Genomic DNA, 144,179 nt, shown 5'->3' with positions numbered 1-144,179 from the left:
CCTGCTTCTTAACACAGCCCAGCCGCACCAATGTGTCGGAGGAAACACCATGCACCTGGCAACCTTAGTTGGGAGGCGACAGGAGTCGCTGGTGCACGATGAGACAAGGATATCCCTACCGGCCAAGCCCTCCCAGACGACTCTAGGCCAATTGTGCGTCGCCACACGGACCTCCCGGTCGCAGCCGGTTATGACAGAGCCTGGGCGCGAACCCAGAGTCACAGCTGGCGCTGCAGTACAGCGCCCTTAACCACCTGGGAGGCCGGGGCGGGTTTTAATAGTCACGATGGGTACAACATCTCCAATGCACTTCTTTATAAACGCACTGACCTAGTCAGCGTATAGGTCGATGTTGTTCTCTGAGGCTGACCGGTACACCAGTAATGTGGAGTGAATGCAACATTGTTGATCCCACTGTACATGTTACGGGTATGCCTGTCACTCCACTGGGGAGTTTGTTAGTATCAAAATAAATATGACAGGAGGAAAGGCCACGTAAAAAAGTTAGAGGAAAACCCGCCTCAGTCTTCTGAAAACTGGGATAGAGTTTTATTTTGCAGCGAGACAATTGCACAAGTTTTAATTCCAAAGCCAAATCAGAAAGGCTTTCAAAGAGGTGTTGAGTGTTCCTGAATGGTCCAGTCTGTAAGGGTTTTCCTGTGGTGAAGGAGAGGCGGACCAAAATGCAGCGTGGTGGTTATTCATGCTTTTAATAAAGACGACTATACATGAACAGACTAAACAAAACAAGAAAAGTGCAAACCTAAACAGTCCTACCTGGTGCAAACACAGAGACAGGAACAATCACCCACAAACACACAGTGAAACCCAGGCTACCTAAATATGGTTCCCAATCAGAGACAATGACTAACACCTGCCTCTGATTGAGAACCATATCATGCCAGACATAGAAATAGACAAACAAGACATCTAACATAGAATGCCCACTCAGATCACACCCTGACCAACAAAAACATAGAAACATACAAAGCAAACTATGGTCAGGGTGTGACACAGTCTCAGTCCTGACTTAAATAATAAACTCAGAGACAAGGTTTGAATATTTCTCTCTCTCATGATTCCCAACCAGTATGTTAAGTAAGAGTTGTGCAAGGTTGGTAGAACCTTATTCTAAATGATTCACAGCTGTAATGGCTGCCAAAGGTGCTTCCACTTAAGTGAAGCTGGTGTTTGGAAGATATATTGGCACAGGTGTTGTTCGGCATACCGTGCCAATATATCCTCTAAACACCTGCTTCGAGGGCTTTATCACTATACAACAGGTTGATAACATTAAAATAATGATTGTCATATTTTCATTAAAAACTTTATTTTGATTACTTTATTCATTCTATTTCATCCTTCCACGTGATATAGTCCCGACACAAATCTAGTGTTGCTACCCAAGCCAGCTGGTTGCTCGTTCTATCGGTTCGGTTGCCAGAGATGCGACCCAGTCGCTAAGTCTTTTTGTTCTAAATCAATGGACTCAACCCAGTCGTTCATTCTAAATGTTCCGTTGCCAGTTCTTATCCCTTGCTTACTAACTAGCCAAACAGTGCAGCCAGAATAACAGCAAAGTAGCTGCAATGTAGCTGCATTTAATTTGTTTAAGCTGTTTTCTAGTGATTTTTGAGCTAATGATGCATGATTTCACCTGGCATAGAAAATGTGCTCTCTCGCCAGGACACTGTTCATTGGAGCTAGCCAACTACACAGCTAACACAATCACTTCAAACTGAAGTTAGAAAGACAGCAAACTAGCTGCATTTTGTGTTTTTCTGTTGGCATTTCTTTGTATATAGCCATAAAAATTATGCTGATTCATGGTTTCGACTGACTGAGAAAGGTTGCCTATCTGTCTCCTCCCAACTCCCGACTCCAACACCTTCAATACTATGGGACAGCTGGAGATCAAATTTCAATATTGAAATAATGCTGCAAATGTCGGTGTGACAGACAACAAGGTTTATACAAATCTCCGTTGTTGAAAATCAATTGCTAGCCTAAAAGAAATGGGACATAATGTCTAGATGCTTTAAACAATGGAGATCAAGTTTATATATTGTCTGGCTGGGCTGATGATACAATGATTTGAGCAGTGAGATGGAACAGAGTAAATAGGCATTTCAACATCATTGATATAGCCAGTGGTAACTTGTGAAATAGACAATGGCTAGAATGCGGTTTTAACCAATCAGCATCCAGGATCCAACCATTGTATAACAAGTAATAACTCTGTGGTGTGAAGACATTATGCATTCAGTACACCCTCTATTTTCTTTCTTTTTTGAAAGCCTTTCTATATTTTTTCTTTCACTTTGAAAATATGGAGTAGGTTGTGTAGATCTATAGGAAAAAATAAATGTACTCCCTTGTAGATTTAATTTTAAGGCGATGTGAAGACTGTGCAAGGGTTGTGTAGACTTTCACTAACGACTGTAGGGCGTTATTGAGACTCAGCCGGAGGCTTTCTCCAGGGCCGAGCCTCATGCCAAGACATCCCTGATAATGACCTCCACATACTATTTACTGTATGCCTAATCCCTGCCTCCAGCCCAGGGGAGAGAAGGGGAAGGGGAGGACCACCCTCCTCAGTGAATTTCATATATTTTTTCTTCAGTGAAAAAGTTATCCTTTTTAGATAAAACTTTACTAAAATATTCAAATGTCACCAAATAATTGATTACAACACATTGTTTTGCAATGAAGGTCTACAGCAACCTCAATACCGCTCTGTAGGGTAGCACCATGGTGTAGCCTGAGGACAGCTAGCTTCCGTCCTCCTCTGGGTACATTGACTTCAATACAAAACCTAGGAGGCTCATGGTTCTTACCCCTTCTATAGACTTACACAGTCATTATGACAACTTCCGGAGGACATCCTCCAACCTTTCAGAGCTCTTGCGGTATGAGCTAGCACTGCAATGCATAAAATGTGGTGAGTAGTTGATTCAAAGAGAGAGAAAGACAATAGTTGAACAGTTTAAAAAAAAGTTATTTCTTTAAAAAAGAAGGAGGAGCAAGAGAGAGAGAGAGAGAGTTGTCATTTTTTTCACTTTCACTTCCTTAGCTAGCAAATGCAGCAAGCTAGTTTAGCCTACTCAAACACCCGGCTCAAACAGAGGGATGCTATGTTAGCTAGCTGGCTATGACTATCCAAAAGGGGAACTCTTCCAAGTCAAGGTAAGCTTTTGGTTTTACTCATTTATTGCCACCGGGCCCACCGGTGTAACTGCTAAACTGCTTACTGACTGTACTGCATGATTGTAGCGGATTTACTAACACATTAGTTCTATTAGTCATGTTGACTATGACGCTACTTTAGCTAATATGGTGACAACAACAATGATGTAGGCTGTGTGTAGCGGTTATGATATGAAGGTTTTCCTTGGAAAGTTGTTTTCGCCTGGTCACAGACAGCCGATGTGTTGTGCCTTGCACAAACAAATGGAAAAGGTGAGAGGAGGAGAGCGCGTAGATGTGAGAAGGAATACAATGAGCTGTTTATATGTGGCTATGAAAGTGAACTGTTTGCATATGATCATTCCGCCAATTCTGTTGAAAAACGTTTCTTAAATAGAAGCAAAAGGAACAAAACGGGGCTAAACATACCTGAATTTGTCCGATACAAACTCTTGTTTGCAACTGTTGGACTAACGATTACACCCAAGATCAGCTAGATGCAGGCAAGATTGTGCAAGGCGATATTGAACGTGTCAGTCTGTCCATGTGTCACTGTCTGTCACCTTATATCTTTCTCTCAACCTGTGTGCACCTACATTGTAAACTTTCATTAATAGGCTAGGTTGAAGCCAACTCATGATGAGTATAGGGAAAATTAGAGTATGATGTAGTAGCCTAAACCTATCACTGTCATTGAACTGGGTGAATGTAATATGAATGACAGTCATCCCATATGCTGTAATAGAAGCCCATGCTCATCAAAAAAATTATTGTCCTCCCTCATCTTAAACGGCACCGACCGACACTACTCCAGCTTTGATGAATCCTTTATAATGGGAGATTGTTTTTTAGATTAGGAAACAAAGCCTTCAATGATTTACTGTATATGTGGGAGGTGGAATACCAGAGCTGTTAATGTCCTGTTTTTCCTTTACCTTCTCAAGATTGTTTTGCTATTGCTTGAACCAAAAAAAATCCAAAAGATGTCAAGCTAGCAGAAATGCAGCACTGCAAAAACACACGTTCCTGTGAAGGAATGTAGCTTCAAATATCATCTTCTAGGCCCAGGGGAATAGTCTGTAGGGACAGACCAGCCAACTTCTCCAAGAGGTAATGAAGACATATTATTGTCTTGGCCATATGGCTCGTGCTCGTGTATTCTATAAAATGTGTTGCTTCTGCTTGGGAGGAGAATCGGAGTCTTAATCACACACCTCGAAAGGCAGTTGTCAGCGTTAACAACCTCATCATATCTGTCAGAGAGACACAGTGCCCTTGAAACTGTATTGATCTGCTTTGAAGAACTTCGCCAGACCATTGTTAGCCAGCCTAGAAACACTTTTTGTTTACACGGAGTGTTCAAAAAACAAGGCTCTAAACCACAATGTCCAAGTAGAATGTACCTGAGGCGTCAGCAACAAGCAAAATTGCTACCGATAATGGAGACCCATCTACAATGTTTGTATCCGTCGTACATTTCCATATAGTGTTGTATCCACTGGCACATTGGCTCATCACAACGGATGATACACGCATTATAAGTCCACTATTTCAGAAGCATTTATATGTCAGAATGTATCAGCTGCAGTCCAGATATTACATGGTTCTGATATGTAATGACACAGACGTTGGGACTGAGATGGGTGTATGAAGGAGCTCGCAGCAAATTTGTCTCATCATGCCTCATCCTGCATTTCACTTTGGGGCAAGGACAAACCGTAATGCCTCAGTTGGTCTGGTAATTATTTCTGCTCCTCTTCCTTTTCCATGCCCAATCCCAACCATGCACTGGCTGCATCCCAAATAACACCCAACTCCCTAAATAGTGCACTACTTTTTTACTTTTGAGTCCAATGGGCCCTGGTCAAAAGTAGTGCACTATAACAGGAATAGGGCGCCATTTGGGACATGACCAATTGTAGCCCGGGCCTGCTTCTCATCTCCCAAAGGACATGACACTGGAATAGCTATATAGCAATCTTAAGACTGTGCAAATGGGGATTGGGAACAATCTTAGATTTGATTAGATTTCTCCAAATTAAGAATAAGGAATTCCGTGAAATCGTACAATGTTATCTCTCACGTCGAATTGCCCCTCACGGTTGTGTTCCCCTGATAAACCTTGATGGCGCGTCTCATAGTTTGGATTGACCATGCCTTGTTGTAGATTACATCTCTCTCTACCCTCCCTCCCTCAATCTGTGTGTATGTCTGTCTCTCTCCCTCTATATTTGTGTGTGAGAGAGTGAAAGAGAGAGGGAGACAGAGAGAGAGAGGGGGGAGGGAAAGGGAGAGAGGGAGGATAGGGAAAAAAAGAGAGGGGGGAAAGGAGAGAGAATGAGAGAGGGGGGGGAATGAGAGAGTATTTAGTTATGATAGAAGGTATATAATACCAATGCAAATAGTTTACAGGGGTGCTCTGCAATATGAAGGAATGCATGTTCCTTTTGATAGCAGTTTGCAACATATTCTGCAATTCCTCAGGGAAGGGATAGATCTTACCCCATGGCACTCCCTCTGCAGCCCGTTTCCCATCCCATTCACATAATGGCTCCAACATCTCTAAGCACAAAAGCTTTCATGGTAGCCTGTGTTCAACAGATAAAGACAGAACAATGGCACTAATAGGCCACAGAGAGACTCCATAATCACTGTCTCAGAGACACGCATTTGTTCTCACAAAGGCTAAATGTATTTTGAGTGGCAGATTAGCAATGTCGGTCAGGGGCCCAGCATTGTGAGCTATGAAAGGCATGGTAAATGTGGGTTTGGATGATAATTTACACTGTCTCAGACTAAATGGCTGACAAAAAAACATAAAACAAGCCACATTGCATAGGCTTAGTTTGGAGATTTGTGTGTTTCACAGTTTGTTGATTATAGGAAACATCGTAATCTCATTATGTCTTTTTTTGCATGGCCTCTCAATTCCTTTGATCATTGAAGTAGTGTAGTGTATGAATGTTTGGTGTTGCTAGTCCCTCTTTTGTCTGGGTTCAAACAAAAGACTTTGCTCTCTACATAGTCATGCAATGGGTTTCGCTTGTATTCCCTCAGATAGCAGGACACACCAGCTTCTGCATAACAATTCACCCAGATACTCTACAATACCACACTCAGGGTACTGATGCAGGAAACAGGGATGGTCCTTTCAGGAGAGAAGAGTCACTCAAACACTACTGTGTAGGATCTTGCCAAATTCTGAGTTCAAACATGTTACACTTCCACAAAGGCGAGGCACTCAGTAGTTTATTTGTAGGCTTAATACTCCACGTTTCTTCAACCTGGATATTGTGAGTTAATCATGTTGCGTAACGTCAAATTTGAATTCATTAAACTATTTCCATCTGGGCATGCATTTGGGTAGTATATTTTTGTTTTTGTAAAAGACTTTCCCCAGATGGAGCGCAAATGCCAGAAAATCTATTGACAGAAAAATGTGTATTGAGTATTTTGGTTTACAGGTTCATTGATTTAGTCTGCCCTCTAGGGACTACCTCAGGTAACACACAATTGTCACTTACCCTGTTCACACTGAACACAGTAAATCATTAGAGCCTACAGTACAAGTATTTTGATATGTAAGTCTGATAAATATGTATTTATGTATAGAATGCAGCAGTTGCGGGTAACCATTCTACGTATCAGACAATGCTCTAGTAAAGGCACAGTCAGTGATCAATCAAAATACTGTACAGGCAATCTAACAGAGTCACAGTGTGCTGATTGAACCCTTGAAAGTTGCTTGAATAGACAGACAGTGAGACGCCAGACAGTGACCACTTCTCCTGTTCGCATAACATAAGAACTCACTAAATCCAGCCATGGAAAATGTTCGATCTTCAGTCTGTCTCACAGTTGTACAGGGTTCTAGAACTCCGAATATAAAGCCTCGGGGTGGCAATCCCATAATATCCCCAGCTTTCTCCTCTTGGGGTGTAAACACTGGGAAGACAGATTAGTTCTGCTGCAGCAGTTAAAGCAGATTATCAGAGATTATTAACAAGCATGTTGGATTAGGCAGACAGTATCATTTCATCATTTTCACATATCCAGCTCAAGCAATTAAAGCAGTGGTTGGGGAACAGTGCTGGCGTTAACTTGATCTGTTCATTTCTCAAGATTTTAGATGTGTACTGAAGCGTGGAACCACATTAGAGTAACTACCAGTTGGTCTTTGCTTTTTTAGATTTGACTGCTGTTACCTTTAAGAACTATACTCATTGAGTATGGCTTTGGTGTGTCATGCTGGTGCATATTTTGTATCTTATTTCTTTCTACATCCATGCAATAATGAAGTCCTCATGCAATGACTCATACTGTAGTTTTCTTGGTATTATATGCACAGCAATAAGCATCACAGGAATTGTTACATAAAGTCTATTCAAATTACAGCGATGTCGTTTTGTGTGTGCATTTCTTCTAATCTCCGCTCCATCTATCCCCTCCACCCAAGGTTAAGATAAACTGTGGCTGGACTCTGCAGTCTCCATCACAAGGAAAGAAGGATTGACCCATCCTGAGAAGCTGCCAGGATCCAATCTTCTGGGTCTCAATTAAAGGCAGATTTACTGACATCAGTACCAGTTCAGTGTGTGTAATTACATACAAGCTGTTCCGTAAGGAGATAATGCAGGGTTTTATAGGAAAGGCTACTAATTGGAGGCCTTCACTTTCTCGGTATGTGCCCATGACTTGAACTGTGGATGTCTGTCAGTGTCCTTAGGGTGTTGTGGTTAACTCTGTACACTGGCAATCAATCATTTACCCATGTGAACTATGATCTACCCTATTTTCTGCATACTTAATACTGTAATAACGAACTCTGTACACTGGCAATCAATCATTTACCCATGTGAACTATGATCTACCCTATTTTCTGCATACTTAATACTGTAATAACGACCTACTAAGGCATGGTGGCATGGTGTCCACCAGGCATCTAAAGAACTGAAGCTCAAGCTGAACCCTGCAACACTGTGTTCGACGATTAGACAAGACCAAGACCAAGTGCCTAGATAGATCTTTCTCTGGCAGTTACATGTGTTGCTTATCAGATTTCTAGGTTATGATATTACAGGTTATTATAAACCCATTGATTTTCTCTGATAAGTTATTTTCCTTAGACAGAGGTAATTTCTGCCTTAAAAGGAATTTAATGATGAGGATATCTATCTGTTATGATGAGTATTGATCTTAGATAAGGACCACACTAGAAGGAAGACACTTGACAAAAATTGGTTGAATAAACGTTGTTTCCACGTCCTTTCAACCCAAAAATGAATTGCGATGACGTTGAGTCAACATGGAAAACTGATTAGATTTTTTTAAAGTCATCAAAATAAGGAAATCAGAATGTTTTTTGATTCCACATTTAATTCACATTAGTTGACAACTCAACCAAATGTAAATCAAATGTAAATCAAAACTAGACATTGAACATTGAATACAATAGTTGAGAATATTTAGGGATATTATGCACACCTAATTCATGTAAAACATGCTTTAAAGTAATACAAGATTCCTCCAAGAAATAGAATCCTAGGAATTGTCAATTCCTTAGCCAATAAGTGATATTCATTCATTGGTCAATGAAGTGCCAGGGAGATATGAAAACCAGCAGCATGAGGACAGGAGTACTGAACTCCTGGTTTGCTCTGAGAACCTTGTTTTCTGTAGGAGGCCTTCATTGCCATCTAGTGGTCATAAAGATATGGGTTACAGCTCCCTCCAAATAGTACTGTGACATCTGGTAAACTATTTTATTTGCAAGAATCATAATATGATGTTGTATTTACAATGCTTTGCCTTTGGGTAAAAACATCATTGCTAATTTGGCAAACAAGACAGCATGGGCCAAAGATTTCAAGAAGCACAACACTTTTTATTTTATTTTTATAAATCTAACAAAAAATACAAAATGTCAAGATATACACATCAACATTAGCCTATAAATAAGCCCATCTCTGCCATTAAAAGGTTTCATCCCCTGTATCATTTCCTCATCCTTGCTGATTTTAACCTCATTTTCCTTTGCTCCTCCCTCCTCCGCTACTCACAACTTACCAGAGAGTACCCCTCTCCTTTTCCTCCTAGTCCAGCTGTTTGTAATTGAAGTAGTTCATGAGTACATGTATTTCTCATGTCAAAGATATCCACCAAAACCCTTGTAGAGCGAGTAAGCAGCACTCACTGTATGACCTCCATGGACAGCTCTTTGGCTATCAATTACGCTTACACCGATTAGACAACTACAATGCTTAGAATTTTCAAGAACACAAAATGTATATCAAGTACAAAACACAGTGTACAAAACATTAGGAACACCTCTTTCCATGACATGGACTGACCAGGTGAATCCTTATTGAGGTCACCAGTTAAATCCACTTCAATCAGTGTAGATGAAGGGGAAGAGACAGGTTAAAGAATAATTGTTAAGCCTTGAGACAATTGAGACATGGAATGTGTAGATTTAAGTGCCTTTGAACAGGGTATGGTAGTAGGTGACAGGCGCACAGGTCTGAGTGTGTCAAGAACTGCAACGCTGCTGGGTTTTTCACGCTCAACAGTTTCACGTGTGTATCAATAATGGTCCACCACCCAAAGGATATCCAACCAACTTGACACACCTGTGGGAAGCACTAGAGTCAACATGGGTCAGCATCCCTGCGAAATGCTTTGAACACCTTGTAGAGTCTATTCTCTGACGAATTGAGTCTGTTCTGAGGGCAAAAGGGGTTGCAACTGAAGGTGTTCCTAATGTTTTGTACACTGTGTATATTTACAAAGGTTTCTACCAATGTATGAATATATTTCCTAAAATGGTAAATTCACTCACCTGAGATTGGGGGACCCAGAAGCACGGGTCAACAATTGATGATGGTGACCAGTCCTACTGCGCTTGAGGACCGCTGTGCTCCAACCAGATCCATCAGGACCTCAAAGAGCAGGGCACACACCATGCCAAAAACCACACCAAAGACAGCATACACAACCAGGCCTGCATACCCCAGGTAGTCTGCAAAGAACAGGCAGAGTAAGTGACACACACCATCGTATGCTACGGAGAAACTAAAGAAGTACTGGATCCTGGGCCGGATCCACTTGGTGTTAGCGATGAGGCCTGTCCCTGGCCTGGCAAACATGTTCACTTAAGGAAAAGATGGAGAGAAGGAAAGCGGCCTTGTAGTTATCAATCCCAATTCCTTTGGCATTTGAAAAAGACATGACCACATCGCTTATGAGGTAGATGATGAAACCTCTGTTTGAGATATCTAGGAATCTGTCTGCACAGCCACCCTTTCTCGGCTTCTGCTCTGATTCACTTAGAAGGCCCCCTGCCTCAAGGTTGGCATTGTCCTCATTGGACCCTGTTTTCTCGTGGTTGTTCCATTAGAGGCTGTGACAGGATCTATTTTTAACTGTTTATTTTAACGGGTCTAATCAGGGCTCCAGCAACACAGCAGTTCATCACTATGGCTCCCAGGATCATGAAAGCTCCCCTCCATCCAAAGTTATCTGTCACGCCCTGACCTTAGATATCTCTGTTTTCTTTATATTTTGGTTAGGTCAGGGCGTGACTAGGGTGGGTACGCTAGTTTTTTATTGTTCCCAATCAGAGGCAGCTGTTAATCGTTGTCTCTGATTGGGAATCATATTTAGGTAGCCATTTCCCTTTGGTGTTTGTGGGATCTTGTCTATGTGTAGTTGCCTGTCAGCACTCGTTTGTATAGCGTCACGGTTCGTTTAATTATTTTGTTAGTTTGTTCAGTGTTCATTCTTTAAATAAATAAGAATGTACACATACCACGGTGCGCCTTGGTCCGATCCTTATAACGAACGTGACAGAAGATCCCACCAAAAATGGACCAAGCAGTGTGTTCAGGAGGAATGGACCTGGGAGGAGATCCTGGATGGAGCAGGACCCTGGACACAGGCTGAGTATCGCCGTCCGAAGGAGGAAATAGAGGCAGCGGAAGTAGAACGGCGACCTTACGAGGAGTTATACCAACGAGGCAGGCCACAGAAACCCCAATTAAAACAATTGGGGGTGGCACATGGAGCAGTCGGCAGAGCCGAGGAGCGAACCAGAGCCAGTCAGGGAGTCGGATGAGGAGTTCGAAGTAAGATTCCGGAGAGAGGCGCTAGCATTGAGAGCGCTGCAGAGCAGGCGTGCTGAGGTGTGTGTCATCAGCCCGGTATCACCAGTGCCGGTCCCACGCATCAGACCTCCAGTGCGCCTCCACAGTCCAGTACGTCCTGTGCCTCCTCCCCGCACTCGCCCTGAGGTGCATGTCATCAGCCCGGTAACACCAGTACTGGTCCCACGCATCAGGCAACCAGTGCGCTCCCACAATCCAGAGCTTCCAGCGACAGTTCCCAGTCCAGAGCTTCCGGCGACGGGCCACAGTCCGGAACCTCCAATGACGGGCCACAGTCCGGGAACCTCCAACGACGGGCCACAGTCCGGAACCTCCAACGACGGGCCACAGTCCAGAGCTTCCGGCGATGATCCACGGTCCGGTTCTACAAAGGCGGAGGGATCAGCGTAAAGAGGGGGGGCTGCGTCCAGAACCGGCGCTGCCACTGAGGGTAGATGCCCACCCGGACCCTCCCCTATAGGTTCAGGTTTGCGGCCGGTAGTCCGCACCTTTGGGGGGGGTACTGTCACGCCCTGACCTTAGATATCTCTGTTTTCTTTATATTTTGGTTAGGTCAGGGCGTGACTAGGGTGGGTACGCTAGTTTTGTATTGTCTAGGGTTTTTGTATGTCTAGGGTTTTGTAGGTCTAGGTGGTTTTATGTCTATGGTGGCCTGATATGGTTCCCAATCAGAGGCACCTGTTTATCGTTGTCTCTGATTGGGGATCATATTTAGGTAGCAATTTCCCTTTGGTGTTTGTGGGATCTTGTCTATGTGTAGTTGCCTGTCAGCACTCGTTTGTATAGCGTCACGTTTCGTTTTGTTAGTTTGTTCAGTGTTCATTCTTTAAATAAATAAGAATGTACGCATACCACGCTGCGCCTTGGTCCGATCCTTATAATGAACGTGACATTATCAAACAGGAACTTATTGAGTGGATCCAGAGTGGAGAAGAATACCGGACTTCCTGTGGTGGCTAGGCCATTTGCCGTTGGTCATTTGAGCTAGAAGTACTTTCCTATGACTGTGAGAGAAGGCTGTAAGTTGAAAGAGAGGCTGAAACCTGTAAAAGTTACTTCATCAATCAATAAATCAATCTATCATCAATGAAGTTCCGCCAAATTTAAATCACACTGGTTGGATGACATTGGTGGTGTCACTGAAACTATATTGCCTGCCAATCTGTCTGATAACATGTCACTCAAACATCACAAAAACTGTCAGTCTGAGTACAAAGAGTTCTCAAGCCAAGCTTGGATTCAGCGTGCTGTTGTGTGCTTACTGAGCTCTCTTCCTTCCTGTTTGTCTGGCATATGAGTTTATTGAAATTTCACCAATCTCTGCCCTATCTGAAAATACTTTTAGGTTTTTAGTGGGGGATGCCTAAAGCATGAGCTGTTTGTTTTCTGGTATGCTAGTTTTCCAAATACTGTGCATGTAAAATTCTTGTCTAATCAGAGAGGGGGAAGAATATCCCAAAGCAACCTTTGTGATCTAATGATCTAACAGACACAGGCAGGCCCACATAGTGAAGGCCTGTCGTTGAACTATCCTTAACCACACATTGAAAGAGGGTGAGAGCTTAGAGGCTGCCTAGAGCATTGGCCCTAAGTGATCAAAGACTATTCTTCTCTCTGAGTGACACAGCCTTCTGGCGTACACAACAGAACTACTCTAAAACCACCCTCTTCCATAGACTTACACGGTAATTATGACAACTTCCGGAGGACGTCCTCCAACCTATCAGAGCTGACCCAATCAAAAGATCACATAATTAATCTAGTACTGAAAGCATAAATACAGCTAGCTAGCACTGCAGTGCATAAAATGTGGTGAGTAGCTGACTCATAGAGAGAGAGAAAGACAATAGTTTTACAGTTTGAACAAATTAAGTTCTTCAAAAATAAAGTGAGTTTTTTCTTCTCACTTTCACTTACCTACTCAAACACCCTGCACAAACAGAGAGGGGAGCTATGTTAGCTAGCTGGCTATGTCTATGGCTAACCAACACTGGAACTACAAGTCAAGGTAAGCTTTTGGTTTTATTAATTTATTTCCACCAGGGCCAGACGTTGTAACTGCTAAACTGCTTGCTGTACACTGTACTGTATGATTGTAGCGGGTTTATTATCAGGTTAGTTCTAGTAGCTAGCTATGTTGATTAAGATGCATTAGCTAATATGGTGAAGATGTAGGCTGTGTGTAGCGGTTAGTGGTGATGGTATGAAGGTTTGACTTGGAAAGGTTTTTTCGCCTGGTCACAGACAGCTGTTGTATTGTGCACTGAAGTCCACAAGCGAAGGGAAAAGGTGAGAGGAGGAGAGCATGTAAATGCAACAAGGAATTATATAACGAGCAAATGATCATGCTGTTTGTATGTGGCTGCAATGAAAGGGAACTGTGTTCATTCCGCTGTTTCTGTTGAAAAACCTTTCTTAAACGGAAGCACGGAGAGAAACATACCTGATTTCTCATTTGCAACTGTTGGACTAATGACTACACCCTAGATCAGCTAGATGCAGACAAAAGTGTGCAAGGCGGTATTGAATGTGTCACTGTCTGTCACCTTGATTACTCCGTTTTCTCTCTCTTAGGCTAGGTTGTAACAAACTTATTTGTATTTGTATTTATTATGGATCCCCATTATCCAATGCCAAGGCAGCAGCTACTCTTGCAAAATCAAGGCAGTTCATACAATTTCATACAATTTCATACAGTTCATACAATAAAAACATAACAATACATTCACAGATTTCACAACACACTGTGTGCCCTCAGACCCCTACTCCACCACTACCACATATCTACAGTACTAAATCCATGTGTATGTGTGTATAGTGTGCATGTTATCGTGTATGTGTATGCATGTGTCTGTGCCTATGTTTGTGTTGCTTCACAGTCCCCACTGTCCAAAAAGGAGTATTTTTTTAAATCTAATTTTACTGCTTGCATCAGTTAATTAATGTGGAATAGAGTTCCATGTCGTCATGGCTCTATGTAGTACTGTGTGCCTCCCATAGTCTGATCTGGACTCCCATAGTCTGATCTGGATGTCTTGTGTATGCATGGGTGTTCGAACTGTGTGCTATGGTTTAAACACATAGCTCTGTGAATTCAGCTTGCCAACACTTTATATAAAAACAAGTAGTGAGCCATGAGAGATTGACATGGATATCATTAATGTTAGCTCCCCGTGTACAGCTCCCTTTTGTGGCACCTAACCACGCGACTGAAAAGTAGTCCAGCTGCCACATTTAAGAAGGCAAAGTAGCGCTTTATTTTGGACAGACTTCACCCCATCTTAGCTACTGTTGTATCAATATGTTTTGACCATGACAGGGTTACTCCAAGCAGTTTAGTCACATCAACTCGCTCAATTTCTACATAATTCATTACAATATTTAGTGGAGGTTTAGGGTTTAGTGAATGATTTGTCCCAAATACAATGCCTTTAGTTTTTGAAATGTTTAGGACTAACTTATTCCTTGCCACCCATTCTGAAACTAACTGCAGCTCTTTGTTGAGTGTTGCAGTCATTTCAGTCGCTGCAGTAGCTGATGTGTATAGTGTTGAGTCATCCGCATACATTTTACAGAGTTTTACTAAGGGTTGGTAACAGGCTGATTGGTCGGCTATTTGAGTCAGTAAAGGGGGCTTTACTATTCTTGGGTAGCGGAATTACTTTTACTCCCCTCCAGGCACACACTTTCTAGTAGGCTTAAACTGAAGATATGGCAAATATGAGTGGCAATATTATCCACTATTATCCTCAGTAATTTTCCATCCAAGTTGTCAGACTCTGGTGGCTTGTCATGTTGATAGACAACAATACTTTTTTTCACCTCTTCTACACTCACTTTACGGAATTCAAAAGTACAATGCTTGCCTTTTCATAATTTGGTCAGATATACTTGGATGTGTAGTGTCAGTGTTTGTTACTGGCATTTCATGCCTAAATTGGCTTATCTTGCCAATGGAAAAAATCATTAAAGTGATTGGCAATATCAGTGGGTTTTGTGATGAATGAGCCATCGGATTGGATGGAGCTGAGTTTACCTTTTTTTCCCCAACATTTCATTTAAGGTGCTTCAAAGCTTTTTACTATCATTCTTTATATAATGTATCTCTGTTTCATAGTACAGTTTCTTCTTTATTTAGTTTAGGCACATGATTTCTCAATTTGCATTTTAACCAATCTGTTGTGCTGCCAAACTTATACCTTTTACCTCACCCCTTTCAACCATAAAATGTTTCAATTCCTCATCAATCCACGGGGATTTAACAGTTTTTGTAGTCATTTTCTTTATTGGTGAGTGCTTATTAGTAACTGGAATAAGCAATTTCATAAATGTGTCAAGTACAGCATCTGGTTGCTCCTCATTACATACCACAGAGCAGCAAATATTATTTACATCAACATAAGAATCATTGCAAAACTTGTATGACCTAGGCCCCTTTTTTCTCAATTTCCGCCTGAATGACGTGCCCAGAATAAACTGCCTGTTGCTCAGGCCCTGAAGCCATGATATGAATATAATTGGTACCATTGGAAAGAAAACACGTTGAAGTTTGTAGAAATGTTAAAATAATGTATAACACAATATAAAATAATAAAATATAAAATAATGTATAACACAATAGATATGGTAGGAGGGAAAATCATTTTTTTGAGAGAGAGACCATCCTCTTACAATGGCAAGTATAAGGTCATAAGGAAAATTTGCTCCCTGGATATAATTCCTATGGCTTCCACAGGGTCAGCAGTCTATGTTCAAGGTTCCAGGCTTGTAACATAAAAAAATAATAAGAAATAACAGTTTTAGTAGAAGGACACAATCTTGGAAATTTGTGTTTGCGCTCGCAATGAAGGCAGGATGTACCTGCTAAAATCCAATTGAACATACTTCTTTCCGTAAGAAATATTATAGTTTGATTACATTTTAGGGTATCTGAGGAGTAAATAGAAACGTATTTTGACTTGTTGAAGTTTAGGGGTAGATTTTCGGATTCCTTTCTCTGCATGTTGAACGAGCGGATTACTCAAATCGATGGCGCCAACTAAACAGACTTTTTGGGATAAGCGACAAAACAACACTGCATGTTATAGCTGGGACCCTTTGGATGACAAATTAGAGGAAGATTTTCAAAAAGTAAGTGAATATTTAATCGCTATTTGTGAATTTATGAAACCTGTGCCAGTGGAAAAATATTTTGATGTACGGCTCCGTCCTCAAACAATCGCATGGCATGTTTTCGCTGTAAAACGGACAGTGCAGTTAGATTAACAAGAATTTCAACTTTCAACCGATATAAGACACTTAAATGTACCTAAATGTTTAATATCCATAATTTGTATGATTATTTATTTGAATTGCACGCCCTCCAGTTTCACCGCTAGCGGGACACCTAGCCCTAAGACGTTTTTAAACACTATATTAAGCCCATTCTTTGGAACTTTGGTTTTCCTAGATATGGCTTCTATTTTGTAATCACTACATCCTATGAATTTTAACTCTTTCACATTTCTGCAGCGTTAGTAAAGATGTGATCAATAGATGTTGATTCCTGTGCTGTTTGTAACTACCCTGGTAGGTTGACTGATTACCTGAAACAGGTTGCAGGCACTGGTTACAGTTTGAAGCATTTTCTTGAGTGGGCACTTGATGAAAGCCAGTCAATATTGAACATTACCCAGAAAATATACCTCTCTGTTGATATCACATACATTATCAAGCATTTCACACATTATCCAGATACTGACTGTTAGCACTTGGTGGTCTATAGCAGCTTCCCACAAGAATGGGGTCACGGTATTTCAAGAATCTTCTAAATAAATATCATAATAGGAAGTGTCAATAACCTGTGCTTATTCATGATATATGAAAATAATTGTCTAAACATTAACAATGATTCATATTTAAGTGCTTCCCCACTTTCACCAATAGAACTACTTCCTGTTCATAAGCAGTACAGGCCATTACAATTAACAAGTGTGCCCTCTGCTGTCAAGGCGGGCAATATCAACACCATTACAGCTAAAATTTGAATATGGCTGTTTGCTAAACAACATGTTTTGTTAAACTTTCTTTATCTTCCTTTACAGGGACAATGGTTCATCTGTGCTGTTTGTGGTGGCTCAATGTATGGCATGTCATATAACACTGGCGTGTCATTCATGGTTGTGCCCTCCCGGGCCTGATCTACACAGGCTGAATGCTGTTCAGAGCTACTTGGTTGCATATGAGTGGAGTCGAACTAGGGTGAACTCCAGAAAGTCTGTCAAACGCCTCACCGACAATCCATCACAGTAATCGTGGATTGGTATCTTATAGAAATCAGAGACCACGTTTTATATGTCTGTAAGCTAGTCATTCATATCTGACATTAGTTTGCTTACATAATCGTAGCCTTTCACAAGTGGTGCTTTGCAACATTAGTAATTTCATCAATTGATTCGTCAGTGACTGAAATGGAATATTTATCCATGCTTTGCGCTCAGTCGACCTACTACTGCCTTTAACTCTCATAACTCTTGGCATTTTTGTTTCATCTCGTCATTAACAAAATGTCTTCCATTTAATTGACATGTCGTGTCAGTCCCTGCAATCAGTTTTATCTCGAATAATGGAAATATTCTCCATCCTCCCAGCTGCAAACTGCGGCAGTGTGGCCATCGACAGTAATATATCAATCAAGAACTGTGGCTTTCAGCTTCAGTTATGTTGCCCGTAGCTTATTAATGCTAATTTCCAGGTTTTGTCATTCTAAAAAAACATATATTGTTACAGGTGAAGCTTTAGTCTTTTAAAAACCAGGTGACATCTTGCTGAACTGATTCAGGGAAATGCTTCTTTATGTAAAATTTGAACATCCTACTCTACTTACAACGGTTTGGACCCAGCAATGGGTCTACCACGCTGTTTCCTTTACTGCTAGAGTGCAAGGTTAATCTGGCACCTGCACAGGGTTTGGGTTGCACTCAGTTTTTCATAACACTTTTACTCAAGCACCTTTTTACAGCTGGTCTTACAGTTTCTATGGTCATGTTGAAATACCGCCTGATTTCAGATCTCATTATGGGTTAGACTGTTGCCTCTGAGAATGGGTTTACTACAGGATCTTCACCAGTGGTGGAAAAATACTTAAGTAGTTTTTTTGGGGTATATTTACTTTACTTTAATATGTATATTTTTAACTACTTTTACTTCACTATATTGCTTAAGAAAATAATGTACTTTTTGCTCCGTTCACTTTCCTTGACACCCAAAAGTACTTGTTACATTTTGAAAGCTTAAAAGGACAGGACAATTGTCCAATTCACACACTTATCAACAGATCCCTTGTCATCCCTACTGCCTCTGATCTGGCGGACTCACTAAACACACATGTTTCGTTTGTAAATTATGTTGGAGTGTGCCCGTGGCTATCCGTAAATAAAAACAAGAAAATGGTGCCACCTGGTTTGCTTAATATAAGGAATTTTAAATGATTTATACTTCTACTTTTGATACTTAAGTACAGTCGTGGCCAAAGGTTTTGAGAATGACACAAATATTAATTTCCACAAAGTTAGCTGCTTCAGTGTCTTTAGATATTTTTGTCCGATGTTACTATGGAATACTGAAGTATAATTACAAGCATTTCATAAGTGTCAAAGGCTTTTATTGACAATTACATGAAGTTGATGCAAAGAGTCAATATTTGCAGTGTTGACCGTTCTTTTTCAAGACCTCTGCAATCCGCCCTGGCATGCTGTCAATTAACTTCTGGTCCACATCCTGACAGATGGCAGCCCATTCTTGCATAATTAATGCTTGGAATTTGTGGGTTTTTGTTTGTCCACCTGCCTCTTGAGGATTGACCACAAGTTCTCAATGGGATTAAGGTCTGGGGAGTTTCCTGGCCATGGACCCAAAATATCGATGTTTTGTTCCCCGAGCCACTTAGTTATCACTTTTGCCTTATAGCAAGGCGCTCCATCATGCTGGAAAAGGCATTGTTCGTCACCAAACTGTTCCTGGATGGTTGGGAGGATGTGTTGGTACCATTCTTTATTCATGGCTGTGTTCTTAGGCAAAATTGTGAGAGAGCCCACTCCCTTGGCTGAGAAACAACCCCACACATGAATGGTCTCAGGATGCTTTACTGTTGGCATGACACAGGACTGATAGTAGCGCTCACCTTGTCTTCTCCGGACAAGCTTTTTTCCAGATGCTCCAAACAATCAGAAAGGGGATTCATCAGAGAAAATGGCTCTACCCCAGTCCTCAGCAGTCCAATCCCTGTACCTTTTGCAGAATATCAGTCTGTCCCTGATGTTTTTTTGGAGAGAAGTGGCTTCTTTGCTGCCCTTCTTGATACCAGGCCATCCTCCAAAAGTCTTCACCTCACTGTGCGTGCAGATGCACTCACACCTGCCAGATGGTCCTGGCGCTTTCTGGACTTTCTTGGGCGCCCTGAAGCCTTCTTCACAACAATTGAACCGCTCTCCATGAAGTTCTAGTTTAGTTTTGGGATTCAGTTCATTTGCATGGCAAAGAGGGACTTTGCAATTAATTGCAATTCATCTGATCACTCTTCATAACATTCTGGAGTATATGCAAATTGCCATCATACAAACTGAGGTGAAAATTAATATTTGGGTCATTCTCAAAACTTTTGGCCACGACTGTATATTTAAAACCAAATACTCTTAGACTTTTACTCAAGTAAAATTTTACTGGATGACTTTTACTTGAGTCAGTTTCTATGAAGGTGTCTTTACTTTTACTCAAGTATGCCAATTGGGTACTTTTTCCACCACTGCTCTTCACATCTGTGTAATTTTGGGGGGACTTTCAGGCTAGTAGTCCCCAGCATCAGTTTTACGTTGAGGATAACTGGTTCATCTTTAGTGGGCCTCAACTCACAGGCCTAGCATCAGTTTTACGTTAAGGATAACTGGTTAATCTTTAGTCGGCCTCAACTCATAGGCCTAGCATCAGTTTTACGTTAAGGATAATTGGTTCATCTTTAGTGGGCCTCAACTCATAGGCCTAGCATCAGCATGTCACACACTAGGCAAATCAAATTAGTCAGGCATCTACATCTAGTTGCTTCGTCTCATGCCATCTTTTCCCATTTATATCCAATCAGCGCGACTGTTCATCACAGTTTTAATCTCTGCCCTAAGCAACTTGCTACTTCCTATTTTCCAACATATACTCTCAGCCTCAAAGCCGGTTCCCTCTGCATTGACGCCTTCGCGACATCGTCTTCTTTCTCCATGATTCCGTCAATGGCGAGTTCACAACTCCTATCACTATTTCCTTCACGTGATTTAGGGTTTCTGATCTGGTCTTTTCATCTTAATCATTAGTCTCACACCTAAGCATTCTAAATCGGGTTCCTGCGGTATTATCATGATAGCTCGCACTTACACTTAATCCTTTCTCTTGCTTTGTGTTTATTTATTCACTGTCGAACCTGCTCTGCACATCATTCTCTTTTAATCCCTCCTATTCAACCCTCCTCTGTTTCACTTCTCTCCTTTCTCAAGTAATATTAAAAAGTGCTATCTTCCCCTCTATGCTACACTGGTATTTTGTTCAAAACTGGAGCCGTAACCACCACAGCTACATTAGGTATAATTCCACCATCCCTCTCCAGCAGCTAGGTGGATAGTTATGCTCTGCTACGTCTCGCATGTTAGGTCCAATCTATTTGACATTTTCTGAGCAATGGCTCCTTACCATGGCTCTCAATAGCTACTTTAGTTGGGGAGTTTCCAATGGCTTTTGGGTCAGACACCCCCTATCGCTCGTTTACCGCATGCACAACTGGGTTTGATGCAGCAAACGCCTCATATTTTATAAATCGCATTACAGCATTTGTGGTAAGGTTCTACGTACCGTCATACATAGCATTTCTTCTAAATAAATCAGCATGACAATGCGAGGCACTCAGCAGGACAGCATTGGGTTTAGACTTGGGAAGGTGCCCATTTCTTTCTGCGTTTCTGTGTGCACTGTTGGGCCTGATGCTCGGTTAGTGTTTCATGTTAATCATGCATATCTCTTACGGCATGCATGGCTGAGTAGACGTACATGCAAACGTCTCGTTCCTACCAAACACATTACACAATTTTCATCTTGCACTAAGCGAGCTTGCATTAATAAACATTCCATATGATACTTTCCATTACAGCACAATTGAACTTTTGTTCTGTTCTTCACATGCATCTCTTTACATGCATTTATCTTTAGATGCAACCATTGCTCCACCATGTCCCTTCTCCCTGGTGAGTAACTGATTGTTTTTTTGGGGGGGGGGGGGGGGGTTCAATGCCAGCTGCCCAGCATAGGGCAACCTGTCATAAGCATATGGCTCTGAAAAGCATTCCTCAGAGACGAGGCCTACCCCCAAGCTATTCAATAAAATTCCATATCGTATTCCGTCTGTCATTCAGTTAAGCATGTATTTGATTGAATAGCCATAACTATGAAATACACAGTATACACTTACCTCCTGTGTACATGGCAGCCAGCATGATTGAGGACAACCATGCAATCTCACTGTAGAAGATGTTGAAGTATTTTCTGAATTTCCTTGAATTAGATGGTGAGCGATTTGGGGAAGGCATATGAGAACCTGGTGGTGTATAAGGAACCACAGCCCAGCCTCAATCTGGTGGGCTGAACCCCAGGTTAGTGCTGGCCGCATGGTTAATTAGTGACTGGGCTATGGAAACAGGATATTGTTGTCTAAAATGACCTGTTGTGACTTGGCTCAAAAGAACATTACAAGTGACTGGAATAATAGATTGCTGTCACAGGGATTTATACATTCAACAAAAACATAGAAAAGATACACTCCTTCCTTCTTTTATATTATTATGCAGTCATCACTATCATCATGCAACAATCTAATTCATACTGTATATACACTATAAATACAAAAGTATATGGACAATCTTTGGGCAATTCCTTCGACCTCATGGCTTGGTTTTTGCTCTGACATGCACTGTCAACTGTGGGACCTTACATATACAGGTGTGTACCTTTCCAAATCATGTCCAATCAAATGAATTTACCACAGGTGGACTCCAATTAAATTATAGAAACATCTCAAGGATGATCAATGGAAACAGGATGCACCTGAGCTCAATTTCGAGTCTCATAGCATAGGGTCTGAATAATTATGCAAATAAGTATTTGTTTTTTTATTTTTAATACATTTGCAAACATTTCTTTATCGGGTATTGTGTGTAGATCGATGAAGATTTTCTTTTATTTCATACATTTTTGAGTAAGGCTGTAACGTAACAAAATGTGTAAAAAGAGAAAGGGTATGAATAATTTCCGTATGCGCTATAGGGAGGACCAAATCTGCCATAATTATAAATAAATGCAAACATAAATAGATAAATGGATAAATAAATCCACACTTAAACAAATAAATGAGCAAGGACATACTAAAATGCTGACCAGAATTCATGAATTTCTCTTCATATACAGTGGGGAGAACAAGTATTTGATACACTGCTGATTTTGCAGGTTTTCCTACTTACAAAGCATGTAGAGGTCTGTAATTTTTATCATAGGCACACTTCAACTGTGAGAGACGGAATCTAAAACAAAAATCCAGAAAATCACATTTGTATGATTTTTAAGTAATTAATTTGCATTTTATTGCATGACATAAAGTCCATCATTTATGTCCAAATACCTCCTTTTTGTTCGAGCGTTTAGTTCACAAATACAAATTCATGAGGCGCAGGCACACTTAGTCGAGACAAAAGTTCAAAAAAGTTATATTACAGTTCGTTGGAACATGTCAAACGATGTATAGAATCAATTCCTTTGTCTTTAGAAATGAAAACTCTAACTCTCACGGCCGTGTGCATGATTTAGCTCATGGCATTCTGCCAGACACCTGGTTCAAACAGCTCTTATTCGCTCCCCCTTCCCAGTAGAAGCCTGAAACAAGGTTCTAAAGACTGTTGACATCTAGTGGAAGCCTTAGGAAGTGCAATCGGACCAAATTTACACCGTGTCTTGGATAGGCCTACAAAACCTACAAACCTCAGATTTCCCACTTCCTGGTTGGATTTTTGCTCAGGTTTTTGCTTGCCATATGAGTTATGTTATACTCACAGACAGTTTTAGAAACTTCACAGTATTTTCTATCCAAATCTACTAATAATATTCATATCTTAGCTTCTGGGCCTGAGTAGCAGACAGTTTACTCTGGGCACCTTATTCATGTAAGCTACTCAATACTGCCCCCCAGCCATAAGAAGATAACAATCCAGAGCATCCCAAACATACTCAAAGGGTGACGTGTCTGGTGAGTAGGCAGACTGTGGAAGAACTGGGACATGTTCAGCTTCCAGGAATTGTGTACAGATCCTTGTGACATGGGGCTGTGCATTATCATCTTGAAACATGAAGTGATGCCAGTGGATGAATGGCACGGTAATGGGCCTTAGGATCTTTCACGGTATCTCTGGGCAATCAAATTGCTATCCATAAAATTGTTTGTGGCTTATGCCTGCCTTTACCACAACCCCACCCCCACCCCCACCATGGGGCACACTGTTCACAATGTTGACATCAGCAAACCGCTCTCCCACACGGCGCCATACACATTGTCTGCTATCTCCACGCTACAGTTGAAACCTAAATTAATCCGTGAAGAGTACACTTCTCCAACGTGCCAGTGGCCATCAAAGGTGAGCATTTGCCCACTAAGTCAGTTACCACACCAAACTGCAGTCAGGTGAAGACCCTGTTGAAAATGACGAGCACGCAAATGAGCTTCGCTGAGATTGTTTATGACAGTTTGTGCAGAAATTCTTCAGTTGTGTAAACCCACAGTATCACCAGCTGTCCAGGTGGCTGTGTCTCAGATGATCCCACAGGCGAAGAAGCCAGATATGGAGGTACTGGGCTGGTGTGGTCTGCAATTGTGTGGCCAGATGGACATACTGCCAAATTCTCTAAAACAACGTTTGAGTATGCTTATGGTAGAGAAATGAACATGCAATTCTCTAGCAACAGCTCTGGTGGACATTCCTGCAGTCAGCATGCCAATTGCATGCTCCCTCAACTTGAGAAATCTGTGGTATTGTAGTGTGTGTCCTTTTATTGTCCCCGGTACAAGGTGCACCTATGTAATGATCATGTGGTTTAATCAGCTTCTTGATATGTCTCACCTGTCAGGTGGATGAATTATGTTGGCAAAGGAGAAATGCTCAATAACAGGGATGTAAACAAATTTGTGCACAAAATTTGAGAAATAAGCTTTTTGTGCGTATGGAACATTTCGAGTATCTTTTATATCAACTCATGAAACATGGGACCAACACTTTACATGTTGCGTTTATATTTTTGGTCAATGTATTTATTTATCTAATTACATGTGAATTTATTTATTCTTGTACTGTATGTATATTTATGTGTGCATTTATTTATTCATTTATTTCTAATTATGGCAGGTTTGGTCCTCCATAGTCACTAGTTACCACAGCCACAATGTCAAAATTGGCGATTTGGTAAAAATTCATATTTAAGGTTAGCAGTGTGGTTAGGCTTAAAATGTTAAGAATAATTATTCTGGCTGTGGTAACTAGTAATGACCCTACTTTTGAGTGTTTGTTGTTGTCTGAATGAGGGAAAGCTGTAAATCGGGAGGAGTCTAGACATTGTTCTGATGAGACGTTAATGAGATGTTGAGGATTATAATAAATACCTCTTTGATGTCATACAAGCAAACCACACACCTGAGTCCAAATGTGCACTTCACATTTCCATATTTGAAAACTCAGGTAATTTACAGTATCAACGTTCATGATCACTATGTTTGATACACAGTTAGAAGGATGACATGCGTTATACCTTGGGTTGTCCTGAACCGAATGAGCCTGTTTGTCCTATAGTGAGGAACATTAGTAGCTGACAAACACGCAATCGAATGCACTCATGATTAAATTATATGGACAACAAAATTACAATCTGTTTTTCTGAAGTGTAAGATCATATTTTATCATTTAGATAGCCATGTTGGCAATAGTATACGCTTTCAAATGATACCCACCTGTCCCAGATTGTGATTTATAATGGAATGTTTTTGGATTACTTAATTAAGTGATAATGCCAGAGAAGCCGGTGTTTCGAGGATATACAATATATCCTGCACACACCGGCTACGGGTGAATTATCACTTTTATACAACAAGTTACCAACATATTCAAATAATGATTGAAATATTTTCATTAATGTTATGTTGATGAATTTATTCATACTATTTCATCCTTCCACAAGTCTAGGGTTGCTACCCAAGCTGTCTGGTTGTTTGTTCTATCAGTTCGGTTGCCAGAGAGGCGACCCAGTTGCTAAGTCTTTTTGTTCTGTATCTATGGACGCGACCCAGTCCTTTGTTCTAAATGTTCCATTGCCATACTGGCCTGGCAACGTTCTTATCCCTTGCTTGCTAGAATAACCACACCAGAATAACAGCAAAGTAGCTGCATTTGCATTTGTTTAAGCTGTTTTCTAGTTACATTTATTTAGATGCATCCATAACAATGAGCTAATGAGCTAATGCGCGACTTCGCCTGGCATAGAAAATGTGCTCACTCGTCAAGACACTGTTGTTCAGAGGAACTAGCCAACAACACAGCTAACACAATCACTTCAAATTGAAGCTGGAAAGACTGCAAACTAGTTGCACTTTGTTTCGTTATTTCTTTGTATATATCCCTTTCGACTGGCTGAGAAACGCTGCCTGCCTGTCTGTCTCGTCCCGACACGTTCATTACTATGGGACAGCTGGAGATCAAATTTGAATATTGAAACAATGTTACAAATGTCGGCGAGACAGACATCAAGGTTTATACAAATCTCCGCTGTTGAAAACGAAATGTTGGTCTAAAAGAAATGTGAGATAATGTCTAGATGCTTTTTATAGTGGAGATCAAGTTTATAAATTGCCTGGCTGGGCTAATGAGACAGTGGATTGCGAAGTCAGATGGAACAGTGTAAATAGGCATTTTAATGTCATAGATTTAGCCAGTGGTACTTGTGGAATAGACACTGACTTGAATGCGGTTTTAACCAGTCCGCATTCAGGATTAGACCCACCAGTTAGGCTGTGTTCCAAACAAAAAACTACAAGTGTGCTTGCTTCAGTTCCTCAACCTTAAAGCTAGGTGAACTATAAAAAAACACCTGATTGTTGAAGCCTTTTTCCTTGTCAGAAAAGTGCATGGAAATTACTTAGGAACTGTGCACAGTTTTGAGATGTGTGTGGCCACTTGGAGACAACAGACCTCTCACTCAAACCCTTGTTATCGTTTTTCTTATGTTGCACCTATCCCAAAATGTCAATGAATATTCTTATTATGTTACTGATTGTACAACCTAGACTTGGTTATTGACAAATGCTGTGAAAGTTGCCATAAATGTAAAATGCACATTTAATCAATAGTGTAATGTTTGATTTCAGTCTTGTGTCAAGTGAACTGTCACACATTTGGTTAGATAATTTCCCCATAATGTAAAAAATGTTCCCTTTCAATAACCCATTTCGACTGTAGCTACCAGCAGATTGGCTCGATGGCGAAAAAAGCAGGTTTGTTGAATAACACAACTAGCCGGCAGACGTTTCAGGGGGTGTATCACCAGAGAGTATAGTTACTCTTTGGTATCATCTGTGTACATTGCTCGGGTATCAGACATTCCGTTAGCTGAGGTGAGGCCAATGACTATAGCAGACAATAATTGTTGGCGTTCACTCAAGTCACGTCATTGGCCAACATCGGGACTACAGGTCCCAAAACGGACTTCAAATCCCAGAATGACCTGCGACCACGTTTGTTATCAAACATGCTAAAATATTGTTGTTAGCTAGTCGTTAGCCAGCAGCTGTCCAAATAAACTTCCATCGTTGTTATTTTATCTTAATTAGCTAGGAAACAATTACATGAGCCTACTCTGACCTACCATGAAAAACGTTAGCTTCCCTACAGCAATGCTGAAACTAAGTACCATTAGCTAAACTATCAACAATGCTACCATTTTGAACTAGCTACAATGCAGTTGTGTAACGTTTGGATTTTAGTGTCTGCCAGTGTCATTGAGAATCACAGCTTGCCTGAATTGGACCATCCTCTGCTGTTTGGTAAGACTTGATCGCATACTTTGTATAGTTAAGGTTTATTGTCTATTGACTTTGCTAGAATGACTAGCTAATCTGGTAGCCAGTCTAATTAATTATCTACAGTTTGTTGTTAAGTGACATACTGTAGCTAGCTACGGTATCTATCTAGCAAAAGCAAATAACGTTAGCTAGCTAAACCACTTTTTTTCACTTAGCCACTTCACCTAGTAATCCAGTAATTCCAAATATTTGTTTTTGTACATTTAGGGATAGGTTTTGGTCAATGTATTTGTTCTACAAACTCACTATGTTTGGAAACAAAGTTGAAAAGTATGGTTTTAATTTAATTAAGCACAAGCAATAATCACCGCTATCATTAATACTTTATATTTCCTGATTTTATATTCCTGGGGTCCAGACTGTTGCTTCAGTTAGTGCGGTGGCTGCCACAGAATGCTGTCTACTGTGAGGACATTGTTGGCTAGAATAACCAGTAGTGTGAGTTCAAGGTCTGTGATTGGTTTGACACGACCTCTCTGCAGCCATCGGACCTATTCAACGGACCCTGCTGCTGTCAGGGTAAGATAACTCATGTTGCATATCCTGGGCTCCAAAACAAGATTAATGTCAACAATATATTCAATGCATATGCTACAATAAGACAGCCAACATGACTGTAGGAACATTTTGAGCTAATAGGTAGCTGGAGATCAACTGTCAATGAAATACATAAACTGTTTTTTCTCCGTTCCACTCAATCACAGGTGCTATATGATGGAGAATGCCCCATATGTGTTAAAGAGATCCAATTCCTGCAGTTTCTGCAGAGAAACCGACCAGGGAAAGTAGACTTTGTGGACATCTCCCTGCAATGCTTCAATGAAGAGAAGTATGGGGGAATCAGCTATGAGATGGCCATGGACGAGATGCACGTGATTGATGAGAATAACAAGGTAAACAAGCTTGAGTTGGAACGACAAGAACGGCTATGTTGTCGGTCTTTTGTTTGCTGAACAAAAATCTAAATGAAAGATACCCCAACAACAAAAAAAGTTGGGGCGTTGATCAGAAAACCAGGCAGTATCTGGTGTGACCACCATTTGTCTCATGCAGCACAACACATCTCCTTCACATAGAGTTGATCAGGCTGTTGATTGTGGCCTGTGGAATGTTGTTCCACTCCTCTTCAATAGCTGTGCAAAGTTGCTGGATGTTGGCGGGAACTGGAACACACTGTCAAACACGTCGTTCCAGAGCATCTCAAACATGCTCAATAGGAGACATGTCTGGTGAGTATGCAGGCCATGGAAGAACTGGGACATTTTCAGCTTCCAGGAATTGTGTACAGATCCTTGTGACACGGGGTCATGCATTATCATGCTGAAACATGAGGTGATTACAGTGGATGAATGGCACAACAATGGGCCTCAGGATCTTGTCACGGAAGCTCACTGAATTCAAATTGCCATCGATAAAATGCGATTGTGCTCGTTGTACTTAGCTTATACCTGCTCATATCAGAACCCCACCATCACCATGGGGCACTCTGCTGGGGCACACTGCTGGGCCAATTGTGTGTCGCCCTATGGGACTCCCAATCACGGCCGGATGTGATACAGACTGGATCATTGCTCACTGCTTTTAAAACGTTTTTTGATTCTAGTGGTTGTATTAATTTTTTATTTTATCTCATCCCACAACTGTCCCAGACTATGCTTGGAATATTTATTTCTTGCACAGAATGAAATAGGCCAACTTTTGTACTATGGGGGATACTATGGGGGATATTCATCCCAAGGGCACAACGGACACTGGCCGCAAAGGCATGGATTATTTTAGGGTGCGTTACGGTCACACTAAGGGGATGCATCCGAGAAATTAAAGTGCTTGTTTAATTGTGAATGAGAGACTAATTAAGTGTGTGCAACCTGTGCAAAAAAAACTAAGCAGAGCTCATGCTTTTCATGCAGCTTTTTTCAAATCATCATTAGTCGTATCATGCAGCCTTAGAATGTATTAAATATCAAAACATATAGCCCAACATTTGTATCACAACTAAAGTTGCATAAGTAACTCTAAATTAAGCATATAGGAGGACCTGTTTCTTTGTTAACCGCTCAACACAGAATAGCCGCATGTGTTCAATTTCTATGAGGCTCTCTTGTTCAGATATCGGGAAGTGGACTGGAGGCAGGGCATGAAAAGGGATAACGAATCCAGTTGTTTGTGTTATCCGTTTCAGGAAAGTACCTGTGTAATTGCACACCCAACTCACTTAGGTGTTTCGCTATATCACATTTGACATTGTCAGTAAACTTGAGTTAATTTGCGCACAAAAAATCGTACTATGATGGAAAGACCTGTGTATTGTCTTTGTTAAAGCAGACAGAAAAGCTCCAACTTCTTAATCACAGCCTCAATTTTGTCCCGCACTTTGAATATATTTGCGGAGAGTCCCTGTAATCCTAGATTCAGATCATTCAGGCGAGAAAAAACATCACCAAGATAGGCCAGTCTCTCGTCATCATGCGGTCAGACAAGTGAAAATTATGGTCAGTAAAGAGAACTTTAAGCTCTTCTCTCAATAAAAAAAAATGTGTCAATACTTTGCCCCTTAATAACTTATGTAAGTGTAAAAGCGTTATATGGTCGCTGCCCATATCATTGCATAATGCAGAAAATACACGAGAGTTCAGGGGCCTTGCTTTAACAAAGTTAACCATTTTCCCTGTAGCGTCCAAAACGTCTTTCAAGCTGTCAGGCATTCCTTGGCAGCAAGAGCCTCTCGGTGGATGCTGCAGTGGACCCAAGTGGCGTCGGGAGCAACTGCTTGCACGCGCATTACCACTCCACTATGTCTTCCTGCCATGGCTTTTGCTCCATCAGTACAGATACCAACATGAGCAGCAGCTATGTTTGGCTACATACGGACCGTTTGTGGAGTTTGTGGAGTAATTATTTGACTAGGCTACTTGTATTTGACATTGTGTTGTTATTTCGCTGAACACTAGATGGTTTCATTTTATTTTTGGCATTGAAACGAAGCTACTCAGGCGAAGGGGGGAAAACTCACCCAAATGTATAGCCCCGTTGGAAAATATAAATGGACTGTTTGAAAATTTAAAAAAAATGTAAATATATATGTGAATCACATTTTAATTTTGCGTACCCTTGACGGTTTTGAAATACCTGTGGTAGAGAAATTAACATTAAATTCTGTGGCAACAGCTCTGGTGGACAATCCTGCAGTCAGCATGCCAATTGCACGCTCCCTCAACTTGAGACATCTGTGATGTTGTGTGACAAACCTGCACATTAGTGGCCTTTTATTGTCCCCAGCACAAGGAGCACTTGTGTAATGATCATGCTGTTTAATCAGCTTCTTGATATGCCACACCTGTCAGGTGGATGGATTATCTTGGCAAAGGAGAAATGCTTATTAACAGGGGTGTAAACAAATTTGTGCACAAAATTTTAGAGCAACAAGCTTTTTGTGCATATGGAGAATGTCTGGGATCTTTTATTTCTGCTCATGAAACATGGGACCAACTCTTTATATGTTGCATTAATAGTTTTGTTCAGTTTAGTTAGTAACACCCACAGTATGTATCTCTTCTTTCAATAACTCTGCCACTTCCTCTCACCTCCCTCCAGGTTCACCGTGGAGTTCCAGCCTTTACAGTCATGTACAGTGCAGTTGGTTTAGGCTGGCTGGGCCGCTTCATGACATGGCCTCTCGTTAGACCAGTCATGGACAAAGCCTATGCAATCTTTGCTAAAAAACGCCTGAAATGGACCGGACGGGAAGACTGTACTACAGGACGCTGTGTGAAGAAAGAACCTTGACCAGGGAGGTTAAAAACTACAATTTTAAAAACAAACCCGTAAACAGAGGCGACAGCACCTCATTATAGGTGTGGCACCTCTTTACAGTCAATATAAACTATATTTCCTCTTTATATCAGGTGCACTTGGGCACTGAGTTCCACCACTGACTGAAACTTAGTAATAGAGCTTGCACTCCTTTTGCTGGAACACATGCAGGAAATGTACACTATATAAATGCCCTTCTAGCCTCATCTCTTTATGCCATGCAGACATTCTTTCCATTTGAAATCTGCAGGCGTAACTACTTAAAGCTACCACTAGATGGCATCCTTATCTGAGACGAGGCTATTGAATAGGTCCCAGTACATTTAAATGTGTTGTTTGCAAGTCACCCATGAATAAATCATTTGCTATGATCATCAACCATTTTCAAGTTGGCATGTTTTTTCATTAGGTTGTTTGACACAAAGGATGAATAATACAGTTACAGAGATGGTATAATATTGTATGTTAGTAGTTTTAATATTTCTTAGTCATTCACTATTCACTGTCATTCACTAGCTACCTAATGGTCATTCAAAAGTAAATATTGTTGAAAATCCTCCCAAAATGATGATGAGGATCGTCCTGAGAAAATAACTCAAGATAACTTTGATGCCTCAACTATATCTTTCTGATTTTCAGAGTGCTCAAGGAGTCTGTACATCATGTGCCTGACAAAGGTTGAGATACTTAGTGATGTTCTATGTTGTTTACTAAACATGGACCCAGTATGTGACAAGGTTATTTTAGGTTGGTTGTAGGGTACATTGTGATATATATGAGTTGGGCTCTTGCCTATGCACCTGTTGACCTATATTGCTTTACAGATCAGGCTAATGTGAATTTACAGTGCATTCGGAAAGTATTCAGACCCCTTGACCTTTTCCTTATTTTGTTACGTTATAGCCTTATTCTAAAATTGATTAAATTGTTTTTTTCCTCATCAATCTACACACAATATCCCCAAATGACAAAGCAAAAACAGGTTTATAGAAGTAAAAAAAAGAATAACTGAAATATCACATTTACACAAGTATTCAGACCCTTTATTCAGTACTTTGTTGAAGCACCTTTGGCCGCTATTACAGCCTCAAGTCTTATTGGGCGTAACGCTACAAGCTTGGCACACCTGTATTTGGGGAGTTTGTCCCATTCCTCTCTGCAGATCCTCTCAAGCTCTGTCAGGTTGGATGGGGAGCGTCGCTGCACAGCTATTTTCAGGTCTCTCCAGAGATGTTCGATCGGGTTCAAGTCCGGGCTCCAGCTGGGCCACTCAAGAACATTCAGAGACTTGTCCCAAAGCCACTCCTGGTCTCACAGTCCCTGCCGCTGAAGAACATCCCCACAGCATGATGCTGCCACCACCATGCTTCACTGTAGGGATTGTATTAGCCAGGTGATGAGTGGTGCCTGGTTTTCTGCCAGATGTGATGCTTGACATTCAGGCCAAAGAGTTCAATCTTGGTTTCATCAGACCAGATAATTTTATTTATCATGGCCTGAGAGTCCTTTAGGTGCCTTTTGGCAAACTCCTATTGGGCTGTCGTGTACCTTTTACTGAGGAGTGGCTTTTGTCTGACCACTCTACCATAAAGGCCTGATTGGTGAAGTGCTGCAGAGATGGTTGTTCTTCTGGAAGGTTCTCCCATCTCCACAGAGGAACTCTGGAGCTCTTTCAGAGTGACCATTGGGTTCTTTGTCACCTCCCTGACAAATGCCCTTCTCCACCGATTGCTCAGTTTGGCCGGGCGGCCAGGTCGAGGAAGAGTCCTGGTGGTTCCAAACTTCTTCCATTTAAGACTGATGGAGGCCACTGTGTTCTTGGGGACCTTCAATGCTGCAGAAATGTTTTGATAGTATTCCCCTGATCTGTGCCTAGACACAATCCTGTCTTGGGGCTCTAAGGACAATTCCTTCGACCTCATGGCTTGGTTTTTGCTCTGACATGCACTGTCAACTTTGGAACCTCATATAGTCAGGTGTGTGGGCCTTTCCTAATCATTTCCAATCAATTAAATTTGCCACAGGTGGATTCAAATCAAGTTGTAGAAATATCTCAAGGATGATCAAGATGCACCTGAGCTCAGTTTTGAGTCTCATAGCAAAGGGTCCGAATACTTATGTAAATAAGGTATTTCTGTTTATTTATTTTTCATAAATTTGCAAAAGTGTTTTCACTTTGTCATTATGGAGTATTGTGTGTAGATTGAGACATAAAACAAAATCTAATTTAGAATAAGGCTGTAACGTAGCAAAAAGTGAAGGGATCTGAACTTTCTGAATGCACTGTACATAGCAAATATTTGGAATGTAAATTTTAACAATGCTAGTGAAATAGGAACTATGCACTGTACATTTTTCAGTTCTGAGAAGCTCTGCATACTGTCTATATTACGTTAGTTCTGAGAAGCATAACAAAACATCACTTAACACCCACATCTGTCTGAAATATGTACTGGCTAGAATGGAAGTTGTGACTTTCTCAACTCACTCTGAAATCCCTATTGCCCCTTCTCTTTATTTAGATATCTACTCCATGTACTTCACAGCCTGAAGTGAGTCTGTGGTAACAGCAGATGACCTTAAGCAGAGGGATCTGCGGTCTTAAAGAGGATTGGTCAGTCAGAGGGCTGCTATGCCCAACCCTCCGCTCAGACCAGCCAATAGTATACAGACCCTACAGGAAGGTAGGATGAGATTAAGTATCAAAACAGAAACAGTGTCTGTTCCTTTGAAGGGTTGCCCTGCAGGACATCTAATAAGAAACTGTTTCAGGATAGAGATCAAAACATTAAAGGAAGAAAGCGGAGGATAACAGGAGAAGAGTTGCCCCAGGTAAATGTTTAATCTATTCCTGCCTCATATTTATCAGAACCTACTGTATGTTGTCTCAAGGTTATGGTGAACATTGTCTAACCATGCAGTACCTGACTGGACAAATCTGTGCATTTGACCTTCCTTGGTGCAAGTTGACAGTATTTCTTGATGTTCAATATACTATAAATAGCAAGTTGCTATTTTCAATTAAATTGTGCTCCCTTTTTATGCACCGCAACTACGTTGCATTTAGGAGGGACACGTCCACGTGTAGAGACACAGGCATATCTTGTTTTTTGGGGCGCAATGAGGTAAAAACTATCCTCTCTGCTTCTCAGATTTCTGCCACATTAAAGGGATACCTCCGCTAAGTTCTTTCCTGGGTCCTAATAGTTGACTTAGTAGAAAGTGTTTTATTAATACATATCCCAGTATTCAGATTGACATTGGTGTCATGTTACAGTTACGAGGGAAGAGTGGGACAACATGTCTATTTTGTCAGAGGTGTTTATAAAATATGACCAGGACCACACACACACACACAATGTATCAAAACAACCCCCCTCCCCACTAGTTGTTATTGTGGCGGGTAAAGATATACCTCATTTCCAGCTGTCGTATTGTAGTGATGTGGTAGAGACATTGATATGCCATACTGATGAGGGCACATGGTTGCAGGACAGGACGTTTTTTGACCTCATGTTGTCATTTAAGGGAAGACAATGTTGACCTAATTATTTGAATGGCAGATGTCGTCCAAATGTTGTGTTCTTTAGCTTGTTTACAAATAAAGGCTCCACCTCAACACAGACATTTGACATTGTTTCCAGGTCTAGGTCCAGATTGAGATGGATTTTGATCTGTTTAGAATAGTCAGCCAGCTACTCTTGATTGTTTATGGGAAACAGACCTGCTGGGCAGAAAATAGTTATATTTTGGTAGTCAAATATAGTTTATATACAGTAGTTTCAACTAAAAGGAAACTATTTTCTTTTGATATTCAAATACAGGTTGCAGAAAAACAAATTATATTTGAAGGTATTTGAATATATGGAAGTTATTTAAAAACATCACATATTTATTTGAAGGCTGACAAATATTTGATGAAGAACCAAAAACTACAACAGTTGAATTAGTGTAAAAAATATGATCATAAGAACATGGTTTGAAGGGCTCTTAGAGTTTAATCTTAATATAGAGTATAGTCTAGAATTAAATACATGAGGTACATATATTTTCACAATGAGTGAGACATAAGTTAATACAGTAACACTTGACACCAGCCATACTTGGTGTAATAGCATTCAAGTGATGTTCCAAAATATTTTTTCTCAAGGAATTGTTTTAATCTATGTACTACTACTACTACTACCACTACTACTACTACTACTACTATACTGTATCAGATAAAGACAGACATCCCTTTTATTAAAGGTAGATCATTCAAGTGATGTTGACAATGTAAAAAAAAAAGTGTAGTAACTGAAACGTTCCTGTTCCATAGGACTTTGAAAATGTCTTTATAATTGCATAATAATGGAGTTATTACATACATGGAATAAGGAACCGTCAAAGTCTCAGCTCATTGCTAGGCAATTCAAATGCTATGTCCAAAATATTATGTAACAACATGCTAATAAACTCTTGCTCCAAAAATAATGAGTTTTATTACAGGCACAATAACTTTGAACGTTGTCTTGCTGAGAATGCTAACTGTAACAATATGGCTATTAAGTGTCGAAAGGAAACTCAATATCCCAAAACTGCTTTCTTGAATCAAATACAAGGTAGGTTGAGAATCATGTTAGTTTGTATGCTGAGTAAACTATCCCTTTAAAAATGGTGTTTGAAACAAGAACAGTTATCTGTTCAAAATATATTCGGGAGAATGGACATGTACAAAATGTTCAGATAGAAATGTATGGTGTAGATCAAATTAGTTTTTTTTTCAGAAATGTTGGCGAGTTAGCTTTTATTGCTTTTATTGTTTAAATAACTTTGAAAGAGATGGAATGGATTTGTTCAATGACAGACATTAATTTGTTTGAAATCTATCACTTGATAGTTGCAAAACGCCATCTGCCTCACTCTCAGAGAAATAAGTAGTACTGCTAGGAGGTTTTACACAGTCAAATGTGACAAATAACTATTTTTTTAAATAAAGAACTGTACAAATGATACATTTGTGACATCAATATTTTTTAAATACAAAAATGAATCACTGCAGTATTGTGAGATCTGTATGTAAAATATTTACATTGACATTTTAGTAATTTAGCAGATGCTCTTATCAAGAGCAAGTTAGTCAGTGCATTAATCTTAAAATAGTTAGGTGAGATAATCACATATCAAAGTCAAATTAACATGATACGAACATTCCATTTCAGCCAAACAGTGGATATATAACGTTTTGCAACAAAACTCATTTTAATACATCTAAAATCAATAAATTAAGAATCTGAGAACAGTAATATTTTACACACACAAAAAAATACTGAAATATAGATTTGTGTAACGAAACTCTTCAAATATATCTGTCAGATTGGAATAGTATAGAATATTGTGTCCTCTATTCATTATATTTCTATCTTCAACATGCAGTTCCACATTCAGCCCTGCCATTAGTTGAAGGCAAACAATCCAACAGTTTCAGAAAAGCAATCACTTCCTGAGATCTGTATTCAAATAGTTTACAGAAGTAGCTACTCTCTGAGATCTGTATTCAAATAGTTTACAGAAGTAGCTACTCTCTGAGATCTGTATTCAAATAGTTTACAGAAGTAGCTACTCTCTGAGATCTGTATTCAAATAGTTTACAGAAGTAGCTACTCTCTGAGATCTGTATTCAAATAGTTTACAGAAGTAGCTACTCTCTGAGATCTGTATTCAAATAGTTTACAGAAGTAGCTACTCTCTGAGATCTGTATTCAAATAGTTTACAGAAGTAGCTACTCTCTGAGATCTGTATTCAAATAGTTTACAGAAGTAGCTACTCTCTGAGATCTGTATTCAAATAGTTTACAGAAGTAGCTACTCTCTGAGATCTGTATTCAAATAGTTTACAGAAGTAGCTACTCTCTGAGATCTGTATTCAAATCATTTTAAAAGAAGTTGCTTTCTGAGATCTGTATTCAAATAGTTTACAGAAGTAGTACTTTTTGGGGATCTGTTATTCAAATAGTTGTAGTTACCTCAAAAGTAATTATTTGTTCCCCTGGGAAAATAGTTTCTTTCCAGAAAGCATAGTTAAAACTAGAGCTATCCTAGTTTTGGTGGAAGCACCTGCTTACCTCTCCCTCTTGTATTTTACAGGGACCAAATGATTCTGATTTCTAAGCCTAAGCCAATACAGGCCCAGCTCCTAGCCCACTGTTGGTTGTCTTTGTCCCCAACCAACTACATCCAAGCTAAAGATGGGTCGGTTCCTCAACATAAACCTGTGTGTGAGTCACCTGGGAGGGAGGACGTTAAGACTGTTCTGCAAGCTCAGGTACCTCATAACCATCCTTAGAACCTTCCCTCACCTGGCCAAGACACCCCTAGCCTTGGACTTCCGTAGCTGCTCCTTGCCTTCCTCTCCCCTGCCTCCCAGCTTTGCCAGGAAAGGAGCCCCCAAGAGCTTGAGGTTCAACCACATGAGCTTGACCGCTGAGTACCTCCTTGGGGGTGGTACCAGAGGGGTGAGATACTCCCAGGCGGCCCGTGTCTACTCAACCTCTAGTAGGGATGTGTTGAAGGCTGAGGCCCCCATCGGGGTCCTTCATGAGGACAGCCTTCAGGAGGACAGCCAGACACCCTTTCAGTTGAGCATGCTTTGTCTGGGTGATTCTTTTAATCGCCTCTCCAGACACATCAATATTTACTTCAAGAGAAAGGATGTGACCCAGCTGTCCTCTGTTGCTGGGAATGTGGGGTTTGTCGTCACAACTCAGGAGAGTCTGGGCAGCAGGCCACAGAGGCGTAGTCAAAGTAACAGGGCAGCCAGGGAGGACAGTGAGACAACAACACAGCAGCCTTTGGAAAATGAAAACGATCTTGAGACGTCAGACAGCCAGCCAGAGACAAGCTCCGCCCCCCAGCGATATGGTGGACTGCAGTTATTTCACATCAGTTCCATTGCCTCCAGGTTTGGGGAAAGTTACAGTTATGTTGCTCATCACATAAACTCATCACATGAACACCTAAAGTCAGTGTTCACCAAAGGTTCGGCACAGGACGTCCTAGGTTCGACTCTGGAAGAGACTCTGGAGGATCTGGCTTCAAGCAGAGTGTCGACCAGGAGGATGAGGAGGAGGAAACCACTAAAAATCAGTTACATTGAAAGTGTAAAGGAAACTGAAACGGCTCATTTAAAGACTAGTGCAGCTGTAGCTCAGACCACAGCCATTCAGGAACCAGCCATTGAACGTGCAGATATCTCCAACAGCTGGGAGGGAGAGGCAGAGGGCTACCTACACTTTGCCCAGCACGTCAACAGATACTTTGGAGCCAAAACCGTTACAGACGAAACTGAAATACCACCACCTCAAACAGAACATCTGGTTGCGGACCACATGCCAAACAGCAGGACGTATCAACAGCAGTGTTCTAAATCTTCTACCTCCAGACATGAACAATCAGCCACAGGGCTAAAGCAGGAAGATCCACCCATCCGTCCCAAATCCCTTTTCCACATCAGTAACATCACAACCAGTTTCGGTGAGAACTATGCATACATGGCTAATTACGTCAACAGCTATTTCAAAGGCAGCTATGATGCCGTGGAGGAGGAGGAGTTAGAAAGAGGTCCCATCGAGGAACGCAGGGGAGAATGGGAGATGGAGTATGGATCCGTTAGGGTCCCGAAACCACAGCCTGCTGTATCCTTCATGGAGTGCCTTCTCAATCCCAGTAGTGCCATCTCCAGCCTCCTGGGGGGGTATCTGGGGGGCTCCTGGGCTCAGAGCAACCAGGCCCATCCTGCCTCTATGCTCAGTGAGGCCACACTTAGAAGAATGGTGAGTCACCTTCAACACAACCAGGAAATGCAAATGATCTGTGTGCTTGCTTCTGCTTTTAGATGAATTTACATCAACCAGGTTAACATGAACATGTTTTTTTCTATTGTAGAACCAGATACTGAAATATTGATATTACCACATTTTACCTGATTGAATTTAAAACTAACAGCGAGCATATCCTCCTTTAGCTCTCAATGTGATCATTCCTTCCTCAGGTGATGGGCAGGAGACAGGCAGAGGAGATGACCCGTGCTTTGGTGTCCAGTCTACAACAGGCCTTCTCTCCTGAGGCCATCACCGAAGTTGTCGATGAGCTCAACACACACCTTATCCGACACCCAGGATGCAAAGCAGTGGTCTGGCAGGTTTGTACCTCATTGAATGTCTTTACAAGAGTAGGTACTTTAAGAGTTTGTATAGGGTTGTGACGGTAATTGATAACCATGTAACTTACAGTTATGGATGAAGACGGCCATGAAAATAAAATAACCAGTAAAACCATTTAAATAAGTCTACATTCATTTTCGATTTATTTGTATTAAAGTGTTCTATATGAAAATAAAGTTATCTAATAGCGGGAGTGTTTAGTAATGATTAAAAGCAATAGTTTTGCTAACTTTGTCTACATCTCCTCCTCTTTCCAACTGTCGTTTGATGCTCTTTTATACAATTCACGTTTTCATTGCCTGCTAGTAAATAAATGAATTGGTCTTCTTTTAAAACAGGTTGGATGTGTGGAGAGGCTGATCATTAGGCTGTGGAGAGGCTGATCATTAGGCTGTGGAGAGGCTGATCATTAGGCTGTGGAGAGGCTGATCATTAGGCTGTGGAGAGGCTTATCATTAGGCTGTGGAGAGGCTGATCATTAGGCTGTGGAGAGGCTGATCATTAGGCTGTGGAGAGGCTGATCATTAGGCTGTGGAGAGACTGATCATTAGGCTGTGGAGAGGCTGATCATTAGGCTGTGGAGAGGCTGATCATTAGGCTGTGGAGAGGCTGATCATTAGGCTGTGGAGAGGCTGATCATTAGGCTGTGGAGAGGCTGATCATTAGGCTGTGGAGAGGCTGATCATTAGGCTGTGGACAGGCTGATCATTAGGCTATGGACAGGCTGATCATTAGGCTGTGGAGAGGCTGATCATTAGGCTATGGACAGACTGATCATTAGGCTATGGACAGACTGATCTTTAGGCTATGGACAGGCTGATCATTAGGCTATGGACAGGCTGATCATTAGGCTATGGACAGGCTGATCTTTAGGCTATGGACAGGCTGATCATTAGGCTATGGACAGGCTGATCATTAGGCTGTGGAGAGGCTGATCCTTAGGCTATGGACAGACTGATCTTAAGGCATTAGGGCCGGCTATGAAGAGGTTGCCTGCATTTTCTTCTATTTTCTAATGGTTGTCAATTTCATCTTCATATCCTGTATCACAGCTGCCTCTATCTCCCCTTTAAAACTTTCCTCGACAATTTATATTATAGACTACATTGATTAAGCATCATCCTATAATGTAGACATTTTTTTAAAAATCCTACAGAACAGATATTTAATACTTTTTTAAATACGTTTTTGGGAAAGGACAATTGTTATTTGCTTATGTGTCTGAGTGAGATGCTGTCCGTTGATTGATGGATTATTTTAGGTCGGTGGGTTGGTGTGCGTGTATGAGTTCACAAATTCTTTATGTCCATTCAGAAATGTTCCTAAAATAGGCCTTCATCTCTTTAATCAGGAAAAAAACCTGTCTTGTTGCAGTGGTGACATTTGTGCGAAGAGTAACAGCAGGTGGCAGTTTTGCATTTCCTTTCTTATTAAATGTTGTGCAACTGAATGAAACGTAGCCAAGCTCCTTTCATGATTCATGGAACTGTATCGGATGCATAGCCTAAACCTTAATATTTTCAATAGCATATTATTTTTCCAGTAGTATATGATTTTTCGATCATTACTGTGTCCTCTCTAGCCACTTTGAACTGCATTTTGCCACAGAGAATGACCGCAGCAGCATTGGTGACGTTATACGAATTGTTCGGAGAAGTGGATGGAAAAACGCATCAGACTTGGTGTGAATGGCTTAGTGCTTCAAAATCGGAATCTGGATTTTTTTTCTCAGAATTCCTCTCCAATCTGACATTGTATACGAGACTAATATCTAGACCTAATAATAACTTGAATACTAATAATGAAATGCTACTGATAATAACATAGTGTAATGGTAATAGTGAAGTTGCAGAAACAAGCCATGTGCCCCCCCCCCCCCCCCCTCACAACCCAGTGAACCATAATTCAAGAAGATTATAGATGATGATGCCTAATGTTGTGATTTTTATCAGTCATGTACTACTTCAATCATCTCTAATCAAATAGTATGCCTTTCATTCCAGGAGAAAGCTGCTGTTCAGCTCTTAAGACAGCGGCGTAGCCATAGAGAAGACCAGGAACTTCAGTGTGTCATTAGGGAAACCTTGGCTCTGATTGGCTATGTGGATCCAGTCAAAGGTCGTGGAATCCGAGTGCTCTCAATCGATGGTGGTGGCACAAGGTACTGATCCTTCTCCCCATGGTTAACCTACTGAAGTATTACAATGAACTGTAACTGTTATAAAGGCGTACAAGCACATTTTTCTCTTGAATCACTTTTCTGTTTTCTCCCCTGTCTCTTTTCAGAGGGGTGGTGCCACTGCAGGTCCTCAAGCAGCTGGAAGCGGAAACAGGCAAGCAGGTTCACCAGCTGTTTGACTACATCTGTGGAGTGAGCACAGGTAAGACAAACCCTGACTCACCTACACATCGAGGACTCAACACTTGAGCTTGAATCATTTAACCATTGTCATGCAACTCATTTGTCCTTTCCTTTCATTTGTCCTTTTGTGTGGCAGGGGCAGTGTTGGCCTTCATGCTTGGCCTGGCCCGTTTCTCTCTAGAGGAGTGTGCAGATATGTACCGTCGTTTTGGCTCGGATGTGTTCCGTCAGAACCCCTTGGTGGGCACAGTGAAGATGGGCTGGAGTCACTCCTACTACAGCACCGAGACCTGGGAGATGATACTGAGGTATGCCAGTTTTTACTGTTCAGTCAACCGTGCTTGAATCATAATGAAGAATTCCTGAATTCTTAAAATGTCAAACCATGGTTCTGCTCACATCTGTGTACTGTTTGTATTTCATTGGACCTTCTACAGAGAGAAGATGGGCGACCAAGTTCTGATTAAAACAGCCAGGGATGAGTTGAGCCCCAAGGTAATGTCACTACTCACTCCGCCCTTTTTTGTGTTACCTATTCTTACATTTATATGGTGAAAATTGACCATGGTGTTTTTCTAAATGGTTGTTCAGGTGTCAGCGGTGAGCGCCGTGGTGAACTGGGGGACCAGTCCCAAGGCCTTTATCTTCAGGAACTACAACCACAGCCCAGGCCGTCTCAGCCGCTACGCAGGGGGGTCTGGGTACCAGATGTGGCAGGCGGTGAGAGCGTCGTCCGCTGCCCCGGGATACTTCCAGGAATTCCCCTTACACAGTGACATCCATCAGGTTAGACTTTATTGGCTTCTTCTCTCTGTTTCTGATAGCCTATGCTGACTGAGGCTGTGGTTCTATAGAGGTGAAATCAGCTATAAAAGCATTGCACAGATTAAGCTAATGCCCGTACACTTTCTGTTGTTTGAGAGGGGTGTGGAATTCAGGACCCTTGATAGGAAAGATATGTGCAAAACTGTAATGTTTTTTCATTCAGAGTGAGATGCCCCATGTACAATGAAATTCATTGCATACCATGCGTACCAACAAATCCTGACTCAAAATGCATGTCCCTTTGTAGGATGGTGGCCTCATTTTAAACAACCCTTGTGCCCTCGCCGTCCACGAGAGCCGTCTCCTGTGGCCCAACCAGCCTTACCAGTGTGTCCTGTCGCTCGGCACCGGTCGCTATGACAATGCTAAGCGGAGCCCGGGCACCTCCACCAGCCTGCGTGCCAAGATCAACCACCTGATCTGCAGTGCCACCGACACAGAGGGGGTCCACACCCTCCTGGACGACTTGTTGGCCCCAAACGTCTACTTCAGGTTCAACCCCATGCTGAGTGCCGAGGTATCCCTGGATGAGAGCAGCGTCAGGGCCATGGAGCAGCTGCAGGCTGACACCCAGGTCTACCTGGACAGGAACAAGCCCAAGATGGCCAGGCTGTGTAAGGTGCTGGGGCAGGAGCGCACTGCGCTGAGCCACACCAAGGACTGGGTCAGTGAGAGAGCCTGGGAGATGCAGCAGAGCTGGGTTTGAGGGTCCTAGGTCACAGGTTAGGTTTTATTACTCAGTGCCTGTAGTTTTACCCTGTTTTTATTTTTAAAACGTTTTAGCAAACTCTTCCTTCCTCCCAAATGCTCACATACACCTTTCTGTTTAAATGACTGTGTAAGTACGTGTTTCTATATATGAACACCAAAATGAGGAAATACATAATTGGAGCTCTGTTACTCCATGCAAAGGGCTCTGTCTGTCATGCATTTATGTATGCAAAATCAAAACTGCATAGTAATTTATATATATATATTCAGTACTGTATATGTATTGGTATGAATGAGGATGCGCTCCTTTATGGAATATTGTTAAGTGTATTTGCACTTCCAGACCTGGGTTCTAATACTATTTAGGGTATTTCAATTACTTTGTGGAAGTAAGTATTTCATTTTTTGTAAAAACAAATTTAAGACAAGTAGTTGAATATTGGAAAGTATTTGAAAATACTCAAATACACTCCCATTCATTTAACTGAGGTATTTGAAAAGACTTTCAAGCAGAAGGCTATTTATATGGAATAATTTGACAAATAATTCCAATAGAAGTAGTTGATTCCGGCCACGTTATTTGAAAATACTCAAATACACAGAAAATAAGTATTTAAATCACATGTATTTGAACCCAGGTCTAGCACTGACCGTATATTGAAGATGTTTGCACTGAGGGAATTTGTGTAGCTGCTAGTGATATGTGTTATCTCATATTAGTATAACATTTTTGTTAATGTTAAACCTATTTATATATTTTTAAAAACACATTATTATTGAAAAATGATATGCTGTGTTTTGTAAGATGCCTCAGCCTCTTAAAAGCTCTGAAGTGTACAGCAAACTTGTCCCTCACATAATTGTGAAATATCTCATGATGTGCTCAGCTGAGGCCTTTACATTCAAGTAGTAACATATCTATCTTCTCAGACCCAGTAATTCCCCACCCAGATTTGGATTGGTGATGTAACAATTGAGCAATTAAAAAGCAGCTTGTACTGCTGGAGTTTGAGGGGTTAATGGCAGCCTGTCTGCGTCTAGAGGCTGTACCCACCCTGGTCAGTCACTATAAAGGACACACTTTGTTTGGGACAGAAATGCCTTGTTAGAAAGAGAATGAGTGTGCATGTGCCAGCCAGAGAGAAGACACAAGTTCAGTAAACCCCAGCCTTTCACTCAACAAAAGCACAGATAACAAAATAAATGAAATTACTTTAGACATCAAATCATCTTCGATCTATGCCATATGATAGTCCTCTTCCCAATTTTGACTGATTGCTGTATGAAGAAATTACATGTTATGAAGGCATTTTGCCTCTTTTTCAGCTGATGGTGACAGCTGATCTGTCACAATGGATGGAGATGACGTTATGTTTGTTGTATCCACATTACGCAAAGGACATCAGATGGTGCCCATTTGACAAGTCGTGGGACCAGAACAGAGTTTGACCTGATTTTAACCTCTGAAGTCCTCATGAAATATTGACATGTGTCCTGCATGTGGTTGGAAAGAATGCCCGTTTTTCCTGATAACACACATTAGACCAGAGAAGATCAGAGTCCACTGAGAAACCGATGGAGGAAAAGGGCTGTTCAATGTATGAACTAAATCTGTCAAAAAAGGAAAGAGAGATGACAGGAAATACCGCAGGTAACTTTGTTTTATTTCCTTGAATTTCATCTGATTCTTTTGAATGCAGAGAAATCTTGATGAAAACTGTCAAATGTTCTACTGCTCATTGGTGACTAACTAATGTAATACCCCATTTTGAAGAATGTGGACCATTCCTTAACGAGCTCAGTACAACACTATTGTTTAGGTTTTTGTTGTACTTTGTAAAGAAACAATTTATAGCTTGAAGAAAAAGTCATGTTTCTCTCGTGGAATGTCTTTACTTGACCAGTAGATACATGAAAGGCTATTGGCATGTGCACATAAGTCCTACATGGACATTATGTAAAGATCGTATTCTCTGACGAACACACCATGACAACTGTTTGTATCTGACTGAGACCTCTTATAGCCATAGGCAGGGTCAAGCTTTAAAAGACCTCATCCACTTTGGAGAAGAGGGTGGGTCCATCTTCCACTGAATCAGCACGTTTGTATCAGACAAACGGAGTGAATATTTAGCATAGTTCCCACGATTCTCCGTGTAGGTCTAAGCTGTTGGCGTGCTGTCAGAATTTTGCCAATGGTCTTTTTCTCAAGGGAGCTGTACTCCTCATTTGCAGAGATATTTTCTTTTGATTTGAAGATTTGTACTTCAAATGGAAACCTTACATGCTCTTTATAATTTATACTTAAACCGATTTGCATGGCACATGGAATGGTCCAATACTTGGCAGATCTAAACCTCCAGTTATGTAAATGTGCAGTGCTGAGAGTCATTGATACTGGGAGTTAAAAGCAGTAATTGATTATGTATTTAATCTGGCAATGAAGAGATACAGTGATTTGTAATATAACATAAGTTCTTGATTTCTACGCACTGTTACAAATGAGTCCAAATGAGAATGATGAGAAGAATAGAGCGGTCCCTCTTAAGTGGAATTTCTCTCCTCCCAACCTCTACTTCCTGCTGATGACGCTGTGTATTGAGTGATGGGTTGCCTCTGTCTCCATTCCTGAACTGGCAGCTTGTGTAGAGATGGAGAAATCCTCCCACATGCCATCTGCTCCTAGCCAAGCCCTGGCCACACATGCCAAAGGGGACCCACGGGACATAGAGACCTTGTTGTCCTCACGGAGCTGTGCGTCTCTCGAGCCCTTCACACCGTGCAATCTGGTGCATGGCACTGGTCAGACTGAAACCCTGCTCAAGTCAAATACATGGGAAGAAGAAATCCACGCCAAAAGCCAAGTAGCTAAACATTTTTCGCTTTTGTTTCCTTTTTGAGGGGCCTCAACTTCTGATCAATCACAATGATGTGGTGGGAAAGACGAGGCTGAGCCATACTCAAGTTCTGTTCTCATCCCTGTGACATTGTTATATCTCTGTCACTGCGAAAACCTCAATGGTTTATGTCAAGGTCATCGTCAGAGCTGATTGTGACCTGTGACTCCAAGCCCCCTTAGCAAAAGATAATTTAAAACCCTTTAGCATCTTTTGCATAGACGTGCAGATATAATTGATTGGTTTTCATGTCACCCTTGCCATTTGTCATGGTCCATTCTAGCATAGAGTGCAGTATGCTGTATATTCATGCTTTAGTGCTGTGTCTGGATTCCTTGGCACCTACACAGATCAGAACTATGTGGAGAGGCTTGAGATGGCTTTTGTTTCCCACAAAGACAGAGGCCTCTTCAAGGATCCTGTGCTGTTTCTAGAAAAGAAAGCATTTAGTTTGCCTGAAGGGTCCTCGGCTGAATGGCTTTGACCTTTTTGAAGATGTCAGTCTGAATTTTTTTATCTCGCTTGGGTGTACCATATCAGAGTGGTCCAGAATGGGAATAGAAAATGCTGATTAGCTACATATTGGAAGGAGAAAATAGTGGGAAGGTGGCCGGAGTGCAAACAAGTGTTTATCGCACAAAAGGAAGTTTGTTTATCTGCATGTTTAGATACCATAAAATCACATTCAACACAGTTCCCAATCAGACAAACAGATACAGCTTGTTACAAATACGCCTCTGATTTGGCTGTAAATCAATATTGTTCATCCCCTGTAACAGCCTTTGTGATAAGGTCATATGCCAGAGATTTTTCTTGCATGTAAAATTCATGTAAAATAGTTTTCAGCAGCCAACAGTAAGGCCCACATCACTGACGTCATCAAAAACTATAAGCATGCAAACAAACTATGTGCATACTATGGGCTGGCTGGTGAGTTACAGAGTATTTTGGTGTAAATACTAATAAGCCCATAAGAAGCGAGTGGAACTGCAATGGAGATAAAGCATTGTTGTTTACACAGCTTTGAGTTGAATACAAAATATGATGTCTGGCTTCCCTCATAATTTCCTCCACATAGGCATCATCATATTGAGTCAGTATACACGGTTGTGACCACAGACCATAGACGGGTTAGCTGGCAACGTCACGGAAACTGCACGCGCTTCAGTGGGGCAGAAATGTGTGTGCTGTGATTCTAGATGGCCAGATAGCTAGCAACAATGACAAGAAGTAAGTGACTTGTTTCAGCTAGTTTTATTTTTGTTATTGATACCATGCCATGTTTTGACTGATGTCATGTCTATGCTAATACATGAGAGAGAGAGAGAGAGAGAGAGAGAAGCAGAGAGAACGAGAGAGAGAAGCAGAGAGAGAGAGAGAGAGAGGCAGGGACAGAGATGTGGTTGGTGAGGGAGGTGTAGGGAGCTCATTCATGAGATGGGTGGGGGGCAGAATGGCCATGGCACAGACAGAAGTCTGTACACTATGCTCTGTCTCTCCAGAATCCTGCTGTTCGATTGACCAAGAAAATAGAATTGACTGATTGTGCGCCAAGGATTTTATCTGTTTACTGCACTAACTGGACACTGGAATTGTGGAGAAACTCAATGCATTGGAAAGTCTTGTAGACGATTGGGAAGAGGGAACCCTGATGCGATTTCACTTGAAGGATTGTACTTATGAAAGGTAACACAGATGTAATGAGCTAACGAGAGGAGGAAAAGTTCTGATAATGGTTGTTGATGAGTTGATCAATGAATCTGATCAATGATCTGTTTTGCCGTGTATATTTAGAAATGAACAGTAAAATAGTAGTGACATTACATGATAACAACGTGTGTATTTCTTTGGGATTCAAATAAATCTATACAGCAACTAACAAGAGCTTTATAATGTCCTATGGAGGCTGGTCTTTCAGAATGGCTTGAGACTTGAGTTGAGTCCTGGCCATGTGTTAGTAGGTGGATCTATTGTGCGACAAAGAGACTCTGTCAGAGAATGTGCCAGTGCTGACTGTTGAGTGGGACAGAAATTAAATATTGCTGTTTGGAAACTAAATATTATTTCATTTTATTTGGTTGTTTTGTGCTGGAAAATATTGTCTTAGAAAACAATTGGTCCTATAAATGTCACAATATTTAATTTCATTTGAATTGATGAAACTTAAATTGCTTAATCGGTCACTTATAAAACAGTTTATAGATAAGGGCATCTAGCAGTTCAACAGGATCTCTGGAGGCCATTCACTGTAGAGATGAGGGCGCTGGTCAGATCAACTCTATTACTGCTGTTATGGCAACGGCTGACTGCCATCGATGTCCCACTGGAAAGTAAGTCAACACAACCTATTGTGGCCCTGCTAGATGGTGATATACTGTAACAGTGTACAGTGCTGTATATTTAAGCAATAAGGCACGAGGGGGTGTGGTATATGGCTAATGTCAATTAGAAACTTGCTGATTTGAGCCCGAATGATGATTGGCTGAAAGCCGTGGTACTGTATATCAGACCGTATACCACGGGTATGACAAAAAATATATTTTTACTGTTTTAATTATGTTGGTATCTAGTTTATAATAGTAATAAGGCACCTCGGGGGTTTGTGGTATGTGGCCAAAATACCACACCTTAGAAGTGGTCTGTTGTCCATATACAATGCATTCAGAAAGTATTCAGACCCCTTGACTTTTTCCACATTTTATTACGTTACAACCTTATTGTAAAATGTATTACATAAAACAAATTCCTCATCAATCTACACACAATACCAAAATGACAAAGCGAAAATAGGTTTTTAGATATTTTTTTCAAATGTATAAACAATTAAAAAAAACAGAAGCACCTTATTTGCATAAATATTCAGACTTGAAATTGAGCTCAGATGCATCCTGTTTCCATTGACCATCGTTGAGATTGTCGTGGAAATTCTACACAGGGACACTCAAAGTCAATCTTAAATGAATCATTGTTTATTAACAGCATGCTGGAGAGGTCAGAGTCAAACTTAGATGCATTAAGTACCGGTCTGAAGTGAGGTCCACCGGGGTAGTCCCGTTAGTTCTCTTATACTGTATACTGTTTACACAGACAAGTTATATTTGCATGATTTAGCTTATTCATCATTCATAAATAATTAATCATTAACATGTGGTTCATGCATGTGACAGACCAATACCTCATGAGGCTTCTTCTCTCCAAGCTGAGACCTTGAAACTGAGAGATCCTTTTTGTTCTCAAAACAAGGTTCTGGGCATTCTGCCAAATTGCTCACTGATAGTGAGGATTCCTCCCAGGTACGCTCAATCAGTCACTTGGATGAACACAGAAATTGGTTATTAGAAAAGCACAAACAGAATGTTCCTACAACTTGATTGGAGTCCACCTGTGGTAAATTCAATTGATTGGACATGATTTGGAAAGGCACATACCTGTCTATATAAGGTCCCATAGTTGACAGTGCATGTCAGAGCAAAAACAAAGCCATGAGGTCGAAGGGATTGTCCTTAGAGCTCGAAGACAGGATTGTGTCAAGGCACAGATCTGGGGAAGGGTCCCAAACATTTATGCAGCATTGGAGGTCCCCAAGGAAAACAGTGGCCTCCATAATTCTTAAATGAAAGAAATTTGGAACCACCAAGACCCTTCTTAGAGGTGGCCGCCTGGTCAAACTGAGCAATCAGGAAAGAAGGGCCTTGGTCAGGGAGGTGACCAAGAACCCGATGGTCACTCTGACAGAATTCCAGAGTTCCTTTATGGAGATGGGAGTACCTTCCAGATGGGCAACCATCTCTGCAGCACTCCACCAATCAGGCCTTTATGATAGAGTGGACAGACGGAAGCCACTCCTCAATAAAATGCACATGACAGCCCGCTTGGAATTTGCCAAAGGCACCTAAAGGACTCTCAGACCATGAGAAACAAGATTCTCTGGTCGGATAAAACCAAGATTGAACTCTTTGGCCTGATTGCCAAGGGTCGTGTCTGGAGGAAACCTGGCGCCATCCCTACGGTGAAGCATGGTGGTGGCAACATCATGCTGAGGGAATGTTTTTCAGCAGCAGGGACAGGGAGAATAGTCAGGATCGAGGGAAAGATGAACAAAGCAAAGTACAGAGAGATCCTTGATGAAAATCTGCTCCAGAGCGCTCAGGAACTCAGACTGGTGCGAAGGTTTACCTTCTAACAGGACAACGACTTTAAGCAGACAGCCAAGACAACGCATGAATGGCTTCGGGACAAGTCTCTGAATGTCCCCACATCTCTGGAGAGACATGAAAATAGCTGTGCAGCGACACTCCCCATCCAACCTGACAGAGTTTGATAAGATCTGCAGAGAATAATGGGAGAAACTCCACAAAAACAGGTGTGCCAAGCTTGTAGCATCATACCCAAGAAGACTCAAGGCTGTAATCATTGCCAAAGGTGCTTCAACAAAGTACTGAGTAAAGGGTCTGAATACTATTGTAAATGTGAAATTTCCACTTTTTTTATGAATTTGCAAATATTTCTAAAAACCTGTTTTTGCTTTGTCATTATTGGGTATTGTGTGTAGATTGATAAGAAAAAAATTGAATTGAATCCATTTTAAAATAAGGCTGTAACGTAACAAAATCAAAAAAGTCAAGGGGGTCTGAATACTTTCCGATTGCACTGTACCAAACCCCCTCATGTCTTATTGCTTAAATACAGTATCTCAATTAATGTACATTCCTAATCAGGTCTTTAATTTTGACCTACAGTCAGACAGCCCCCCACCATTATAAAACAGTCGCTGAAGGAACATGTCGTGGATCCTAGAAACAATATGGTCGTGGAGTGTGAAGCCAAAGGCACCCCCCACCCAATGTAAGAACTGACACATCCAAAACACTTTCTTTATAGGTCAAAACCATGTACAATTTGTGAGCAGCTGTAGTAGAACACTTTTATTTACCTGATCCTAAAGACTTGCCTTTATCCCTAAGTTTCTCATGGAGGCGTAATGGGAAGTACTTCAACGTGGCAAAGGACCCTCAGGCCTCAATGAGGAGACGTTCGGGGACGCTGGACATCTATGCCTGGACTGACCCAGGGGCCTATGAGGGGGAGTACCAGTGTGTTGCCACCAACGAGTATGGCGCTGCATACTCAGACAAGATCAACCTACACATCTCTAGTAAGCTGCCCTCCATTCAGGCTTTTGAATCCATTGTCACAGAGTACATTAGAAAAGCCAGTGCCTCAAACCGTGATAATGCTTAAACGTTTGTGGTAGAAACAAGCAAAGCCTAAAGGGACAAATCACTCCAAAGTCCAATTCTGTCAGCCGTTTTTAGACCTCAAAAATAGTTCTAACGTTAAGATAAGTCCGTGTCCCAGCAAGATTCTGCTCCCTGTGTTAAATGTATGTTACATCATCCTCTTAACCCAATATAAAAAAATGACCCCTATGTGTCCATGTCAGAGGCCACTCTGTGGCCCAGAGAGGTGTTGGAGCCAGTAACAGTAAGTGTTGGTCTCCCTCTGGTCCTGGACTGCAGCCCTCCTCCAGGCCCTCCCAAACCTGAGATCTACTGGATGAGCAAGTGTGAGTAGGCCTTACCTCCTTTTCTCAAATCAGTAGTACATTGTGTCTAGGATTTTTGTTTGTTTAACTAGGCAAGTCAGTTAATAACAAATTCTTATTTACAATGACAGCCTAGGAACAGTGGGTTAACTGCCTTGTTCAGAGGCAGAACAACACATTTTTACCATGTCAGCTCAGGGATTCAATCTTGCAACCTTTCGGTTATTGGCCCAACAACCACTAGGCTACCTGCAGCCTCTACACTCTAACCACTAGGCTACCTGCAGCCTCTACACTCTAACCACTAGGCTACCTGCCACCCCAGGAATTAAATGTTATATTTTATAACTAATGACAACCACCTGTCTCTCTTTCTGAACTGATGAGCTTCTTTCTTTAAACTTATTTTTGCATTCTGATACTTATCCCAAACATATTGACTCAAGATGACCTTACCAGGAAATGCATACATAACTTAAATATTCAATTTCAGGTTCATCTGGTAGACCTTTCAACTGGCCTCACCAGCCCCACCCCCCAGTCATGCTGCCTATCAAACAGGACCGTAGAGTGTCTATGGGGGTGAATGGAGATCTCTACTTCTCTCATGTCTATGTCAATGACTCTGCCACCGACTACTGCTGCAATGCACGCTTCCCCTACAAAAACATGATCCAGCAGAAGATGCCTATTACCGTCAGAGTCCTTACAAGTTAGTATTGGTTATTGCATAACATGCATCAACAGTATGTGACACAAGGGTCCCACCATTTTATTTACTACCATGTACTAACTTACCTACCTCATTAAAGGTAGGTAAGCTTGGCTCACCGCTTGGCTCACTGCTGTACGATTTAAGTTGTATTGTGCCGCATACTTACAGATTCCACATTGTTTATTTCAGACTATCACCTAAAATGATTTACCGTTCTCCTCTGATCTAACTGCTCTGCTTTTTGTTGTTCATTTTTTTATTTATATACAGTGCCTTGCGAAAGTATTCGGCCCCCTTGAACTTTGCGACCTTTTGCCACATTTCAGGCTTCAAACATAAAGATATAAAACTGTATTTTTTTGTGAAGAATCAACAACAAGTGGGACACAATCATGAAGTGGAACGACATTTATTGGATATTTCAAACTTTTTTTTTCAAACAAATCAAAAACTGAAAAATTGGGCGTGCAAAATTATTCAGCCCCCTTAAGTTAATACTTTGTAGCGCCACCTTTTGCTGCGATTACAGCTGTAAGTCGCTTGGGGTATGTCTCTATCAGTTTTGCACATCGAGAGACTGAATTTTTGCCCCATTCCTCCTTGCAAAACAGCTCGAGCTCAGTGAGGTTGGATGGAGAGCATTTGTGAACAGCAGTTTTCAGTTCTTTCCACAGATTCTCGGTTGGATTCAGGTCTGGACTTTGACTTGGCCATTCTAACACCTGGATATGTTTATTTTTGAACCATTCCATTGTAGATTTTGCTTTCTGTTTTGAATCATTGTCTTGTTGGAAGACAAATCTCCGTCCCAGTCTCAAGTCTTCTGCAGACTCCATCAGGTTTTCTTCCAGAATGGTCCTGTATTTGGCTCCATCCATCTTCCCATCAATTTTAACCATCTTCCCTGTCCCTGCTGAAGAAAAGCAGGCCCAAACCATGATGCTGCCACCACCATGTTTGACAGTGGGAATGGTGTGTTCAGGGTGATGAGCTGTGTTGCTTTTACGCCAAACATAACGTTTTGCATTGTTGCCAAAAAGTTCAATTTTGGTTTCATCTGACCAGAGCACCTTCTTCCACATGTTTGGTGTGTCTCCCAGATGGCTTGTGGCAAACTTTAAACGACACTTTTTATGGATATCTTTAAGAAATGGCTTTCTTCTTGCCACTCTTCCATAAAGGCCAGATTTGTGCAATATACGACTGATTGTTGTCCTATGGACAGAGTCTCCCACCTCAGCTGTAGATCTCTGCAGTTCATCCAGAGTGATCATGGGCCTCTTGGCTGCATCTCTGATCAGTCTTCTCCTTGTATGAGCTGAAAGTTTAGAGGTACGGCCAGGTCTTGGTAGATTTGCAGTGGTCTGATTCTCCTACCATTTCAATATTATCGCTTGCACAGTGCTCCTTGGGATGTTTAAAGCTTGGGAAATCTTTTTGTATCCAAATCCGGCTATAAACTTCTTCACAACAGTATCTCGGACCTGCCTGGTGTGTTCCTTGTTCTTCATGATGCTCTCTGCGCTTTTAACGGACCTCTGAGACTATCACAGTGCAGGTGCATTTATACGGAGACTTGATTACACACAGGTGGATTGTATTTACAGGTGGACTGTATTTTTGTTGTGAAGAATCAACAATAAGTGGGACACAATCATGAAGTGGAACGACATTTATTGGATATTTCAAACTTTTTTAACAAATCAAAAACTGAAAAATTGGGCGTGCAAAATTATTCAGCCCCTTTACTTTCAGTGCAGAAAACTCTCTCCAGAAGTTCAGTGAGGATCTCTGAATGATCCAATGTTGACCTAAATGACTAATGATGATAAATACAATCCACCTGTGTGTAATCAAGTCTCCGTATAAATGCACCTGCACTGTGATAGTCTCAGAGTTCCGTTAAAAGTGCAGAGAGCATCATGAAGAACAAGGAACACACCAGGCAGGTCCGAGATACTGTTGTGAAGAAGTTTAAAGCCGGATTTGGATACAAAAAGATTTCCCAAGCTTTAAACATCCCAAGGAGCACTGTGCAAGCGATAATATTGAAATGGTAGGAGAATCAGACCACTGCAAATCTACCAAGACCTGGCCGTACCTCTAAACTTTCAGCTCATACAAGGAGAAGACTGATCAGAGATGCAGCCAAGAGGCCCATGATCACTCTGGATGAACTGCAGAGATCTACAGCTGAGGTGGGAGACTCTGTCCATAGGACAACAATCAGTCGTATATTGCACAAATCTGGCCTTTATGGAAGAGTGGCAAGAAGAAAGCCATTTCTTAAAGATATCCATAAAAAGTGTCGTTTAAAGTTTGCCACAAGCCATCTGGGAGACACACCAAACATGTGGAAGAAGGTGCTCTGGTCAGATGAAACCAAAATTGAACTTTTTGGCAACAATGCAAAACGTTATGTTTGGCGTAAAAGCAACACAGCTCATCACCCTGAACACACCATTCCCACTGTCAAACATGGTGGTGGCAGCATCATGGTTTGGGCCTGCTTTTCTTCAGCAGGGACAGGGAAGATGGTTAAAATTGATGGGAAGATGGATGGAGCCAAATACAGGACCATTCTGGAAGAAAACCTGATGGAGTCTGCAAAAGACCTGAGACTGGGACGGAGATTTGTCTTCCAACAAGACAATGATCCAAAACATAAGGCAAAATCTACAATGGAATGGTTCAAAAATAAACATATCCAGGTGTTAGAATAGCCAAGTCAAAGTCCAGACCTGAATTCAATCGAGAAACTGTGGAAAGAACTGAAAACTGCTGTTCACAAATGCTGTCCATCCAACCTCACTGAGCTCAAGCTGTTTTGCAAGGAGGAATGGGAAAAAATGTCAGTCTCTCGATGTGCAAAACTGATAGAGACATACCCCAAGCGACTTACAGCTGTAATCGCAGCAAAAGGTGGCGCTACAAAGTATTAACTTAAGGGGGCTGAATAATTTTGCACGCCCAATGTTTCAGTTTTTGATTTGTTAAAAAAGTTTGAAATATCCAATAAATGTTGTTCCACTTCATGATTGTGTCCCACTTGTTGTTGATTCTTCACAAAAAAATACAGTTTTATATCTTTATGTTTGAAGCCTGAAATGTGGCAAAAGGTCGCAAAGTTCAAGGGGGCCGAATACTTTCGCAAGGCACTCTACAATCAGAAATGAACAATCTCCTCATCTTAACACGATATAATATTCTAGAGCATTCTTCTATAACATTGACATGTCTTGAAATAGAGATCAGACAGTGTTGTTGTGGAGTGAAAATATCAAAAACATTGCATTTGCTCCCAGTGTGGTCCCAATAGTCAATCCACAGCCGTAGTCCCTGCTGTCATGATGTTTGACAGTGGGAAAAGTCTTCACTCCTGGATAATTAAATCATGTGTTCCCTCCTCAGCGCGCATGGTGTCTGAGGCCGCCCCCACCTTCTTGTCTCCGGCAGGAAGGTCCAGCTCCCAGACTGTCCTGCAGGGGGAGGAGCTGCTCCTCGAGTGCATCGCTGCTGGAGTGTGAGTGATCCTCTCAATCACAAACATGAATGTTCATCGAGTGTTTATCAAATGTTACCATTGGGGTTAGTCATTGTATTATTTGTCATTGTATTATTGTACTATTGTACTATTGTACTTATATTATTGTACTATTACCCCGTGTGTCAGGTTTCAAATGAAACTAGATGGTCATTTTACATGAAGTAAAATTGTGTTTCTTGCTTTGGCTCTTTAAAAGTATTTTTGTGGTAGTGGAAAAAGTGTTCTGATTTCAGATTTAAATAGCAGAGAAGTAGACAAAGATTTCCTACTCTCTAACTCTTTGACTAAACGGTTTGGAAAGTGGTCAAAGTAGCTGATTTTGTGTCAGAAAGTTACCTTGTTTACAGTGAATAGAATAGAATGTTGGAAGTCATGATCACAATGAGCCCTTTAGAATGTTGAGGAAATCCCATGAAAGTGTATGGAGGACAAAAAAAAAGACAAGTTTTATAGTTTAAAAATGATCAAATATATCAAACAGTTGTATGGAAGCAAACTATTCCAGACGTGTCTACACATTTTAAAGTGAATGGTGTTTCTAGCTTAAATGGTTTAAGAGGAGTAGCATTCCAAAGAATAATAATAAAAAGTCTGAAATAATTTGGACAATATTTAGTGTGTCTGCTTTCACAAGCCAGAGTAATAAATCGCTTCATGAAATTTGTAACCTCGCCACTATGTATGTTTTTTTGCTCAGGCTGTTAACTTGTATAAGAACCCTCAAAAATCACCCTGAATTGACCTATTTCTTTTTACCATATTTGACCATAGTCCAACCCCTGTCATCACATGGACCAAAGATGGAGATGAACTGGACACAACCAACATTAAGGTGAAGAACTACAACAAGTTGTTGCAGATCCCCAAGGCCTCGTTTGAGGACGCTGGTGAATACACCTGCACAGCTACTAACAAGATTGGATACCTGGAACACACCATCGCTGTCCAGATCAAAGGTCAGACAACATCTTCATACCTACAGTGCCCTCCACTATTGGCACTCTTGGTATGAGCAAAATGGGCTGTGAAAAAAATGTCTTTGTTGTATATCCTCTTGGATAATGTTCACAAAAATCAAAATTTTAATTGAAATAAAATTTTTTTTTACAAATAAATATGAAATATTTATTTGTAGACACACTAAATATTGTCCAAATTATTTCAGACTTTTTATTATTATTCTTTGGAATGCTACTCCTCTTAAACCATTTAAGCTAGAAACACCATTCACTTTAAAATGTGTAGACACGTCTGGAATAGTTTTTCTCCGAATCATGTGTTCCAGAATTATTGGCACCCCTAGAAATTCTTATGAGTAAAATTGGACAAAAGTATATTCCCATTCATATTTTACGTTTTTATGTTCACCTGAGTGATTAGGAATACTTAAGTGGTAAGCCATGACTTCCTGTTTCACTGGGGTATAAATATGTGGTGACCAGTGGTAATTTTAGCATGTAAATCTTGGTGGGGCAAAATAAATAATAAAGTAGGATGTACGCCAGCAAAGCCACAACACTAAACCATACATTAATAGCACTATAATGGTGACAAACAGTGCCCACAAACTGTTAGGGCCTACATAAAGCTGCCCCAACATCTTACCACTGCTACACCTGGCTATCAGCAGAGCCTTGTCTGGCAGCGAAACAGTTCATTCAGTTTCATTTACTGCCTTTAAAAAAAACATAGCTGTTATGGCTGACTTGTTTAAACAAATGTGGTTTCTAATGACCATTGAGATTTACAAACTATGGCATAAGGGGACGACAAGCGGATAAGAGGCGATCCGTAATTTCGATTAAGACATTCATGAGCGAGCTAGGACAGACATAGTCAATATAACCATTTGTTTAGCACTTTTGAAATGTACAGCGACAGAATTTAGAACATGGACTGTTCTTATAGTATTCTCCCTGTTCACCAAGTCAGAACCGTAGGATACATTAAGGGGACATATAAGTAGACAATGAAAGCTCTTACAAAATTGTATTATTACATTACCAGCTGTCAGAGCAGCTCACAGATCACTGCACCTGTACATAGCTCATCTGTAAATAGCCCATCCAATCTACCTCATCCCAATGCTGTATTTATTTATTTATCTTGCTCCTTTGCACCCCAGTATCTCTACTTGCACATTCTACCATTCCAGTGTTTAATTGCTATATTGTAATTACTCTGCCACCATGTCCCATTTATTGCCTTATACCTCTCTTATCCTACCTCATTTGCACATGCTGTATATAGATTTTTCTACTGTATTATTGATTGTATGTTTGTTTATTCCATGTGTAAATATGTGCTATTGTATGTGTTGAACTGCTTTGCTTTATCTTGGCCAGGTCACAGTTGCAAATGAGAACTTGTCCTCAGCTAGCCTACCTGGTTAAATAAAGGTGAAATAAAAAAAATTCAAAAAAACATTTCTCTAAAACAGGTTATAGGCTACATGTGCACCACCAAGTCAGAACAGTAGGCAAAATTAAGAGGGGTAAATAGACCAAATTATTAGGGTGAGGCACATTGGCTACTAACAGCTTACTACACAACATACAATTAGTATTATTTTCTTAGCTACAGTATACATTTCTCCCTGGCATATTACATAATTTATGCAGCAGCATACAATACATTTTTGAACTTGTTGTGCTGTGCTCACTTGACCAGGAAGTGGCACGGCGGTCCTTCGTGGGCAAATTTAGTCAATTTAGTCATTTATGGTGCTTTCAAGACAACTAGGAACTCGGAAAAAAACAAGGTCGAATCATGATGACGTCATTGATCTTCAGGTCGTAGCTCTAGAAAGAGGCCCGAGTTTCCGATTTACAATTCGGAGTTGGATGACCGTTCAAAACGTATTTCGCAGTCGGAGCTCGTTTTTTGTCTTGAACTCACTGAAGTCAAGTTTTTGCAGTTCAGAGTTAACAGTTGTTTTGAGTGCGGCACAAATCATGCTTCATTGACACCATGGCCAATGTTGAATGTTTATAATTTTAAACTTGGAAAAGAGATTTGGGACCACACAACCACTCCACTGAATAGCAGGCTAGTGATTGCTTCGCAATGCTTGCAGTTAGCCACTGCCACTGATTCCTTCCAAACCACTCATTGTTGAATTTGCGATTTCCAACTTGTTGTGTAATGTTTATGTCCAATGGCCGATACCTTTTATCTATAATTTCTCTTCATTATTTATATTCATATGACAAGGATTAAAAAGGATTTGCCAGTAGATTGTCGTCTTGATTCATGATGATGACTGCTAGCCAAAATTTTGATGGTATGATGTTGACATGATCAGTCCAATCAAAGCTACTGTAGATATAACATGATTTGATGTAATTTTATCTGTGGCCAATGACCTTGAACCTTGTTGGATGGTCACTTCTAATGTAACTCTATGGCAGCACCAAAGGGGCTTGAATTTTCGAGGTCTACCCTAAGACTTGGCGGTGACGTACTGTCCCCACGGGTGACAGAACACTGAGCTAATCATGGTGCAACTAGAGAACATTACCAACTCCTACTCTCCGTATTTTCCGCTGGCTGCCCCACCCCCACAGAAAGCACTGAGCTAGGTTGAAACACCTGCATTTTGGAAGCCAAAAATATCATCGAGGACAACAACCACCTGAGCAATTGCCTGTTCACCCCACTACTATCCAGAAGGTGAGGTCAGTACAGGTGCATCAAAGCAGGGACCGAGAGACTGAATAACAGCTTCTATCTCAAGGCCATCAGACTGCTAAACAGCAATCACTAACACAGAGAGGCTGCTGCCTGCATAGAGACTCACTAGACAGTTTAATGCCACTTTAATAATGTTTCATATCTTACATTACTCATCTCATATGTATATACTGCCTCTTATACCATCTATTGCATCTTGCTTATGACGCTCGGCCATAACTCATCCATATATAGTATATGTACATATTCTTATTCCATCCCTTTAGATGTTTGTGTATTAGGTATTTGTTGGGGAATTGTTAGATTACCTGTTAGATATTACTGCACTGTCGGAACAGAAGCACAAGCAGTTCGCTATACTCACATTAACATCTGCTAACCATGTGTATGTGACCAATAAAATGTGATTTGATTTGATATTGATTATATAATTTATTGCTAAAATTGTGGGGCTCTGCCCCACCTGCCCTGAATGACGGGTCGCCACTGGAGGTGACACGCAGGCCAAGTTCCCATAGTCATCCATCACTATGGGAAAGACCCGAAAATACATGAATGATGTGCGACAAAAGGTTGTTGAGCTGCACAAATCAGAAAATGGCTATAAGAAAATAGCTCAACGGTTAAAAATGCCCATTTCTACTATTAGGGCAATAATTAAGAAGTTTAAAGCAGCTGGAGATGTTAACAATCGGCCTGTAAGAGGATGTGTGCCTATATTAACCCCACGCACAGTGAGGAGGATGGTTTGAGTGGCCAAAAAATCTCCAAGCACCACAGCTGGAGAATTGGAGACGTTAGTTGGGTCTTGGTCAGAAAGTCTCCAACGATCAGACACCACCTACATAACCGCAAGTTGTTCGGGAGGGTTGCCATAAAAAAGCCTTTGCTGTCGTCAAACAACAAACTCAAGAGCCTACAGTTTGCCAAACGTTAGTGGAACTTTGAATGGGACCGGGTTCTATGGTCAGATTTGACCAAAATATAGCTTTTGGAAACAAACACCAGAGGTGGGTTTGGCGTAGACAGAAAGATAGCAATGCAGAAAGGTACCTCATCCCCACTGTGATCTTTGATGTTGTAGGGCTGTTTTTCTTCTAAAGGCCCTTGGCAACTTGTACATTGTATCATGGACTCCATCAAGAACCAGCAGATATTAAATCAAAACCTGACTGTCGCTGCTAGGAAGCTGAAACTGGGCTGTGGTTGGATCTTCCAGAAGGACAAAGCACACCTCAAAATCAACACAAAAATGGTTCACTGACCACAGAATCAAGGTTTTGCCATGGCCATCCCAGTCCCCTGACCTAAACCCCATAGAAAACCTGTGGGTTGAGCTGAAGAGGAGAGTCTACAAGCGTGGACCTCGGAATCTGAAGGATCTGGAGAGATTCTGTATGGAGGAATGGTCTCAGATCCCTTGTCATGTGTTCTCTAACCTCAATACGCATTATAGGAGAAGACTCAGAGCTGTTATCTTGGCAAAGGGAGGTTGCACAAAGTATTGAATAAAGGGGTGCCAATAATTATTGTACACTTATATTTGAGAAAAAATATTTGTTTGATAAGAATTAATTTTTTCATTGATTCATTTTTACTTCAATTAAAGGTTCGATTTTTGTGAATATTTTGAATGAAAGACCAAGAGCATGAACAATGAAGAAAAACAATTCACAGCCAGTTTTACTCATATAGCAAGGGTACCAATATTAGTGGAGGGCACTGTATTCTCCATCACACAGATACAGGGATATTTTTACGATATTAACTCTCCCATTGATCTTTCACATAATCTTTGCATTTCACTAGACAGGTTTCCATTGGCCCAGTTTTATTCAGCCAAAGCAATGTAGCAAAAAAAATATTTGCAACGTGTTATGGAGACGGCAGATATAGGAGACAATTTATAAAGATCTATATGTCATGTCCTGACCTAAGTTCCTTTTTTATGTCTCTATTTTGTTTGGTCAGGGTGTGAGTTGGGGTGGGCATTCTATGTTTTGTTCTAGGTGTTGTACTTCTATGTGTTTGGCTTGGTATGGTTCCCAATCAGAAGCAGCTGTCAATCGTTGTGTCTGATTGAGAACCATACTTAGGTAGCCTGTTCCCACCTGTGTTTGTGGGTAGTTGTTTTCTGTTTTGTGTTGCTTCACCTAACAGGACTGTTTCGTTTCTTACAGTCTCGTTGTTATTTTTGTTTCGTGTTCTGTTATATTAAAATATTAACATGGACACTTACCATGCTGTGTGTTGGTCCGATCTTGACTATTCTTCCTCAGACGAAGAGATTCGTTACACTATAACAGTTCAGTTCAATAGGGATGGATTTTTCTTTTGTCAAACTGATGATGGAAACTGTGTTTTTCGAGACAAGAAAATGGTTGCCGAATCATTTTGAAGATACGCGGGGCACGTGATGTCTCTGCCGAGTCCCCAACAACCAGATGTTCCGATTTTCAGGGGGAAGGGAAGGAGTTCATGTGACACGACTTCTTCTTTTGGACGTTAACATGGCGACACTCCATCTTAACTCCTCCTCCTCTTTTACTGGATTGGTTGAATAGTGCAGAGGAGAACCTCTGCAGACAGTTATTTATTCTTCTTGTCAAGACCAGTATGTAAGGGATGTAGTTTCGGGCATTTCTTGTGTGCCTGCTACGTTAGGTTAGTTAAATGGAAACGCACCCAAGCAGGCAATTGACACCTATTTTCTATGCAAACTTCCTAAATATTGACAAAAAAATCACTGGACAAGTTAATGGAAACTGCTACTGTTTGATTTACAATGGGAGGAAATAGCTCATTTGGTAACACTTTCTATGAACCACTCATATAGCAAATATTCACTGATGTAGCTTAGATTTTTTTTAAAATCTAAAATGCTGACCTGAACCGTGTATTTAACAGCGGCTCCATTCTGGTTGGAGAAACCCAGTAACCTGGTTCTGGCCCCAGAGGAGAATGCACGTTTAGTGTGCCGCTCTGACGGCATCCCTCGGCCCAGTATCCGCTGGTTTATCAACGGAGATTCAATCGAAGGTAAGCACAGCCACCTAACCTAAGAATCCAAGTGCACTTTTGCAAATGACTGCAGGAGATGACACTCAAATTGCTCAATTACCCGTTTTATGTATAAAATCCACTGTTTTTGTCACTTAACTGAAGACTTTATAGTAAAGTAACAAACTGTTCCATAACTGCAAGGACACAGTATTTGACTTACTTACTGTACTATATGCTTTTTTCAGATGCCACTATGGTTCCAAACAGGCAGGTGTCAGGTGATACAGTTACCTTCCATTCAGTCACTGTGGCGAACACGGGTGTTTACCAATGCAATACTTCCAACCAGTATGGCTACCTGTTTGCCAATGCCTACATCAGTGTACTGAGTAAGATACCATATTCATTTGCAGAAAATAACCATAATCCTCTCTGTTTATTGAAATACTTGTAAACGTTAACAGAAATGACAGCAGATCATCATGTAAGCATTGGTATAGTCATATGTTCTGTTTCTGTAGATGCAACACCACGTATCCTCAGGCCCAGGACTGCCCTGGTGAAAGTCATTGAGGGCAGTTGCGCCTGGCTAGACTGCCGCTATTTTGGCTCGCCCGTGCCCGATCTGCGCTGGTGAGAACATGTTTATGATGCTCTTCTCTCAGGTGTGTGTGTGTGTGCATGCATGTGTCTAACTGCCTACCTCTTTTTGCACAGGTCTAAGTATGGACTTGGAAATCTAGAGGGAAATCGCTTTAAAGTACACAGCAACGGGACCCTGCAGATCAGAGGCACCTGTATGGACGACCAGGGGACATACCTGTGTATTGTCAGCAACGCCGCTGGAAAAGACGAAAACCGGGTCAAATTAGAGGTCAAAGGTGAATACCCAATAATAGCTTAACTGTAACGCTTCTTCATGTGGTTCAATATACATTGTAGGTGTTCTCATGATCCGTATCCTCTGTTTCTCCAGAGTCCACCAAAATCCTCAAATGGCCAGACAATATGAGAGTCCTCCGAGGGACTGATGTCCGGTTGGAGTGTAAGGCCGAACATGACCCCACAGTCACCGTCACCACAACCTGGATGAAGAACAAACAGTTCCTCATCATAGGCTGGAGGTGGGCCTGACTATGACTACTCGTCCTTGTAACCATTGAAACCATAGGGTTTCTGTTGCCACCCTAATGTCCTAGTTATGGTTATAGCTAACTTCAAACTAACAGAGTTATAGTCTATATATGAGTATAACTAAAAGCTAAATGGCGAATTGTTCAACTGAATTTGTCAAGATGACTTCCTAATGTCATCAGCATGTCCTGTTAATTATCTACAGGCTGTCACTGGAGGATTCAACGCTGGTCATTACAAACGTCAACAGACGAGACGAAGGCAACTACACCTGCATCATCAAGACTGAGATAGACAAGACCACTATCTCCGCCCGCCTGGTGGTGATGGGTAGGACTCTAACGTGACGCTTAGTAAACATACACACAGTGCTTTCAGAAAGTATTCACATCCCTTGACTTATTCCACATTTAGTTTTACAGCCTGATTTCAAAATGTATTAAATAAAAATCTCACCCATATACACACAATGCCCCATAATGGCAAAGTGAAAACATGTTTTTAGAAATGTTTCCAAATGTATTGAAAATGAAATGGAGAAATATGTCATTTACATACTGTAAGTATTCACACCTCTGAGTTTGTTAGAATCACCATTGGCAGCGATTAAAGCTGTGAGTCTGTCTGGGTAAGTCTCTAAGAGCTTTGCACACCTGGATTGAGCAAAATTCTTCAAGCTCTGTCAAGAAGTTTGTTGATCATTGCAAGACAGCCATCTTGCCATAGATTTTCAAGACAATTTAAGTCAAAACTGTAACTGTCACTCAGGAACATTCAATGTCATCTTGGTAAGCAACTCCAGTGTAGATTTGGCCTTGTTTTAGGTTATTGTCCTGCTGAAAGGTGAATTACTCTCCCAGTGTCTGGTGGAAAGCAGGCTGAACTAGGTTTGCCTCTAGGATTTTGACTATGCCTAGCTCCATTCTGTAAAAGTTTTTTTTATCCTGAAAAACTCCCCAGTCTTTATTGATTAAAAGCATTCCAATAACCTTATGCAGCTGCCATTATGCTCGAAAATATGGAAAGTGATACTCAGTAATTTGTTGTATTGGATTTGACTCAAACCTTACACTTTGCGGTATTCATTTGTGACTTGCTGCAAACAAGATTTTTATTCTGTAAAGGCTTCCTTCTTTTCACTCTGTCAATTAGGTTAGTATTGTGGAGTAAGTACAATGTTGTTGATCCATCCTCACTTTCCTCCTATCACAGCCATTAAACTCTGCAACTGTTTTAAAGTCACCGTTCGTTCGCCTGAGAGGTTTTCTTCCCCTCAAAATCAAATAAAATCCAATTTCATCGGTCACATACACGTGTTTAGCAGATGTTATTGCGGGTGTAGCGAAATGCTTGTGCTTCTAGTTCCGACAGTGCAGCAATATCTAACGAGTAATATCTAACAATTTCACAACATACACACACAAATCTAAGTAAAGGACTGGAATTAAGAATATATCAATATTATGGATATTACATGTTATGGAATGTTAATTACATTGTATTGTGTGACAGGAGTAGATAGACAGCATGTAGATGCTGTATATATTTGGAATTTGCCACACCAGTTTCCTTCCCTTCCTCCCAGATCGTCCAGACCCTCCCACAAACTTGAAGTTGTCTGACTCCTTTGAGCGCAGTGTCAGGCTTTCCTGGACCCCTGGAGATAGCAATCACAGCCCTATCAAAGGTAACAACTCTGCCTTACACTCTCCACCTCAGGAGCAGAACACCCAGAGTAAACATAGTCCTGATGGCATGCCACATGTGCACCAGACTTTCTTTGAAATGGTCAGAGTTAACCAAAATCAACTGAAGTAATCAGTGTTTTTTTTTCTCTGGGCTTTACCTCCAGAATACCTGGTGCAGTATGATGATGACGACTGGTTACCTTACAACTGGAGAAACCTTTCCACATACCCTGGAAACCTCAACTCTGTCATTCTGCAACTGTCACCATTCATTATCTATGAGTTTAGGGTCATTGCTATCAATGATATTGGAATGAGTAAACCCAGTCGCTCGTCCGCCAACTTCCAGACTGGTGGAGCGCGTGAGAATTTCATGCTTGATGCGTGTGATGATGTGTTATGAATAAGGGATATCTATTGTCTTGATTAATTGTATTGAACAGGAATACAGCTGACAACAATTATCTTTCATATTCAAACCATTGGACAAAGAGCTTTCAAAATCATTTGTATACTTGCTATGCTTCTCAGCCCCAGACACCATCCCTAAAAATATCAAAGGAGTGAGCACATGGAGAAACAACATGGAGATCAGCTGGGAGGTGATACGTTCAAATATACAGTACCGTGCAAAAGTTTGAGGTCACTTAAATGTCCTTGTTTTTGAAAGAAAAGCATTTTTTTTTTGTCCATTAAAATAACATCAAATTGATCAGAAATACCGTGTGGACATTGTTAATGTTAACTACTATTGTAGCTGGAAACGGCTGATTTTTAATTGAACATCTACATAGGCGTACAGAGGCCCATTATTAGCAGCCGTCACTCCAGTGTTCCAATGGCATTTCTCGCATGGAATAGCCTTCATTTCTCAGAACAAGAATAGACTGACAAGTTTCAGAAGAAAGTCCTTTGTTTCTGGCCATTTTGAGCCCGTAATCGAACCCACATATGCTGATGCTCCAGATACTCAACTAGTCTAAAGGCCAGTTTAATTGCTTCTTCAATCAGTTTTCAGCTGTGCTAACATGATTGCAAAAGGGTTTTCTAATGATCAATTAGCCTTTTAAAATTATAAACTTGGATTAGCTAATACAACGTGCCTTTGGAACACAGGAGTGATGGTAGCTGATAATGGGTCTCTGTACGTCTATGTAGATATTCCATTAAAAATCAGCCGTTTCCAGCTACAATAGTCATTTACAACATTAACAATGTCTACACTGTATTTCTGATACATTTTATGCTATTTTAACGGACAAAAAAAAGTGCTTTTCATTCAAAAACAAGGACATTTCTAAGTCACCCCAAACTTCTGAACGGTAGTGTGTGTGTATATATATGTATAATGAGAAATTAAAGTTAACGTTTATTCAATGAAGAATAACAACTTTTATTCTGTACAATTAAACTTCCTTGTCTGGTATGGGGAAAAGGCACTGAACAACAGAGAGTGGAATGGGCCCCACCTAAAGTACTTGGTGTGGTGGAAACGGAGGGATTCCAGGGAGGAGTGGAAGAACGCTACCACTTGGTGGTGTAAATACTACATTTACGACGCAGACACCTTCACACCATACGAGATAAAGGTCCAAGCTGTCAATGACTTTGGGCTGGGCCCAGAATCCCCTGTCATCATAGGCTACTCTGGAGAAGACCGTGAGTATCACCACACAATCCCTTCCTGCAGATACACAGAGACCCATTTACGGGTAAATATAGACCATCCCTACTTGACACCTGGCAGTCAGCCACACCATAGTGAATTGCAACTTCCTCTTGGTGTCTCCCAGGTCCCACTGCTGCCCCCGTCAAACTGCGTGTGTCCAGGATAGAGGCCACCAAGGTCACCGTTCACTGGGACCCTGTGGCTCGCAGCAGCATCATGGGTGAACTGAAGGAGTACAAGGTCAGACTACTGGGAATAAGTGACTTGTTTAGTTTCTGGTTTTCAATTCCAAGTGTAACAAACTTATGAGATCCAGGCTACATTTGGTATACATTATGAAAGCAGTGGATGGAAAGCTCTTCACACATCGGCTGAATGAATGAACAAATGAGGGACTGAGGAACTGAACGAGGGAACAAACATACAAATTAACGCATGTGCTGTGTCCCCCTATCCCAGGTGTACTTCTGGCGAGACAGTAGCCAGCTGAGGTGGCTGAGTGTGAGCAGGGCCATGAAGTCAAAAGCCTTTCCAGCCAGCGGGCCGCGTCTCTCTGGTGTCCTGCCGGGACTCATCCCTTACAGCAACTACAAGATGTACATAGTGGTGGCCAACAACCGATACGAGGGACACCCCAGTAACACCATAGAGTTCTCCACTCCAGAGGGAAGTAAGGAAAAACATTGTGACGCTGTATTAGATGTGCCAGTTTTTCTGTCAGCTCTTTTCCTAAACATGTATTTTCCTTTGTTTATTCTTAGACTTGACCTTTGATCTATGTCACTCGCCTGTTCCCTTCCATACTGCAGTGATAGAATGGCGCCGGAGGAAATAGTGGTTGTTTTACGGGCTCCTGACCAATTGTGATATTTTGAGTATCATTTTGACTGACACTTACAGCTATCACTAACCTTAATTTGGACTTCAATGATTCGGAGGCCAAATACATATTGATTATCTCGGACCAAGCCCAAAACCCGGACAATCGAAGGACACTTATAAGAAATCCTACTATGCCTTCCGACAAACTATCAAACAGGCAAACCATCTATACAGGACCAAGATTGAAACCTACAACACCGGCTCTGATGCTCGTCGGATGTGGCAAGGCTTGCAAACTATCATGGATTACAAAGGGAAACGCAGTCGTGAGCTGTCCAGTGACACAAGCCTACCAGATGAGCTAAATACCTTCTATGCTCGCTTTGAGACTAGCAACATTGAACCATGCATGAGAGCACCAGCTGTTCTGGACGACTGTGTGATCATGCTCTCAGTAGCCGATGTGAGGGTCATTGAAACAGGTTAACATTCACAAGGCTGCAGGGCCAGACAGATTGCCAGGACAGGTACTCTGAGCATGGGTTGACACCTGGCAAGTGTCTTCACTGAAATGTTCGACCTCTTCCTGACCCAGTCTGTAATACCTACATGTTTCAAGCAGACCACCATAGTCTCTGTGCCCAAGAACACCAAGGTAACCTGTAGCCATGAGATGCTTTGAAAGGCTGGTCATGGCTTACATCAACACCGTCATCCCAGACACTCTGGACCCACTCCAATTCGCATACCGCCCCAACAGATCCACAGACGACACAATCTCTTTTGCACTCCACACTGCCCTTTCCCACATGGACAAAAGGAACACATTTGTGAGAATGCTGGTCATTGACTACAGCTCAGCATCCAACACAATTGTGCCCTCCAAGCTCATCACTAAGCTAAGGACCCTGCAATTAAACACCTCCCTCTGCAACTGGATCCTAGACTTCCTGACGGGCCACCCCTAGGTGGTGAGGGTAGGCAACAACACATTCACCACGGTGACCCTCAATAAGAGGGCCCTTAATGGGTGAGTGCTTAGTCCCCTCCTGTACTCCCTGTTCACCCATGACTGCGTTGCCACACATGACTCCAACAGCATCATTACATTTTCAGACAACACAACGAGTAGGCCTGATCATGGACGACGATGAGACAGCCTACAGGGAGGAGGTCAGAGACCTGGCAGTGTAGTGCAAGGACAACAACCTCTCCCTCAATGTCAGCAAGACAAAGGAGCTGATAGTGGACTACAGGAAACGGAGGGCCCGAGCACGCCCCCATACACATCGACAGGGCTGTAGTGGAGCAGATTGAAATCTTCATGTTTCTGTGTCCACATCACTAAGGAATGATCATGATCCACAGACACCAACACATTCGTGAAGAGAGAACGACAATGCCTCTTGCCCCTCAGGAGGCTGAAAAGATTTGGCATGGGCACTCAGATCCTCAAAGTTCTACAGCTGCACCATTGAGAGCATCTTGACTGGCTGCATCCGACCGCAAGGCGCTACAGAGGGCAGTGTGTGTGTACGGCCCAGTACATCACTTGGGCCGAGCTCCCTACTACCCAGGACCTCTATACCAGGCGGTGTCAGAGGAAGGCCCTAAAATTGTCAGACTTCAGCCACTCAAGTCATAGACTGTTCTGTGCTACCGCAAGACAAAAGGTACAGATGTACCAAGTTTGGAACCAACAGAACCCTAAACAGCTTCCACCCCCAAGCCATGAGACTGATTTAACACTGGAACCATCATAGGGCAACGGCCACTGATGTTTGATTTTGTCAATTTAAAAAATCTGCAAAAAAAAAAGCTTTGTCCTACTCCTTCCCTGACTTTTCCTAAATATTTGTATTTTACACTACTCATTTGTCAGCGTTCTGAAATCACAAACCGAAAAGTATAGAGCCTTTTTACCTGATTTGTGACAATGTGCTGTAGGACATTGGTACCCAGCCAGGTGCTAATGCGTCTCTCTCGCCTCTCTGAATTAATGACAAATGGGTGAATGAACGATAATTGTGCACCGTACTTTACAATTTAATCTAAATAAGGATGATGAGGGTGAAAAGGGTGATGTGATTTAATTTAGAAAGGCAATAGTGTAATTATAAGTTTGTTATGCCTGTTTATCAGCAGCACATCATTTGGCCACGTGTCTTGCGGTTTGATACCATTCTCTTTTACATTTTACTTTGTTAAAAGAAGCTGTTAACGGAATGTTTTATTTACTGTAGCTCTATTACTAACCTCATTTATTCTAAGGGAAATGAAAACATGCTACGTGTTTAAATATTATGTTGTCAATGGATGAAGGACCAATAGAAACCTGATACAAACTGATAATGCTGCATGGGACTTCAATGAACTGAATGATGAGGAGGGTGATTGAATTTGATTGATCTGAATGACGAGGGTGAATAGGATGATTGAATTTAGAACAATAGTGTAATGATATTGAAGAATTGTGGGCGTTGTGGGTGGTCTAATTATTTTATTATGAAAGACTGGAAAATGTCATTAATTTCCACTCAGATAGTCAAATCAGACACTAAGTACAACATACAATGTTTGAAGTTCACAATGGCAAGCCGAACCAAAAGAATGGACGCATGCACTGACAGCATTGCAAATGCTGCAGAATTTACTGAAAGTGAGTTGGAGTCAGATGCGGGATCAGATATTCAGCTTGAAAGCGACGTTGCTAATGAAGTCTTCATCTGATTCTAATGTTGACTTCGAGCCTCTGCCTTTGATGCCTGAGCCTCCCTGCAGAAAAACCAGAACAAAGCCAACTGAGACCGTCATCCCAACTGCCACCCTGAGACAGGAGGGAGTTTGGGAGGGATGGCACGGTTTGAGTAGAAAAGAGTGATGAGTTTGTGACATGCAGATGTTGCAGCACATCAGAGATTGTACTGTTGCGCATGCACACAGAAAAATAAACAGTACGTGGTGTGGGACATGTCTATGGATGAACTCAAAGCATGTATTGCACACTTTATTGCATACGGCGGCAGTCATTTTTGGTCTGATAGGTATGGAGGGGACTTTTTCCGAGAGACCATGCCATGCATCCGCTTCAGAAAGATTATACAACACCTGTGGCAGGTGCACATGAAACAAGGCCCATGAGAACTTTTCGTTTGTGGTGCTTGCTCACACAAAGCCCCGAAAGCTGTGTGCTGACTGTGGACCCGAAGCATAAAGAGAAGAGATTGATTCATGCGTAAAGGCACAGGTATAAGGGCACAATACAGTGTCCGATACAATCAACAAATTACTGTTTTTATTTCTTGCTTTTGTTTAAGAATACGGTAAATCATTTCCCCTGTGGCTGGTTATATTCATTTTAGCCTTTTCGTTTCAATTTTGTCAAAAGAATCTGTAACTGTACTTTTTTAAAATACTATAACTATATTACTAAACAAATCTACAAATAAAGTTGATCAAATGGAGTACTTTAATGTTTTTATCATAAGGGAAACAAAAATAGGATATAGTCCTACGTTTTTTCTAGGACTTTGTAGAATTATACAAAAAATATCCTTAACTCTTATCTAAACAAATAACTTATTTTTTTAATGTATATATTTCTTCATGCAATTAATCCTTTACAATCGTTGAGGTCGAAGGAATTGTAAAGCTCCGAGGCACAGATATGAGGAAGGGTACCAAAAACTGTATGCAGCATTGGAGGTTCCCAAGAAGACAGTGGCCATCATTCTGAAATGGAAGAAGTTTGGACCACCAAGATTCTTCCTAGGGATGGCCGCCCGGCCAAACTGATCAATCGGGGGAGAAGGGTCTTGGTTAGGGAGGTGACCAAGAATCCAATGGCCACTCAAACAGTGCTCCAGAGTTCCTCTGTGGAAATGGGTGGACCTTCCAGAAGGACAACCATCTCTGCAGCACTCCACCAATCAGGCCTTTATGGTGGAGTGGCCAGACGGAAACCAATCCTCAGTAAAAGGCAAATGACAGCCCAAAGGACTCTCAGACCATGAGAAACAAGATTCTCTGGTCTGATGAAACCAAGATTGAACTATTTGGCCTGAATGCCAAGCATCACATCTGGAGGAAACTTGCACCATCCCTACGGTGAAGCACGGTGGTAGCAGCATCATGCTGTGGGGATGTTTTTCAGCAGCAGGGACTGTGAGACAAGTCAGGATCGAGGGAAAGATGAACGGAGCAAAGTACAGAGAGATCCATGATGAAAACCTGCTCCAGAGCGCTCAGGACCTCAGACTGGGGCAAAGGTTACCTTCCAACAGGACAATGATCCTAAGCACACAGTCAAGACAATGCATGAGTGGCTTCAGGACCAGTCTCTGAATGTCCTTGAGTGGCCCAGCCAGAGCCCGGACTTGAACCCGATCGAACATCTCTGGAGAGACCTGAAAATGGCTGTGCAGCGACGCTCCCCATCCAATCCAGACAGAGCTTGAGAGAATCTGCAGAGAAGAATGGGAGAAACTCCCCAAATACAGGTGTGCCAAGCTTGTAGCGTCATACCCAAGAAGACTCGAGGCTGTAAACACTGCCAAAGTTGCTTCAACAAAGTACTGAGTAAAGGATCTGAATACTTATAATTATACTTACGTAAATTATTTTATATATTTTTAAATTTCCCTAAATTCTAAAAACCTGTTTAAGCTCTGTCATTATAGGGTATTGTGTGTAGATTGATGACGGGGGGAAAAAAACAATTTAATCAATTTTAGAATAAAGCTGTAACATAACAAAATGTGGAGAAAGTCAAGGTGTCTGAATACTTTCTGAAGACACTGTATGAACACACAGTATCTTCCTCAATTACCCTGTACCCCTGCAAATTTACTCTGTACCCCTGCAAATTGACTTATTGTTACTCATTGTGTGTTTCTTCCTTGTGTAATGTTTTTTATTATTTCTCTTTTTTTCTCTCTGCATTGTTATGAAGGGCCTTTAAGTAAGCATTTCACTGTTAGTCTACACCTGTTTAGAAAGCATGTGACAAATAAAATGAAATGTAATTGTATTTGTCTCTAGCACCCTCTGTTCCAAGATTCTTCAGAATCCAGCAGAGACATTTGGACACTATCTGGGTGGACTGGGACACTCCTGCAGAGCCCAATGGCATCATCACCGGATACACACTGAAATATCAGACAGGTAGGAAGACTTTACTCATCGTCAGTCAGGTGAACAAAGTGGGTACAGTAGGTAAAACGGGTCTCTAAATCAAGTTCTCTTGGCTCCCTGGTGTGCTCTCCCTCCACAGTGAACACAACCCGGGAGGAGGAACTGCGTGTTGAGGAATTTCCTGCAAACACCACCAGTTTTGCTGTGCGCCGATATGATCGCTACACGCGCTATAGATTCACCATAGCAGCACAGACTAGAATTGGGGTAGGAGAGTGGTACACAGAGGAATCACCCCATTATACAACTGAAGGTAAAACACCACAGGTCAACCACAACACACAATTACAAGCCATTAAACATCCACACACCTACAGATTTTATCATGACAATTAAACGTGTGTGTGTGTGTGTTTACATACAGCTAATGCAAGGGAGCAGGTGGACCTCTCCACTCAGGGCTGGGTCATTGGTGTGATGTGTGCTGCAGCCCTCTTCGTGCTCATCCTGCTGGTCGTCTGCTTTATCAAGAGGAGCCGAGGGGGGAAATACCCAGGTGCTGTAGCAATACTGTAGTCCACAAGACTTCTCCATTAGAGGACTAACATTCTTAGATGGAGCGACAGATCCAACAGACCTAATACTATAGTTCATTCACTAGCCTAAAGCTTCTAATCCCACGATTGTGCTAAATTAGCTAATGGATAGGATATATTTACCCTAAGTATGCAGTGCTTATATTATATTTGGTCAGAGTAACAAGACAGAGCTTTTTATTTTCAGTACGGGACAAGAAAGAAGTGACATTGGAGCCAGTGGATGATAACGATCAGGAGGGATCATTTGACTATCGGTAGGCAATATAAAAGAACTGGCTGAAAATCAACTGAGAACCTTGAGTTGAGATAAGTATCAATATTTGTGTAGGTCAAAGTCAATCACGTACATCATGTATAATAATTTTGTGAGGTAGTGCTGATCATGTCAGTTTCCCTTCAAGCCAACTATGGTATCTAAAACCTTCCACATGAACAGCAATCTACAGTCATATGAAAATATATTTGGGTCTTTCTATAAATAAATGGGCAAATGTGTGACATCAGGGTCAACATTTCGAAATAGTTTGATATACATTTAAACATGATTTTCTTGCACCTTCACATGTATAATTACAGGAATAAGAGTCTAGATGGACACAATGAGACCATAACTCCTAGCAACAATAAAACATCTACATGTCATTCCAAATGTCACATGAAACATGGACACTGCATGTTTCTTTGTCATGCCTAGTAGCCAAGTCTGTTTGTGCTTTAGTCAACTTCTCTATCATTTAAAGCCATGCTAAACATTCCAGAAAATTAAGATAAACAGCATTTCTATATTTTTTTAACAATAATGTAATATCTGTTTTGTCAGCAAAATCATTGACAATAATAATAACCAATAATCATACAAATGATTGGTGAAATCTTTACAATTTTTAAGCTGTGTGTGTGTTTAAACAAACAAAAATTTGACCTCGTTAGTCCCCAAGAGGTCAAATGCTATTTCTAAGGGGTCTAAGGTCAAGGTTAGAATTAGTGTCAGGGTTAGAATTACGTAAAGGGTTCGGGTTAGGAGCTAGGGTTAGGTTTAGGGTTAGGTTTTTGGGATAAGGTTAGGGGTTAGGGAATATTGTGTCCCTCCACAAGGTTATCTGTACAAGACAGTGGGTGTGGGTGAAAACTAGACATCACGTTCTTGCTTCCTCTGCCCTTGTTTCCTCCACTCCTTGCCTCTCCTTGAAAGTACATTGGAGGAAACAGGGAGAATCTCGATTGCATTTCCTTCATTCCTCATGTCCTCTCTCCCCGCCTCCTTAAAACCCATTAGATAAGAAGGTGAGAGAGGAGGGAACTCTGACGTTCTTGTCCAATGGGTTTTGAGAAGATGAGGAGAGAGGATGCAACAAATCAAGGAAATGTAATTGAGATTCTCCCAAGGATAGAGGAAGCAAGCATTTGACAGTTATTACATTTTTTTGATAGTGCCAGACTGACTGAGCTACCATAATACCCATGGCCTATCCAGAAATAACCCCTAGCCCCTACTGCCCAGAGTCTAGACACATGTGGAGATCTGAGAGGGATGGATGGAGACATGGTGAGAGCACCACCTTACCCTCTGATAGGCTTGGAAGAATTTTGACGGTATTGGGTACACCTGTCCAATCTTCTCAGATCTCCACAAGTGTCTAGGGCTAGAGGCTAGGGCTAGTTTCTGGACAGGACGCCACAACCCTTTGGGTGAGTGGTGGATCTACAGCACGACACTTGGGGCATTGGTTGGATTTTTAATTCCATTGCTATACACACAGGCTGGACACACCCACGGCACCCTATCAGGCTGATCAGACAGGTCCGGGTAGCTAGAGACCTGCTGTAAACAGTGAAAGAATATATTTACATGCCTACTATTCACACGCTTGCTTCATTTCAGCTAGTTAGATGTGCAACCATTGACTAACTATAGCTAGGGCATATCTCTAGTCTAGCAATAGGTACTGTTTTGGTTGTTTTGCATCATTTAAGATTACCAATGGTTAGCTAGGTAGCTAGGATATATCAGTCAGCTAACCATTTACAGTAACAGTAGTTCATAAGTCGATACACACTAAATCTTATGCAGAAATCAAGAATTCTTTATCTTGGCACTGTGGCACGGTATGGGCAGCTATTAATAAATAAATGAATAGAATGGAGTTAGACGGGTGACCTCTTCGGACATGAAGTGTTGGCTCTGCATTTGACCCAGCATTTCATATTTAACCCCACACACATTTGAACATCAAAATATCATTTTTTTTTTACATGCAATTGTATCCGTTTTCTCTGTATTACCTAGGAAAACAAACTATCAAAACATACATGGACCGTAATCTTACCTCAGGAATCTTGATTTAATGTTGTCCACGAAGTAGGCTAACAACATAGACATCAAATGTTCTGTCAATCCTACAGTTAATTCCCGCACTTTGGCTGTTAAGTCACGTGCAGTTTCACACAAGCTCTTATCATTTGACAGTCATTCAGAAAATTCATGAATCAGCTGATGTTGCGTGATAATGTCCCCATGTAACTAAACAGCTAGACATCAAACGGACATCAAACTAAGATGAGTACTTATTGAAGAACCTTAATGACAGTATGACGAACAACCATTTATATTAAAGTTTGTATTTGTAGTTATTATGGATCCCCATTAGCTGCTGCCAAGGCAGCAGCTACTATTCCTGGGGTCCAGCAGAATTAAGGCCGTTTATACAATACAGTCACAGATTTCACAACACACTGTGTGCCCTCAGGCCCCTACTCCACCACTACCACATATCTACAGTACTAAATCCATGTTTGTGTATAGTGCGTATGTTATTGACCCCTTTCTGTATGAAACATTGGATTTTGCAATCACATACGTTATTTTGAATATGTGCCGATGAAAACTTTTCACACCTTAACATATATGAATATATGAAATTTTAAGAGGTTACAGTACACTTCTGAGATCTCCATACAAAAAAAATAAACAATGTCCAGGAATTTCACAGGATCAAGGTCAATGTGTAATTCAATTGTTAAATGCTTAGTACATGATACAAACTGTATCATAAATGTAAGGAAAGAAAGGTATTGTTATGTCAAACGATTTTTGCCAACACAAAAAAAGGGTTTAAACATTCGTTTTTAAACATTCGTTTTGATTCAAATCATGAATTATATAGAATGCATCTATGTTCCCCCTTATATCTTCATTTATCCACATTAAAATAATGGATGTCTCTGTAACAGCTCCAAACAGTTGTACTCTGCAGGAATTGCACAGTGGTACCCTAATTTATAGAAAGACCCATCCATACTGTAATATGGTGTGGTAATAATACTCAACAGTGAAACAAATCATTCAATTTCCTAACAATATTGTACCATCCAGTGTTGTCATTATTTCAGAACAATGTATTTTTCCTGATAACACCCATCTGTTTCCACATTTTTCCTTTGGACTACTCAAGGTCTCTGGAAAGGTATGATAATATGAACACTAACACAAGTCTACACCATGTACACCATTTCTACTGTATTATTTTACTTGTATTTTGTATTTATAACCAATAAATTGGAACTAAAATAAATGTTTAGGTAGTCTGCATTTCAACATGCTATCGCTTTTGAAACAAGTTAAGGGTTTAAGTGACTTGATTAAAATATCCTAAAAGCATTGATAATTCATAAATGTTCTTCAAAAATGTAGCTCTCAACACAAATTAGAAACAATAATTTTGAACATTTCAGGATAAGCTGTGTCACCACCATTCCCTACTCTGCCCAACGGTAAGTATTACAACCAGACAGTCTGTTTTTAATGTCTAGAACTGTATGGTGAAAGCTGGGAGCCATAACACAGCCTCTAATATTTTCACTTTTCTTCCAGGGAGGATGAGACTAAAGTCAGGAGGGGTCAGATGACAGTCGACACCATGATGAAATGAACAGAGAGTGACGACAGTCTGGTGGAGTACGGTGATGGACGGGAGATTGAGTTCAACGAGGACACTGGACACAAGGAGAGGGATGACAGAGACCCAGAATTTAGGGAGAGTAGGAGCCAGGAGACCCTCTCCCCCATGAGCACCATCTACTCATTTGCATAAGGAAACAGGACTTACAATGTGTGCTGTGGTGACCTGTCATTCAGGGCAGGTGGGGCAGAGCCTGTTTTGCATGTTATTTTGGCATTAATACGTGTCACATTAGTTTGCAAACCAAGTCAAATAAAAAAACAACTGTAGTTAATAAAGCTGCATACAAACATGGTCTCTTTTTTGCTATCTTGAGTAAGGCAGCTCCAAAAAGCAGGTGTTTCAGCCTAGCTCAGTGCTTTCTGTGGTGGGGCATCCAGCAGAAAATACGAAGCTTAGGGGTTGATAATGTTCTCTAGTTGCGCCATGATTGGCTCAGTATTCTAAGCCAATCACAGCAAAATCTACATGGAGAGCTCAAATTCAAGCCCCCTGTGTGCTGCCATAGAGTTACATTAGAAGTGGCCATCCAAGAAGACTCAAGGTCATTGGCCACAGTTAAAATGACATCAATTCATGTTATATCTACAGTAGCCTTGATTGGACTCATGTCAAAATCATACTTTCAAAATCTTAGCTAGTAGTCATCAATCAAGTCTACAATCTACTGGCAAATAATTTTCAATCCTTGTCATATGAAGCAAAATTATAGATAAAAGGTATCAGTGCTCATCGGCCATAAACATTACACAAGTTGGAAATCACTAATTAAACAATGGTTTGGAAGAAATCAGTGGCTAACTGCAAGCATTGCAAATCCATCACTAACCTGCTATTCAGTGGAGTGGATGTGTGGTCTAAGTCTGGGTTTAAGGGTTTCTCTTTTCCAAGCTTAAGGATAAACATTCAGCATTGGTCATGCAGTCAATCCAGCATGACTTCTGCCGCTTTAAAAACAACTGGAAACTCGGAACTGGGAAATTTCAGACTTTAGTGAGTTCAAGACAACTGGAAACTCTGATAAAAAAATAACTCATTCTGGGAAAATGCGTTTTCAGCGTTCATGCACCCCGGATTTCGAAGTGTGGAACTCGGCCTCTTTCTAGAGCTCCAACCTAAAGATCAGTAACATCATCATTCGACCTTGTTGTCATCATTCGACCATAAATTCACAGAATGCCAGATTTTGATGACAAAATTTGCCCACGAAGGACCACACCACCTTCCTGTTCAAGTGACCACAACACAAGGTTAGTCCAGAAATGTATTGTATGTTGCTGCATACATTATGTAATATGCCAGAAAGATATGTACAATGCATTCAGAAAGAATTCAGACCCCTTGACTTTTTCTACATTTTGTTACATTCCAGTCTCATTCTAAAATGTATTAAATATATTTTTCCCTCATCAATCTACACATAATACCCCATAAATAAAAAGCAAGAAACAGTTAAAACTATTGCAAATGTATATTTAAAAGAAATATATGGTCAATCTGACAGAGCTCCAGAGTTCCTCTGTGGAGATGGGAGACCTTCCAGAAGGACAACCATCTCTGCAGCACTTCACCAATCAGGCCTTTATGGTAGAGTGGCCAGACGGAAACCAATCCTCAGTAAAAGGCAAATGACAGCCCAAAGGAGTTTGCAAACTCCAAGCGAGCTGTCATGTGCCTTTTACTGAGGAGTGGCTTCCGTCTGGCCACTATACCATAAAGACCTGATTGGTGGAGTGCTGCAGAGATGGTTGTCCTGCTGGAAGGTCTCCCATCTCCACAGAGGAACTCTGGAGCTCTGTCAGATTGACCATCAGGTTCTTGATCACTTAACTGACCAAGGCCCTTCTCCCCCGATTGCTTCGTTTGGCCAGGCAGCAAGCTCTAGGAAAAGTCTTGGTGGTTCCAAACTTGATGGAGGCATCTGTGTTCTTGGGGACCTTCAATGAGGCAGAAATGTTTTGCATACCCTTCCCCCAGATCTGTGCCTGATACAATCCTGTCTTGGAGCTCTATGGAAAATTCTTTCAACCTCAATGCTTGGTTTTTGCTCTTATGTAGACAGGTGTGTGCCCTTCCAAATCATGTCGAATCAATTTAATTTACCACAGGTGGAAATAAATCAAGTTGTAGAAACATTTCAAGGATGATCAATGGAAACAGGATGCACCTGAGCTCAATTTCGAGTCTCACAGCAAAGGGTCTGTATACTTGGGTAAATAAGGTATTTCTGTCATTTTCTTATTTTTATAAATTTGCTACAATTTCAAAAAACAGTTTTCACTTTGTCAGTATGGGGTATTGTGTATAGATTAATGAGGATTTTATTTTATTTAATCCACTTTATAATAAGGCTGTAATGTAACAAAATGTGGAAAAAGTCAAGGGGTCTGAAAACTTCCCAAATGCACTGTATACTGTAGCTACGAAAGCAATACTAAGTGTATGTTGTGTAGTAAGGTGTTAGTAGCCCGTGTGCCTCACCCTAATAATTTAGTCGCATTTCCCCTAATAATTTAGCCTACTCTTCTGACTTGTTGGTGCACATGTAGCCTGTTTTAGAGAAGTGTAAGAGCTTCCATTGTCTGCTTATATGCCCCCTTCATTTATCCCATGGTTCTGACTTGGTGTACAGGGAGAATAATGTAAGGACAGTCCATGTTCTGAATTATGTCGCTGTACATTTCAAAAGTGCTGAACAAATAGTTATATTGACTATGTCCGTCTAGCTCGCTCATTAATGTCTTAATTACGGATGACCTCTTATACGCTCGTCGTCCCTTTATGCTATATTTTGTACATCTCAATTGTCAATAGAAACCACATTTGTTTAAGCAAGTCAGACATGTCAGCTATCTTTTTTAAAAGGACGTAAAGGAGCCTGAATAAACTGTTTCGCTGCCAAACAAGGCTCCCCTGATAGCCAGGTTTAACAGTGGTAAGTTGTTGGGACTGCTGTTGGGACAGCTTTATGTAGGCCCTAACAGTTTGTGGGCACCGTTATAGTCCAATTAATGTACTGTTTAGTGTTGTGTTGTGGCTTTGCTGGCATGCATCTAAAAAAAATGGGGGAGTTTGCCCCACCAAGATTTACATACTAAAATTGCCACTGAATGGGTGCAATACTCAACTAGCGCCTCTATAAACAGTTGTACACGAGACTGACTGAGTCCGGAATGCCCACTAACTGGGGGACACAGGTGTTCCCAAGCAAATCCACCACCTTTTCTTAATTCCAGGCACACAAGATGCTGTGGTTGGAGCCTGATAGTGTTCCTCTATTCTCATGCTCTGCATTAACACTGGGTTGGTACAGCATTTTAACAAGAAAATTAAGGTTACAGCCTATGGTATTTATGACGTGGTGAAAAGTATATAATTTTCAAGTGGGTGTGGAAGTGTGTGCGTACGTGCATACATGTTGATGTGGGTGTGTAATATTTCTATTAAGGGAGAGATATTGACTGGATCGAGGAACACACTGATACGTTTATCATGTTGATAAAAGCAGTGACACCTGGTAGAGGAACTATTTGTATGATGACAAGGGTAGAAAAACCTTAATGAATGATTCTTTGCTAAATCACTGGTTTAGGCCTGGTAGGATTGCTAAGTAGATTTGAGCTCTTTATCTCTACCTGATGGCAGTAAATCATAGTACCATCTTCAGGGCACTGTACCCTTGACTAGTTTGTCTGTTGCTTTGTCTCAACATTGACCTGTGAATCTTAGCTGATGTAATTGGCATTGTATACATACCTTTCAGGACTGTGGGCTGCTTCAACGTTCTTCAGAGATTGGCAGATTTCATCTTTAGCCTTTAAAATGTCTAAAACACAGACCTAAACACCCCCCTAATCGATGTCTCTGGGACCACACTGTACATACCTTATTTCCCCTTGTGCACCTTTATTGTATAATTGTTATATGTTGACCTATGGTTTATAGAATATGGGTTTTAAATTCTATGAAGAAGGCTAATGTTTGCACTTTGTACACTAGCATGACAAGCAAAATAAGAATGATGTTTTGCTTACTAGAACTACAATGTGCATTCTTATGGCATCCAGTCATTTCTGTCTCTTTTGCTAATCATTAATGTACCTTGTGATTTTTTTGCAATATTAGCCGATAGAGATGTACTTTGTACTTATGGTCCTCTAATGGATTGACTCTAGTCTCCAGACATGCTCATGTTACTGGCAACATTGCAACTCAATAATCCCTGACTGGGAGGTTCATTACAGTATGCTGTGTGCACCATTTAATTGAGAAAATTATGATACTGTACTTTACACACTTAACTATGATGGACATGTGCTGCTGACTTTAAGCATTACCTGTCATTACAGTAACTTTCATGGTCGGAATATTATTATGACTATGACAGTGTGATATCATTATGGTACAACAATCAAAAAAAATCTTCTGTCCTTTCTAATTAAGCTCCTAGGTGTAGTTAATGTGAAATGTTTAAATCCTGACAGCCTGATAACAGAGCACATTAGAACAGTGTTTTAATCCAGGGAGGGGGAGAATACTGTAGGTTCTGAGTAGTTTGTTAATGGGAGCAAGAGCTCAAGCTGCCCGGTGATTCAGGGCTGTAACAGAAGCCTTATCTCAGCCATAAAGAATAGAGTTTTCACTGGGTTTTCATTCTCTTTAATATCCCGGCACTTGTACATTTCTCTAATCTTACTGTCTGTGGAGTCTTCTGTGTATGGAGTCTATTGTGTGTGACTGTTTGCTGACCTTTAGAGACAGGAAGCTGACTGACATTCAAGATCACTCACAATCATTCACACATGATCAACCTGGATGGTCAGTCCGCTTCATGTATGGAAACATGTATGGCAAATTTGCTACTATACTGAACAAAAATATAAATCATCTTGCAACAATTTCAACGGTTTTACAGAGTAATGTGTTCAAATAGGGAAATCAGTCAATTGAAATAAATAAATTAGGCCCTAATCTATGGATTCCACATGACTGGGCAGGGGTACCAGGCCCACCCACTGGGGAGCCAGGCCCCCACATCATGTTAGAGAAGTAAGCTTTTTGTACATATGGAAACATCCTGGGATCTTTTATTTCAGCACATGAAACATGGGACCAACACTTTACATGTTGCGTTTTTCAGTATAGACTTGAATAAATAAAATGTAAACGTAAGCCATGTTGCTGGCCTTTTCTAATCTCCGGAGTGATGGGGCTATATTAAATAGACTACAAGCACTTTATTCATGTAGCAACACTTATGATGCCATGACAACATAATCAGACCTCTATGAACTAAATAAACAAATTGTTACATAAAGATTAGAGACATTTACAAGTGCCGGGATATTAAAGGGAATGAAAACCCAGTGAAAACTCTATTCTTTATGGCTGAGATAAGGCTTCTGTTACAGCCCTGAATCACCAGGCAGCTTGAGCTCTTGCTCCCATTAACAAACTACTCAGAACCTACAGTATTCTCCCCCTGATGCATTGGCTGTATTGTTCTGTGTTATGTGACCTCAAATAGTAAAACCAAGGACCAACCTCCCCAGTTTCAACAAAAGAAGCAAAGGTAATCTTATCTTAAAACCAATCAATACTAGCATTTTTATGACAGTTTATCTTGTCGTGTCTCTCGTGCTATGGCCTGGAGCTTGCATAATGTTTGTTCTAAGATTTTGAGCCTTTTCTGTACTTTTTGTTTTCTTTGTTTATGGCATGAACTTCACATCAAAGATATCCAAGAGAAAGGCCTACAGAAGCTATTATGCGTGAATGAAAGATAACTACTACAATAGGTCCAGTTTGTGGAATATTTATATTCAAACTAAAACCTCTTAACTAGTTAAAGAAGATTGAAATGTATTTGCCGACTGAATGTTCTAATTCCACATTGCTAATGCAGAGGATAGAGATGGTTTATTTCACCCTCAATATCAATCATCCATGGTTGTTTATCTGACCATAAAGATAGGTCTATCTCTCGTACAATTCAGACAGGTTATATCCTTAAATGAAACTAGCATAAACGATGACACTGATTAATCCCAATCAAGAGCAAACAATCTCCCCCAGGTTGCCACTTCCTGATACAGGTATGTAGCCTTTGGCCCAAGCGTATCAGAACGGTATAAAAGGTGAGCTGTATTGTCTTTCAGACACCGATCCAGTGTCTCACTGAGGACCAGGTAGGACTTGGGCTATATGTTTTTATTAACATTATTATTGCATTATAGTTTTACTATCACCCGACCATCAGTTACAAACTTTTAGGTACAATAATTGCAACACATTCAACTTGAAGCTGGACAGTGCAGACGCACTCGGGCAACCTTAGCCACACACAACATTCTAACCACCATGGTTTGTTCTATTAAATGAAAATGCTTATTTTTTCCAGGTGCCTCTTCGGTTTTGTAAGGTGAGGCCGTGTAACTAGAAACTCATCATGGCCCAACTAACACTTCTCGTTGGTAAGTCAAATTCTGACAATGGAATATTTGTATACTTTTTCAGTGGTGTAAAGTACTTAAGTAAAAATACTTTAAAGCACTATTTAAGTTGTTTTATGGGTTATCTGTACTTAACTATTTATATTTTTGACAACTTTTACTTTTACTCCACAACATTCCTGAAGAAAATAATGTACTTTCTACTCCATACATTTTCCCTGACACCAATAAGTACTTGTTACAAAGCGAGGTCCATACAGAAATGGTTTGTTTAGATCGGTGTGGAAGACCTTGACTGGCTTGCACAGAAGCCTGATCTCAACCCCATCGAACACCTTTGGGATGAATTGTAAAGCCGACTGCGAGCCAGGCCTAATCGCACAACATTATTGCCCGACCTCACTAATGCTCTTTTGGCTGAATGGAAGCAAGTCCACGCAGCAATGTCCCAACATTTAGTGGAAAGCCTTCCCAGAAGAGTGTAGGCTGTTATAGCAGAAAAGTGGGGAATAACTTCATATTAATGCCCATGATTTTGGAATGAGATGTTCGACAAGCATGTGTCCACATACTTTTGGTCATGTAGGGTACTTTGTTAACTGCAAGCAAATAAGCTTGTTTGATTAGTCTAATGAACAAATGTTTCATTTCTGTTTCAGGACTGTCCGTTTTGATGTGTCTTCAAATGGGTAAGTTTTGTAGTTCTTACAGCATTACTCTTGATGTCTATCCAAACTTAATTGTACTGTAGCTACCACAAATAGGATATCGTTAAGTAACATTCATAGGGAGAAAACAAATAACTTACTGTTGAATAACAGTGCTCAGTACATAGCATACAACATTGATACAATCCTAGACAAAGTCTCTGTCTATCACTTTGTTCTGATGGGAGCCTGATACTAGTATTTTAAATCCTCAACAGTGTCATCAACCAAACTGGTGTGCTACTTCACCAACTGGTCGCAGTACAGACCAGGCACTGGGAAATATCTGCCGGCCAATGTGGACCCCAACCTCTGCACTCATCTGATCTATGCCTTCTCAATGATCAACCACAACAACGAGCTAGTCACCTACGAGTGGAACGATGATGTTCTCTACCAGTCCTTCAATGGGCTGAAGAAGCAGTGAGGTTTAGCTGCTGAGCTATATGATGTCTTATGTTCTCCATCAGCACTTTGTGCATTTACAATCATTATTACATATTCACATTTCTCTTTAAATGCATTGAAATTGGATGCGTTGATGAATCTTTCTTGTCTTGGAAAGAAATCCTGCACTGAAGACCCTGTTGGCAGTTGGTGGATGGAACTTTGGGTCCAGCCAGTGAGTATTGTTGTCATATAGCCATGATTAAGTTGTACATGTTTCAATGTATTTTACTGAAAGAAATAAACATGTTCTTAAGTATATATTGGTCACTATGCTTTTCCAATGAATAATAACAATTACAAGTATTACGATTACTGACACTGAATAACTTTTCAGGTTCACCATCATGGTGTCAACACCTGCCAATCGCCAGAAGTTCATCCAGTCATCCATCAGTTTCCTGAGAATGTACGGCTTTGATGGCCTGGACCTGGACTGGGAGTACCCTGGAGCACGAGGGAGCCCCCCAGAGGACAAGAAAAGGTTTACACTGCTGTGCAGGGTCAGTTTGACATTCACAGCCACAGTAGTAATAATCAAACATCTGGAAAGCATTATATTTGGATCCTGAGTAACAGTTTTAATGGGGCACCATAATAATTATGTTCAACTTTAACTGATCCAGCACAATGTCGTCATAATATTATTTCAGACCATTAACAAAATACACTCTCATTTGGTTCTGGGGTCCAGGAGTTGCTCAAGGCATTTGAGAAGGAAGCCGCTGACACCAGAAGACCAAGGCTGCTGGTCACAGCTGCAGTGGCTGCTGGGAAGGGAAACATTGATAACGGTTATGAAATTGCAGAGGTTGCAAAGTGAGTTCAAAGGTTAAAACAGAGGGCCTTCATTCACCATAGGTGATTGGTATTGTAATAATTATTGTGAAGGTTCATCATTTACCAGTTGGTGTTTTCCATGTTACATTTCGTGACCTTTGGCCTTGTGTGACTGTGTAACAGATACTTGGACTTAATCAATGTGATGTCCTATGACATGGGTGGAGCCTGGGACCCATTCACACGCCACAACAGTCCCCTTTACCGCGGTGCTTCAGATGCAGAGGAAGGAGAGCACAAGTATTTCAACGTTGTGAGTAAAAAATATTGAACTTTACAATATTTTTAAAACTATTTTGAAACCATAAATAATTTAGAAACCATTTTAGAAACCGTTAACTATTTGTCAAATAGTTGTTGAATGTTTACTCCTTTTCCAAAGGACTTTGCCATGAAGTACTGGAGGGACCAGGGCACCCCTGTTGAGAAGCTGATGATGGGTTTCGCCACCTATGGGCGCACATTCCGCACTGTCTCTGCAGACAATGGTGTCGGAGCCAGAACGAGTGGACCAGCCTCTGCTGGACCCTATACCCGCGAGGCCGGCTTCTGGTCCTATTATGAGGTCAGGGAGAGAGGTCAAAGTTCAAAACTACAAATACAGTTTTCTCTAGTGGAGCGATCTCCCAACTCTACCAATGTGGAGTTAATTAACATGATATGTTTTGGAACCAGGAGATTGTGAAACACTTGTAGGATGTAAAAAATAGATTAACACAATACATCAATGCACACTTTCAGTATACTGTACTCAGGGCCAATTCAAAACAAAGGTATTCTTTATGTAAAGAATACTCATGTTTATTTTTCTTTTCCACCAGATCTGTACTTTCCTGAATGGAGCAACTGTTGAGTTGATTGAGGATCAGATGGTTCCCTTTGCCACCAAAGGAAATGAGTGGGTGGGATATGACAACCGAGAAAGCTTTGAAATAAAGGTACGGTATCGTATTACTTATTACACTGCCAAAAGGAATCTCCTTTCAGTTGATTGCTGTAAATTCTAGCAGTAGAATGTCTATTGCTCATTTCAACCCTAATATCTTTGTTATTGATTACATGGTGATTGGTAGAAGGCTATATGGTTTCGGGAAATAAAATATTTGGTCATTTTATAGGCACGCTATCTAAAAGACAACAAGTTTGGAGGGGCCATGATCTGGGCTCTGGATCTGGATGACTTTGCTGGACAATTCTGTGGGCAGGGCAACTATCCCCTGATCAGCCATCTGCGTTATCTTCTGGCCTCAGGTACGCAGCCATTACTAGAGCACTGAGGTGTATGTCTCATAAGAGGTTTGGTTGGTATAACAATGACATTGTATCATTCCACGCTTGACAATAACACACTGTGTTTTATAGATTTGCCACCCCTTCCTTCCACAACACGTCCGCCACCCCTACCTTCCACAACACGTCCGCCACCCCTGCCAGGAACTACCACCAGCAGTGTGCCCGCCACCACCTCCACTCCTCTGCCTGGCAGTGGCTTCTGTGGGGGGAAAGCTGACGGCCTGTACTGTAACAAGGAAGACCTTAATGCCTTCTACCAGTGCGCCAGTGGACACACCTACCTCCAGAAGTGCGCAGCTAACCTTATCTTCAACGAGAGATGCAAGTGCTGTGACTGGAATTTGTATAACACGAGCCCAGCATAGGTGTTTTCTGTTAATGTACACATTGTAGCCTGAGTACCTGATATACTGTATACTGTTTACCTCAGTTTCATGGTACCAAGGCTAGTTTAGATTTAAATGATAAAATATCCACTCCAATTACAATGGAATAATACAAAAAATAAAGTAGTTGTAATGTTTTTACGTAATGGTTATTGATGCTGCTTATTGTGACTCGATTCCCAGAGATTGTAATCTCTTCCTTTCATTTGAAATGTTTGAAACCTTTGTTTGTTGTTACACCGTTAACCCAACTGTAAAGTACTTCCAAGTAGTTAGTATAGGTCACGCGTCAAACTCATTCCACAGGGTGTCTTCAGGTTTTCGCTCTTCCCTTGTACTTGATTGGTGAATTCAATCAATCAAATGTATTTATAAAGCCCTTCTTACATCAGCTGATGTCACAGTGCTGTACAGAAACCAAGCCTAAAACCCCAAACAGCAAGGAATGCAGGTGAAGAAGCACGGTGGCTAGGAAAAACTCCCTAGAAAGAAACCTAGAGAGGAACCAGGCTACGAGGGGTGGCCAGTCCTCTTCTGGCTGTGTGGTTGGAGATTATAACAGAACATGGCCAAGATGTTCAAATGTTCATAGGTGACCAGCAGGGTCAAATTATAATAATCACAGTGGTTGTAGGGGGTGAAACAGGTCAGCACCTCAGGAGTAAATGTCAGTTGGCTTTTTATTTTGTATTTTTTTTATTTTACCCCCTTTTCTCTCCAATTTCGTGGTTTCCAATTGTTAGTAGTAACTATCTTGTCTCATCGCTACAACTCCCGTACGGGCTCGGGAGAGACGAAGGTCGAAAGCCATCGTCCTCCGAAACACAACCCAATCAAGCCGCACTGCTTCTTAACACAGCGCGCATCCAACCCGGAAGCCAGTGTGTCGGAGGAAACACCGTGCACCTGGCGACCTGGTGAGCGTGCACTGCGCCCGGCCCGCCACAGGAGTCGCTAGTGCGCGATAAGACAAGGATATCCCTACCGGCCAAACCCTCCCTAATCTGGACGACACTAGGCCAATTGTGCGTCTCCCCATGGACCTCCTGGTCGCGGCCGGCTGCGATAGAGCCTGGGCTCGAACCCAGAGTCTCTGGTGGCACAGCTAGCACTGTGATGCAGTGCCCTAGACCACTGCGCCACCCGGGAGGCCGTCAGTTGGCTTTTTATAGCGGATCAATCAGAGTATCTCTCCTGGGCCAGACTACACTCAATCATAGGACCTACTGAAGAGATGAGTCTTCAATGAAGACTTAGAATTCGAGACAGAGTCTGCGTCTCTCACATGGATAGGCAGACCATTCCATAAAAATGTAGCTTTACCGGAGAAAGCCCTGCCTCCAGCTGTTTGCTTAGAAATTCTAGGGACAGTAAGGAGGCCTGCGTCTTGTGACCGTAGCGTACGTGTAGGTATGTATGGCAGGACCAAATCGGAAAGATAGGTAGGAGCAAGCCCATGTAATATTCTGTAGGTTAGCAGTAAAACCTTGAAATCAGCCCTAGCCTTAACAGAAAGCCAGTGTAGAGAGGCTAGCACTGGAGTAATATGATCACATTTTTTGGTTCTAGTCAAGATTCTAGCAGCCGTGTTTAGCACTAACTGAAGTTTATTTAGTGCTTTATCCGGATAACCGGAAAGTAGAGCATTAGAGTAGTCTAACCTAGAAGTGAAAAAAGCATGGATACATTTTTCTGCATCATTTTTGGACAGAAAGTTTGATTTTTGCAATGTTACGTAGATGGAAAAAAGCTGTCCTTGAAACAGTCTTGATATGTTCGTCAAAAGAGAGATCAGGGTCCAGAGTAACGCCAAGGTCCTTCACAGTTTTATTTGAGACGACTGTACAACCATCAAGATTCGTTGTCAGATTTAACAGTAGATCTCTTTGTTTCTTGGGACATAGAACTAGCATCTCTGTTTTATCCGAGTTTAAGAATAAAACATTTGCCGCCATCCACTTTCTTTCATCTGAAACACAGGCTTCCAGGGAGGGCAATTTTGGGGCTTCACCATGTTTCATCGAAATGCACAGCTGTGTGTCATCCGATAGCAGTGAACGTTAACATTTCGTTTCTGAATGACATCACCAAGAGGTAAAATATATAGTGAAAACAATAGTGGTCCTAAAACGGAGCCTTGAGGAACACCAAAATGTACAGTTGATTTGTCAGAGGACAAACCATCTACAGAGACAGACTGATATCTTTCCGACAGATAAGATCTAAACCAGGCCAGAACTTGTCCGTGTAGAACAATTTGGGTTTCCAATCTCTCCAAAAGAATGTGGTGATCAATGGTATCGAAAGCAGCACTAAGGTCTAGGAGCACGAGGCAAGATGCAGAGCCTCGGTCTGACGCCATTAAAAGGTCATTTACCACCTTCACAAGTGCAGTCTCAGTGCTATGATGGGGTCTAAAACCAGACTGAAGCGTTTTGTATACATTGTTTGTCTTCAGGAAGGCAGTGAGTTGCTGCGCAACAGCTTTTCAATTTTTTTGAGAGAGAAATGGGAGTTTTGATATAGGCCGATAGTTTTTTATATTTTCTGGGTCAAGGTTCGGCTTTTTCAAGAGAGGCTTTATTACTGCCACTTTTAGTGAGTTTGGTACACATCCGGTGGATAGGGAGCCGTTTATTTTGTTCAACATAGGAGGGCCAAGCACAGGAAGCAGCTCTTTCAGTAGTTTAGTTGGAATAGGGTCCAGTATGCAGCTTGAAGGTTTAGAGATCATGACTATTTTCATCAATGTGTCAAGAGATATAGTATTAAAAAACTTGAGTGTCTCTTGACCCTAGGTCCTGGCAGTGTTGTACAGACTCAGGACAATTGAGCTTTGGAGAAATACACAGATTTAAAGAGGAGCCTGTATGATCTAATGATCATGATCTTTTCTTCAAAGAAGTTCATGAATTTATCACTGCTGAAGTGAAAGCCATCCTCTCTTGGGGAATGCTTCTTTTTAGTTAGCTTTGCGAGTGTCAGTAATCAATGTTGGATTCTTCTTCTTCCTCCTTCTTCCTCAATTACGTTGGAAAAATAGGATGATCGAGCAGCAGTGAGGGCTCTTCGATACTGCATGGTACTGTCTTTCCAAGCAAGTCGGAAGAGTTCCTGCTTGGTGTAGCGCCATTTTCGTTCCAATTTTCTGGAAGCTTGCTTCAGGGCTCAGGTATTTTCTGTATACCAGGGAGCTAGTTTCTTATGACAAATGTTCTTGGTTTTTAGGGGTGCGACTGCATCTAGGGTATTACGCAAGATGAGAGCATCCCTCCAGCTAGGATGGAGTCCGTCACTCCTCAGCAGGCCAGGCTTGGTCCTGTTAATCTACAAATTCTATATTTTGCAAGGTGCAGAAAACAGTTTTCAACCAACGATTGAGTTGTGAGACTCTGCTGTAGAGCTCATCACTCCCCCTATCTGGAAGGGGCCAAAGACAATTACTCGATGCCAACATCTTTCTAGCTGATTTACACGCTGAAGCTATGTTGCTCTTGGTGACTAATTCATCCTAACATTTTTGGTGCCGACGTGGATAACAATATCCCTATACTTTACACTCGCCAGTTTCAGCCTTAGCCTGCACCATCTTCAGATTAGCTTTAACGTTGGTAGCCCTCCCCCTGGAAAACAGTGTATGATCGCTGGATGATTCATTTAAAGTCTAATACTGCGGATAATGGAGTTGCCAATGACTAGGGTTTTCAATTTGTCAGAACTAATGGTGGGAGGCTTCAGCGTCTCAGACCCAGTAACGGGAGGAGAGACCAGAGAGACACGGACTCTAACTCGCTGCTTAATGGAGAGAACAGGTTGAAAGTTTCTGTCGGTTGAATGAGCGATACCAGTTGAGCATTCCTACAGCATTTCTTTCCAGACACCATGAGAAAATTGTCCGGCAGTGGGGACTGTGCCAGGGGATTTATACTAACTACATATTGGTGGCACAGACGCTGTTTCATCCTTTCCTACACCTAAATTACCCTTGCCTAACGATTTTGTCTGAAGCTGGGCTTGCAGCAGGGCTATCCTCGCCATAAGGCGATTGTTCTCCTATATATTATGAGTACAACGACTGCAATTAGAAGGCATAATGTTAATGTTACTACTTTGCGTCGGCTGGTGGAGGTCCTGACAAATCACGTCCAGATAAAGCGTCCTGGTTGAAAAAGTTGAATGAAAAAAGTTGAGCAAGGGAAAAAATAAAAATATAAAACGGTAATTAAAAAGTAAAAACCGTAAAGTTGGCAGGTAGCAAAGTAAGGTTAGCAACAAACCGCACAGCAGCACGTAAACAAGTCTACAAGTTGTGACCGGAAATTATGCGAAAAAGGTCACTAATTAGTAAAGAACTCCCCTCACCCAGTGTTGCCAACTACTCAGTAAGGAAAGTAGCTATTGGCTGTCCTAAAAGTCGCTAGAAGTCACTAAATGACGCCATCACCTAATTTGCATAATTGGCCATGTGCATGTCATTGTGATGGACGCTGTAGAAGAGAGGAATACCGTTGTGGGAGAGACAAAAAGTGAGTAACAAAACACCATAAATATGTTTAGAACTACAAATGAACTTCTGTTGATTCTTGGTTTTTTTTATGTCACAATTCCAAACCACCTCCTTTATCCGGGCTTGGGACCGGCAAAAGTGACCCAAAAGAGACACTGGCGGAGTTACTTATTTTTCATTTAATTTTTAATGTACATTTTTTTTTTCTTCTTCATTTGGTTTGGTTTTTAACCTTATGGTCCACTTAGGAGCCTACAACAAGTCACAGTAAAACATGAACATTTTTAACCATAATTGTTTTTGTATAAATATCTACATTAACAATCTAAATGGACCAAAAAGAGACAATAGAAAAAACTGTCAATGGCAATGCGAGAAAATTATGGTAACTAGTCTGGCCCAATTCAGGTTAATTGTTAGTTTTTTCCAGACCCCCCTCCACACCTAGTAAAATTTGTTAACCATAAATGGCAGCTTGTTTTGGGTGGAACTGTTACAAGGCTTTGCCTTTTGAGTATGTTTTTGAGTTGTCATGTTTTTTTGTTTTTTTTTACATCACTAAGTTTGGTGTAGAAATCAGCCTTACAATGCCCGTGTATCATCTCCAATAAACGACTTCAACCAACCTTTGAATTCAGGGTTTGATTCCCACTCCTTTCTGTATTTTTGAGTGTACAGGTTAGACATGATGAGCTAACCAACTAGATGTTTAGCTTATGTCACAGAGGCACACACACAGTGGACAAGGTGAGTAAGTGACTGAGGCTGTGTGAGTCAAATGCAGTGATTTATTTTAGATAAAGAACATTTTACATTTACATCCTGCCCTGAATGTAAGCCAGTGCGGGATCAGCCAGCGGCGGTTTCCCACATGCGCGATTCATTTGCAGTCTGGACGCGGAGGGGTGAACATCTCCTGCTCTGACTGCAGCTGGGAGGGACAGCTGTGCGAGGACTGGGCAGCCTGTGAGTGCTTTGGTGGTGGGGCCCACGGCAACACCCGCTGCTCGTTAAGAAGAGTAAGAACGATACGTGCTTTCACATCAGTCTTCAAAAGTCTCCAATAAACACCAGAAATAGTCTTTTTTGAAAATGTGTCGCTAGAGGGGTCTGAATACTCGCTAAATATAGCAATAAAGTCGCTAATTTGGCAACACTGCCCTCAACTGGTTGTCTAGGTCTTAATTGAAAGGAAAACCCAAAAACCCAAGGAACAAACACTTTGACAACCTTGGTATAGCTGAAAAAAACTATTGTAAAGCTCCTTGTTAATGGTTTGGAATGACATTAGACCTACTGTCTGAACACTTCTAAAATAATGTCTGACTGTACATTGTAACAATTTGGACACATCAACTGGAAACAAAGATGGCCATCACCACAGTGCATCATGTTTATTAACCATTATGTTCACCACTCACCCACATCAATGATATCTTCAGCTTTATTGGCCCAGTACCTCGCACACCGGGCAGCAGTATTTCAAGACATGTTTTTGAATTTCAGTTCTCAAACAGATAAATCAAGTATTGCACCTCAATTAACCTGTATTAAATATTCACACAAAAAACCTAAAGTAACTCATAGAAATCAGCAAGTAAGATATCACGCTTAGTCAAAATATAGCAATTTCAAGTTTCATACCATTAATGTGCATTGAAAATAAATGATTTATATAATATCTTTATATTTGTTTAGAAACCATTCCACAGGGAGGAAATTTGTCCAGTAGCTCTCACATGCACGCTGAATACACTTCACCCATCACAATGATTTCCAATTCAAGTTTCACATCAATGACCAATAACAAAATAGTAACATATTACATAGATTTTCTATACCCATTAACTTTATGGCCATAATAAAAATCAAACTCCATCTCTCTTATGCAATACCGTCACCAGTGTTTTGTTTTTTTACAACACAGAGATCAAAATCTCCATGTTACATGTCTGTTCCTCGTGAGAGCCTGCCCCCTTTTGATGTCTGAGTAACATTGAATTGATGTACTCACTGATAATACAAATCAGACTGTCTTCATTCAAACTATAGCATTGGTAGTTTGTTGTTTATCATTATTAATATATATATATATATTAGCATCACCAAGAGATGTCTGTACTTCATCCAAAATAAAGGAGGGACCCAACCTGAAGGGGTAAATAGAATCTGACACAAACTCATTTTTATCTAGATTATGAATGTAATCGTGGCCCCCAAATACCCTACTGCTTTAGAGCTCATGGCCAGCACTGTGGGGAGAAGGGAGCTCCTTGATGTCACAGTTCTGGATCAGATTGAAATAAAAGACCACCAGTTCCTCATAGTTCTTCTTAGAAATCCTCTCGTTAATACCATGGAACCTGGAAATGTAGAGAATGCATAAATAGTGGAACGATAGCAAGCAAACTACAGTGTTAGTAAGGTGAGACTTTATCTTGTTTGTTCAATGCAAACAGAGGGCATTGTTAAACCTTCCTTGTCAAGACGCTGTGCATGTAGGGCTGACATACATTATATGGTTCAACCGTGTCACATGGCTAGATCATAAGACTGGAGTTTTAGTCTCCCGTTCAACAAAAGGGAAGTGCTAGAACAATCTCCTCAACCCCAACAGGCCATTGAAAGATACAGTATGTTGTACAGTACGTATCCAGTTACTATGACTACATTCAACACCTGATAAAGAGAGCTCTTCTCTACAGAATATCCAGTGCTCCAGCTACAATGAGTCGTACCTCTGGGTGTCCCCTGGTCTGATCCAGGTAGGTGCAAAGCGATAGATGTCCTTGGCCAGGTCAGTGTAGTGACGGCTGTCTGTGTTCCCGATGCAGACACCTGCACGTTGGAATATGATAGATTTGTATGCTGAATACTATGTCATAAAAATGTGAACATGTTACCTAAAAAAATCATACCAAAAACAGGATCCCCCCCCTTTCCCCAACATCACAGTGGGCAAATCAAACAAATACCACTCCCTCTTCTATTCCGTTTCTTACCAGGCGCAACAGTAACTTGTGGGAACTGGTCCAGCAGGGTCTTCTTGATGGTCTGGAACCCAAAGGATGTTTCATCATACGAACTGACAGGCAGTGGGTCAAAACCATTCACCAGCTCCATCTTCACTCTCTCATCTCCCACTGTGGATTGGATGAACTCTAGAACCTGACAGGAAGACACAAACACTATACATTTTGAAAACTGGGGAGAGTTTCCTTGAACTGTACATCAAAGTTGCCAGCATGACTAAATAGTTTATAAATTCAGTGTCGATTTTGTGAGATGGACCTATGATTTTAGCTTTACAGTATAATAGAACATGAATTTTGAATATAGCATGCTGTTGAACCATATATGTAGATGTGGGGATTAGCATTTTATACCTCTTCTACAGTCTGTGCTGGATGTATCCGCAGATTCACATAGGCCTCAGCAAGGGAGGGAAGAACATTCACCTATGAAGAATAGAAACATCCAAGTATTGTATTTGCTTAATAGATGCAGCCCAAGACTATATAACATAAAACAATTGGAATGCTGAACATATACAACATTCTTTTAAAGAACATATCACATGAAATGTATGACATATTACAACAATTTCAAAGACCCCGTATTGAAAGTGCTTTCGAGACAAACAACTGCTGAAACTATAGAAAACCTCAGGAGCATCACTTGAACAAAACACCTTCATGCACTATAACTCATTTATTATAACAAGATATTGTACCTTAACACCTGAGTTGAACATGGTGACTGCAGTTGTGGTTCTCAAAAAAGCATTTGTGTCAGGACTTCTTTCCATTACTCTGTAACATAAATACATGTTATTTAGGTTTTATAACTCAATCAAGTATAATCTGCAATTATTTCAAATTTAATTGAAATAATCAAGGTGGAACAAACCAGAGAAATTCAGTGAGGGAAATTACCTGCCAATAAGTGGAGAGAACAGCCACATATTTGACATGACAAACTTAATTGGGAGTCCAAACTGTAAGACAAAGACATTTCAAAGTGATTTAAAAAGCTGTGTACTTATTTTAAAATGATGTTAAGACTAGTACTAAACACTACACTCTATATCGCAGAACATCCCATAGGATAATTGAAGCCAATGTAGGACAGAGGTTAGAAACACAGCATTACCCTGTGAGCTAAGTGTTCAAAGGTCCTGCGCTCAGGGCCTTCACCAAACAATATGGGCATAGGGTTGTCCTCCAACCTGACAAAACAGATCACGTGTGCTTAGAGAATGTGGGCTTAGGTTCACAACATCACATGACACAATATACTCTATGATGCAGACCTAAAACAATGTATAACTAGCCGATTAAGAAATGTCCTCCCTTTAAGGAGTTCACTCATACTCAACTGAGAGGTGTATACAACTTACTTACTTTCTCATGTTCTTCTTATTTCTATTTCTTGTGCGTTTTTGTACTACTTTACATCATAGTACTATGGATATTGATTATTACATTGTTGGGATAGCGCTTGCAAGCAAGGCATTTCACTACACTTATGTGCGTGACAATAAAACCTGAACCTTGGGCCTTATAAAATATTTGTCTCAGGCTCTATAATGTTCATGGCTGACCAAGCAAGAAAAGTGGAATTCCCCTTCATTGAACTGTATCTGTAGGTGTTAAGCATTGGCTATACATAGAAGACCCATCTAGTCCGTGATGAGTGTGATTCCCAAATCCCCTTTCACCTTTTGACAGCTCCAGCCAGGATGCCGATGCTGCTCTCTCTGGGAGGCATGGAGGAGTGACCCGGGGCCTTGAAGACACTCAGTTTCACCGTGGCTTGTCCCTTCTCACTGATCCCAATCCTGACACATATACACACAGGCAGGCCCACACACTTTTAATAAACAGTGAGTGCAACCTATGACGTAAACCTTATAAGTAGCACTTAATTAAATGCATTTATAAAGGCCTTTTTACATCAGCAGAGTGTCACAAAGTGATATAGAGCCTAACATACGAGACAAGAGTTAATGAAGTAATGCTTACAGAGCAGCAGGCCCCTGCAGACCACTGATGACTCCATCCAGCACAGCCAGACCCTCATCCAGTATGAACGCCAGCTGTACCCCTTTCTTCTTCAGCACCCTCACTATGTTCATGGCCCCCTGCAAGCCACCCACCTACAGTACAAAGAGAAGATCATGCTTCTGAATTCTGTCCCTTTCGGTTTCTGAAATAAAATACCTCTACTAACTTCACAAACCTCTTCATCATGACCCAGACCAATGAAGAATCCCCTTTGCGGAGAATAACCTCTTATCAACAGGTACTCCAGCGCCTGGAGGATTCCCTACAGTGAAAAAAATAGTCTGTTTAAATTCTGACAATATGAAATCGTATCATTGGATGACGAAAAACAGTAAACACATTGTTAAATCAGGCCCTTGGCTTAAATCAGGGATGGGTGTCCCCGCTCGTCAGCACAGAGAATTTGTACTTTTTAGAGTTCATTTCAGTGAATTCTTCACATTTTGCCACAGGGTGTAGAGAAAATGTTGCCGTTTTAAGCAAGTTTACTCCAATTACAGATTTTGCCATTTTATTACTAATTTCATGCAATTCTACACATTTTTCCATGGGTTGGATTTTTTGTTGTCGCAGCTGTTTTACAGCTAATTTCATGCAATTCTACCCATTTTGCCGTAGAGTGGAGAAATGTTTGCAGTTTAATATATCTGAGTGAGACTGACTAACAAAATCAATGGGAGGGCCCCCCCCAGCAGGTCATCCCCCCCCAGCAGGTAATTTGACCATGACAACAAGTTTAGATTGCTAAATTAGTTTTGCTAAATTAGTTTTGCAGCCAGCTATCTAAAATAATGTAGCTGACATGGGCTAATTGACTGACTATCAGTGACTCACATAAAAAGAGAAACTGATGATGCACAACAAAATTTAAAAATTGCACCATGTGTATTCTACTACCTCTAACTCGCAACAGTCAATTGAGACCCCAACTGAGTTCCCAAAATTGACCAGAGTGCCTTGGGAAGTCCCATAAACCTCTACCTACGGTCAACACTCACCATGACGGACTGCTTGTTATCGATGGTCCCTCTACCATAGATGAATCCATCTATCTCCTTTGCAGAGAATGGTGGGACCTCCCATCCATCATTCTCATCAGCAGGCACCACATCTATGTGGGCCAGCAGCATGTAGGGGACCAGGGCCAGGTCAGAGCCAGGCACCCAGAACAGGTGGCTGTAGTTGGCCACAACCTCATGCTGGACCAGGTGGGAAGAGAAAACTGTAGGGAAAACTGGAAGAGGGAAAACATGTGTTTAGTGTAGGGCAGTGGTTCCCAAACTCTTTTGGCCCACGACCCCAACCATGTGAAAATAACAATTATGTAATTAACAGCCAATGGTAACTTTTTTATTTGGAGCTACGGCAGTCTTCTCAACTCACCATTGCTTACTTTTAATGTGGGGCTATGAAGTTCAACATGGATCAACATTTGGGTTTTAATGCAGACGAGAGCACTGAATCCAACTTCACAGTTATGAGCTGGCGATGAGCACCATGAGTTTTATGGTGCTTTCAAGACAACGAGGTCAAATCATGACATCAATGATCTTCAGGTCGGAGCTCAAGAAAGAAGCTGTGCCTGGTTCACTTTTAAAATATATATATATATATTTTTAGTTTAACACTTTTTTGGTTACTATATGATTCCATGTGTCATTTCATTGTTTTGAAGTAGCCACCCTTTCCTTGACAACAGCTTTGCACACTCTTGGCATTCTCTCAACCAGCTTCAACTGGAATGCATTTCAATTAACAGGTGTGCCTTGTTAAAAGTTAATTTGTGGAATTTATTTTCCTTCTTAATGCATTTGAGCCAATCAGTTGTGTTGTGACAAGGTAGGGGTGGCATACAGAAAATAACCCTATTTGGTAAAAGACCAAGTCCATTTTATGGCAAGAACAACTCAAGAAAGCAAAGAGAAACGAGGTCAATCAATCCAGAAAAAGTCAAAGACTTTAAAAGTCCTCAAGTGCAGTCACAAAAACCATCAAGGGCTATGATGAAACTGCCTCTCCACACCAGCCTCAGAAAGTGCAGCCCAAATAAATGCTTCACAGTTGAAGACATAAAGGAAGACCCAGAGTTACCTCTGCTGCAGAGGATAAGTTCATTAGAGTTACCAGCCTCAGAAATTGCAGCCCAAATAAATGCTTCACAGAGTTCAAGAAACATCTCAACAGTTCAGATGAGCCTGTGAATCAGGCCTTCATGGTCAAATTGCTGCAAAAAAATCACTACTAAAAGGACACCAATAAGAAGAAGAGACTTGCTTGGGCCAAGAAACAAGAGCCATGTTCATTAGACCAGTGAAAATATGTCTGGAGTCCAAATTTGAGATTTTTGGTTCCAACCGCCATGTCTTTGCGAGACGTAGAGTAGGTGAACGGATTATCTCTGCATGTGTGGTTGACACCGTGAAGCATGGAGGTGGTGGTGTGATGGTGCTTTATTTAGAATGCAAGGCACACTTAACAAGCATGACTCCCACAGCATTCTGCAGCGATACGCCATCCCAGCTGGTTTGCGCTTTGTTTTTCAACAGGACAATGACCCAACACACCTCCAGGCTGTGCAAGGGCTATTTGACCAAGGAGAGTGATGGAGTGCTGCATCAGATGACCTGGCCTCCACAATCACCTGACAACCCAATTGAGATGGTTTGGGATGAGTTGGACTGCATAGTGAAGGAAAAGCATCCAACAAGGTTTCAGCACTCCTTCAAGACTGATGGAAAAGCATTCCAGGTGAAACTGGTTGAGTGGTTGCCAAGCGTGTGCAAAGCTGTCATCAAGGCAAAGGGTGGCTACTTTGAAGAATCTCAAATATAAAATGTATTTGTTTAACAATGTTTTGGTTACTACATGATTCCATGTGTTATTTCATAGTTTTGATGTCTTCACAATATAGAAAATAGTCAAATAAAAACCCTTGAATGAGTAGGTGCCCAAACTTTTGACTGGTACTGTATATATAATTACTTTTCACAATCCCGAGTGTTAGGGGGGTAAAATGAACATTGCTTTTAGAGCTGAAATGATACAACATAATCCCAGAAGCACTGCACACTTGGGTTTTAATGTCTGTAAGCCTTACCATTGCTGAGATATTCCAATTTGTGCCTAAATTGTGGGTCAAAAAGGTCACAGGAGATAATGCACAGGTCAATGGCAAAGCCTTTGCCAAAAATTGCACCAAAATGTTACAAATTAGCTGTTGAAATATGTGCATAACTTGGTTGTTCACAATAAATCTGATAAACTAGCATTTTCCCAACTGAGTTATTTATTTTAACCGACTAATGCATTTAATCACACATGCTACTGAACTAACCAGAAGTAATACTTTTAGGGTTTTAGTGTGCTTATAAAAACAGCAACACTTACAGTGGGGAGAACAAGTATTTGATAAACTGCCGATTTTGCAAGTTTGCCTACTTACACAGCATGTAGAGGTCTGTAATTTTTTTTGTCATAGGTACAATTCAAATTAATTACTTAAAAATCATACAATGTGATTTTCTGGATTTTGTTTTAGATTCAATCTCTCACAGTTGAAGTGTACCTATGATAAAAATTACAGACCTCTACATGCTTTGTAAGTAGGAAAACCTGCCAAATCGGCAGTGTTTCAAATACTTGTTCTCCCCACTGTATGTAATTTGACTAGACATTCATTTTTTTCCCTGCACACTCCGCTCTAAAACCTGAGCTAGAGAAACTGATCTAACAAACTGCTTCAGACTAGATTACCTGAGAAAATATTTGTGTTTGGTGGCAGCTAACCTTCCTGAGCTACTCTAGTTAAAGGTGAGATTGTAAGTGTTCATACATGTGTGCACAACAAACCATTTTCCAAACAGATTATTGGCCAATTTATTAGCAGCAAAGAAAATATTCCATACAGGCAGATGTCATTACACTAGGTGCATATCTTAAGTTCCTCAGTTCATAGTGAACATGCAAAAAAAAAAAAAAAAGTCAACCAATAAACTGTGTGCACGGAAGAAAGACAAACAGAACAAAAAATAAAGAAATAAAAGAAATAAACTAAAGAAAAAAATATTACATTTGATGGTTAAAATGTAGACTGTCATGAGAGTTTAAGCTCTGAGCATAATGATCATGGGCTCACACATTACCTTGACATCTGTCCAGGGTTTCCTTTATGAAAATGTGGCTCCGGACATTTGACCTTAACAGACATTTGAGAAATTTTGCAGACCAATATGCATTTGGTGCGTAACCTGATTAGAGAGTTCATCCACAGTGCTGTGAATGAAATAAATCACATTTAGATTATGGTAATTAGTCTTAGCAGAAAATGCAAGCCAAGGATGCATTGACGCGTATCGACGTTGTCGTCTAAACTGGAGGAGGAAATTGTCCAAAAACAAACTTAAGTTGCACTGACCCAACAATGATAAAGTGAATAGCACTGGGGATACGGCCGATGCTCTCCGCTGGTGCCAATAAGATAGGCCTATAGCCTATGGTTGTTAGCTCAATTAAGTTGAGGATTTATACAACAAAAATACTGATTTGAGTCTTTGTCTTCTTTACAGCAATACCATTTGCTTTCCAAACTACGTTTTCACGCAATTATATTTCGAAATATTGTGATATGCCTGGCTGGGCCCCCTCTACTTTCCACAGACAGTAGCAACTCAATAATCATCTACGGAATTTGCTGCGCACGCTGCCCAAATTGCACGCACTGCCTTTGCTTCCAACTGTAGGCTATGCCATTTAAAACAATCCACAACTTGTTTTTTCTTTTAAGGCTTGGGGAATCTAAATGTTCCTCTGTGGCCAAATCATGCTTTAGTAACATATTTTGAATTATTTTATTTATTTCTGTATAAACTGGAGTAGGCTAATTAGGCTAAATAATTTTAGCAATTCATTTAGATTTACTTAGTCTTATGGACGCACCACCTACGAGCATATGTCAATCTACTATCCACCAAAGTAGAAAAGTTGACCTATTCTATTGGTCAGCTTGTCGAGAAAGAAATAGCCAAAAAAGACTGGCACATGTATAGGACAATAGATCCCAAATTCATTTATTTATCCATTATTTTACCAGGTAAGTTGACTGAGAGCACGTTCTCATTTGCAACAACGACCTGGGGAATAGTTACAGGGGAGAGGGTGATGAATGTGCCAATTGAAAACTGGGGATTATTAGGTGACCATGATGGTATGAGGGCCAGATTGGGAATTTAGCCAGGGGGTTAACACCCCTACTCTTACGATAAGTGCCATGGGATCTTTAATGACCTCAGAGAGTCAGGACACCCGTTTAACGTCCCATCCGAAAGACGGCACCCTACACAAGGGCAGTGTCCCCAATCACTGCCCTGGGGCATTGGGATATTATTTTTTTTAGACCAGAGGAAAGAGTGCCTCCTACTGGCCCTCCAACACCACCTTCAGCAGCATCTGGTCTCCCATCCAGGAACTGACCAGGACCAACCCTGCTTAGCTTCAGAAGCAAGCCAGCATGGTATGCTGCTGGTATGCTGCTGAATTGATCCCAAATTCATACAACCATCTGTCCGGCAGCGCCAATTAAATTCCACTAAATTACCCCATAGACCAATAAGCATTAAGCATGACTAGTCAAATGTATTTAGATCAACTTTTAGTTCCATCAATGAATAGGCTAAAAATCATTATTTCTCAATGGGAATTTTTCACCTGTTCCAAATTGTATTTATCTCTATTCATTTATTTACGGCCAAAATCCGGCTATTGGAAACCTTGCATCTGTCCCACCCTCACAGACTGTGTACTTACATTATTCAAACTAATCGGTCAGAAGAGGCCATCCTGACGAGAAATACAGTGCCTTGCGAAAGTATTCGGCCCCCTTGAACTTTGCGACCTTTTGCCACATTTCAGGCTTCAAACATAAAGATATAAAACTGTATTTTTTTGTGAAGAATCAACAACAAGTGGGACACAATCATGTAGTGGAATGACATTTATTGGATATTTCAAACTTTTTTAACAAATCAAAAACTGAAAAATTGGGCGTGCAAAATTATTCAGCCCCCTTAAGTTAATAATTTGTAGCGCCACCTTTTGCTGCGATTACAGCTGTAAGTCGCTTGGGGTATGTCTCTATCAGTTTTGCACATCGAGAGACTGAAATTTTTTCCCATTCCTCCTTGCAAAACAGCTCGAGCTCAGTGAGGTTGGATGGAGAGCATTTGTGAACAGCAGTTTTCAGCTCTTTCCACAGATTCTCGATTGGATTCAGGTCTGGACTTTGACTTGGCCATTCTAACACCTGGATATGTTTATTTTTGAACCATTCCATTGTAGATTTTGCTTTATGTTTTGGATCATTGTCTTGTTGGAAGACAAATCTCCGTCCCAGTCTCAGGTCTTTTGCAGACTCCATCAGGTTTTCTTCCAGAATGGTCCTGTATTTGGCTCCATCCATCTTCCCATCAATTTTAACCATCTTCCCTGTCCCTGCTGAAGAAAATCAGGCCCAAACCATGATGCTGCCACCACCATGTTTGACAGTGGGGATGGTGTGTTCAGCTGTGTTGCTTTTACGCCAAACATAACGTTTTGCATTGTTGCCAAAAAGTTCAATTTTGGTTTCATCTGACCAGAGCACCTTCTTCCACATGTTTGGTGTGTCTCCCAGGTGGCTTGTGGCAAACTTTAAACAACACTTTTTATGGATATCTTTAAGAAATGGCTTTCTTCTTGCCACTCTTCCATAAAGGCCAGATTTGTGCAATATACGACTGATTGTTGTCCTATGGACAGTCTCCCACCTCAACTGTAGATCTCTGCAGTTCATCCAGAGTGATCATGGGCCTCTTGGCTGCATCTCTGATCAGTCTTCTCCTTGTATGAGCTGAAAGTTGAGGGACGGCCAGGTCTTGGTAGATTTGCAGTGGTCTGATACTCCTTCCATTTCAATATTATCGCTTGCACAGTGCTCCTTGGGATGTTTAAAGCTTGGGAAATCTTTTTGTATCCAAATCCGGCTTTAAACTTCTTCACAACAGTATCTCGAACCTGCCTGGTGTGTTCCTTGTTCTTCATGATGCTCTCTGCGCTTTTAACGGACCTCTGAGACTATCACAGTGCAGGTGCATTTATACGGAGACTTGATTACACACAGGTGGATTGTATTTATCATCATTAGTCATTTAGGTCAACATTGGATCATTCAGAGATCCTCACTGAACTTCTGGAGAGAGTTTGCTGCACTGAAAGTAAAGGGGCTGAATAATTTTGCACGCCCAATTTTTCAGTTTTTGATTTGTTAAAAAAGTTTGAAATATCCAATAAATGTCGTTCCACTTCATGATTGTGTCCCACTTGTTGTTGATTCTTCACAAAAAAATACAGTTTTATATCTTTGTGTTTGAAGCCTGAAATGTGGCAAAAGTTCGCAAAGTTCAAGGGGGCCGAATACTTTCGCAAGGCACTGTATATCTGTTAAACATGGGACGAATACAGGCCTATTAATATCAAATAAACCAAAACAGAATGAGCATCTTTAATTTCATACAAATATGTAGTTGACTGGCAGTCCTTGCGGAGGGCCTCTCTCCCTCAACAGGTGACAAGCAACGTTCCTCTAACTAATAGCAGACTTGCTAAAAACAGAAATTGCCACCTCCGTGGTCTCACTTGCTGCATATCAAATTGTTACTAAGAATTAGGGCCAATTTCAAGTTTTCATAACAATCGGAAATCTGTATTTTTGGACAACGATTTGGTCGATTTTTTATTTTATTATTATTTATTTTACACCTTTATTTAACTAGGCAAGTCAGTTAAGAACACATTCTTATTTTCAATGACGGCATAGGAACGGTGGGTTAACTGCCTTGTTCAGGGACAGAACGACAGATCTTTACCTTGTCAGCTCGGGGATTCATTTTTGCAACCTTCCGGTTACTAGTCCAACGCTCTAACCACCTGCCTTACATTGCACTCCATGAGGAGCCTGCGTGGCAGGCTGACTACCTGTTACCTTGGCTTCTTGCTGCCCTCACGTAAGTGGCTAGCTAGCATTAAAATTATAAAAAAAACAATCAATCTTCACATAATCACTAGTTAACTACACATGGTTGATGATATTACTAGTTTATCTAGCATGTCCTGTGTTGCATATAATCGATGCGGTGCCTGTTGATTTCTCATCGAATCACAGCCTACTGGGCCAAACGGGTGATGATTTAGCACTGTCGTTGCACCAAACCTAACCAGTAATATCAATGCCTTTCTTTAAAATCCATACACAAGTATTTATTTTTAAACCTGCATATTTAGTTAATATTGCCTGCTAACATGAATTTCTAATAATTAGAAAAATTGTGTCACTTCTCTTGAGTTCGATGCATGCAGTCAGGGTATTTGCAGCAGTTTGGGCCGCCTGGCTCGTTGCGAACTGTGTTAAGTCCATTTATTCATAACAAAGACCGTAATTAATTTGCCAGAACTGTACATAATTATGACATAACATTGAAGGTTGTACAATGTAACAGCAATGTTTTGACTTAGGGATGCCACCCTCCGTATTTCACTGAAAGAATAAATGCTTTGTTTTTGAAATGACAGTTTTCGGAGTCGGCCATATTAATGACCAAAGGGCTCATATTTCTGTGTGTTATGTTATAATTAAGTCTATGATTTGATATTTGATAGAGCAGTCTGACTGAGCCTGCAGCAGCAGGCTCGTACGCATTCATTCAAAAGCACTTGCGTGCGTTTCGCCAGCAGCTCTTCGCAATGCTTCAAGCATTGGGCTGTTTATGACTTCAAACCTATCAACTCCCGGGATTAGGCTGGTGTAACCGATGTGAAATGGCTAGCTAGTTAGCGGGGTGAGCACTAATAGTGTTTCAACCGGTGACGTCACTCGCTCTGAGACTTGGAGTAGTTGTTCCCCTTGCTCTGCAAGGGCCGCAGCTTTTGTAGAGTGAAGGGTAACGATGCTTCGAGGGTGGCTGTTGTCGATGTGTTCCTGGTTCGAGCCCAGGTAGGGGCGAGGAGAGGGACGGAAGCTATACTGTTACACTGGCAATACTAAAGAGCCTATAAGAACATCCAATAGTCAAAGGTATATGAAATACAAATGGTAGAGAGAGATAGTCCTATAATAACTACAACCTAAAACTTCTCACCTGGGAATATTGAAGACTCATTAAAAGGAACCACCAGCTTTCATATGTTCTCATGTTCTGAGCAAGGAAATTAAATGTTAGCTTTTTTACATGGCACTTATTGCACTTTCTTCTCCAACACTTTGTTCTTGCATTATTTAAATCAAATTGAACATGTTTCATTAATTATTTTAGGCTAAATGGATTTTATTGATGTATTTTATTAAGTTAAAATAAGTGTTCAGACCTTTAACCGGGTAACACAGTGGTTAAGGGCGCTGTACTGCAGCGCCAGCTGTGCCACCAGAGACTTTGGGTTCACGCCCAGGCTCTGTCGTAACCGGCCGCGACCGGGAGGTCCGTGGGGCGACGCACAATTGGCATAGTGTCGTCCTGGTTAGGCAGGGCTTGGCCGGTAGGGACATCCTTGTCTCATCACGCACCAGCAACTCCTGTGGCGGGCCGGGCGCAGTGCGCGCTAACCAAGGTTGCCAGGTGCACGGTGTTTCCTCCGACACATTGGTGTGGCTGGCTTCCGGGTTGGATGCGCGCTGTGTTAAAACCTCTTAGAACTACCCATCCCGGATCTGGTATATTTGTCATCAGCAACGCTGAATAGCATAGCGCAACAGTCAAACAATATTACTAGAAAATATTAATATTCATGAAATCACAAGTGAAATATAGCGAAACATAGCTTAGCCTTTTGTTAATCCACCTGTCGTCTCAGATTTTTAAATTATGCTTTACAGCAAAAGCAATAGCATAGCATTATGTACACTTCGCATCAGGAAGCTTGGTCACGAAAATCAGAAAAGCAATCAAATTAATCGTTTACCTTTGATGAGCTTCGGATGTTTTCACTCACGAGACTCCCAGTTAGACAGCAAATGTTCCTTTTGTTCCACCGGAAATAGCGGTCACGACAACGCAGACAAAAATTCCAAATTAGATCCATAATATCGACAGAAACATGGCAAACGTTTTTTTTATAATCAAACCTTAAGGTGTTTTTCAAATATCTATTCGATAATCTCTCAACCGGGACAGATGGCTTTTCACTACGACCGGGAGGAAAAATGGCTACCTTTCTGTGTTGCGCAAAAATCACACTGAGAGCCAACAACAAACCACTTACGCAATGTGGACATTTACACTCATTCTTCAAAATAAAGGCCTGAAACTACATCTAAAGGCTGTAGACACCTTAGGGAAGCCACAGAAAAAGTAATCTGGTTGATATCCCTTTCAATGGGCAATAGGGATGCATAGAAAGACAAGGGTTTCAAAATAAGAGAGTCACTTCCTGATTGGATTTTTCTCAGGATTTCACCTGCATTATCAGTTCTGTTATACACAGACAATATTTTTACAGTTTTGGAAACTATAGTGTTTTCTATCCTAAGTTGTCAATTATATGCATATTCTAGCATCTGGTCCTGAGAAATAGGCAGTTTACTTTGGGAACGTTATTTTTCCAAAAATAAAAATAGTGCCTCCTAGCTTCAAGAGGTTTTAAGAAGCAGAAAGGCTTGGTTGGGTTGTGTATCGGGAGTTGTAGCGATGAGACAAGATAGTAGCTACTAACAATTGGATACCACGAAATTGGGGAGAAAAAGGGGTAAAATAAAAATGTCAAAAAAAAAAAACTGTTCATTCAGTATTGTTGTAATTGTCATTATTACAAATAAATAAATAATCGGTATCGGCTTTTTTTTGGTCCTCCAATAATCGGTATCAGCGTTGAAAAAGGTTGACCTCTACTAAGAATCTGAGGTTTGAATGTATTAAACGATTTGTTTCACCAAATCGAGAGAGACAGGGTGCGAGGGGAGAAAACCGCTAACCATTGCGAGCCAAACAGAACGCCCCACCCTCCCCAACAGTAAGCAAAGACAAATGTTAGCTAGCTAGGTGCTGTAGCTATCTAGCCAAACAGCTTGTTAGCCAACTCCTCGCAGTAAATCTACAATCGCGTCAGCATGAAAGCAACATTATCCCATTAACCGTATCTTTGTAGTGGTACGTAAATGTTGCTTACCTTCTGAGGCGGTTTCTGCGCTTTCCCCCCCCCCCCCCCACAAAACTACTTCCAGGCGACAGTCAGCATGTATACTCGGAGTTGAAACACACACCGTTAATGATTGGACAAGATAACACCTGAAATTGACGAATGTGAAGGCAGTATTTTCCGGAGCGTGAAAAGGGGTCAGAAGAGTCAACCGCTCTGGTCCACTGAGTCAGGGTAAGCTCACACGTTGAAAGGCTTTTATGAACGTTTAAAAACAGACAACATCGACACACAAATGAAAATGTCCAAATATTTAACAGTTTATCAAAGTAATTCATAGCACCTGCGCCAAACATCAATTTTTTTCACGTGATATCATTTCTAGTGGAGTAAACGGATGCATTTCTGCTTGAGTATCATAAAGCAGTGTCGAAATGCTAATTTGGTAACTGTGTGCTCAGTGAAAACATGTTTCCTACATTAACCGTCTGCCTATGGAATGGATCATCGTATACTCCCGGGACCTAAACAAAGTTACCTCTCCTCAGGAGGCTGTCGAACTCGCCCAGTGCGGTGATGTTGAGCTGCGTCTTCGCTGTTGACACCGTGGGAATCTGGATTGCCTCTGCATACAAAACAAGCCGGTGGCGTTGACCAAATTTAGTGTGCATGTTATAACGATTATTCACACCACATAGGCTGTCAAATTTGCTCAGTTTGATGAAGTTAGGCCGGATCTCACCTCTGAAATTAGCAAGAAGGTCCTTTCGCTGGTGCTGGTTTATGTCAGACGCAATATTGTTCGTCTTTTCCCAGTGTGCAAGTTGAAGTCCTGAATTCACGTCAAACGTCAGAGTCCTTAAAGTGGCTGCAACGAAACATACTATAACAACGAATAATAAGCTGAGAGACACAATTTTGACTAACTTCATAATATTAAATTTTCCACTGCGGTCAGTCATTTTTACTATTTGACAGTACACACACAGCGTGTTAATGCAGCTGCTCGTGACGTTTTTATATATGATCGTTAGAGCGTCATGTGCTGGGCTTGAAATAGGGTACCCACCCTTTAAGTTAACATTTGAAATGGAAAGAGTTAAAGTTCGAGTATGGTCATCACAAGGATCCAAGATAGCACTGACATGTCACCAGATAACCAGCATACTGACTAACTGTTCAACTAAATATGCACATGCATGCAGTTTGAATCAAAATGTCATACAGCATGTGTTATTCATTTGGGACCATGTCCAAATGAAACAAATCTCTTTATTCAAAATAACTCAAACACAAAAGCAACTCTTGAAAAAAAACACTGAATTCCCTAACATTTTTTGTTTAAAGTAGCTATTTCACACCCAAAATAGAAACGGAAAAAATACAGATAGGTTTGAAAAGGTGATGAGTATTCACAAAATATATTTTTTAATATTGCTTATTAGTTTGACATTTCAGTGCCCAAAAACTGTACTGAATAAAAATACATTTACAAAACCTTTAAAACAAGGGAATACTGTCCCTGATCACATATTTGATGAACTCTAACACAGACTGGACTTTGATAACCCCAACTGAACCAATGTGTAAATTGTAGCCGTAACGCCATTCAGTTCTCCTTGATATATACTTTTAATTAAATACAACATCTTCCATTCAGTTACAAATCTCACAATGGTATTATTTCTCTAAATTAAGCCTAATCACTTTATTTTCTGCATTTCCACCATCACTGTATATATTTGAACAGTAGTTTCATCTGAACATTTTCCAACCAACAAGGTTATAAGGGCGACCTTGCTTGGTTAAGAGTGACATCATCCAAAGTGTAAAGGTGAATTACAGTGACCAAATGAAGTTCCTCACAACAACTGTAAACCAATTTGTGGAGCATCCTTCCTTAACCCCCAAGTGTGCGCTACTTCTCATCAAGGTTTTTAAAGTTTAGGATTGGTATAAGCATTGGCTGTATTAAGTTTTATCCATTATTAAATTCATGCATAAAATTATTTCTCCCTTTAGGAGAAGGGTGGAGAATCAGTACACAGACCTAGAGCAGGGGAGTTACTCCTCCCTAGAGAGGGTGTACCGATGAGTCCTAAGGGTCATCCTGGAGCGACAGTTCCTCAGTTGCTGTCCCCATACTGAGGTTGTCCAGCAAGGCCACAAAGGGATGGTCCGAGCTGTGCTCCATGGCAGAGTAGATGAGTTCGAGGAGGCAAGTCAAGATGAGGAAGACCAGGATCTGGGCCCACAGAGTCACCAGGCAGCGCTCCAATGCCTGTCTCTGTAGGGTCATGGGACTGGCAGGCAGGTCTGGGTATTTAAACTGGACTGGTCACCCCGCTGCACCCTTGATAGGCCTCCGACAGGTGGCACTGGAAGAAAGAGTATAATTTACCACATAAAAAAGGTAAACAAATAGTGGGAGAATATGGAATCTAGGGAGCCTCAGTAAGCAGTAACCATAAAGTCTCTGGGACATAGCCTTATTTAACCTGAGAGATAGCTACCTTACAAATGGTGACTATTCCCCAATTGTCATGGCTTCTGTATGTGTAGTGTTGTTTTATGGAAACTGGACTTACACAATGCCAGTGTGTATAGATTCGGTCTCTAGGAACTCCATCAGGACATCTGTGACCGGCTCCTGAAGAAGAGATACCAATCAGACTGTCTGACCCAAACAGATGAGAGGAAAGAGAAACATCCACACTACCAGTGTCCCTCACCATCTTAAATCAGACCGGATGGAATGGCAAAGAGATAAAAGGTTAGGGGAAAGTCATAAAGCCACTTGTGGTTATTGTGCAAGACCTTAGGTTCAAAGTCGTGAGGTAAAAGTACAGTGAACCTTTTCTTAGTAAAACATTATTTTCGGTATGAATGAGCACTTTGATTAATGCACTAGCTTGGTTATATACATGAACAACCCAATCAAAGTCACAGTGATGGTAAAACCATTAACAGGATAATAAAGTATACCGTGTAGACCTGCATATACACCGTAGCTCTAGTGTATGAACTGTTGAAAGAGTGGAAAGATGGGAATGAATCTGAAAGACAACTAAACATGCTAATGTAAGTGCCTTGATATGCTGTTAGAAAAAGGAGGTCTTTGGGGTGACGCAAGGTGATCGGTTAGCCGTGGTATACTAGTCCACCATCGCCATGTCCTGCTACAAGAAGTGAGAAAAATAATCACTAAAAGTATATTCCACATCCCCTCTACTCACTCTGTTAACCACAGCCCAGTGAATCACCCTGATGGGTTCTGAATTCTAAAGTTGAAATATAAGCAAGGATATTTCATGTTACTGAGGGAGAGAGGGGAATGCAGAACGTTTACATTGTCAGAACATGTTACTGTTAGACATCAGGTATCCTGTGGAAATGAGAAAGGCCACAGTCTGGTACAAGTCAACAAGACAGCCATGAGTTGGGGAGGAGTGAGGAATTTGGGCCAAGGTCAGATCAGATGAAGTGAGAAAGAACAGGAATCACTAAAGTCCTGTCTAGCAACAGAGATGTATTGGCTGTCCATATGTATAAGGAGGAGACTGAGTATAGGGGGAATGTTTAAATACCCGTGCTTGTGTGAATATGTCTTTGTCACCCTTGGGTGAAAACTTGGTTTGAGCTTTTCATAGTTGTCTGTGAGTTTTTACTCTTGTTTATTTAGAACCTAACAACATCCACCCAGTAACCACCAACAACAGCTTGTTACAAATAAGATTACTGAAATGTTTGTGATTACTACTGACCCGGTGGGGCCTTGGCCAACGTCCCAGAATATTACTCCCAGTGTGCTTCTGTGTTCTACTACTGGAGAGAGGGCTTTGACTCTCAATCTGTGATTCCAGAGGAAAACGTAAATACAGAATATCACTCATTGGTCATCACTTTAGTGGGGATTAGATATTTAGGTTGATGTGATTGTTTTGATCTGGTTTTTCTCTAATCTTGACAAACTTCCCTCCTCTACCATCTCAGTAATGCTGAAGCTCTGAGAAAAGGAATAGAAGGAATCATTACGACCGCCACCAAGAGATATAGATGGAGGCTGCACCTGCATGGGTTAAGTTAAGTTGTTTAGAGCCACAGCACAGGACATCCAAAAATATGCTCCAACGGCTTGCTTGATCCCTTAAGTTGTCCCTTAAAACCCAAAAGATGCACCATCTTTGGAGTGTGAGAAGAGTGCATAATGTGCAGATTCAAGATGAAACAAAATGCAAGAAGAGCAGAGATCCCATTCCCTTTGAAGAGTTAATGAGCGAGTTTTTCTAAAAGGGTTACTGATCCTGTGGTATGTCCTAGCAGAGAGGATGTTCTGCTCCGCCCAACTCCATGCCCAGGTGTAACAGGCGATAGGAAGACAGCCACATTCCCATGATTCCCTGCATTCCTCTTGGGATTGAATTCATAGCGCCCCAGAGCTCTCCAAACCCCCTACCAGGGTAGCATCATTGTTATCCCATTACACAAAAGCATTACACTCCAGAAATAATTCCATCACCCATTTTAAAATGTTGAATTTGTGAATAATTCGTAAATAAGGGTACTGGTGGTCTAAGTAGTTGTCAGATTTACCATTCTCGACGATGGCATAAAACACTGATGATAATGATATTCAGCTTTCTTGTTATTCCGAGAGTGCCGTTCCATCTGTTAAAAGTAAGGAGTAACCGAGCTGAGAACCACTGAGACATTGAGACAGTTTGCATTAGAACCCAGGCACAGAAATACCTAACTACTGTCACAAGGTGGCAATGCAGGCAAAAAAAATGTCCTTACTGGAGGAGAATGACATTGCTGCATAGTTCACTATTCTTTGATCATGGTCTCAAAATAAGATCCTAGTAGGAACCACTCACCTGTTCATTACCATGCTGATATTCTTTCTCTAATGAAAGTCTCAGGTTCAGAACAAGGAAGACCATCAGAATCAGAGGTAAACACATCCTTGTTTGAGGACACCGTTTTGTCATCCATTTTAGCATACAGAATCCACATCTGTCTGTAACAAATCTTAATGATTATACCCCACTATTCTTCACTATCAGAGTACTGGTCTGCATCTCCTGTGCCACCGTTCTGTCTGGGCAGGTTCTAGTAGCCTTTGTAGCTTCCTCTCATAGTCACCACCAGTTCTATCTGTCACACACACAGAGATCCATTTCAAACTAAAGACATTGTACAAAGTACCATATGGATAAGTTGTATTAGCAAGTATAGACAGATCAAATACAGAGATTAAAAGGGGCAATTATCAGTAGCTACATCCATTTTTGAACTTATAAATTAATTATGTATACCCATTGATTCTTGAAGAATGTAACTTATATTTGGGTTCTGTCGTACCCCATCAGAACCCAAAATAAGCTTGTTTTACTCCAATGTTTGTAAACAAAGGAAATGTAAACACTGCATAGCCTCAAAACATGGTTAAAACTATGGATGGTCAGTCCTTACATCCATAACTCGGTCTATGAATTAGAGTGGAACCATTTCTCCAGCCCCATCACGCAGTTTTTTAGATTTTTTGTTTCAACTGCTGATTGCCACTTTAATGTGTAGTATTTAGTAGTCTCACCTACAATGGCTCCAGCTTTGACTCCATATTTGAGCAGTGTGGCCTTGAGTTCATCTTCCGTAAGTCAACAGGGGTCAGTCATCTCTGGATCTTCCTTATTTTCTTCTTCCTGTGGGGACAGGAAATGACCAAGTATGATGATACTCACGGAAATCCCTTGACACAACTTCTACCATAACTGAGAAGTGTCTTTTAAAAATGTATTTCAGACCACTGAGCAGGGCTAACTGAACAACGTAAACAGTCATGTTGATTATAATGCTAGACACAATCATGACTAATGTAATGAAAACAAGGACAATTGAATGCTGATCAAAACATCAAAATAATAAGCTAGCTGCTACAGCAAAACATGAATAATCAATATAAGAGCAAGTTGCACAAAGTGCTGGTGTTACAGCATTTCAAATTCAACCTCTTATAGAAGACACCCCGATTGTCTACAATCCAACTTATGTATAAGGCTTGGTGCCAGCCCTTATTCAGGAAATAATTCAGTGTTCATATACATTCATTGACAGGCTAGCTGACGTATTGTTAGTTGCAAAAAAGACAAATCAATTCCAGCCTTTGAAAGCATCAAGCATGTGTTTGAGCAGAACAGAGCCCATATACACCCACAGTATATTAGGTACACCACCCCGTTGACAAAAATGAATCGCTCCTACAGTGAGTCACGTGGCCGTGGCCGATCAGTGAGTGTATAGAAGCAGGTGTGAGAAGAGATCAGCTTGACTCTAATGTGCCTGTGGGCAATCCTTCTCTGCAATACATTCTCAAATGTAAATATAGAAATACAACCATCTAGTCAGTGGGTAGTGCAGTAAAGCATTAAACTCCAGCAAAGTCTGAAACCACACTGAATGATGGCATGGCATTGGCAACCCAGTTCTGGAAGACAGACCCTCACCCCCTCCATGGGCCCCTCCCTGCAGTCCGGTCAGCTAGGCCAACTATATACAGTAGCTGACCTAACAGAGTATCAGTTGATATGGGGCTACAACAGCTGCATGCCACCCTGTGTGCTCCCTTCACTTTAGGCAGTCACCCAGAGACAGTATCAATAATGTTGAACTTCTCTGGGATATTCGGGACGGTAGCATCCCACCCCGCCAACAGCTAGTGAAAGTGCAGGGAACCAAATTAAAAACAAAAATCTCAATTAGAATTCCTCAAGCATACAAGTATTTTACACCATTTTAAAGATAAAATTCTCGTTAAGCCAGCCACACTGTCTGATTTTAAAAAGGCTTTACAGCGAAAGCACCACAAATGATTATGTTAGGTCACCACCAAGTCACAGAAAAACACAGCCATTTTTCCAGCCAAAGAGTGTCACAAAAAGCAGAAATATAGATAAAATGAATCACTAACCTTTGATGATCTTCATCAGATGACACTCATAGGACATCGTGTTACACAAAACATGTATGTTTTGTTCAATAAGGTGCATATTTATATCCAAAAATCTCATTTTACATTGGCATGTTATGTTCAGTAGTTCCAAAACATGTGGTGATTTTGCAGAGAGCCACATCAATTTACAGAAATACTCATAATAAACATTGATACAAGATACAACTATTATACATGGAACTTTAGTTAAACTTCTCCTTAATGCAACCGCTGTGTCAGATTTCAAATCAACTTTACGGAAAAAGCACACCATGCAACAATCTGAGTACGGCGCTCAGAGACCAAAACAGCCAAAGAGATATCCGCCATGTTGTGGAGTCAAAATTAGTCAAAAATAGCATTATAAATATTAACTTACCTTTGATGATCTTCATCAGAATGCACTCCCAGGAATCCCAGTTCCACAATAAATGTTTCATTTGTGCGATAAAGTCCACCATTTCTGTCCAAATACCTCCTTTTGTTAGGGCGTTTGGTAAACAAATCCAAACGCGCGTGCAAGTCCAGCTGAAAGGTCTGACGAAAAGTCAAAAAAGTTATATTACAGGTCGTAGAAACATGTCAAACGAAGTATAGAATCAATCTTTAGGATGTTTTTATCATAAATCTTCAATAATTTTCCAACTGGAGAATTCCTCCTGTAGAAAAGCAATGGGACGTAAGCTAACTTTCACATGACCGAGCGTAACGATCTCATGGCAATCTGCCAGACACCTGGCTCAATCCCCTCTCATTCGCCCCCACTTCACAGTAGAAGCATCAAACAAGGTTCTAAAGACTGTTGACATCTAGTGGAAGCCTTAGGAAGTGCAAAATGACCCCACAGACACTGTATATTGGAATGGCAATGAGTAGAAAAATTACAAACCTCAGATTGCCCACTTCCTGGTTGGGTTTTTCTCAGGTTTTCACCTGCCATATGAGTTCTGTTATACTCACAGACATCATTCAATGAGTTTTAGAAACTTCAGAGTGTTTTCTATCCAAATATACTAATTATATGCATATTCTAGCTTTTATGGCCGAGTAGCAGGTAGTTTACTCTGGGCACCTTATTCATCCAAGCTACTCAATTCTGCCCCCCAGTCACCAAGAAGTGAACTTAATTTACCAGAAGATCTGCCCCATACACAATGAAATCATTATTTAAACACTACATCCAACATTTTAGTATAGTACAGTAAAGTATAGTAATAGCTAAGCTTAAACCATTTGAACATACTTTGGTGAGCAAATGACTCTGTAGCTGTCAAACACTTGGGTTTTCAGCCATTACAGTCACCCACATATGGCTCAGTGTAAACTACAATTCTGACCCTGGGTTTTAACGTTTAGAAACGTCAATAATAATCGCTTTCTAAAACGGTTTTCGAAACATATGCTGATATGCCCTTTATCATTCGTGTCTGCGAGAAATCATCTTTAAAATAATTAAAGATAGTGTAGCAGTTTGGCACAGATCCATACACTGTGTGTGCCTCTAGTTGATGAACTACACTTCCTGCCCAGTTACACACAGGTGTTATTTGGCACGCTAGCAGGGCTGGGGAGTAACTGACTAAATGTATCAATTACATGCAATCTGATTACAAAAAAATTTTACGTTGCTAGCAAAAATATTGTAATCAGATTACAGAATACAAATTTTAAAAAGGAAATTATTAATTATTGGATTACATTTAAATTAAGAAAGGATGTTTGCAACAACAATGACATTCAATTCAGCATTGAAAAAAGGCACAAGTGTTTCTTGAATCCTTCTTGTGTTCTTCTAATGCCTCACTAATGGAAAACAGTCATTTACACTGTAATTGTAGGTATTATCAACAGTAAAAAAATAAATAAAAAATCTGAAAAGTTTAACTGTAGCATACTGTAAATTGTGCTTTGTGGGAAAAATGCTGCATTTCAAATGGTGCTGTAATTCCACCCCACAGAATACAGTACCGTACCCACTAGTGGGTGCATGGTATTGTTGTCTCTGTCTCATTAACATATTGAGGTGTGCATTGTAAGAGGCTACATTTGTTACACCTGTGAGTGAGAATGCTGTACCAATTTAACTCCTATGTGGTTTTAGTGCCCCATCAATTACAAATGTTTAGGGGAAAGATTGGAGTGGCAGAAAGTCTTAAACCTTAAATGTTTGATTATTTTGACCTGTCCTTTTGGTCTGTTTTGCCCTGTAGTCGCTGCCAGTTTGGAAGCCTTTGTTGAGGCCTCTATAAGTGCAAGTGATATAAAAACACCAAATAGTTATTAATATGCTGTAATTTATAAACACTTTACCAAGCAGCCAACCTGCTTCCACCAATCCCTTGTAATTACAGTAAAATACAAAACCATCTCCTCAATAAATGTCATTAATTCATGCTGATTACGGTAGAATTGACATTTTACAGTATAATACAGTATTGTAGGTCTACTGTTTGTCATTACACAGTACTTGCTTTGATACCATATTTATATTACAGGAACTATACTGTAATATGAAATACAGAATTTTACTTGCCATCGAGCTGCTTGTAAGTTAATATGAAATTCATGGCAACCACTTAACAGGAAAGTAATCCAAAAGTAACTGAAAGTAATCAGATTGTGTTACTGAATTTGAATAATCCAAACGTTACTGCTGAACATTTGACAGCTAACTAGTAAAGGATTACATTTAGAAAGTAACCTACCCAACACTGCACGCTAGATTGCCACCTGTGCTTGTTAGCTGTCTATAGCTGTGTTCGAACACTCATACTACCCAGACTAACCGTACTATTTGTGACGTGAATTTAGTATATATATCATATTTATTCTTATTGATCATGGTATGGATATAGTTAGTAAGCCAAAAGTTCCCGGATGTTGTACTAAATTCGCCAAAATATGAAGTATACATGCAGAGGATACTGTTTCTGTACTTCAGGGACCATAATGCAATTCTTCAGGAAACGGACGTGGCTTCACATCGCTTTCAGATTTGAAGAAAATATGCAGCCGAAGTCCAACGATAGCAGATACAAATTCATTGCTTTAACTAATTATAACAAATGTTTTAAAAAAAATTATGCAATGTATTAAAGTAATTACTTTTCAAATAAGTTACCTTACACGTTATGTTGGCTAACAATTTGTTAGTTACGCTGTCCTTACGTACCATAGCATATCATTACAGCAGTATGTACTGGTATGTTAGCTAGCTACTTATACATCAAACTTGCCAGTATATTAACTAAAAGCTATCCAACTTGTAAGTTTGAAAATAAAAGAGAGCCGCACACTCTAGGAACTCAGATGCAAAAATTTAATTACCAACGTTTCGACAGCCAAGCTGTCTTCATCAGGGTATAATCACAAACATTGCGAAATGACTCGTTTATATAGTGTCAAAAGACACAGGTGTCTGTAATCATGGCCAAGAGTGGCCTAATATCATTGGTTAATTCTCAAATATTAAAATGGCATACAAAGAACAGCATACAAACAACAAATGGATATCATATGATCATAGATTCATTTTAGACTACACAAGCTTACAAACAATTACAATGGCAAAGTCACAATAATCACAATAATGGCTTCAGATCAAAGTCTACGTTGAGACCGAAGGGAGCAAGGGTTTTTATATTAAACATCCAGGCAGCCTCTCATTTTAACAATAAATTATCAAGGTCACCCCCTCTCCTAGGGAGGGTGACATGTTCGATGCCAATATAACGCAGAGACTAAATCGAGTGGCCTGCCTCCAAGAAGTGGGCCGCAACTGTATAAGTAAAGTTTTTACACCTAATGGTGCTACGATGCTCTGAGATTCGTACTTTTAATTCGCGCTTTGTTTTACCCACATCATTTTTACCACAAGGACAAGTTATAAGATAAATAACTGCCTTAGTGGAGCACATAATAACACCTTTGATTGGGATCGATTTCCCTGTTTGTGGGTGTTTGAAGGATCTACATTTATAAGTGCCATTGTATTGAGCACAGCCATTACACTTGAAATTTCCATCCAGTAGGGGCGCAAATAGACGTTGTTCGGGAATATCTTGGGGTGGTAAATCAGTGTACCAACTGGTCTCTGAGATTTCTGCCACGCGAGAATACGACCAAGGGAATGTCCGAAAACACATTACGGAGACTATCATCGGATTTTAGGATGTGCCAATGTTTGTGAACAATTCCCTTAATTTGTTCAGAGCACTTTGAATAGCGGGTAGTTAGAACACAAGAATGAGTCTTTTTGCGAGACTGACCTTGAAAAAGGTCATGTCTCGTTTTGTTTAGAATTTTCTCAATGGCAATATTAATCTGATCATTCTTGTAGCCCCTCTCCTTGAACTTTCTTTGCGTCTCAGCCATATTTCTGTCGAAATCTGATTGTTTTTTGCAAATTCTTTTGATTCGACAGAATTGGCTGTAGGGCAAACTATTTTTCAAGGGAAGTGGGTGACAACTATCAGCCCTCAACAAACTGTTACGATCAGTAGGCTTCCTGTAAAGATCAGTGTATAGAACATTATCTTCACACAAGATCAGATTGCATAGTAAATCTCAAATGATCCATAGAACAAAAATATCATCAATATACCGTTTCCAAATAATGATGTTAGGCAAGAAAACATTTTTGAGAGGATTGAAAATAGACTTTTCGGCCATGTAACCCACATACAAATTAGCATAGTTAGGAGCCATGGGAGATCCCATAGCAGTACCCTTCGTCTGAATAAATAAATCATTTAGAAACATGAAATAGTTATGTGTGACTACTATTTCAGCCAATGTTATAATGCATGCACTGGAAGGTAGTTCAATAGGGTCACGTTGCAGAAGAAAATGTTCCATAGCTTCAATACCGCCCTCGTGTGTAATATTTGTGTATAACGACTCAACATCAAAAGTAACTAACAAGGTAATCTCAGGGAGAGGATCAAAAGATTCAATGATAGAGATCATACTGCTGGTATCCTTTACAAATGAGGGGAGCTGTTCTGCGAGTGGCCTAATAAAAAAGTCAACAAAAGTAGATAGAGGGCCGTTACTGCATCAATGCCCGCTACAATAGGGTGCCCTGGAGGTTTTGTAACATTCTTGTGTAATTTCGGCAAAGTATAGAAAGTGGCAATTTTAGGGTGTTGAATAGCCAAAAAGTCATGTTCTTTTTTTGTTATCTGACCAGAACTTAAATACCCATCTAGGACAGTAAAGATAGTATTCTGAAATTGGGAAGTAGGGTCACTTCTGAGTTTCTTGTAAAAGGTGTTGTCAAGCAGTTGTCTATGACACTCATTTACATAAGCTGCCCTATCCATGACTACAACCGACCCACCCTTATCAGCAGGACGAATAAGGACTGACGTATCGGATTGTAAATCAAGCAAAGCTAGTTTTTCATCCTTAGGTAAATTATGGAAAGATTTGGACTCCTGTTTGTTCTTCAGGAGAAGTCCAACATCTTTTTCCACAAGTCTGCAATATGTCTCGATAGAGTGATTGCGATTGGCTGGAGGTATATAATAACTCGTGCTTCTAAAAGGAGTCGGAGTATGTGCAGGAGAGCAACCTACTGGTTCAATAGAAGTGTAAGAATTAGGGGAGCTAAAGTATTCCATTAAACGGATGTTTCTAAAAAACTTAAACATGTCTACCTTAACATCAAAATCATTGCACTGGGTTGTAGGCACAAAAGATAACGCTTTATTAAGCAAAGAGAAATTGGCAGGGCTCAATATCTTGCTTGATAAATTAAAGACACTCAGTCCCGTGGGTTCTGGGACCGTGTGAACAGTCTCCTCTGCCTCTGATAGTTGTTTCTTCTTACCCCGTCGGGTGCGGCATCTCGTCGATGCGCGTGCCTGCGGCCACCTCCGCCCTTCCGTCCTTTCAGTCTCTCGTTGAATAAAAAACGACCACTGGAAGCCGATGAGGCGCTGGTTGTGGAGCGTTGATCAAACGGGGGTGGATCGAAGTAAGCGTCGTCACTCCTGCGTCTGTCATGAGAGGGGGAGCAGGACCTCCCTTGTCAGGGTTTCTCCAGAAGTAGACTTTATCCTCGGCCTTATCTTTTTTGTCTTGGTTCAATTTCTTGATTTTAAGTTCCTTTATTTCTGTAGTCAACTTGTTCTGGAGCGCTTGGTTTGTTTTCATCCGTTCATTGAATATGCCATCATCATTAACAGCTATTTGTAGAGCTGTGCGTTTGTCTTTAATCGTGTTATCCATTTCAATAAAATCCTTTTTCAACTGGTCAACAATTAATTTCATTAAATCAATAGAGCATTTGTTCAGGATGGCACACCAGCGCTCACAGAAATCATCTGTGCGCTGTCCCAATGATGGTTATTTTTGAATAATACCTTGACGGACATAATCACTAAGAGTGACGAAATGTAGATGCATTCTCGTCTGGCGTTTAGATAAATGTAACAGTTCTTTCGAGAGGTCAGATTTACCTCCCGGCATGTCACAAAAGGACTCCGACACAATTATCTTATTTTAATTTTATTTATTTCACCTTTATTTAACCAGGTAGGCAAGTTGAGAACAAGTTCTCATTTACAATTGCGACCTGGCCAAGATAAAGCAAAGCAGTTCGACACATACAACAACACAGAGTTACACATGGAGTAAAACAAACATACAGTCAATAATACAGTAGAAACAAGTCTATATACGATGTGAGCAAATGAGTTGAGATAAGGGAGGTAAAGGCAAAAAAAGGCCATGGTGGCAAAGTAAATACAATATAGCAAGTAAAACACTGGAATGGCAGATTTGCAGGGGAAAAATGTGCAAAGTAAAAATAAAAAAAATGATGGGGTGCAAAGGAGCAAAATAAATAAAATAAATACAGTATGGAAAGAGGTAGTTGTTTGGGCTAAATTATAGATGGGCTGTGTACAGGTGCAGTAATCTGTGAGCTGCTCTGACAGCTGGTGCTTAAAGCTAGTGAGGGAGATAACTGGAAACACTTTCAGAGATTTTTGTAGTTCGTTCCAGTTATTGGCAGCAGAGAACTGGAAGGAGAGGCGGCCAAAGAAATAATTGGTTTTGGGGGTGACCAGAGAGATATACCTGCTGGAGAGCGTGCTACAGGTGGGTGATGCTATGGTGACCAGCGAGCTGAGATAAGGGGGGACTTTACCTAGCAGGGTCTTGTAGATGACCTGGAGCCAGTGGGTTTGGCGACGAGTATGAAGCAAGGGCCAGCCAACGAGAGCGTACAGGTCGCAGTGGTGGTAGACTGTGATAGACTGCATCCAATTTGTTGAGTAGGGTATTGGAGGCTATTTTGTAAATTACATCGCCGAAGTCGAGGATTGGTAGGATGGTCAGTTTTACAAAGGTATGTTTGGCAGCATGAGTGAAGGATGCTTTGTTGCAAAATAGGAAGCCAATTCTAGATTTAACTTTGGATTGGAGATGTTTGATGTGGGTCTGGAAGGAGAGTTTACAGTCTAACCAGACATCTAGGTATTTGTAGTTGTCCACGTATTCTAAGTCAGAGCCGTCCAGAGTAGTGATGTTGGACAGGTGGGCAGGTGCAGACAGCGATCGGTTGAAGAGCATGCATTTAGTTTTACTTGTATTTAAGAGCAATTGGAGACCACGGAAGGAGAGTTGTATGGCATTGAAACTTGCCTGGAGGGTTGTTAACACAGTGTCCAAAGAAGGGCCAGTATACAGAATGGTGTCGTCTGCGTAGTGATGGATCAGAGACTCACCAGCAGCAAGAGCGACATCATTGATGTATACAGAGAAGAGAGTTGGTCCAAGAATTGAACCCTGTGGCACCCCCATAGACTGCCAGAGGTCCGGATAACAGATCCTCCCATTTGACACACTGAACTCTATCAGAGAAGTAGTTGGTGAACCAGGCGAGGCAATCATTTGAGAAACCAAGGCTGTTGAGTCTGCCAATAACAATGTGGTGATTGACAGAGTTGAAAGCCTTGGCCAGATCAATGAATACGGCTGCACAGTAATGTTTCCTATCGATGGCGGTTAAGATATCGTTTAGGACCTTGAGCGTGGCTGAGGTGCACCCATGACCAGCTCTGAAACCAGTTTGCATAGGAGAGAGGGTATGGTGAGATTCGAAATGGTCAGTAATCTGTTTGTTGACTTGGCTTTCGAAAACCTTAGAAAGACAGGGTAGGATAGATATAGATCTGTAGCAGTTTGGGTCAAGAGTGTCCCCCCCTTTGAAGAGGGGGATGACCGCAGCTGCTTTCCAATTTTTGGGAATCTCAGACGACACAAAAGAGAGGTTGAACAGGCTAGTAATAGGGGTGGCAACAATTTCGGCAGATCATTTAGAAAGAAAGGGTCCAGATTGTCTAGCCCGGCTGATTTGTGGGGGTCCAGATTTTGCAGCTCTTTCAGAACATCAGCTGACTGGATTTGGGAGAAGGAGAAATGGGGAAGGCTTGGGCGAGTTGCTGTGGGGGGTGCAGTGCTGTTGACCGGGGTAGGGGTAGCCAGGTGGAAAGCATGGCCAGCCGTAGAAAAATGCTTATTGAAATTCTCAATTATAGTGGATTTATCAGTGGTGACCGTGTCTCCTATCTTCAGTGCCGTGGGCAGCTGGGAGGAGGTGTTCTTATTCTCCATGGACTTTACAGTGTCCCAGAACTTTTTTGAGTTAGTGTTGCAGGAAGCAAATTTCTAGCCTTGGCTTTTTTAACTGCCTGTGTATATTGGTTTCCGAGCTTCCCTGAAAAGCTGCATATCACGGGGGCTGTTCGATGCTAATGCAGAACGCCATAGGATTTTTTTGTGTTGGTTAAGGGCAGTCAGGTCTGGGGAGAACCAAGGGCTATATCTGTTCCTGGTTCTACATTTCTTGAATGGGGCATGCTTATTTAAGATGGCATCCTCTACTGACGGGATGAGATCAATATCCTTCCAGGATACCCCGGCCAGGTGGATTAGAAAGGCCTGCTCGCTGAAGTGTTTCAGGGAGCGTTTGACAGTGATGAGTGGAGGTCGTTTGACCGCTGACCCATTACGGATGCAGGTAATGAGGTAGTGATCGCTGAGATCTTGGTTGAAGACAGCAGAGGTGTATTTGGAGGGCGAATTAGTTAGGATGACATTATGAGGGTGCCCGTGTTTACTGATTTAGGGTTGTACCTGGTAGGTTCATTGATAATTTGTGTGAGATTGAGGGCATCAAGCTTAGATTGTAGGATGGCTGGGGTGTTAAGCATGTTCCAGTTTAGGTCGCCTAGCAGCACGAGCTCTGAAGATAGATGGGGGGCAATCAGTTGGTAGGTATGATAGGATGTGAATACAGTGGAGGTAAACCTAGGTATTGAGTGATGATGAGAGAGATATTGTCTCTAAAAACATCATTGAAACCAGGAGATGTCATCGCATGTGTGGGTGGTGGAACTAATAGGTTGGTTAAGGTGTAGTGAGCAGGACTAGAGGCTCTACAGGGAAATAAACCAATAAACACTAACCAGAACAGCAATGGACAAGGCATGTTGACATTAAGGAGAGGCATGCTTAGTCGAGTAATCAAAAGGGTCCCGTGAGTAGTGAGGTTGGTTGGGGTCACGGCGATTCAGACAACTAGCCGGGCCATCGGTAGCAAGCTATCATAGGATGGAGATCTGTTTTTAGCCACCTCGTGCGTTTCCGTCGGTAGGATTAGTGGGGTTCCGTGTGGTAGAGGGGATCAATCCAATTCACAAAAAATATATATATAGTTATAGAGGCCCAAGAAGAAAAAAATAAGTGTCCGATAGATCTTTTCAGATAGCAGCCGATAAGACAGCTAACGATTAGCGGGCCGCAGATGGGTGTTCAGGTAACGTCGCGACGGAGGAGCCAGCTGGATAACTCCCTCAGGCAGATAAAGTCGGTAGTCCAGTTGTGAAGACCTGGTGGGGCTCTTATCACGCTCCCTTTGGCTATATTCAAAGTAATCTTGTATGGGTCTATGACCAGTGTCAGGAAAATAATTATAATTTGGCATCGTTTAAGAGCTTTTTTGTTGGTAGAGTGCTGTTTACTGGGTAACAATATAGAAGAAAAAGTAATGTACACCTATTTAGGCGAGGTGCTGGCTAGCGGAGTAGAAAACTTGAAAATAAAAGAGAGCCGCACACTCTAGGAGCTCAGATGCAAAAATGTAATTACCAACGTTGAGACAGCCAAGCTGTCTTCATCAGGGTATAATCACAAACACTGCGAAATGACTCGTTTCTTCTAGATTATCCAACTTGTAAGGTCAGAACGCTCAAATCAACGCTACTCCTCGGGCCCGAGCATCCAGTGTGCACTCCGAGAGTGAAACACTCTGAATTTACGAGCGCACTCTGGCACTCCAGATTTGAATTTAAGAACACACCCTAAGTTGTAAAATGTTTAACTAGTAATTTGTTATGCTAACTAGCTAGCAAGAGGTTGCATAGCAACAGCATCAACTTCCGGTAGACTGGCAAAGAGCTAGTACGCTCAACTGAAAGGATACTGTTCCATTTACAGTACACTAAAATTAACTAATAGTATTTAGTATACAGTACATTAGTATGGGTATTCAAACACATATTGTTTTCTGTAAACAAGCACTGTAACATGAAGATATGGCCGTGTGGGAACACTGAACCTATAAAAGGCATGTAGTAATTTACCTTTTGTTTTTGTTTAATGATTTCTTGGTGATATGATCCTTAACAAAACTATCGTCAATAGGTGCAAGGATGCATCAGGACTGCAGATTTGGCCAATGCAATAAATTGCAATGTCCGTACTGTGAGATGCCTAAGACAGCGCTACAGGGAGACAGGACGGACAGCTGATCGTCCTCGCAGTGGCAGACCACATGTAACAACACCTGCACAGGATCAGACCTGCGTGACAGGTACAGGATGGCAACAACAACTGCCCGAGTTACATCAGGAACGCACACTCCCTCCATCAGTGCTCAGACTGTCCGCAATAGGCTGAGAGAGGCTGGACTAAGGGCTTGTAGGCCTGTTGTAAGGCAGGTCCTCACCAGACATCACCAGCAACAACGTCGCCTATGGGCACAAACCCATCGTCGCTGGACCAGACAGGACTGGCAAAAAGTGCTCTTCACTGATGAGTCGCGATTTTGTCTCACAAGGGGTGATGGTCGGATTCGCATTTATCGTCGAAAGAATGAGCGTTACACCGAGGCCTGTACTCTGGAGCTTGATCGATTAGGAGGTGGAGGGTCCGTCATGGTCTGGGGGGGGTGTCACAGCATCATCGGACTGAGCTTGTTGTCATTGCAGGCAAACTCAACGCTGTGCGTTACAGGGAAGACATCCCCCTCCCTCATGTGGTACCCTTCCTGCAGGCTCATCCTGACATGACCCTCCAGCATGACAATGCCACCAGCCATACTGCTCGTTCTGTCCGAGATTTCCTGCAAGACAGGATTGTCAGTGTTCTGGATCTCAATCCCACTGAGCACGTCTGGGACGTGTTGGATCGGAGGGTGATGGCTAGGGCCATTCCCCCCCTGAAATGTCTGGGATCTTGCATGTGCCTTGGTGGAAGAGTGGGGTAACATCTCACAGCAAGAACTGGCAAATCTGGTGCAGTCCATGAGGAGAAGATGCACTGCAGTACTTAATGCAGCTGGTGGCCACACCAGATTCTGACTATTACTGTTGACCCCCCCCCCCCTTTGTTCAGGGACACATTATTCAATTTCTGTTCATCACGTCTGTGGAACTTGTTCAGTTTATGTCTCAGTTGTTGAATCTTGTTATGTTAATACAAATATTTACACATGTTAAGTTTGCTGAAAATAAATGCAGTTGACAGTGAGAGAAGTTTCTTTTTTTGCTGAGTTTAGAAAGATCAATTGATCTAGATCAGAAGAACACACATCTACAACAATGTATATAAAACAGTTTTGGCTTGATTCTCAAGCCTTGAGGATTAGTAAAGCCATTCACTCGAGCTACTTAATACAAATAGTTATCTGTCCTATTGACATGACAGTTCTACTCACTGTGGGCATTCCGAGTCTTTTCAGTGAGCCGACTCATTTTGGTCCGTTCAAGTAAAAGTGTTCAAAATACTTAAATCGACCTAGAACCATGAAAAAAAATAGCAAATCCTTCATGTAAATCCCAAGAGGTGGAATACCATTATGTCAGATTGTGAAATGCTCGTTCAAATACATTTAGTATTTTTTTCTACGCACTGTCTTGGACTTTCACAATGTCTTGCTGGTCATCTTCCTCGTCTCTAGAGATATCTGGAGCATTTTTTTGACTGATGTGTTTCAATTATAGTTTCATATGGACTTGCGCTCTGCCGCAGGAAGCGTAACATTGTGGGCTATCAACTCCGACTTAGTCTTGGCTTGGAGAACTGAGCGGGGTCTTCTACGAACATCGGCATGTCACGTGTTGAGCAACAGACCAAAATAAACACCAAGCAATATGCCAACTTGTTTACAAGCTACTCAAGTAGAAGACGTCCAATGTCAATGATCCAGCAATAGTTGCTAGCTACATCGTCAACCTGCTGGTAAACCAACAACACACTAGTCACTTGATATGCCAGCTCAATTAGCATTTGGTAGCATTGCCTTTCAAATAGTTTAACTTGGGTCAAATGTTTCAGGTAACCTTCCACAAGCTTCCCACAATAAGTTGGGTGAATTTTGGCCCATTCCTCCTGACAAAGCTGGTGTAACTGAGTCAGGTTTGTAAGGCCTCCTTGCTCGCACATGATTTTTCAGTTACGCCCACACATTTTCTATAGGATTGAGGTCAGGGCTTTGTGATGGCCACTCCAACACCTTGACTTTGTTGTCTCTAAGCCATTTTGCCACAACTTTGGAAGTATACTTGGGGTCATTGTCTATTTGGAAGACACATTTGCGACCAAGCTTTAACTTCCTGACTGATGTCTTGAGATGTTGCTTCAATATATCCACGTAATTTTCCATCCTCATGATGCCATCTATTTTGTGAAGTGCACCAATCCCTCCTGCAGCAAAGCACCCCCACAACATGATGCTGCCACCCCGTGCTTCACGGTTGGGAGGGTGTTCTTCGGCTTGCAAGCCTCCCCCTTTTTCCTCCAAACATAACGATGGTCATTATGGCCAAACAGTTCTATTTTTGTTTCATCAGACGAGAGGACATTTCTCCAAAAAGTACAGTCTTTGTTCCCATGTGCTTTTGCAAACCATAGTCTGGCTTTTATATGGCGGTTTTGGAGCAGTGGCTTCTTCCTTGCTGAGCGGCCTTTCAGGTTATGTCGATATAGGACTCGTTTTACTGTGGATATAGGTACACCTGTTTCCTCCAGCATCTTCACAGGGTCCTTTGCTGTTGTTCTGGGATTGATTTGCACTTTTCGCACCAAACTTCATTCATCTCTAGGAGACAGAATGGGTCTCCTTCCTAAGCGGTATAACGGCTGCATGGTCCCATGGTGTTTATACTTGCGTACTATTGTTTGTACAGATGAACGTGGTACCTTCAGGCATTTGGAAATTGCTCCCAAGGATGAACCAGACTTGTGGAGGTCTACAATTTGGAGGTCTTGGCTGATTTCTTTTGATTTTCCCATGATGTCAAGCAAAGAGGCACTGAGTTTGAAGGTAGGCTTTGAAATACATCCACAGGCACACCCACAATTGACTCAAATGATGTCATTTAGCCTATCAGAAGTTTCTAAAGCTGTGACATATTTTTCTGGAATTTTCCAAGCTGTTTAAAGGCACAGTCAACTTGAGCGCCAAATCTAGGACCAAAAGTATCCTTAACAGCTTCTACCCCCAAGACTGCCATAAGACTGCTGAACAATTAATCAAACGGCCACCGGACTATTTATATTGACACCCCCCCCTACATGTACACTGCTGCTACTCGCTGTTTATTATTTATGCATAGTCACTTCACCCCTACCTACATGTACAAATTACTTTACTGACTTTATTCTCCCCATGGGGAAATTTTGTTGCAGTGTCATGTAAGTTAGTCTAGCCAGCTATCTAAACTTGTGCCCAGGGGCCCTGACCTCCAGGGGGGCCCCATTAATTTTTTTTGTCACTCTCACTTAGATATTATTAACATGTCATAAGTCTTGGCAAAATGTGTAGAATTTCAGGAAATTGTCTTTAAAACTGCAAAAACTACAACACAAAGGATAGCCTAATGCAGAAACATAATACAGTGATGTGAAAAAGTATTTGCCCCCTTCCTGATTTCTTTTTTTGTTGCACATTTATCACACTGAAATGTTTCAGATCATCAAACACATTTTAATATTACGCAAAGAGAAAACACAAAATGCAGTTTTTAAGTGATAATTTTGTTTATTAAGGGAAAAAAGCTATCCGAACCTTCATGGCCCTATGTGACAAAGTGATTGCCCCCCCTTGTTAAATCATGAATTTACTGTGGTTAATCAAATTTTTTGGAAAGTTGAGTTCAATTTCACTAGCCACACCCAGGCCTGATTACTGCCAGACCTGTCAAATCAAGAAATCACTTAAATAGAACCTGTATGACAAAATGAAGTAGGCCAAAAGATCTGAAAAAAAAGACATCATGCTGCGATCCAAAGAAATTCAGGAACAGATGAGAAACAAAGTAATTGACATCTATCAGTCTGGAAAGGGTTACAAAGCCATTTCTAAAGCTTTGGGACTCCAGCGAACCACGGTGAGAGCCATTATCCACAAATGGAGAAAATTTGGAACATTGGTGAAACTTCCCAGAAGTGGCCGGCCTACCAAAATTACCCCAAGAGCGCAGCGACGACTAATCCAAGAGGTCACAAAAGAACCCACAACAACATCTAAAGAACTGCAGGCCTCACTTGCCTCAGTTAAGGTCAGTGTTCATGACTCAACCATAAGAAAGAGACGGGGCAAAAATGGCATCCATGGCAGAGTTCCAAGGCGAAAACCACTGCTGAAAAAATAACGTAAAGGCTCGTCTCACTTTTGGCAAAAAAACATCTTGTCACGTCCTGACCCTTATTGTCTATGGTGAAGTAGGTCAGGGCGTGACTGGGGGTTTAGTCTAGTTTATTATTTCTATGTGGGGTTCTAGTTTTGTTTTTCTATGTTGGTTATTTAGTATGATTCCCAATTAAAGGCAGCTGGTAATCGTTGTCTCTAATTGGGGATCATATTTAAGTAGCATTTTTTCCACCTGTGTTTTGTGGGATATTGTTTGTGTAGTTGCATGTTAGCACTCCATTGTCGTCACGTTTCATTGATTCTTTTGTTGTGTGGTTCACTTACTTTAAATAAAAAGATGTGGAATCCAGATCACGCTGCACGTTGGTCCGAGTATGCTTCCAACGATCGTGACACATCTTGATGATCCCAAAGACTTTTGGGAAAATATTCTGTGGACTGATGAGACAAAATTTTAACTTTTTGGAAGGTGTGCGTCCCGTTACATCTGGCGTAAAAGTAACAGCATTTCAGAAAAATAACATCATACCAACAGTCAAATATGGTGGTGGTAGTGTGATGGTCTGGGGCTGCTTCAAGACCTGGACGACTTGCTGTGATTGATGGAACCATGAATTCTGCTCTCTACCAAAAAAATCCTGAAGGAGAATGTCCGGCCATTAGTTTGTGACCTCAAGCTGAAGCGCACTTGGGTTCTGCAGCAGGACAATGATCCAAAACACAACAGCAAGTCCACCTCTGAATGGCTTAAACAAAATGAAGGTTTTGGAGTGGCCTAGTCAAAGTCCGGACTTGAATCCAATTGAGATGCTGTGGCGTGACCTTAAAAAGGCGGTTCATGCTCAAAAACCCTCCAATGTGGCTGAATTAAAACAATTCTGCAAAGAAGAGTGGGCCAAAATTCCTCCACAGCGATGTGAAAGACTCATTGCTAGTTATTGAAAACTCTTGATTGCAGTTGTTGCTGCTGAGGGTGGCACAACCAGTTATTAGGTTTAGGGGGCAATTACTTTTTCACATAGGGCCATGAAGGTTCGGATAGCTTTTTTCCCTTAATAAATGAAATCATCACTTAAAAACTGCATTTTGTGTTTACTTGGGTTATCTTTGTGTAATGTTTAAAATTAATAAATGAAATCATCACTTAAAAACTGCATTTTGTGTTTACTTGGGTTATCTTTGTGTAATGTTTAAAATTAATAAATGAAATCATCACTTAAAAACTGCATTTTGTGTTTACTTGGGTTATCTTTGTGTAATGTTTAAAATGGTTTGATCTCAAACATTTAAGTGTGACAAATGTTCAAAAAAATAAGAAATCAGGAAGGGGGCAAATACTTTTTCACAGCACTTGTTCCTAAATGATGGACAGCTGATTAGTTTCATTTTCAGACAGGACATTTGGACTTTTCAGTTAATTGATGATGAGCCTGTTGTTGATTTTGAGACATTATTTTGTGATATAAATAAAGTACAATAATAAACGGGGCTATGAATTTCTGCAAGTGATAGGGGAAAAGTGATATTCCTTCATCATGGTCTATGTTTAGGATACAGTCAGTACCCTTGTTGCATTTCCACTCTGTACCCAATGGCTTTAAACCCTATATGACATACCAGAGAGAAATCACATAGGAATAGAAAGCCATAGAACACAGGCATGGCCAAAGGATCAGAGAAAACATCAAACTACTAAATAATCCCAATGTGCTTATTTTGTTTATTAGCTTCCCAAATGATACGCAGCAATATGTTCAATGCCGTGTGGCACACTTATGATTTTGATATCAGAAGCTAAAAAATAGGAATAATCAGGGCAGGTTGCAGGGAGGCAGTGCTCAGGATTTAAAACTCACATCCCCATGAATAATTAACCAAAGGAACTGAACTGGTAGTATTCAACTGGGGCCTCGGAGGAATTAAATGATAGTATCTTATTATGTTTTTCTTTTTTCAACTGATCCCTCAGTGAACAAATGAGAATTGTGTTTTTGACAGAGCTATCCCTATTCAATGCTTTAGTCTAAAATATCCTCCTATCTCAAACATTTAATTCCCAAGGGTAATTACAGACAATAATCTTTGATGAAAAAAAACCCACTGCTTTCAGTCAATGTCTGATGGTAAAAGGTAGAACGTTAATCAAAAGGGGGTTTGTGGTTTAAAGGGAAGCAGTGAATACAAGAAGGTTTACGTAAACAGTCCTTTCTGTTCAGTGGCAGGCCTCTTCCTGACTTTTGGAACCACTGACAAAGGATTAGAAAATGACCTCAGCATTGATTCATTCATGACTGAGACACAGAGAACTAAGCAGATTTGGGCAATTAACTAAATCTTTGTGCAAACAGATAGAGGCCGTATTTGGGATTGGGAACAGGACGATAAGCTTTAGTTGCATGGACATAATTCTGCCCATTTTAAGTTACAGTGTCTTCAGAAAGTATTCACACCCCTTTGACTTTTCCCGCATTTTGTTGTTACAGCCTGAATTTAACATGGATTAAATTGAGATTTTGTGTCATTGGCCTGCACACAATATCCCAGAATGTCAATGTGGAATTCTTTTTTTAGACAATTTTACAAATTAATAAAAAATGAAAAGCTGAAATGTCCCGAGTCAATAAGTATTCAACCCCTTTGTTATGGCAAGCCTAAATAAATTAATGAGTAAAAATGGGCTTAATCAGTCAAACAACAAGTTGCATGGACTCCCTCTGTGTGCAATAATAGTGTTTAACATGATTTTTAATTACTACCTCATCTCTGTACTCCACACATACAATTATCTGTAACCAAAGACCAAATATACACAGGAGTTGCTTACCAAGATGACATTGAATGTTCCAGAGTCACCTACTTAGATGGCAAGAATTGGAAATGGCTGTTTAGCAATGATCGACAACCAACTTGACAGAGCTTGAAGAATTTAACAAAGAATGTGCAAATATTGTACACTCCGGGTGTGCAAAGCTCTTTGATACTTACCCAGAAAGACGCACAGCTGTAATCACTGCCAGAGGTGATTATAGTTTGTATTGACTCAGGGGGTTGAATACTTATATAATCAAGATATATTACGATTTGTTCATATTTGTTTTGCAAATGTTATATTTTGTCTTCCACTTCGACATTACAGAGTATTTTGTGTATATTATTGATAAAAAAGTACAATTAAATCCTTTTTAATCCCACCTTAAAACAAAATGTGCACTGTATGTAAGGCACTGTCTGCTATTTTCAGAGACACTTGGCCTTGTTCAATCAAAGATGGTAGCCTAACTGGGTCTTCCAGGATAGGTCCAATACAACAATATCCCCACTCAGCGAGAAAATATTTGCACACAAAATAATTTTAAAAACTATGCAATAGAAAGGATTTTTCTTCATTTACAAACCAATTCCCTATACCGCATACCCAAAATACATAGAGATAAACATCTGAACACATTATTTAACAAAGGGGCCAACTATACTTACTATTAGTGCGATGTCTTCTGTGCAGCTCTTCTGGCTGAAACGCATACGCAAATCACTGTTAACTCTCCCCTTCTCCCCATGTTTCTATTGGTCTGTACCAGTCAGAAACTTCCCATGTACACTTTTTTAGGGGTTAATCAAGCTGCCCATCTCTGCTGAGGAAAAAGTACAAAACATACAAATCCTGGATGATCTAGTCTAGCTCAGAGAAGAAAATGGGCAACTGAGGAGGACAGAGGCAGTATTTGTTGACATTGTATCGAGTGGCATTTGAGGCACAGGGGGGCCAGGTATTTGTCAGTCAGTGTTCAGGGTTTCTGGTGCTTGCTGTGTCTCCAACTCAAACAACAAAAGACCCATTGAGGCAAACAGTTTTTTTTCTTCTTCTCTGAACTCAAAGCTTCCTGTAGGGATGTGACTGTCCACTGCAGAGCAGGGCTTATGTGTTAGCCAGTCTCAAGTTATTCAGGCAAAACACAAAAAGGGTATGACGTTTATAGACTGCCAAGCAGCTTTGTTCTTTGACCATATGGGGGTTGTATATGGCTGTATTATAGTTGCAAAACAGCCAGGCCCTCTTAAGACAGGAAGTGTACAGAGTACAGGCCAATATGCAACAGAGCTAAGGCTACAGTACATTCAGAGCTTTCCTTGTCATATGTTCCTGGATTTAATGATTTAGATATGAAGGCCCTACAGTACCTAACATTCTATAATAATGTTATTCTGTCCAGGTAACTTACCATTGTCTGCCATTGTCTCACTGTCCCATCTCATTATTATTCTGTTCTAATAGTCTCCCTGCCAGCCTGGGTGAACATTTCATTTGGCCCGCAGACATTAGATGGCTATTATTGGTGAGAATATTCCCTGCTCACTTTATTGGAAATCAGTGAGCTCTCACAACCCTAGCGTCTGCTTTCCCCAGACACCAAATTCAAACCCTGAGTTGACAGGCCCCTCTGGCCCCCTCCGTCCTCCAGATCCCTTAACTCCAGGGAGCCTACTGATGCATGTCTTGGCATAAATTAGCAAGGCCTCTGCTCTGTTTTGCTGTGTGTGTCAGACACTGGCCAGAAGATAAGGTGAATCTCAGGGAGGAGGATTAGCGCTAATCCCAAACATCCTACAACGTTTAATCTCTACTGGGAGCCAATTGGAGTAATTGTCACACTGTCTCACACACCAGATGTGTATGTCTGTGTGTTTGTAATCACATACCAGGTGTGTATCTGTCTATAGAGTAATGGACTAAACAACATAGAACATAGAAAAAGAGACATCTAAGTGCAGAGGTTCTGGGTTGCATTTAATGGGGCCCTTCACTATTACAATGCAGGATAAGATACATTCCATCATTTGCAGTTGCGTTTTAAACTCTGTGATTTAAACCGAAACCATCTCACAGAGGTTTTTACTTGTTTCCCCCATTACACAGGAATAAACGACAGCACCCAAATGTCCAGCCAGTCACATTACAACCCACTATTCATTCAATACACATGTACCTACTACTGTCAGCCTACACAGTCACTATCACAGGCAAACAGTGCATTCTGTAAGCAGCAGAACAACTATAAGATCCTCTTGTTTGAAACTGCATTTAATTCAGAAAACAATTACCAATGAATGTAGAATTAGTTTATACGTACAGTTAAAATACAAAATAATGGCATAGCCCATAGTTTACTGATAGACAGATTTATTCTTTGTAATAAATCTCTCACTTACCTCCATTTCCTCCTCCTCTGGCTGTGTCCACGCTAGAGCGAGAATGGCATCCCTTCACTGACACTGTATAGAGAGACAATGGGTAATGGGGGGAGGAGTTCATGTGTGAGCTGGAGGAGAAAGTGGTAGAGGGAGTAAAGCAGAATGAAAACGGAAAGAGGGAGAGCTTTGCAGGATCAATTGCAGCAAATACTTACAAATTCATAAATCTGACAAAACGCTGCTGGAGTGGCAATTTCAGAAATCCCAGTTGCGGTGTCGGAGAATAATCAAGAAAAAATCGCTCTTCTCATGGGGATATGAAAGGGGGAAAATACAAGGACTGGGAGAGAGAAAGGGTCCTGGCTTTAAACAAATCCCCTTCTTAAATGGGGTTCTTTGAATGAGAGTTCTTAAGATTCCGAGTTGGCAGTGTGCCCATGTGTGTTGGATGGTGAGGATAAAAGAGAGGGTTGTAGGGGGGCATCTATTGTGTGAGTCCCCTTCCTTTCAACCCTGGAACTCCAGTTGATCTTTGCAGGTGGCGGATAGCTGCTGAATCTTCCCAAAGATTCATTGTTTATTAACCTCTGGGTTGGAAGGTTTTTTTTGTACATTTTGTTTCATCTGTTACATTGTAACTGCCGACATTGACATGAACTTTGATATCTTCTCCCAGCACAGAAAAGTAGTGGATTGACATGGAAGAAAAGAGCAGGCAAATGGAACATGTCTGAGAGAAGCAGTGGGACTCAAATCAATGCAGAAAAATCCTGGTATCCTCATTGCTCAGAGAGCTTTTTCACTATTCTTTGTTCAGGCCGTCTTTCTTCCTTCTTTGTCCTCTTTAAGAGTCCTCATCACTGGCAGAGGGAGAATGCCGCTTGCGGTGCAGGGATGAAGACAGCAGGCGCTGTGCCCCGCTCTTAGCCACATTCTCTCTCTACCTCACCTTTCTCCTCCTCTCTCCATCCGCTTCCCCTGTTAACACATTCCCCTCTGCTTTTAAAAAACTGGGTGAAGGGAAGGGGGGTAGAAAATTAGCTACTCTATAAGTAAGAACAAGAGGAGAGAAATAAAGTGGAAGAAACCAGAGGGAGAATAAAAGGGAATTGTTAAAGATTTAATGAGTGAAAAGGTTTAGGACATGATGTCATGACAACTTGTTCATCGCTGTAGATATTCTGATGAGAAAAAAATAAGTAAAATAGAGTAGGTTGGAGAATGGTTAGAGGGGAGTAATGAAACTGCTTCCCTCGCTCTGCATCCCCACTCTACTCCCTGTCTGCCTGCATCCCCACTCTACTCCCTGTCTGCCTGCATCCCCACTCTACTCCCTGTCTGCCTGCATCCCCACTCTACTCCCTGTCTGCCTGCATCCCCACTCTACTCCCTGTCTGCCTGCATCCCCACTCTACTCCCTGTCTGCCTGAATCCCCACTCTACTCCCTGTCTGCCTGCATCCTGCACAGCTTGTACTGCATCAGTGCTTCTAGAAAAGCCCGCACTCAGTCTCCCCGCCGCCACCCCCCCCCCCCCCCCCCCCCGGCCCCCACTCTACTCTCTCTCCTCTCTTCTCCTCACTTTCCCTCAAATAGATGCACAGGCTCAGTTCATTACTGTTCACCAGGTCTCCCTGAGATGCGCTTCACTGCTCTACTCACTATGGCTGAGTGCAGGGGAGGAGAGGGAAGGGTGGAGGTAGAGAGGGAAAGAAATGTTGTAATAGAGGAGAATAAATCACAATATACTTATCTCTGTCCAGATGTCTGTAAAAAACACTTCCTAGACTGTAGTGTGTGATGCCTCATCTGGTGGTTTGTTTTTCTGTTGTGTGACCACATATACAGTTTCCAGGTAAACAACAATGCTAGTTTTATCCTAATCAGCACCACCCCTATTATCTCTGTGTCTGGCAACAAATGCAGCCAGCTAATGGAGTTTTCTGCTGTTTGGATTGAATCTCCACTGCTACTGCACATTACAGATGTATATGTTCATGCATGGACATTGTTAAAACGCTTAGGCCTTTTGTGCATGATATGCATAAATACTTGACACATCAATCTACAGTGCCTTGCGAAAGTATTCGCCCCCCTTGAACTTTGCGACCTTTTGCCACATTTCAGGCTTCAAACATAAAGATATAAAACTGTATTTTTTTGTGAAGAATCAACAACAAGTGGGACACAATCATGAAGTGGAACGACATTTATTGGATATTTCAAACTTTTTGTAACAAATCAAAAACTGAAAAATTGGGCGTGCAAAATTATTCAGCCCCTTTACTTTCAGAGCAGCAAACTCTCTCCAGAAGTTCAGTGAGGATCTCTGAATGATCCAATGTTGACCTAAATGACTAATGATGATAAATACAATCCACCTGTGTGTAATCAAGTCTCCGTATAAATGCACCTGCACTGTGATAGTCTCAGAGGTCCATTAAAAGCGCAGAGAGCATCATGAAGAACAAGGAACACACCAGGCAGGTCCGAGATACTGTTGTGAAGAAGTTTAAAGCCGGATTTGGATACAAAAAGATTTCCCAAGCTTTAAACATCCCAAGGAGCACTGTGCAAGCGATAATATTGAAATGGAAGGAGTATCAGACCACTGCAAATCTACCAAGACCTGGCCGTCCCTCTAAACTTTCAGCTCATACAAGGAGAAGACTGATCAGAGATGCAGCCAAGAGGCCCATGATCACGCTGGATGAACTGCAGAGATCTACAGCTGAGGTGGGAGACTCTGTCCATAGGACAACAATCAGTCGTATATTGCACAAATCTGGCCTTTATGGAAGAGTGGCAAGAAGAAAGCCATTTCTTAAAGATATCCATAAAAAGTGTTGTTTAAAGTTTGCCACAAGCCACCTGGGAGACACACCAAACATGTGGAAGAAGGTGCTCTGGTCAGATGAAACCAAAATTGAACTTTTTGGCAACAATGCAAAACGTTATGTTTGGCGTAAAAGCAACACAGCTGAACACACCATCCCCACTGTCAAACATGGTGGTGGCAGCATCATGGTTTGGGCCTGCTTTTCTTCAGCAGGGACAGGGAAGATGGTTAAAATTGATGGGAAGATGGATGGAGCCAAATACAGGACCATTCTGGAAGAAAACCTGATGGAGTCTGCAAAAGACCTGAGACTGGGACGGAGATTTGTCTTCCAACAAGACAATGATCCAAAACATAAAGCTAAATCTACAATGGAATGGTTCAAAAATAAACATATCCAGGTGTTAGAATGGCCAAGTCAAAGTCCAGACCTGAATCCAATCAAGAATCTGTGGAAAGAACTGAAAACTGCTGTTCACAAATGTCTCCATCCAACCTCACTGAGCTCGAGCTGTTTTGCAAGGAGGAAATGGGAAAAAATGTCAGTCTCTCGATGTGCAAAACTGATAGAGACATACCCCAAGCGACTTACAGCTGTAATCGCAGCAAAAGGTGGCGCTACAAAGTATTAACTTAAGGGGGCTGAATAATTTTGCACGCCCAATTTTTCAGTTTTTGATTTGTTAAATTTTTTTTAAATATCCAATAAATGTCGTTCCACTTCATGATTGTGTCCCACTTGTTGTTGATTCTTCACAAAAAAATACAGTTTTATATCTTTATGTTTGAAGCCTGAAATGTGGCAAAAGGTCGCAAAGTTCAAGGGGGCCGAATACTTTCGCAAGGCACTGTAGTCTAGTGTTACATCCATTTTGGGAAATCTCCCCTTCCACATAAACTAATCCTCTGTCATGTGTCACCCTTACTTTTTCCTCTTCCAACATTTTGTTTTATCAGTGTAAGGAGGAGAGCTATAGATTTTGTAGCCCTTTCAAAATGGAATCCCACTAAAACTAGAGTTCACTAGATATGAACTCTTAAAAGATACCGGGAAAAATACCTTTGACATAAAAGTGCGCTTTGTCAAGAACAATTGTAATATTATGGCTCTTCAAAAAAATCAACAAACAGTATGTCTTAAAGAGGATCTTGATATGATGATGCAGTGAGCTCCAAAAGTTTTGGGACAGTGACACATTTTTGTTGTTTTTTTTGCTTTGTACTCCAGCACTTTGGATTTGAAATGACACAATGACTATGAGGTTAAAGTGCAGACTGTCAGCTTTAATTTGAGGGTATTTTCATCCATATCGGGTTAACCTTTTAGAAATTACAGCACTTTTTGTAAATAGTCCCCCCATTGTAGGGGACCAAAAGTATTGGGACAAATGTACTTATGCATTTTAAAGTAGTCAAAAGTGTAGTATTTGGTCCCATAGTCCTAGCATGCAATGATTACATTAAGCTTGTGACTTTTGCTGTTTGTTTTGATTGCGTTTCAGATTATTTTGTGCCCAATAGAAATGAATGTTAAATCATGTGTTTTGTCATTTTGGAGTCACTTTTAATTGTAAATAAGAATAATATATTTCTAAACACTTCTACATTAATGTGGATGCTACCATGATTACCGATTAGTCCTGAATGAATCGTGATGAATGATGAGTGAAAAAGTTACAGATGCACAAATATCATACTCCCCCAAAAATGCTAACCTCCTCAGTTATTGAAATGATGAGAGGTTAGCATGTCTTGGGGGTATGATATTTGTGCGTCTGTAACATTCTCACTCATCATTAAATATAATTATTCAGGAGAGGGGAGGGAGAGGAGGCCTGAGACACTTATCTGTAGTTTATGCCGTCTACAGTAACTTTGACGTTGATGTGGCCAGCATACCAAATGTCAGAAGGCTTCAAGGAGGGGGGTGTGTGCCAATGCGACAGACTGAGACAAAAGAGAGTTTGACGGGGAGAAAATAAATGAGAGCTTGACTCATGGGCATTAATCCGGAGAGAAATTAAAAACTGTCTGCCAGTACAGTTTTTCATTTAATCTGATCAATAATGTATGGATCAAGATACGTGACAGAGACTTTGTCTGCCATTTAGAGTGTAAAGGTGTTCATCTGTGAAACGTTCAGTATCAGAGACATCTGATTTGCAATCAGCATATTTTCTTTTAGCTAAATCTATTTACAGAAAATCTACTATGTCTAAATAAATCGTGCCGTGTCATAATATTATTTCATTTCTACATTCGGTCACCAATTGAATTAAGAAGGGCCCGTCTTGATGTTGAGGAAACACCACGTGTGTACCATTAAGTGTTGAAAGTCAGCAATCTCTACCCCAGAACTCTACTATAATCAGAGCTTTAGTGAACAAGTGGCACTTTGTTAGACCTGCTGTTTTGATGATGTAGTGGATGGTAACTCTGGGATATGATAAATACAACTATTTACACTTAAAGTGATACTTCAGGTTTTTTTCAATGATGCCCTTTATTCCCCAGAGTCCGATTAACCTGTAAATTGCATTTTATGTCTCTGCGTGCAGTTTGAAGGATGTAGCTAACTAGCGTTATGACTGGAAGTCTATGGTAACTGCTAGCATGCTACTAGATACCATAGACTTCCAGTAATTGCGCCAATGGCATTGGTTTGCGAAACTACCTCTAACTTCCTTCATACTGGATGCAGAGACATAAAAGGGTTATCCATTCATTTGTATGTCACAGGGAAGTAGAGACAAATCCCGAGGTTTCCCTTTAATAAAAAAATATACACTTTTCTTAATAATAGAGTATGTAAAGTATAAAGTATGTAGCAAAAATGGTCAAATCAAATGTATTGGTCACATATTTAGCAGATGTTATTGCGGGTGTAGCAAAATGCGTGTGTTTATGGCTCCAACAGTGCATTAGTATCTAAAAACAATTCACAACAATAGACACATCTAAAAGTAAAACAATGGAATTAAGAAATATATAAATATTAGGTTGAGCAATGTCAAAGTGGCCATGACTAAATACAGTAGAATAGAATACAGTATATACATATAAAATTAGTAAAGCAGTATGTAAACATTATTTAAACATTATTAAAGTGACTCGTGTTCCATTATTAAAATGTATTGTAATGAAAATAAATGAAGTTCTAATTACATCCCTCAAATAATGTTAGTAAATTTCCCTTGGTGATCAATAAAGTGTTCTATCTATCATTTGCATTACCAGATTGATCATGAGCAGTCGAATGGGCTGGAAGCGCACAGTGAGAGGGATGGACACCAGACATCCTGCAGTGATGGCTGCCCACCGAGATACTAAATCAAATCTAATGTTATTGGTCACATACACATGTTTAGCAGATGTTATTGCAGGTGTAGCGAAATGCTTGTCCTAGCCAGGTATCCCGCGGTCTTATTTGGTAGAGACATGGGGGACCGGAGACACTGCGTATGTGTACACAAAGCCTGCATCTGCACCCTGGGAATAGAACGTGGAAGTCCACAGATGAATCCATTGCTTTATACATACACTAATATGGACCAGGCTGCATAGTTTTAACAGAACAAGGCAATCGGTCATGAACAGGACCATTCAGTGTGTTCCTAAAGTGGTGCATGATCTCTATCACATTCTCTGTCATGTTCCCAATCCTGCAGCCTGTCCTGGACAGGGAGGGATCCTCAATCAGAGGGCTCACTAGCGCCCCAAACACAATGAAGAAGTGTAGGGCCTGCAAAAAAAATGTACTCAAAATACTCAACTGAACTGGGCATAGTTACTTCTCTCACCTGGCGAAAGACAGCCCGAGTCCGTCTGATAGATGGCGACAACCTGGATATTGCCATTGGTGTCAATGATGCACATGGCCAGACCGGACACAGCCATGGCGATATCCAACAGCAGCATATTATGGCAGAAGGGGGATGATGGCAAATATTACAGAGATAAGTAGCAAGGACAAAAACAGGCCAGCTAGAGCACTGAACAAACAACCTTTGTTGAGAGGGGGGCGCTATTATCTTACTAGAGATAACATACACACATACTATAGGTTTGAATGGATCAAACATTGAACACGATGTTAGCCAACACTATGATTGAATTGTGCAAAGTATGCTGACTAGGGCCTCACTATGAATACAATAGGCTACAGAGGTCATTCCCAAATTGTCTGATGCACTCCCTGAGCTTCAATCTCAAATAACAGCCATATTTTTTGTGAGAATTTTTTGAGAGAATTCAACTAGCACAGTTGTGCCCAAGTCCTTGTCAAGATGACTACTGTGTGAGCAGAAATAGGCTCTTCTTGTATAATCTAAGATGTATTCACCGGGCTGGATCTCCATAAAATGCTTCACACAGGGATCAGAGAACTGTTTGAATAGTCACTCATGTTTTCTTGAAGACCCTTCCGATAGAGCTGCCGATGATCAGGCAGAACTGCTGGGAGAAGAACACCAAGGTGATCTGACTCAGTGTAGACTGTTTGACATTGCAAGTACAATATGGTGGGTCCCAGGAATGCTATACAGAGTCCAAAACTGAAGAACACACTCCAGTATGTACAGGTGTGTGTAAGTTCCTTTTAAAAAGTGTTTGAATCCGCTCCATTAAAAACATGATTGTTTTTGTTTTTGTATGTATTTTGGATCCCCAGTAGGTGCTGCCAGGCAGCAGGCAACTGTTCCTGGGGTCCAGCAAAATTATTACAATACATTCACAACAGATTTCACAACACAGTAAGTGTTTGCCCTCAGGCCCCTACTCCACTACCACATATCTGCAACACAAAATCCATGTGTACGTGTATGCATGTGTCTGTGCCTATGTTTGTGTTGCTTCACAGTCCTCGCTGGTCCATAAGGTCTATTTGTATCTGTTTTTTAAATCAAATTTTATTGCTTGCATCAGTTACTTGATGTGGAATACATTTCCATGTAGTCATGGCTCTTTGTAGTACTGTGCACCTCCCATAGTCTGTTCTGGACTTGGGGGCTGTGAAGAGACCCCTGGTGGCATGTCTTGTGGGGTATGCATGGGTGTCCGAGCTGTGTGCCAGTAGTTCAAATAAACAGCTCGGTGCATTAAATATATCAAAACCTCTCAGAAATACAAGTAGTGATGAAGTCAATTTCTCCTCCATTTTGAGCCAGGAGAGATTGACATGCATGCTTCCAGTTCTCTGCTGCCAATGACTGGAACGAACTACAAAAATCTCTGAAACTGGAAACACTTATCTCCCTCACTAGCTTTAAGCACCAGCTGTCAGAGCAGCTCACAGATTACTGCACCTGTACATAGCCCATCTATAATTTAACCCAAACAACTACTCCTTCCCCTACTGTATTTATTTATTTATTTTGCTCCTTTGCACCCCATTATTTCTACTTTGCACATTCTTCCACTGCAAATCTACGATTCCAGTGTTTTACTTGCTATATTGTATTTACTTCGCCACCATGGCCTTTTTTTGCCTTTACCTCCCTTACCTCACCTCATTTG

At 41.1% G+C, this 144,179-nt stretch overlaps 5 protein-coding genes, 1 long non-coding RNA gene, 1 other non-coding gene and 1 pseudogene across 14 annotated transcripts; 5 read left to right on the top strand and 3 right to left on the bottom strand.

Annotated features, from left to right (window-relative positions):
- Positions 1 to 10,016: 10,016 nt before the first annotated feature.
- On the bottom strand, positions 10,017 to 21,856 carry LOC110491082 (monocarboxylate transporter 2 pseudogene; annotated as a pseudogene).
- Positions 21,857 to 27,115: 5,259 nt separating this feature from the next.
- Positions 27,116 to 31,719, top strand: LOC110492156 (uncharacterized). The gene is made up of 4 exons (XM_021566213.3): positions 27,116 to 27,489; positions 27,887 to 28,047; positions 28,233 to 28,421; positions 31,123 to 31,719. Exons 2-4 carry the CDS (start codon positions 27,922 to 27,924, stop codon positions 31,312 to 31,314), a joined length of 507 nt encoding a protein of 168 aa, XP_021421888.3. The 5' UTR covers positions 27,116 to 27,489; positions 27,887 to 27,921; the 3' UTR covers positions 31,315 to 31,719.
- A 2,308-nt stretch (positions 31,720 to 34,027) lies between these two features.
- Positions 34,028 to 44,666, top strand: LOC118939551 (calcium-independent phospholipase A2-gamma). Its single transcript, XM_036947103.2, has 9 exons — positions 34,028 to 34,173; positions 37,468 to 39,152; positions 39,371 to 39,520; positions 41,546 to 41,703; positions 41,829 to 41,923; positions 42,041 to 42,212; positions 42,342 to 42,399; positions 42,496 to 42,690; positions 42,977 to 44,666. Exons 2-9 carry the CDS (start codon positions 37,569 to 37,571, stop codon positions 43,433 to 43,435), a joined length of 2,871 nt encoding a protein of 956 aa, XP_036802998.2. The 5' UTR covers positions 34,028 to 34,173; positions 37,468 to 37,568; the 3' UTR covers positions 43,436 to 44,666.
- A 2,999-nt stretch (positions 44,667 to 47,665) lies between these two features.
- LOC118939550 (neurofascin-like) lies at positions 47,666 to 76,508 on the top strand. The gene is made up of 24 exons (XM_090203138.1): positions 47,666 to 48,023; positions 48,533 to 48,667; positions 51,077 to 51,182; positions 51,302 to 51,492; positions 51,781 to 51,903; positions 52,376 to 52,594; positions 56,009 to 56,120; positions 56,916 to 57,100; positions 62,745 to 62,876; positions 63,086 to 63,229; positions 63,362 to 63,473; positions 63,558 to 63,721; positions 63,817 to 63,964; positions 64,180 to 64,304; positions 65,560 to 65,661; positions 65,827 to 66,024; positions 66,194 to 66,264; positions 67,099 to 67,321; positions 67,456 to 67,571; positions 67,791 to 68,001; positions 73,194 to 73,316; positions 73,426 to 73,599; positions 73,711 to 73,842; positions 74,070 to 76,508. The coding sequence occupies exons 2-24, from the start codon at positions 48,592 to 48,594 to the stop codon at positions 74,141 to 74,143; spliced, it is 3,261 nt and encodes a 1,086-aa protein (XP_090059264.1). The 5' UTR covers positions 47,666 to 48,023; positions 48,533 to 48,591; the 3' UTR covers positions 74,144 to 76,508.
- Positions 76,509 to 77,240: 732 nt separating this feature from the next.
- Positions 77,241 to 78,122, top strand: LOC149976918 (uncharacterized). Of its 2 annotated transcripts, XR_016487327.1 has the most exons (3): positions 77,241 to 77,349; positions 77,618 to 77,656; positions 77,757 to 78,122. It is a non-coding gene; the product is annotated as an uncharacterized LOC149976918 (long non-coding RNA). The 2 variants fall into 2 exon arrangements; XR_016487326.1 differs by lacking the exon at positions 77,241 to 77,349 and having other exon boundaries at positions 77,553 to 77,656.
- Positions 78,123 to 83,303: 5,181 nt separating this feature from the next.
- LOC118939549 (acidic mammalian chitinase) lies at positions 83,304 to 88,111 on the top strand. 2 transcript variants are annotated; one of them, XM_036947102.2, is made up of 13 exons: positions 83,304 to 83,416; positions 83,920 to 84,032; positions 84,245 to 84,317; positions 84,956 to 84,985; positions 85,222 to 85,426; positions 85,569 to 85,625; positions 85,788 to 85,953; positions 86,145 to 86,269; positions 86,414 to 86,543; positions 86,673 to 86,855; positions 87,112 to 87,228; positions 87,409 to 87,541; positions 87,653 to 88,111. In XM_036947102.2, the coding sequence occupies exons 3-13, from the start codon at positions 84,293 to 84,295 to the stop codon at positions 87,946 to 87,948; spliced, it is 1,467 nt and encodes a 488-aa protein (XP_036802997.2). In that variant the 5' UTR covers positions 83,304 to 83,416; positions 83,920 to 84,032; positions 84,245 to 84,292; the 3' UTR covers positions 87,949 to 88,111. The 2 variants fall into 2 exon arrangements, with proteins under 2 accessions (XP_036802997.2, XP_036802996.2); XM_036947101.2 differs by lacking the exons at positions 83,304 to 83,416; positions 83,920 to 84,032; positions 84,245 to 84,317 and having other exon boundaries at positions 84,913 to 84,985.
- Positions 88,112 to 93,855: 5,744 nt separating this feature from the next.
- LOC118939547 (N-fatty-acyl-amino acid synthase/hydrolase PM20D1.2) lies at positions 93,856 to 109,788 on the bottom strand. Its single transcript, XM_036947100.2, has 13 exons — positions 109,442 to 109,788; positions 109,238 to 109,324; positions 98,541 to 98,776; positions 97,718 to 97,804; positions 97,501 to 97,634; positions 97,197 to 97,316; positions 96,629 to 96,704; positions 96,412 to 96,473; positions 96,210 to 96,288; positions 95,863 to 95,934; positions 95,479 to 95,644; positions 95,215 to 95,314; positions 93,856 to 94,839 (listed from the first exon to the last, which is right to left on the bottom strand). Exons 1-13 carry the CDS (start codon positions 109,659 to 109,661, stop codon positions 94,710 to 94,712), a joined length of 1,569 nt encoding a protein of 522 aa, XP_036802995.1. The 5' UTR covers positions 109,662 to 109,788; the 3' UTR covers positions 93,856 to 94,709.
- Positions 109,789 to 109,930: 142 nt separating this feature from the next.
- Positions 109,931 to 136,805, bottom strand: LOC110492154 (uncharacterized). 6 transcript variants are annotated; one of them, XR_016487322.1, is made up of 8 exons: positions 136,043 to 136,805; positions 135,846 to 135,908; positions 134,115 to 134,148; positions 114,296 to 114,404; positions 113,577 to 113,856; positions 113,293 to 113,367; positions 111,288 to 111,349; positions 109,931 to 111,077 (listed from the first exon to the last, which is right to left on the bottom strand). It is a non-coding gene; the product is annotated as an uncharacterized LOC110492154 (transcript). The 6 variants fall into 6 exon arrangements; XR_016487321.1 differs by lacking the exon at positions 113,293 to 113,367; XR_016487323.1 differs by lacking the exon at positions 113,293 to 113,367 and having other exon boundaries at positions 110,105 to 111,077; positions 113,745 to 113,856.
- Positions 136,806 to 144,179: the final 7,374 nt, after the last annotated feature.

This window comes from Oncorhynchus mykiss, chromosome 16, assembly GCF_057628025.1.
Source record: "Oncorhynchus mykiss isolate SJ-2025 chromosome 16, ASM5762802v1, whole genome shotgun sequence".
In the NCBI taxonomy this organism is placed as follows: Eukaryota; Metazoa; Chordata; class Actinopteri; order Salmoniformes; family Salmonidae; genus Oncorhynchus; species Oncorhynchus mykiss.
This window is presented reverse-complemented; position numbering and strand designations above follow the sequence as displayed.

Excerpts from the sequence above, each read along its gene's own strand:
- LOC110492156 (XM_021566213.3), top strand. The coding sequence starts at position 27,922 with ATGCTGTCTACTGTGAGGACATTGTTGGCTAGAATAACCAGTAGTGTG. Across the intron at positions 28,048-28,232 it reads CGGACCCTGCTGCTGTCAGG|GTGCTATATGATGGAGAATG; the intron begins GTAAGATAACTC and ends ACTCAATCACAG. Across the intron at positions 28,422-31,122 it reads TGATTGATGAGAATAACAAG|GTTCACCGTGGAGTTCCAGC; the intron begins GTAAACAAGCTT and ends ACCTCCCTCCAG.
- LOC118939551 (XM_036947103.2), top strand. The coding sequence starts at position 37,569 with ATGGGTCGGTTCCTCAACATAAACCTGTGTGTGAGTCACCTGGGAGGG. Across the intron at positions 39,153-39,370 it reads AGGCCACACTTAGAAGAATG|GTGATGGGCAGGAGACAGGC; the intron begins GTGAGTCACCTT and ends TTCCTTCCTCAG. Across the intron at positions 39,521-41,545 it reads GCAAAGCAGTGGTCTGGCAG|GAGAAAGCTGCTGTTCAGCT; the intron begins GTTTGTACCTCA and ends CTTTCATTCCAG.
- LOC118939550 (XM_090203138.1), top strand. The coding sequence starts at position 48,592 with ATGAGGGCGCTGGTCAGATCAACTCTATTACTGCTGTTATGGCAACGG. Across the intron at positions 66,265-67,098 it reads ACATGGAGATCAGCTGGGAG|GCACTGAACAACAGAGAGTG; the intron begins GTGATACGTTCA and ends TATGGGGAAAAG. Across the intron at positions 67,322-67,455 it reads AGGCTACTCTGGAGAAGACC|GTCCCACTGCTGCCCCCGTC; the intron begins GTGAGTATCACC and ends GGTGTCTCCCAG.
- LOC118939549 (XM_036947101.2), top strand. The coding sequence starts at position 84,928 with ATGAACAAATGTTTCATTTCTGTTTCAGGACTGTCCGTTTTGATGTGT. Across the intron at positions 86,544-86,672 it reads AGCACAAGTATTTCAACGTT|GACTTTGCCATGAAGTACTG; the intron begins GTGAGTAAAAAA and ends CCTTTTCCAAAG. Across the intron at positions 87,229-87,408 it reads GAGAAAGCTTTGAAATAAAG|GCACGCTATCTAAAAGACAA; the intron begins GTACGGTATCGT and ends GTCATTTTATAG.
- LOC118939547 (XM_036947100.2), bottom strand. The coding sequence starts at position 109,661 with ATGACTGACCGCAGTGGAAAATTTAATATTATGAAGTTAGTCAAAATT. Across the intron at positions 97,805-98,540 it reads ATAACAAGCAGTCCGTCATG|GGAATCCTCCAGGCGCTGGA; the intron begins GTGAGTGTTGAC and ends TTTTCACTGTAG. Across the intron at positions 97,635-97,717 it reads GTCTGGGTCATGATGAAGAG|GTGGGTGGCTTGCAGGGGGC; the intron begins GTTTGTGAAGTT and ends TTTGTACTGTAG.